At 39.6% G+C, this 141,622-nt stretch overlaps 6 protein-coding genes across 10 annotated transcripts; 5 read left to right on the top strand and 1 right to left on the bottom strand.

Moving 5' to 3' along the window:
* The first annotated feature begins 5,087 nt into the window (after nt 1-5,087).
* On the top strand, nt 5,088-23,228 carry SEC62 (SEC62 preprotein translocation factor). The gene is made up of 8 exons (XM_088523921.1): nt 5,088-5,197; nt 13,285-13,393; nt 13,773-13,878; nt 15,193-15,403; nt 16,630-16,722; nt 19,560-19,620; nt 20,547-20,666; nt 21,679-23,228. Exons 1-8 carry the CDS (start codon nt 5,162-5,164, stop codon nt 22,143-22,145), a joined length of 1,203 nt encoding a protein of 400 aa, XP_088380047.1. The 5' UTR covers nt 5,088-5,161; the 3' UTR covers nt 22,146-23,228.
* An 11,123-nt stretch (nt 23,229-34,351) lies between these two features.
* GPR160 (G protein-coupled receptor 160) lies at nt 34,352-35,564 on the top strand. Its single transcript, XM_010211764.2, has one exon. The coding sequence runs from the start codon at nt 34,403-34,405 to the stop codon at nt 35,417-35,419; it is 1,017 nt and encodes a 338-aa protein (XP_010210066.2). The 5' UTR covers nt 34,352-34,402; the 3' UTR covers nt 35,420-35,564.
* An 8,783-nt stretch (nt 35,565-44,347) lies between these two features.
* PHC3 (polyhomeotic homolog 3) lies at nt 44,348-68,963 on the bottom strand. Of its 5 annotated transcripts, none has more exons than XM_010211759.2 (14): nt 68,817-68,963; nt 67,979-68,137; nt 66,484-66,561; nt 64,807-64,965; nt 62,486-62,581; nt 60,151-60,388; nt 58,206-59,083; nt 56,137-56,287; nt 55,134-55,387; nt 54,139-54,295; nt 50,107-50,221; nt 48,570-48,720; nt 48,247-48,478; nt 44,348-44,756 (listed from the first exon to the last, which is right to left on the bottom strand). In XM_010211759.2, the coding sequence occupies exons 1-14, from the start codon at nt 68,940-68,942 to the stop codon at nt 44,602-44,604; spliced, it is 2,949 nt and encodes a 982-aa protein (XP_010210061.2). In that variant the 5' UTR covers nt 68,943-68,963; the 3' UTR covers nt 44,348-44,601. The 5 variants fall into 5 exon arrangements, with proteins under 5 accessions (XP_010210061.2, XP_010210062.2, XP_088380058.1 ...); XM_010211760.2 differs by having other exon boundaries at nt 64,807-64,932; XM_088523932.1 differs by lacking the exon at nt 62,486-62,581.
* A 6,441-nt stretch (nt 68,964-75,404) lies between these two features.
* On the top strand, nt 75,405-98,922 carry PRKCI (protein kinase C iota). The gene is made up of 18 exons (XM_088523939.1): nt 75,405-75,532; nt 82,804-82,925; nt 83,732-83,821; nt 84,905-84,955; nt 86,130-86,215; nt 87,627-87,767; nt 88,639-88,693; nt 89,346-89,404; nt 89,824-90,000; nt 90,959-91,056; nt 92,181-92,267; nt 92,903-93,038; nt 93,941-94,028; nt 95,013-95,138; nt 95,231-95,310; nt 96,258-96,347; nt 96,620-96,735; nt 97,847-98,922. Exons 1-18 carry the CDS (start codon nt 75,417-75,419, stop codon nt 97,932-97,934), a joined length of 1,806 nt encoding a protein of 601 aa, XP_088380065.1. The 5' UTR covers nt 75,405-75,416; the 3' UTR covers nt 97,935-98,922.
* An 8,215-nt stretch (nt 98,923-107,137) lies between these two features.
* On the top strand, nt 107,138-119,647 carry SKIL (SKI like proto-oncogene). The gene is made up of 6 exons (XM_010224587.2): nt 107,138-108,323; nt 112,527-112,624; nt 113,667-113,902; nt 114,130-114,371; nt 115,463-115,687; nt 118,996-119,647. The coding sequence occupies exons 1-6, from the start codon at nt 107,217-107,219 to the stop codon at nt 119,155-119,157; spliced, it is 2,070 nt and encodes a 689-aa protein (XP_010222889.2). The 5' UTR covers nt 107,138-107,216; the 3' UTR covers nt 119,158-119,647.
* Nucleotides 119,648-126,983: 7,336 nt separating this feature from the next.
* On the top strand, nt 126,984-135,939 carry CLDN11 (claudin 11). Its single transcript, XM_088523940.1, has 3 exons — nt 126,984-127,328; nt 129,593-129,757; nt 135,673-135,939. The coding sequence occupies exons 1-3, from the start codon at nt 127,103-127,105 to the stop codon at nt 135,903-135,905; spliced, it is 624 nt and encodes a 207-aa protein (XP_088380066.1). The 5' UTR covers nt 126,984-127,102; the 3' UTR covers nt 135,906-135,939.
* The last annotated feature ends 5,683 nt before the right edge of the window (nt 135,940-141,622 follow it).

Raw genomic sequence — 141,622 nt, 5'->3', positions numbered from 1 at the left:
TGGTAATGAATGTTTCCTCTTCTACAAGCACTTCAGTAAGAATGAAAAGAAAAAAAAAAAAAAAAAGTAAAAATTTAAAAAGACACAGAATCACTAGACAGAGCCTTTTTTCAGATTCTATATATTTTGGGATTTTTTTTTTTTTTTGTAATTTAACACTTGAATTCTTCCTCATTCCTAGTACAGCATGTTCTTTTTTGACTTTTAATATATATTCCAGGTACAGAGGGCACCGCTAGCAAGTGCAAGTGTATGAGAAAGCTAATATGAGCTGTGCGGTTCCTGTCTGCATTGTAGATGTTACTGCTGACTCCTGCATCAGTGAAGTTTTACAGGAAAGGTCACAGAAGCAGATACCACCATTGTTATGACTGCTCTTAACAGCAATAGCTTCACTGAGCAGGCCTGCAATCACCTTATCCCTACCAGGGAAGTACTGAATCAGGCTTTGCAACACAATCTAAATACACCAGCCAAGTAAGAAGTACTTTTAATTGTCATATATATGCAATGCATTTTACAAGCCAAGTGAATTACATTGCTAGCCTCACACAGCTTTCTATACAGATCAGACAGATGTAGTACAAGACTATCTTGACACCTTGTCGCTGTAATAGGAATGCATAATATTTATGTATGTATGATATGATAAGGGAACAACTGTTCTTTTTTCTCCCCACACTCTTCTCTCTCCCTTTTTTTTTTCTTTCTGCCTTTGCAGTTGCAAAGCCCTTTTCTTTCTTTGGAACAGCTTTGCTCCAATTACCACCTGTATTGGGGTCACACAAATTAATCTGTTGGCTTGGCTTCTAAATAGTCTTCCCATTTGTCCCACAGCCAAGCTTACCTAAGTCTGTATTTTTCCAGGCAGACATTAGTTCTTCTACTATCCATGTATTCATTTTAAAACAATAATTTTCCTGTCAATAGGTATACATTCTTTTACTACTGAAAAGGGGAAGAAACCATGTTATTGTCTGTGTTGCATAGAGAATGACACAGTGTGTTTTCCTACAGCACAGTACAGTGAAGAAATAAACATGTTCTGCTTTTCTACAATTTAAAAGCACATACATGTGACAACTGTGTGTATTACTAAAACAGAAAACAGTCAACCAAAACAGTAAACAGAAAAATTACTGCTAATCAAGGGTTAGAAAACAAACAAACAAACAAAAAAGTCAACCTGGTTTCATTTTTCTTTATTACCTTTCAGCTAGAGGGCTCAAACACTTCTGCTAGAGAGGAGCGTTGTTCAGCCTGGCATCCACAGGCCTTCAGCAGTCTGCATTGAAGATGGTCTTTAAAACAATCACCAGCTTCTGCATATCTGTTAATTTCAAATTGGAGATGTAAAGCAAAGAATCACACTTTATTTGATTTTTACACACACACACAAAAATCCAAACACTTGTAATTACAGAGTTATGCTTTTATAAAATAATGTTGTTACTATCCCTTCCTGTCACAGCCTAAAAAAAGAGAGGAATACAGTAAGCCTTTTTTTCTCCCCAAAACTCGGAGCATTCTAGTTTTTTTTAAAAAAAAAAAAAAGAAAGAAAGAAAGAAAAAGCATTGATATATTTTCCATCTCACGCATTTTTATTTCTAGGTAAATCCCCACTGACTCCAGCACTGACTCCAATCCATTAGATCAACTCAATTAAGCGGGATATTTATAATGAGCTATATGTCACTCTATTACAGTCATATCCTTATTAGTGTTCATCAGTTATTGATAAAAAATGCATCCTTACAATGAACAACATGCGAAACACATGCAATTAATTTATTCAACTCAGATTTTGTGTATGTAAAGTTAAAAGGAACTTTGCAAGAATGAAAGTATACAAAAAGCTTCTTAGTGAAAAGTGTATCTAGAGACTTTTCTAAATAATTTTTGTTGCTGTGCTAAATTATAAACTAAGTGACTAACTAAACATTTATAAGCTCCTGAGATGGAAGTGACTCAGGATATGCACACTGGAGTGTGCTTCAAAGTAATGACTCATGCATTTGTGGGTGGATGTTAGCTAAATCTCCCTTGAAAGTACAAATTGCTGTATGGTACAGAACTGGCATTCCTTGCGTTTTGAACCTGTATCGGTGCTGGAACAAACAGGATAAAGTGGGAGGTCATTCCATAGCCCGCAGCATGCCATCATCTGTAGGTGCTCTAGAAAATGCTTCCTAATGTAGTGTGTGTCTATCCTCCCTGCATAGAGACAGCATCGGCAGTCTGTGGAAGCTTTCTTTTATTCTTTCCCTTTCTAAACCTGCCAACAAATCACTGAGGTACTTTTGATTTGTATTCTCCCTTCTCTTCCCCTAGAGCAAAAGGATTAAACACAGGCCCTGTGGATAAGCTTCTTACAAGTGAGTTGTTTGTTCTACAGAACAGACACTTGCTCTGGTGTCACTTTAATCTCCATATTGCAGAAAGCCCTGCAACTCTGGGCTAATTTGCAACATCCTCAAGAGTAATGCATTTGTCAGTGCACAGAGCTGCAATTCAGCTACATGTCAGCTAGGCCATAGCAGCAAGACCACATCTTCTTGCAGATCCAAGATGACCAGTGCTGAGCACAAAACAACATAACTACCAATAAACTGCCACCCAGGAAGAAGTGAATGTAAGAACCTAAGAAAATACACAGCAGACAAACTAAAACACTGCTCAGCTCAGTGTCCTGTCTCAGAGGTGAAAAGAGGATGCCTACAGCAGAGTGAAAAACAAAGCAAGCATGTAATAATAGCTTCTTAGAATATTCCCTTTATTTCTAGGGATCTGTAACTCAAGTAACCAGAGATGATAGTTTACAGTTCAACAGCTCCTGATGGATGTTTGTTCCATGAATATATCCAGTTGTTTTGTGACCTCTCAAACTTCCAGGATCCATAATGTCACATTTGGTGGGGTAAAGTGAAGAGATGGAGAGAAAAGAGGATAAAAAAACGTTGTGGGTTTAGCTTCAGTTGAAGAAAGGAAGCCACTCTACTAGCATGCAATATCCTTCACAACAACAGTTTAAGTGGTCCTGATTCTGAAACCCTGCTCTGATAAAAGTGGCAGTTGGCACTTAGGTTGTGAATCTACTGCACAACTGTGGATGCTCCTTTTCCAACCTGCTACACTTGACAGAGACATCTTAAAACACAGGCAGCCTAAACCTTCACTTCTACACCACAGCTTCTCTGCCACTTGCCTCTATCCTGTTCCCCCTCTGCACTTGTGACTATAAACATCTCTCACAAGTTAATGTTTCTAAAGCTTCAGATGAATCTAAAGTTCTCTGGAGAAAAGAGGACAGACTAACCAGAAATTCAAGGTGCTTTTCTGGCAGCTAAGAAACTGATGCACTGCAGAAATGAACTGCAAATAATATACCACAGCACATGTGAAATGAAGAGTTAAACACGAAAGATGGGTTTACAAATCAGTAGCAGGCTCCAACATATTGAAGGCATATGGAAAGCAGTGGTTTATAAGAGACAAAAACTAGAATTGTAAGTAATTCTAAGAGTGGCAAGGGATGATTCTCTAGAATGAGTCCAAATCACATGGTGATTGCTCTCCCCACAACGTGGGCAGCTAGCAGACAGAAGCGCACCCCCCAACATCTTCTCTCTAGCAGCTAGGAACAACCTCAACTGGATATTCAGCTTGTGCCTATGTTGGATGAGATACACTACCCTAAAACCCTTCCTGTAGGCACTGCTTTATTAAACTGGGCAGCTGTTTTAATAGCAGAGATTTCCTACGTTGCATTCACAGCAAAAAAGGTGTGGTTTCCTCCACAGGGAGCTGCTTCCCAAGGAATGACATTTAGTGCCCACACTGTAAGTGTACGCTACACCAAAAAATGAAGCTTTCTTACAATAATACTAGAAGCTTCTTGTAGACAATATTTATCATTACAGCAACAGGCTTTTTCCCCCATCATTCTATTTGTCAAATCATGTTTTACATGCCATCCTGATCATAAATACTTGTGTGCTTAGGCTGTTACACCATTCCATCACTTCAGTGCCAATGGAGATTGTGGCTTGCTAAATAATAAGTTATAGACAGCTAAAATCTCTTCTGCAAGAAAGCTTTCAGGTCAGAAATGCTCTGCTGCTGCTGTAACCTAAGCACACGAAATAATTAATAAAATGATTGCCAGCTTAAAAAAAAACATTTTAATAAGTATGTTTTGTCTATTTTCTACAAACACCTTACCTTATTGCAACTATAAAAATTCGACTTTGCTACATTTACAACTTTATCTCCTATAGTTCTTATATTTCACTCTGCATCCAGTCAGCCTGATTTGTAACTTGTATAGAATTTCTGCCTAGCAACATAGCAACGGCAAGATGAAAAAAATAGGAAATAGCACCACAGGAAAAAAAAAAAAAAAAGGCAGAAAAGTTGGCAGAGTAATTCACTGCAAATATGCTCCTAGAAACAATTTCATTTTTTAACTAGCTAGTTTTCATCCTGTCAGCTTCCAAGACCATAGCAAGGGGCAAAGGGCCCAAAAAGACATGGCAGGTGATACAAGGCCACACAGACTTTTCCACCTCAGTGGGCCAGGGCACAGTTTGCAAACAGAGAGCCAGGAAAAACCAACCAGGGCTCTGCTCACCCAAGTGACCTAATAGCAAAAGCATGTGGAAAAACCACTGAGTTAAAAAAAAAAAAAAAAAAAAAGAGAGAGGAAAAAAAGAAAAAAAAAAAGCTATTTTCATTTACACGACTTGCTTTCCAGCACGAACTTCGTGTGTATACAAGGAGAGAGACATGGGCGCAGAGCGCAGAGGCAGTTATTGACTGCACAGACAGTGTGCCTCGAGCATCTCTGAGGCTTCGTCTGCCGTTTGGGAGGCCTCGTGATGGCGGTTTCGCCGCCAGAGGAGGCTGGGCGGCCACCTCTGCAGTCCTCTCAGCACCTACCTGCACCGCGGCCTCACCCGAGGGAGCGCGGGCGACAACGGCCACCTCAGCGGGGGCGACGCCGCCTGGGCGGGAAGCGCCGTGGGCGGGAAGCGGCGGGGCGGGGCCGCCCCCTCGTGGCGGCCGAGGCCCCGCCCCGTCGCGCGGCGCTCCCGCGGCCTCTCGCGAGGCTTCGGCCGCCGCCGCTCGGCCCACGTCACCGGCGGAGCAGACGGGGACAACATGGCGGAGCGGCGGAGGCACAGGAAGCGCATCCAGGTAGCCAGCCCGCCCTCCCCGCCCCACCGCCCTCCTCGCCTGGCGGCAGCTTCGCCCTTCCCGGTCCGTGGCGGCCGTCTGCCTGCTGAGGGTTCCCCCACCGCGCTGACAGCGGCGGTTCGGGGGCCACTCTGGGGGCCGCGGCGCCCGCCTCCCCCTGAGGGGCCTGGGGGGGCGGGGCGGGCCGAGCCTCCTCTCGTCCCTTCTGGGTTCTTTTCCCCTATTTGCGGGAGCATTTCCTCAAAACCAGCCGCTCTGCGAAGGCCCGGAGGAGGCGATGCCTCAGGGCTGCGGCAGGTGCGGGCGGCTGCGCGGTCCCCGCGTCTGAGGGGATGTCCCCGAGCGGGGGAAGTGCGCGTTAAAATCAGCAACGGGGCCTGGAGACGGGGGCTATCCGTCCAGGGAGGGCACTGAGGCGTCCGGGTCGTGTTACCTCGGCGAAAAGCTGAGTTAAGGTTCCCTGTCTGGGTAAGGCTGCGCTCCCCAAAACACAACTTGGACTGTGAGTTTTGCTGCGTTTTTAATGTTTGTTTTGGACCTCGCTGCAGTATCAGTTGCTATGGTGTCTGTTACTGATATGTATCGTTAATCCTAAGACTAAATAATGTTTGTTCAGGTTTTATTGCTCTGTTATAGGTGGAGATAAGACCCGTGAGAGCAATAACAGACTGTAACACGGGCAGGCTTCATCCCTGTGCTTCGCTGCCCTCTTCTCTTTCTGTCTTTGCCTTTCCAGTCCGTTTTCTCATCCCCCTAGAAGACGGAGATTTGCCTGTTTGTAATGGTTCCCATTCCCTTTATTTCAAATTACTGGGAGAGAAAAATAACCAAAGTCATCGAGGAATCATCAGAATCATGTCAAACAAGTCTTAATCTGTTACAGGAATTCAATAAATTGTGGCTAAATATTGCAAATTGATTTATACATATATTTATTTAAAACATTTGTATACTGTCCCTTGCAAAGAGTGATAAAAGCCCAATAAAGCATCCATCAAAAAAAAAAATCTCATGTTTGGTATAATACACAGAGCAAGCACTTGGGTGTATGCAGGGTCTTGCAAAGCACATGAGCACACACTTAACTTCCAGCCTATTAGCAAGTATTTCCAGAGCTAATAATTACCTGAAGCGTAAGTGTTAACATTTCAGGTTTAAGATTGTGGCCTAAATTTGAGGTTATAGTTATGCAGATAAATGTATGTGGCTGCTTAGTTTCCCAATGTGTGTCGACAACAATTGGGAGAGAAGGCGGTGAACAAAGAATGCTCTTTAATGCCCGGAGGGCATTCTTAATTGGTCGAAGTGAATAAAAGGGGGGAAAAAATAGCTTCTCGAGAACTTTCTTGGCATATTTGCAGCATGATTATCATGTTTCAGGACAATGCTGCAAGTTTCTTCCTTTAAAGTGAAATCTGTTATTTTTTTCAATTGCTTTTGAATGCTTTTGAAGTAAGTGCTTCTGGGTGATGTGTACCTGCAAAGACAGAGACTGTTTATAATACTGCATACAAATATAACATTTCAGTATCTTGTAGTTATTAAGTAGATACATATTCCTTGAAAAGTGTGGGATTCTTAGCAGAAGGCAGTGTATTTAGCTGTAGAAGAATGGAATGTGATAGCATTCAAATATAAACTGTGTGTATTAAAACAGAGTTTTGAATCATTCTTACAGGATTTTGTCTGCATCCAAAATCAGAGTTGTGGTAGTCAGCTAGGTTAACATGAGATAAAACACAGAAAAAACTCTCAATAAAATAGTTTAAAATTCTTTAAAACATACTTTATATATCTTCAATAGGAAGTAATTACAGGAAGGATGTATTTCACAGGCTGTATTATCATAAAATTATACATTGCCCAATATATGTTGCATAGCTTGGATGCTTCCTTTGGCAGCAAGGTAAAAACTAGAGAAATCGTGACCCACGGAAGTGTGAGCACGGACATTTTGTAGGTAGAGATTTGAGTAAGCATCCTACAGATGGTAATTTAACTGGAGTAATAAGGAGTAGTGAAAGGAGACAGTTCTGTGGGAAGCAGATTGGTAAAGCAGAGGGGCCTCCACGTGATCAAAATTTTTGAAATCAAGAAAGCTTAGCGTATAGAAGGAACTTATATTAGCCGGTAGACAATGTATTTTTAAATAACATTTTTTTCTTTAGACAAATACGTCTCAAAAGATTGGGAGGGGAGTGTGCACCTTTGCATGTTACTCCAGCAACCTGGTTAAAGATATTTTATCTCTTGGAAAACATACTGTTCCATAAGCTGTCCTGACATAGTCATGTAAACTCAAAATCTTCATAGTTCAGTTAACAAATGTGCAGTTGAACAGTGTGTGGCGTTTTGCTGGCAGATCTGCAATTTGACTATTAAGTAGGCATTAAGTTTTAATTATGTTGGCCAGATTCCATTGTGGACAGTTTTATTCTTCCCATGTGAAATTTTGTTTGTGTTTGCATTTTAATTAATAGCACTCACATAGTGTCTTTCTGCTGTGCCCTCTACTGTAGAAATGTTAATGCATCTAAATACCTCTTTTATAAATAGAAAAAAATGATACTTGGGCACTGATTTGGAAAATGTCTCACTGCAAGTTGATGGCTGTGGAACATGCTTTTCTTGTTGACTTTTTTTTTTTTCCATTTAAATCACTGAATTCAAGCGTTGATGTTCTCCTAATGAAGGACATCTGTTAATATTAGCTGTTCCAGCAGTTCTTTTTAGCCTTGATTTGGGTTCTGTTGGAAAGAAAATTGTGCGAAAGGTGCTTTGCATATTGTTATGCTACACGTGTGTCTCAATGAGTATTGAAAGGATTTCCAGAAGTGCCAATACAACAAGTTTTCAGTAAAACATTTTAATTGAACTTTCCTGTTTGCCTTTCTTTCCTCCCCCCTTAAAATTCTAGAAAAGCTGAATGGGATGATAACAAATAATCTTTGCAAAATGAGTAGTATCAATTGCTATAGGAAGAAGGAACAAAGAATGTAAGAGGGGAGAAAATGAAAAATAGAAAATTAAAGTAACAGCCTCTATTGTCTTTGTTTTACAAAGTAGTAAAAGAATTGCTGTCTCTTGAAAATGTAAGTCAGATTTTTGGAAGGAGGAAGGGAAAAAGTCAAAGAGTCTGGCATAGAGTTAGAACATAATTAAAGCTGGTATGTTTTTTCTTCAAAATACCGTATGTTGCTGCTTTGGCACGCATTTTAGAGCTCTGTGTGCTTCATTGTAAATATGTGAAACTTACAGCTTTTGCTCAGAAAAATTAGGGAAGGCTAAAAAGAGCAAAGAAGAAAACATATTTTTATAGAGTGTATACAGAGCAAAAATATGTGTTTGGGGGGGTTTTTTTGTTTGTTTGTTTTTTTTTCCCTTGTAAAGTTACTATGTTATGGCTAGCACAGCCATAATAATCTAGAAGAACTGGTTTCTCGCTTAGGCTCTGCCACAACTTCTTTTAAGAGTCCTGGGGCAATCCACATACTGGTCATTAGCACAGGAGTTGGGCAATTTTACCTTCATTAGGCACTGAAGAAAAGAAATCCTAACAGCAAGGATCAGAGGCAGCTTGTTGGGTTTTCCATATATCCCCTTTCCCCAGTCAGTCATCTATTAAATTATGTTATTTTGTCTGTTCTTTCCTTGCTCCAGTGCAAAACATTAAGTTTTCAACAGAATGAATGAGGAATATCCCATTGCCTGCCACAGAACATCTTATAAGCCAATGTTTAGGTACAAATGCACTCAAGAAAATATAATTAGTCGCATGTGCTGTGGATGAGGACTGCTAGATAAAACAAACTGCCAATGTCTGGTGTGTAGCCTGATGCATTTAGCATCCTCTCAAATATTAACATAATGGTATCCTTAGTAGGACAGAAGCAGAAGAACTAGTTCCTATTAGCCATAGTCTTAATTAATTACTGGGTTAGAGGGGAGTGATGGCATTCACATCATCTAGTTACAGGTGTTTTTGAGGAAGAACTTCTTACTGTGGTGGTGACAGAGCACTAGAACAGGCTGCCCAGAGAAGCTGTGGAGTCTCCTTCTCTGGAGATCTTCCAAACCCACCTGGATGCCACCCTGTGCCACGTGCTCTAGGTGTCCCTGCTTGAGCAGGGGGTTTGGACTAGATGATCTCCAGGGGTCCCTTCCAACCTCAACCATTTTGTGATTGTGTGTTTTATTTGGGTAGGTGGTGGGTGATCTCCCTACGCTGTGTATCTTTGTGGAAGAAAGTGATGCAGAGGGACCATTTCTTTTTTTATGAGTTGGTTTCGATTCTCAGATATTTGGATGCATAAAGCACTGCGAGTTGTTGAGTAGGGTTTACTTAAAGCACTTAAGCGATAGGGATCTTCATCTACTTTATCTAATGTCTTGCAAGTCATGCATTTAGAAAATCCTGGTAGACACTTGTGTGCAACTTTAAGTGTCAGCTTTTCTTGCATACTCAGGTGCCCATGCTTTTTTGCCTGTATGCGTTTCAGATATGGTAAAGTCACACACTGACCAAATGTAGCTTTCAAAAGCGGTTGGCAGCGATATCTTGAGACTATGTGTGTGTGTTTACCCTCATGGAGCACGCATCACATAACCCTTGTTCCTCTGATTAATTGCTATTAATTACAAATGGTAATAGACCTGATTCCTGGTCTGTTATCTATTCCATTTCTGTCATCCTGGGAGTGGAAAAAGACTTGGGTAGGATGTGGTGGAGGCAGCTTGGAGCTGCTCGCACTCCCCTCTGGAGGCAGCCCTCTTTGGAGAGGACACGGATGGTGTGATACACGCAGGTGAGATGGCCTGGGAGTCGAGAAGGAGGGAAAAGAGAAATCTTTTGGTTCAGCTCAAACTTCAGTGTGCACAGACAGCCTTCAGAGAAGGAAATGTAAATGCAGTTGTAGTGTGCCCATAGCAGGAGGGATTCCTAGCATGAACATGGGTTGACATGGTCTCATCTTGGATTGCTATAGCCTGTCAGCTTGAAAAAGAGGCTGCACACGACTAATATGATTAAATTTCTCTTTTTCCTCATCTGAAAACTATATAAGATTTAAAGTCTTCTGTGAAGGACAGTGTTCCAAAAATCTGAGTTTTCAAAAATAGGAGCAAAAAAAGATAACTAAATATTCATTTCATTGAAATCAAAGAGGACTGTCATTTCTTGTAATGCTTTTGTCTGCATATGAAAAAGCTTGCATTGTTAGTGACAATCATAATTTACACTGCTCTTATATCCAAAAGCCTTGTTTATATTCTGAGAGGAAAATGTCCTATCTTGGGTCATGCAGACTTGCCATGAATATGATGAAAAGGTGGAAAAAAATGAGTGAAATTTTAGGCCAGCAATATTCTCTGGTCTTTTGGCATCCATTTGCTGTTTCCAAGAAAAAGAACAAATAGGCAGTTAGATAGAGATGAAGAGAAGAAAAAATTATAGGTGCACTAATTTTAATAGTTCAGCTCTTTCAGTATTTAATGTAGGTTGGCTGCTTTTTCCTTCAGTCCCATTCAGAGGTTTAATTAAATGAGAACCACCTCTGTGTATTGAAGGAAGGTCGGAATACACTCTGCTATAAGTTGATTTGGTAAAATTTTAAGTCAGTGAAGATTATTAGGATTTTCTGTTCATGTCAGTGAGTGTGAAAGGTCATTGGATTCGAAAATCCTGTGTTTTGTTTTATGGAAAGACAGAAATTTGATAGGAATGCTTGAGAATTATTTAAAAAATCCTAGTATTTCACTGCAGTTACTAGTGAAATAAGCAGGTTAAGCACTTTGTTTTTCTGTCTTCTGTTAAGAGTTCATTTACATGCTAAATAAGAAATCAGGTTTGATTTTTATTTTAATGGCATTCTTACAGATTACAGAAACTACCAAGGATTATAAAATTCTAAATCTTATATGCTCCCTAGTGATAACTTGTGTTATTTTATATGTAAAATTGAAGTAGATGCAAAGATCTCAAAATCTGGGACAGAAGTACTTGAAAGCTTAATACTATCCTATTTTTTTAATTAGTTGAAGATGGCTTAATTGAGCCATTGAGAATTTTAACTGAGTAAATATTTTACAACGTTCCAGAAATACATTTCGAAATGTTTCTCTGAATCTTTCTGTTTTTCCTAGAAAAGTAAACTTTGAATACCAGAAAATATCAATACAACTTTTAAGGCCTTGTCAGCTGTTTTAAAATGTTATAATTTATGTCAGGATACATCTTTGATTCATTTCTATAATCCTTTTCTAACTGTATAATGGGGTTTGAGATGTCTGATGTTCAGCTATTTTTACTGTTGAGCATAAAAAAAAAAGTCAAACTGCATCTTAAAAAAGCATCTTAAAGTGCTGAAAAGATTGTGAAATTGCTGGTGCTTCAGTTGATTTCGGTTAATGATGGAATTTTTTTTTTCCATGAGTCATTTGTTTTAATACTGTGCCAGGAGCCTGGCTATGAAAATAAAGGGATGAATATAAGGTGAAAAATGTGAATAACAGGAAAACTTTCTCAGAAGGAGCTCAGTTAAACTGTGTCTCTTAGAGAAGGTCCCTTCCACGTGGGATATTATGAAGCTATCCCACGGAAAAGGACAAAACAATAGATGATAAGGAGCAATCTGAAAAAACACCTGCTGCTGCCAGCCACTGCCTTTACAGCGTATCGCATGCCTTGCCACGAGCATGAGCACTTAGGGAGGAAAAGAACACCTAAAGATGAAAAACTAGGAGGCAGGTTAAGCGATGTGAATATCTATAGCCTTTCTGACAAGGCTGTTCTATAGTTGCAGAGTAAATCATTGGCTCTGAGTTACTGAACTAAGTAGGATTTGCTAGGAGGAGATATAAAAATATCATAATTATAAAGTGCAACTACTACATGTTGTCATTAGTGTCCATGATAACCTTACTGTGTGTTCCATACAGTAACGATGGTACAGCTGTATTTTTTAATATATTGTAAGTTATTTTGTTGTTATTAAACCAGATCTACTTTGGCATCAAACTTGATAGCGTCATCGGTGATTTACAGTTGTACCGTATTAATAGAACAGCAAGTCACAGCATATAAGTTATGCATGTAAATGTGATGCCATTACACATTTTTTTCAAAATTTGTGAAGAAGAGAAGTATTGGACATGAATAAGCAGTTAGTTTCATGTGTATAAGGAATGTCATGATTATCTGGCTTAATTCAGGCATGTGTTTTTTAAACCTAAGCTGTGAATGTGAGTGTGTACTTCTGGATGTTTTCAAGGAATTCAGCATTTAAAGACATCTCAGTAATATCAGATTTTACAGGCTACAGAGTGCTGGTATTATTTTGGATATCTTCTATCTACAGTTGATTTAAAATTGTCCTCAGAGAGGAATAGCACTAATCTCACCTAGAATGATAATTCATTAACCAGTTTCTTTTGAAAGTTAGCTGTGCAAACTGTTGAAAATTAACAACTGGCTGCCTGAAGCTTTTATGTCCTGTGTATCAACATCTGCTTGACCTTGCATTTCCACTTACTGGTCTTCCTTATCACTATTCCTCATCTTAAGAGTGGTAATGGTGGTATCAGGCCTTTTAACAAAACTGTCAAATCTTTCTGCTTTTTTTTTTTTTTTTAGCACGATTTTCATTCCTTTTTCATATGAAATTCAAGCTGCTTTGTATTCTGCCAGTGTGTCTGCACTGCTGTCTCCTGATACCATTTCTAATTGCTCTCTCCATATCATTTCCTTTATTCTCACCTTCGTAACTATCTTCCTCCAGAATTGTGTGCCTTAAGCAGCTTCCCGTTTGCCAAATGGCCAGTACTTTCCCCTTCCTCAGTTCCTGCCTTAATTTCTGCCCTTTGCAAAGCTGTCAGTTTTTGTTTGTTGTGTACCTTCACATCACCTGATGTTGGAATTTTCTTCTTTATGTAGACCAAAGGCTCTTTGGAAAAATGACCTACTTTCACATTTTCTACACTTTATATTGCCTTAAAATAATGAGGACTTTAGAATATTTGGATTTGAGTTCAAATGAGTATCTTCCCCATGGGTTTAAACTTGAGTTTAATTTTCATTTTTATTATTGTAGGAAGTTGGAGAGCCATTCAAAGAGGAGAAGGCTGTTGCCAAATACTTACGTTTCAACTGTCCAACAAAATCTACCAACATGATGGGACACCGAGTTGACTATTTTATTGGTAAGGTTAAACACAGAATGATATTATCTATTTACTAATATGGGGAAAGAGTGTTTTACTATTACTATTTTATCAAAGAAACAATTATCTTACAGTTTGGTCTTGCAGAGTTATCTAGGCATTAGACAGCCATAAGACTAATCTTATCGGCCTGGAGTAAATGCAATAAATTTTATCCACTTCTCGCATTGTAGTCTATATGGTGTATAGTTGTTATAGAATGATAAATTTAGGAATAATGGCTACTCCTATTTTAAAAATCAAAGACTGTGGAGCCAGAAATGACTGGTTGGTGTGTTTTGAGGAATGTAGGCTAAGTGGTACAAATAAACTACTTGACCATAACTTTTTTTGTGGTGGTTGTTGTTTTTCCCTCTAGCCTCAAAAGCTGTGGATTGCCTCTTGGATTCTAAATGGGCAAAGGCAAAAAAAGGAGAAGAAGCTTTATTTACAACTCGGGAGTCTGTAGTTGATTACTGCAACAGGTTTGGCTTTCTGGTCTCATTCATCAGTTTTAATACTGAGTGCACGTGCCAGTGTCTTATATTACTTAGGAACCGGTTTCACTGCCAAGTCTTTGAAAAAGGGACTTACTGCTTTCCAAAAACACTTGTGTTACGGTGTATATTCCTCCTCCTGGAAAAGCTGTCCTGCAGGCCAGGCTGGTCCTGCAGGCTGCTGCCCCAAGCCACCCCAAATTTGTGACCACCAAGAAAAATCTTTCTTCTGAAGATGTGATTTTGTTGTTATGAGAAGTAGAATTCATGTAAACAATTACCTGAAAGTTTTCTTCTTTCTTTAATATAAAATATATATATACACGCTTGAAAACAACTGTTTCAACAGTTGGCCTGCACATTATTCCGATTAGTAGAAATGCTTTTCTATAGTGAATTTTTCAAATGTAAAAAGCAGTCCAGTATACCAATTGATTTGCAGTAAGAAATGAAAGAACCAAAACAAATTGATGTGACCCTGAGGGCGTTTTTGTGTGTGTGCCCATGGATTTTGTACCCTACTGCTTCCTGTCAGTTTGAAGCGCAGTTTGCTGTAGTCTGTCTGTTCTGAACTGGAATATGATCCTTTCAGGGATGTCGCGCTTTGGTGCCAACTGTAAGGCAACCAGATAGTTCTTCTTATTTCACTTATTTCATTCTGGCTGATTGTTCAAGTCAGCTATAAGCAAACATTTTTTATATATAAAAAATATATACAATATATATAAATGTATATATTACACATATATATTATAAATATATATATATTATACACACAACATACATATATATGTTTGCTTGTAGCTGACATAAATGGTATTGCTTTACCCAGTGTTACTGGGTAATATGGTTGAAACAGGACAATTTCATTCAATCTGCACCTCTGCACAGTTCATTTGTTGTATGTCCATTTTTTAATTTTCCTTTTGCTACAAATACACTGACGTGAGATTTAAAATAAATACTGGATGGAGTTGTATTAATAGAAAAGATAATTAAATGGACCTCATAGTTTCCTAAATTTTATCATTTTTTATATCTATACAAAGATGCTGCCACATAAAGTACAGTTTTTATCCAATTTTGAACAGGTGAACAAGGGAGGAAAGCAAGAGGTGAGACAAAGGCTAATAGATCTAATGTCTTCATTTGAAAATAGAGATGACCTTATGTTATTGACCTTATGACCTTAGAGATGTTATTTTACTAATAATAGTTTCTACTGGTATCTAATAACATAACTGTGTATAAACATCATTATTTCAACACTTAAGTGCATCATTCAACCTTTGTCCTTTTAAGACTCCTGAAAAAACAGTTCTTTCATCGAGCATTAAAAGTGATGAAAATGAAGCCTGATAAGGATACAAAGAAAGAAAAGGAAAAAGGAAAGGCCGAGAGTGGGAAAGAAGAGGAGAAAAAGAGCAAGAGGGAAAGTGGCAAAGATGAAAAAACTAAGAAGGAGAAAGAAAAAGAAAAGAAAAAGGATGGTGAAAAAGAAGAGAGTAAGAAGGTAAATTCAATCTGTAAGAGAAGAAACAAAGCTGTTAGAATAAAGAATTTGGTTACAAATATAAGTAAGATTGCAAAGATTACATGGGCTTCGTGCTTGTAAACAGTTCTGTAGTAGTAGGCGACTTTTGTGTATGCAAGTCTCATTATTAATCTACATAATGTCTGATTTTCCCAAACTTTAATTTACTTTTTTAAAGGGCTGAAACTATTATTACTGCACAAGTTCTTATGTATGTCCTGATATGTTTTATTAGCAAAACCAAATTACTAAATTAATATGAGAAGAATCCACAGGAGAAACACAATGAAGAGATACATTTTTCATTCTCTGTATAGCGATTTGAATCCAGTAAGTTAGTAGTACTCAAGAATTATTCCCATTTTAACACTCTTGAGTAAAATAATGTCCCATTTAGTCAAAGGTATAGTCTGCATGTACAAAGATCTGCATCTCAGGGAAAAAAAAGAGTTACACAGCTAATAAAGGAAATCTTAGCACAACAAGCATTCCTGGCAGTCTAAACGTAGAAGCCGGTGTAATGTCTGGCTCTTGTTTGAAGAGCAAATTTTGAAAGTTGTGAGTTTTGCCAATCTGAAGAGTTATAGAATTACATGTAATGTTAATTTTAAACTAATATCAGTTATTCAACTGCTAATTCAGTGGGTGATATAAGCTAGTGGATAATGACTTGAGCAACGACGTAGGATAAAAATTAGGAAATTGGTTTCAAACAAAGAAATAAGCAAAGAATAAGGAAACAAGAAAGAATAGAGGGAAGTACAAAACCAGAAAGGGATTGAGGAAAGTAGAGGAGAAAAAGGCTGAAAGGGATTCTGAAAAAAATGCCTAAACAGTGCATATGCCACCAAGACACCAAATACCTGTAATGAAAAGTTAGTGATTACAAGTGTTGCGCCCCATCGTACAGAGTTTTTGTTAGTATCAGTGGAGCTTTGCTGTGCATTTGAACCCATGTGTTTGAACCATGAATTTAATACTCTCACTCTATATGATAATCAAAAAGTGAATTTTATATTTCTTCACTATTTTATTTTTCAGATCTCCAATCAGTAATAAATGAGATCAGAAAGAAATAAAGCATTTTTACTTAAGATCACTTTTTTTTTTTTTGTAAGTTTGTAGAAAGTTCTGTCTTGGTGTGTTTGCATACTAGAAATGAGCATCCTTTGACTTATTTCTTTATAATCTGCCTTGGCCCTCAGGATGACACCCCAGGAACACCCAAAAAAAAGGAAACTAAGAGGAAATTTAAACTTGAGCCACATGAAGACCAAGTTTTCTTGGATGGAAATGAGGTGAGAAACATAAATATTTGTAAAGTTAGTGTCAGTATACTGTTGTCAGGTCATAGCTTAAATTACTGGATTTTGCAGACTTTCTTTTTTCCTGTTGAAAGAAAAATGAATGGAAACCTGAGGCTGAATTATCAGATTTGGGGTGTCTGCAAGGACATTAAAGGGAGACGGCTGGATGTAGAACAGTAATATAAGAAATCTAAAAGAAAATCTTATTTCCCAGTAGTTAAAATTTTAGCGGACGTAAGGTGAAATTTTGGTCCTTGTGGTGTAGTTAGGTGCTAAAGTAGTTCCATGCTCATAGGTTTTCAATACTAGACTGGATTAAGCTATGAATAATCTGGGTTATTCATAGGTCTTGCCCTATAATTTACCCTATGCTTGAGAAGTTCCTCAAGCCCCTTCCAACTTGAATTACCCTGTGGTCATAGTCATACTGAAGTATTTCTAAACAAAATTCAAGCCTTTTAGAACATCAAATTCATTCACAACAGCAGAAATCAAAAAGATTTGTCACTCATCCAAAGTGCCTGCCATTGAGAGCCTGAATCTGTGACCTGAGCAGGTAGCTGAGACTTGGGCATTCCGGAATTCTCCTCCCGGCTTTACCACTGAAATAGCGTGTGGTGCTAAATAATCCTCTGTACTTCATTTTTCTGGAAGACACAGAATTGAATTCACTAGTAGTTCATTAACATACTATGTCATATTCTTGCTTGTGAGATTAGGCATAAGTGGGAACTTTTTCACTTCAGCAGAAATATTTGTGTTCCGTGTTTGTGTTGAGTGTCAAGGCATGTCAGTCCCCCTAAATCCTCTTACCCCTTCCATTCTAAAGCTTACGCTGCAGTGAGCTCCAAGTACGCTGCAATTTATGTGGAAAATGCACTTCCTTTATATGTCTTAGTCATTTCTTTTACAATCTGTTTTGTCTCATCTGGTATAAAATCCCATATATCTCTGACCCTCTTTACTGTATTTTACATAGTATAGCCAGAATGGCAGACAGCCTTCAGAATGAAGATGCACTTTTATATTTACTTGACAGTATGGCAAACCAATTCTTTTTCTTAATTTTGTTTACCTTTTTATTAAGGAGCTGACATTTTCAAAGGACTGTGACTCCATGAGCTTTCCTAAGTAGTAGCTAATCTAGAGCCAATCCTTGTATATTTATAGTAAGAGCTATTTTTCTTTCTACTCTGTGCTTGTCAACACTGAATATTACTTACTACCTTATTGCCAGTCACTTGGTCATGCTTTTTAGGTGATTTGGTCATACAGAAGCTCACTGGCATCACAGCCAACTTTTCATACATTGTGAGAAGAGTAAGATATTAAATGCTTCTAATAACAGCACACTGAAAAAATGTATTGCTTCATTATTTAAATGAAGTCCTATAGTCTGCATCAGCTCTTCTGCTATGAAGGTTGCTGCTAGTCAGCTACTACTTTGAATCGTAATTAGTGTTAACATTGAAAAATGGTTTTGTTTAAGAAAAAAAATCCTAACTTTGCTAACTCAGGAAATTCTGCACTTTACCAAGAAACCTGTTCCTATCACTGAACAAGTTCCTAGTTCCGATGGATGCGCAGCTCTTGCCAAAGCGCTCGCTGTTGGGCGTTGCGGCGTTGGGCAGCAGTGTCCCGTGGTGCAGGGGCTGACCTTACATTGATTCAATGCCACCAAGTGAGACCTAACTCGCCAGCCCCAGCTCATTTCAGCTTTGTTCCGAGCCGAGTGTTCCACCATGGTGCTTTGCTCTGTGTGCTTGGCCATGTGCCCCCCCTGCCCCTTCGGGGGATCTCTTCAAAGCTAGAAGCAATTTTTATTTCTACTTCGTGGACCACAAACTTGGTATCACGCTCAACAAAGCTCGAAAACTTGATTCAGTGATAGTTCTATATCTTTCGGTTCTTCATCAGTTTATTATCTGAATGTTTTCTCCAAACATTTACATGACCTGTAGTTCATTCTGGCTAAAACTTCTTTAAGGACATAATTCTTCTAGAAACGCACTCTTCTCCCTTCCACTTTCCTGTCCCCTGCCACCAAATACTGGTTAACCATGTGTGGAAAGCTGGGAGAGACAGCCCTTGGGGACCCCACTTTTCACACATGTAGCCTTTTGTGGATGAATGAATGAAAGATTTTTTTTTTAACGGCTAATTTTGGAAGGGTCAGAGCTGCATGTTTCTTAATCTGAAGGAAATACAAGTGAATGTTCAGGCACGGATCTTCTCTTGAACAGTTGGTTGGACAGCCTGAGAAGCATCTATGAGCAGCAGAAACTGTTCATCTTTAAGAATTAGCAAAACGATTACCCATTTTTTGCCAACCCTCATAAGCAGGAGTTTATGGAAAATTATAGTTCAGTATTAGAGGAAACATAATCAGCATTTATTGCAAATTACCAGAAGGTGAAATGACTTGAGTGCTGCACGAATACGAGCACTGGAGCGCACGAGGGGGTGGATCTTGTAAACCCCAAGCGATGCTTTGCTCGCAGTGGAGGTCTCCTGCCCGACCGCGTGCTGGCCGTGTGGCACGGACACGTCTGGACGTGTCCCACGCCTGCAGCGCCGGCACGGAGGCGCGCGGCCCCGCGGCCCCCCACACTTTGCAGCTGCTGAACTGGCAGAAACATCAGTTCCGAGCGTGAGCTGAGGTCCAGCACTGCCCGGGACGCGCGGCCGAGTGCCCCGCGCTGAGTTGCTGCTGACCAGAGTTGTCCAGACGTGGGGGAGCGTCGCAGTGTGCGTTTGGATGGGAAAATCTCAGGTTCTTTATCAAACAACTTGCTTTGTAAATGTTAACTAGATTATTTCTGTTGTAGGTGTATGTGTGGATCTATGACCCCGTTCACTTTAAAACATTTGCCATGGGACTTGTACTTGGTAAGTAATGAGCGAGCTGTAAGTGTAGGCAGAGCTTCCCAAAGACAGATGTGTCTGTTTGAAAACCTGTCTTTTTCCAGGGCACGTTTTTATTCTTCAATGTTTCAGCATGACTGGTAACAAATCTTGGTCTGCTAATTGGAGGGGGTACACAGGCAAGAAAACTCCCCAGATAATGGCAAGCCTTACCAAATGTCTGAAATTACACAAAGAGGTTGATTGCAGTTGCTTTAAGGGAATAAGTTGCTCAGTCAGCAAAATGGCTACCACCATGAGAAAGATGCTAAAGGAAAATTTTTAAACCATAAATGATACTTTCACAAACTTAGAATTTCTATTTGTGATGACAGGCCCAAACAAATTTATTTTTCTAATCCAAATTATTCTTGATGTTTGCTTGTATCAGTGGGTGAAGAGGACATTGCACTGCTAGTGCAACAGCCCTTAGCTAGACCTTTCACCTTCCCTACATTGAGAAAGCTGTTTTAATAGAGACTCCCTATCAGCCCTGGGGTTCTTATTAATCTCAGACCAATTCTTGTGGCCACCACAAACTCCCCTCAGTTCCTTGTGCCCGGTGTTTCCTGCTGGGCTGTATTTAGGTTGCTCCCTGCTCATTTTTTCTCTCTTCAGAGGCGCTTTACTTGCTTTAGTGACTAGACACAGTGACTCAGACCTCTTGAGTACGGCCCTTGGTGACTGTCTGCCCACTGTGAAAACGGGAGCAGTGGAAGAAAAGGTTTCAGTTAAGGGCTAAGATGCTACCATATAATTGATAGGTATCTTTCTAAGATAATATTGTCAATAGATAGTTTATAGTAAGCGTAAAAGTTTTGTTTTATACACTTACCAGAAAAGGAGGAAAAAAAAAAAACACTACCAGCAAAACATGCTGCTTACACTTTTCTCTTTATTTTCCTTTTTAGTGATTGCTGTTATAGCTGCCACTCTGTTTCCACTCTGGCCAGCAGAAATGCGTGTTGGTGTTTATTACCTCAGTGTAGGTGCAGGCTGTTTTGTAGCCAGTATTCTTCTTCTTGCTGTTGGTAAGTGTCAGTCGTCTTTATTTTATCAGCAAGCAAAGGCTAAAAGGGCAGAAAAATAGACTAACTTTTAAAGTTGTCTGTGAATCTCAGTTCCCTGTGAATATTTTATTACTAACAATAACCAGCCTCGTTACTTTGAGCTGCGCTCATCCATTTCCTTAGTGGCCACGAGATGTCAGACTTGGGCCTTGGAAATATTTACGCTGAAGCCTGTTTCACCTGCGTGTGTTCCCTGGGTAATGAAGATTTACTTACTAGCTCAGTAAATATTGAGTGTGTCTGGCTTCCTTTCGGTATCAGAAATTCCGCTTCTTATAGTAAAAACATCAAGGTAAAGGAGAGCAGACTAAATCAGTGCCATCTTTAAACAGTGCTCAATGAGTACAGGAAGATGTTTGAGAGAGCATGGGGGAAAAGAACGAGCCAAGCTCAGGACAGCCCTTAGTGGCCCCAGGACATTCATATAGCTTCGAAATACATTTGTGGTTTGGGAAATGGCACGTTACTTGGGAATGTTGGCTTATGAACCCTCGTAGGCAGATTGTGAGCTTTAAAGGAAAGGAAAGCTCATTCCTTCGGGTGTATGATGGCTCTTTACAGGAGGCCTGCATTTTGTCGGCCTCCTCTCTTTCCAGGCAGAATTAAGTGTAACGGACTAGAAACAGTATTTTCACCAATCACTAACCCATGCAAAACAAAAACTGGGGGAGAGGGGAACACTGGAAGCGGCTTCTGCAGTGAGAACAGTGTTGCTGAGATTTTAAAGCTGCCCTTGGTTTATATTCATTTAGCAGAGGAATTAAGAACTAAATCATAGGTAAATATGTGGCTAATTGAGGGTGGGCGCAGAGGGAGATATCAAGAACAAACAATTGCAAAATGCTGGTGTAGAAAGAAACTTCTCGAGATCGCTACTATTTCTGGCAATAGCGGATGTTTCGACATCAAAAATATCTGAATATTGTGAATGTTTATACTAAAAACAATTTCCTTTTTGTTTTGTTTTATATAGCCCGCTGCATTCTTTTCCTTATTATTTGGCTGATCACTGGAGGAAGGCATCACTTCTGGTTCTTGCCAAATCTGACAGCAGATGTGGGATTCATTGACTCCTTCAGGCCCCTGTACACACATGAATACAAAGGACCAAAAGCAGACTTAAAGAAAGAGGAAAAATCAGAATCCAAAAAGCAGCCAAAATACGACAGTGAAGAGAAATCAGACAGTGAGAAGAAGGAGGAGGAAGATGGAAAAACAGAAGCAACAAGGAACTCGGGAACAGAAGGCTCAGGAGGAGAGCGACATTCAGACACAGACAGTGACAGGCGTGAAGATGACAGGTCCCAGCACAGTAGTGGAAATGGAAACGACTTTGAAATGATCACAAAAGAGGAACTTGAGCAGCAAACAGATGAAGAAGATTGTGAAGAGGAAGAGGAGGAAGATGCTGAAAGTAGGCCTTCACATGAAAAATCATAACTCACTGTGGTTTTGGGACTAAGTATGTGCAAATGGTTGGATTTTCTTTGTTGGCTGATCACCAAAACATAGACCGTACAGTAGCATCTTTGTTTGCTGAAATATACATGTTACCAAACAGTTTTATATCTAGTTCCTTCAATTTTTTAACCATTAACTTGATTACTTGGTACTATGTTAATCATTAATATACATTTACAGAAGTTTTATCAATCTGACAAGTTTTCTATTGATTGATAGATTGCCCAGATTGTCCTCAAACACACTGAAAACATAGTTTTCTGGTACTTGCATAACGGTTCAATTAGTTTAGCTTCGCAAAATTGCTTTTGTGAAACAGGTAAAAATTGAATGACCAAATTTCAGATTATTCCTAGTTATATTCATTTGATAGCTAGTTAGGTAAAGTACTACTTAGCCCACAGCTTTCTTGATACTTTTCTTGACTTTTGAAAAAATTGTCAAAACTTTCCTAAGAAAACTAATTTTAGCAGAAGTATTTTGCTGAAAATATAAAAGCTGGTAGTGCTGAATTTGGCTGCAGTATTCTCTGTTTCTCCAAATCGTGTGCCAGCAACTTAGGAAATCCAAACTGTTTTTGTACATCTGGTTCAGAGAAAGATGTCATCTCCAGCAGGTAAAGGATACAGCATGGTTTGGAAATTACAGCTGTCTTCTTTCTCCTGCTCCATCATAATACAAAAAAAAAATGTATTCTGTACATAATTTACAAATAAAGCAAACCATTTACTTTAACTGCTACTTTATTATTTAGAAATTTGATCCAGCAATCAGTTTGTATAATTAAAAGCCATTTTGTGGTGTATCTATCAGAGAAATGCAAGTCAAGAGGACCTCACAGAATATTTGTGTATGATTGGTAGCTGTTTCCACAAGAGCTTTAGTTTTGTGCCAACATTCCATGTATTTGAGTATGAGTAAATTGATCCTTATTAAATGAAAGCAAACATCATAGCTGTATGTATGCCTTAATGTTAAAGCTTTCTATATTCTGGAACTGGAATACTTTGAAAAGGCAGGAGAATATTCATCTGTTCAGAAATATAAGTAACATAAAGCTAATATGGAAAGTGTCCATTAATAACTTGTTTATAAACATCTTGAAGTAGTTTTTGTAGCTTCTATTTATGCATCCCTTGTTTGCTGGATGGTTGGAGGATGCATCATGTTTTGGCCAGCTAAGCATTTACAAGTTGAGACCTGGCATCATTCCTGTAGAGCACTTAAACAGTAACTGTAGATTTGACTGTTTCCTGAACCTGGTCAGAGAAAATAAGGGTAAGACTGCATTTTTAATAACTGACTTATGCATCTTTTTTCTTTCCTGAATTACTTCTTACATTCTATAACATCACTAGCATTTTGGATAAGGTTATTAATTTTCCAGTTGCGAATAGGGCTCATTGTAATGGTGCATTGATAAACAATTCACAGGTATGGTTGAATTTGCTTATTAAGTCTCCAAAATCCTTACTACATAAGGAAGAAGATGATAAAATGAATCACTTTTCCATTGGTATAGCAAAAAAATCAAGCCATTATCTAAATAGCTGAAATTCTGGACTCTGATAGTTATTTGAATTACTGATAACATACAAGAGTCCTGATACTGCCACTCAGAACCTTATTTATCCATCACATAAAAACATTCTTTTCAGTCACTTAGGCAGCTCTTTTAATACAGTCTTAACACTTTGTTCATACAGAAGCTTGTTTTTTCTGTGCTTGTATTTCACGTCTTACTTCTAGTGCTGGGAACAGAACTGTGGGAGTGCTCAGCTGTCTGGCTTTGTAATTCTTGTACCTTTTGCTGAAGAGCTCGTACTACAGCTTCCTGGGTAGTTCTTGCTTTTCACCATGCGAGTGCAGAGTTAGAACCTCTTTTCCGTGCTGAGGATGTCCCTGCAGTTTATTAGGGTAGGCTCCCTGATCCCAGTGCGGCCGACCCTTCGCGTAGCGGTCTACTTACAAAAGCTGTTTTCAAATCAGCGCTTACGAGAGGGCTCTTTTACATGCATTGGTGGGTGGCAGCAGCAGCAGAACAGTTGTACTGCTGCCGTTTCTGGAAGAAATTTATGCAGTTGATTTCAAGTCTGAGCCACCCCTCTACAAGTGAAGTAACATCATAAAGCCTTGCTGAGAAAATAAAGTTGAAATGGTCAAATAATAAATAATAAATAGTCCTGTTAGCAATGTTGCTGTCTGCTTAAGTGACCTATATCCTAGGGATAAAGGTCTAGATCTCAAAATTAATAATAAAAAATTTGCACTGTAAAGAGTCCCAAGGTTAGATATGTGTTGAAACTAAACTAGTCTTAAACTCTTTTACCTGATCTGCAATGAAGAACTCTGAATCATCTGGAAAAGGAGATCTTGCCAGAACTGTTCTGTAGTTAAGTAAAAAAGGACTTTGCTACTCGTTACTATAATCTAGCATTTTTCACAAACAATTCAAAATTATTTTAGGATTAGAGAATGAGAGAAGTGATTACACTATGCCAGCAATAAAAAAAAAAATCCGAGTGTATTTAGGATATTCTGACAGATACTTCCAACCCAAAAAGACAGAATACGAAAGGAGAGGAAAGACACAAAGGTACTAACAGTTACTGTATTTCATCAGCCTACTTCTACATCAGGTATTTCAAAGTTTTTTCTTACTCATTTTGATGCTAACTTCCATAGTGTAGGATGATCTTAATGGGAACAAGTATATTTATATTTAGTAAGCAATTACATTATTAAAATGTCCTTATTACAATAAAATTTTATAGTGGTCTTACTGACTTTTCTCCCAGTATTTTATATACCATGCATCATTTTCTGATTATTTTTCTTCACAAGATAACATGATTAGCCCTAACTTCTTTCAGAATGAAATAATTAACTCAAAAGCAGTTTCCTAATAGTAAAGTACCTTTGTAGCAGCTGATCAGAAGAATTTTCATATCCTGTGATTACACAGGTGATTTTGCTATGCTAGTATTGATGTGTTTATATGGGTATAGATTTTACTCATCCTGACCTGTTTAAAATCATATTGGATTAAGTTCATACATCATCAAACAGGAAAATGAAGGACAGATAAAGAAAAATTGAGAATGTCTCAATTCCTTGACCAACTCTTAATTTACATTTTAACCAAGATTTGCCTGCCTTTTAGTAGACAGATCAGGAGAAAGGATGATAGAAGCATCTGCCTTAAGCAAACATTAAGTGTAAAATACATAAACATTGAATGTAAAAATGGCAAAAATAGAGCTGTCCTGCTAAGCCCCTTATTTACCTTTCTGCTAACACCTGCGGGTCTCTCAGCACGCAATGTACAGTGGCACTAAGCAAAACAAGCCCTGTGATCCTTGCACATGTGCTTTCTATCTGCTCTGCAGATGTGCTTGCTTTCTAATACGGTCACAATGAACATGACAAAGCAGTCAAACCTCACAGCTGTCACTGAAAGCACAGGGAACCAGAGAAACAACCTCTTCCAGGTGCATTTGTTCCACAGGCAGGGCCCCTCCTGGCTTTGCTGGCAGACAGTGCAAAGGAGCCCTACCAGCTTGCTGAGGAGGAGGAAAGGAGCCATCACCCTCCATTCAGTTTTGCCCCGCTCTTCTCCCTCATCTAGTTGCTGAGCTGCTCCCCCCTTGCTATGACCACACCACAATTTAGTTAGCTCAGCCACAACCCACGCAATTTAGGAAACAAACCTAAATGCTGCACGGAAAATAAAATAGCACAGTTGAAAAGTCCCCCAACCCCAGCCAGCCTAACTGTCCAAGACATGGGCCAGCTGTTAGCACTGGGCATGCCCTTCCCTTGTCCCCCATGTCTACTGCCATCATTCTCTGCCTATGCAAAATCAGACTTTGACCTAGGTCCCTATGTTGCTGTGCGTTACCTCAGCTTAGTGTAAAATACAGGATTTTTAAATAACTTTTCTTCGGTCTGAGGCCTTCCTTCCCTTGAGCAGACACCCCTGGCATGTGCCCTTTCCTGACCAGCCTTGTGAAGGTGCTCATGGTTTCAGCTAGGAGTAAAGGGAAGTTTTTGTTCCTGGGACCCAGGAAGTCTATAAGCCAGAAAGACACAGAATCCTGGGACACAGATGGGATGGCCACAGCTGATGGCTTGAAACCGTCCCTGCCCCTAAGCACCCCGTGAAAGACAGTCTGGCCTTAACCTTCTTATTGAGGCAGCTGGGTCATTCTAATATCCCAATTTACTCCCATTTCTCCTCCTGGTGTTAGTGACTGAAGAGAGGGAGGGAAGGGTCATCTCCAGCTTGCTGAAAACACCACTAGGATGGGCTCAGAGGAGCTCTGTTTCACAACAGACTGGTTGTGAAACAGAGAGAAGTGGATCTTTGACATCACAAAAACAGAGAAGGAGACAGACTGGTGATATTTCATCTGCCTCTACTTGAAGGGAAGGAAACGCAGTGGTCAGAAAGCATTGCTCCAGCAAATGAGACACGTAAAAACCACATGTTCTGTTCATGGGCTTAACTATTCATTTTTTAATTGTGGGGAGGCAGGGTTTTATCAGCTGCTGCTTGGATGACATTTTACCTAAGCACTTCAGATTCTACAGGTTTCAGGTTTTGTTCAGGTTTGAACAAAACTCCCTATTACACTATTTTTATCAGAACATTTTTATCAACCATTCTCCCACATACTAAGCAGCTATGGTTATGACAAAACTTAATAGTAGATCTTATGCTAAAATTGCTAATAAGCATCATGAATTACTAACATCATGAATTGTTGTTAGGTTTACCTTTTCTTTTAACTGAGGCATTCCATCACTATCAGCTGCAGTTGATTCTGTGTAAGCCTGCTCACCTACCTGCCAGCATGGCTATTTGATGGACAGCTTGCAAACATAGACGAGAGAGGTACCAGGTCTGTTACAAACATTTAGAGCAGGCGGTCATAGCCTGCTATGCCAAAAAAGAATGATTCCTACCTCACTCCAGAGAATTTCTCAAGCAACCTAGACAATTCTCTAATAAGAAGGGTTGGCTGATTTGATTCTTAAATTCTGTTACAATCCCTCTCTCCAAAATCTGAATAATATTGTAGAACTTTACCTGCTATGCCTGTTCTGTAAGGGTATGAGTTGGTGCTAACAAACAACTTCACTACAAGACCTAGCATACTGACTTCTAACAAACATTTAGGAGTTATATGTGAGTAACTATCTTGACTTATTACCTATTCTGATCAAGTAATTCAAACGAAGGAGCGGTATGAAATGGTCCAAGGCTCTGTTGTAAGCTGCACTGTAGCTTGCTCATTTAGAGCAAAAGGAGAAGGACAAAACAGCCCTAGCAGTGTAAACGAACTCAAATAGAGCAGCTGCTGAATGTTTTCAATAGACTTCCTGGTAATGGCTGGTACAATTTCATTAGAGCTTCTTATTTTATTTAATAAAACATTGGATGATTTTATTTGTAATACAGCAACAGGTGCAGGAAAACAAAAGGCACATTTCCTGATTGTGTCCACAAAGAGGCCATTAAGTTGCTGGCTTACACAGTGGGCATTCGTGTTGCCCGAGCATGTGTGTGTGTGTGTGTGTGTGTGTGTGTGTCTGCAATATAATGACCACTCGGGAAAAATAACTGTTTTATCAAAAAAAAAAAAAAAAAGACTTTTGAGAAAGGACTTTAGTGTTAGAATTAGCACTTGCACTCCATGTTGGCTTCAGTTTTAACATTTTTAGTTTCTCATGTCTGTAAGCAAAATGACCCACAAACCATGAATTGGGCTTTATAAGTTACTGGTTTAAGTAACAGTCACCAGAGCCTTGTACTTCATATCTTCCCTCTAAGCCCCTGAAAAATTCTTTGGGCCAAAGGCAAGCAGAAGTTGTCTGCAGTGTCCTCAAACACTGGGAAAGGCCACAACAACATCCTGTATTGTAAAAACATGTTGCAATTACACAATCAAGGAAATGTTACTTCTGAAAAATGCATTAAGGCTGGTAGGAACAATGTAAAAATTACTACGGAAATGTTTGAGGTTTCTTCACAAGAAAAACTTTGCAAGAACAAAGCTGTTGCTTTTAAAACAAGCACCTCAAATGGCTCAAACAAAGATCCAAATGCTGCTACAATTGATTCTCTGTAGAAACTAGATTCACATCTATATTTCGACACAGTTCAGTTACAGCCCATGAATTTAATCTTCAGTAAGATCTGTTACAGCCCAAATCACAACAATGTTATTTGTAGCTAAATTAAAAGCAAAAAAAAAAAAAAAAAAATCAAACAACCTTTCAACCGTACCAGGTACCAGGGAGCCTATGTGGGACAAGATGTTATCTGGCTGAGATGCGAAAGCATCTCACTTTTAAATGCAAGTTTCTCGCTAGAACCTTCTTTGTTCAGCCAACAAATGTGAGGAAGGGAAAGTACAAAGTGGAACATTAACCGTTTCATGTGAAAGAGGAAGAAAAGTCAGGTTTGTAAACCTACCTCTAATTTGTTTGGCCCAATGGTTCATTTTCTTTATTTACCTTTCTTTTTTTTTTTTTTTTTTTTTTTTAATTTCTCCAAACACATAGTAAGACAGGAATATTTTGATTTGTTCACATCAGAAGAAATCTGACTAGAGGCAACCTCTGAGTAACAGTAATGATACAGAAAGTATTGTGCATAGTGACAAAAATCAAGCAAGAAAATTCCATCTCTTTACTTAGAATAGTGAAGCAATTTGTCACTTTAAATCTGCCTTCCACACTGAGTTCTGAGGTACAAAGTTAATAGTGAGACAAGAGGAATATATTCTCTGTGCTTTGACAAGACTCCTGAAGAGTAACAGGTGGCATCACGCAAATGGACAATAGTCCATTTAGTCCAGAAATAGTCAACATTTTCTTCTTAAAAAAAAAAAAAAAAAAACCCTTGACATATATTCCTGCAATATTATATTATAAGTTTCACAAAAACAATACTGGCTTTCTGAAATAGCCTTTCAGGAAGAGAAACTACACAACTGCTGGCTCATCAACTCACTGCAGAATTCAAATTGCTAATCCTGCGCTGACAAGGCATAAAGTCTAATACAGCATTAAGTATTTTCTGCTAGGCAACACCCAGCCCAAGGCATGACCAGGAAAAGAATACAAGAAATACAATGCTTCAAACAGACAGGAGAAGTGAAGATTCAGAGCTAAAGAGTAGAAATCCTACCTCACACCTCTTCATGGTATGAAGTTGTGCTCATCACCATCACCTGCTCCAGGGCAGGAAGGAACCTCCCAGCTCCAAATCAGGCAGTGTTGAGGATGAAATAGAAGGAACATGCAGAGATCTAACTATTCTCCACCAGTTTTTCTAAGTGATTTCAGAAGTTTCAGTGAAGTTGGTAGCTGCACTAGCATATATACCATGTATGGATATTTCTTGCAACTAGCTAAGTAATCAAGAACAACAGGATTTCGTTTGAAAAACACACAGTTTTTGCAAGAAGTTTGCTGTAACATTCTAAGTACCCCTCCTCCTGGCAGAGACAGCTTTACTTGTTTGCACACACAAACACACTTTGCTGCCTATATACATTTCTTCTTTCCAGCTGCACAAAAACATAAGTGCAGGCTCCTTAACCCAGGATAGACTCATTTAGTTGTTCACAGTGAATACTGCATGTGCTAAGTACCTACAAGTTTTGCTGTGAAGTTGCAAACTGAACGGAGGCTAAGGAAGAACATGGTCATATGCAATAGTAAGTGTAATCGGCTACTAAAATCATAGAAGTTGCCAGTACAAAGCAATACACTTGATTTGGAGGGTATCTCACCTTACATTACCCTTTGAAAAAAAAACAGGGAGATGAAATGTTGTATTCAGGAAAAGAATGATCAATTTAGAGTAAGCGTGATGCTATAAGCAAGCTCTCAAAGAAACAACCCAGAGGGCCCTGGGAGAAAGCACAGGAAGCAAAGGAGTAGTCCCAACATTACCTCAAGGATTTGGGCCTTTTGGGCCTCTGTGATAAAAGCTGGTCCCAGAGCGCAGAGAGTGTTTTCCATCTCTTCTTTCTCTGTTCAAAATGATACGAGAGAATCTGAGTGCAAGAGTCTACGTAACCTGGGCAGCCTTGTGCTCCTGCAGGCCACGCGGAGGAGGTTTCTGCAGCAAGTCCTAGTCAGAAACACACAAAATATCAAAAAAACATCATCCAGAACTTTCAGGAGCTAACACCAGGAAAACTAATATGCCTAATATATGCTGGATTACAACTAAAAAGGAGAAAACCAACTACCGGTAAGAGCAGTATCCTTCAGATAACTGCAAATGGGACCACAACGGTGACTGGGTGCTCCAAATGGAAAACACTCAACCTGAGTGTAAACATTTGCTTATTATTTTGCAGTTACTGGAAGTGCCCAATTAAGTCCTATTTAGAGAGCAAATTTTGCCAATGAGTATGCTGCTTGAGAACACTTCAATCTGACCATTTTTTGGGAGAGGTTGTAACATTGATCTTGTTTGACCACAAAGAAATTTCAGATGACCTTTTTCTGAAGACACGTTTCATTCTGAGATAAAAAAAAAAAAAAGAAAGAAAAAAAAAGAGGAAGCTCTAGCTACACCTGAATTTACCTCAAAAGCACTAGCAAGCTGATTTCAGAAAAAAATACTTTTCTACACACAGGTCAAACACCGATTTTCCAGTTACCATGGACAAAAGAGCAAAAAAAAAATTCCTTCCCAAGGGGCACAACACATAATAACAATATGTCTGCCACTTAGATCCACTAAAAGGTTGTGTTAAATTGAGTAATGTACATCAAATGGCTCAGTTTCAGAAATTAAATTTTCTTCTGCCTGAATTTCCCAAGGGGCCCAATCTGCACAAAGCATCTAAGAGATAGCCTTTATTCTTGCCCAGTACCTAAGTTTTGAGAAAGACACGATGCTAGACACAATATTTTCCCAAATCATATCCTGACTTAATCTAGCAACTCCTGCTTATTAAAATAGTTTATCTGTGGCAGCAGAGCAGTGGCAACACCAGCCCCTACAACCCGTCCTGTGGGAAAGGCATGTTCTGCAACAGCTTTCACATACATTTCCAAGCTGCTCATTATATTTTGCCATGAATTCCCCAAAACATAAAGGAAAAAATAAGATACAGCTGTATTACATACGTGTAATGAACAGGAAACCACAGTCAACAGGAAACCACAGGCTATTGACCGGGAACCACAGGCCAGGCCGCTCATCGAGGTGCCCCAGAAGAAGGGCTTATTCCACACATGCTGCTAAAGGCAATTAAAACAACAAGAGGAAAAAAAATGTTAGTGGTTTTATCTAGAAAAGGAGACAAACTCTGCTGTTATTGTGCTTTTCTTTTTAAAATTCTATTAAGCAGATTGATACAGGATGCCCAAGCTAAAAAGCCAAAACATTTAAAAGGCTTCAAATTATACTTGCAGGAATATCTACTTTTAATGTGTTATTTTAAAATGAGTTACATATATTTCCTAAACATTCTCCTACATTCTTCCTAAACATTTTTAAACTGTTAAGGACCCCAAAGGAAGAGAGATCTGATAGCAAGCTTTATTCATATAAAATAAACAAAAAAAAAATGTTATGCCAAGATGTTCACCACAAAACCTTCTCTAGCGTTTACAGTCCAACCCTTTAACTCTGTCATTACCTGCACAGAGTTGCAGGTTAAGTACGAAGCTCCCTTTGGAAGAAAATAAAAGCACAGTATTGCAGGGAGGAGGGAGGCAGGTACGTTGGGTTTTTAAACCAAAGCACCTCATGGTGCAGAAGGTCTCCGAGGGGACAGGTGAGCGGGCGCCTCTCGGTGCACACAGGCTTCCCCTGTGAGGGATTTGGGAGTCGCTTCCACCCGCACGACGCCGGATTTAGGCGGCAACCCCGGTGGGGCTGCGCGGCGCCATGGCCGCGTCACGGAGCGCCCGCCGCCCTCACCTCAGGGCGAGGCCGCTGCGCGCGGCCGTTTAACCGCCGCCGCGCGGCCGTTGCCAGCGTCTCCATTGGAAGCCCCGCTCGGGGGGAGGGGTGCCCGTTAGCCCTAACGCGCGGCAGAGAGGCCGGACCGGTTCCGCGCTGAGGCGAAAGGCGCCGCGCGGCTCGGCTCGACCCGGCTCGGCTCGGCGTCTCACCCGTGCCATGGGGAAGGGAGGAGGTGGCGGGCGGCTGAGGTGGCCGCGCGGGGGACCCGCCGCGCCCTCCCCGCCCCGCGCTCCGCCGCCGGCCGCAGCAGGTGGGCGCGAGCGCGTGCGGGGAGCCGGGGCGCGCAGCGGCGGGGCCGCCCGGGCAGCTCTGAGGGACGCGGAGCCCTTTTGTGCGGAGCCACCGCGCCCGCAGACCGTGCTTGCCGACGGGCTCCCTCTGGCTCTGCTTTTCTTTCCCCACCTTTTTTTTTTTGTTATTTTTTTAACCAGTGGTGCTGAGTACGAGGAGTTTTCTTTAGGAAAAAAAAAAAAGTAGGAAAGCAACGTGTTTTTTTTTTTTTCTTGCTATATGGCCTTCTAAGCTGTGTTTCACTCTGCAGTGAGCTCCTTGGAGACTTGTTGCTGCCTATTTGCCAGCACCATGGCTTGAAAGGAGGGGAACGTGCCCGCGGGTGGAGAAAGCACAGGTAAGAGCGCGTATGGAGCACAAGGAGCGAGCAACGTCCCGCGCCGCTGTCACTAACGCCGCTGCTTTAGCTCAGGCCTCTCCCCAGCACGTGGGAGATCGTACAGGTTGTTCTGCTTTACAGTCATACAAATGGGTTAAAACCGTCGCTGATGCTGTTTTGGCTGCAGGGTTTCTCCGATCTGAAACATGCAAATGCAGCATCCAATGTAGGAAAACTGGGTGCACATGGAAGGCAAAAGATGGCTATTCTAAGTTGTACTGTAAAGCATATTCAGAGCTTTTTGAGGATGAAATGCACACGTCAGGTGACGAGTGAAATTGCAAGGCTCCTAGGGCTTGTTACACTGCGCAGTGGTACCTCATGGGCACATACAAAGTTACAGGAGATTCTGCAAAGTATTCTTGACTGCTCTTTTTATTTCCACTATTCAAAAAATACCTCAAAAACATTTAACAGACAAGCTACTATTAAAATGTTGATGTAAATACAAAGGAGCCATACTTTAATGCTTAACACTAATCCATACCTCTATTTAGAGGCACTACAATATATACTATATAGGCACAATAATGCCATTCCTGTTTCTTTGGGAAAGGGCATGGATATTTTTTTTCTAGCGCATCCTGCTATCATACCTGAAGCTATCCTATCACTTCACTTAGGAGTTAACACATGGAAAAGAGTCCAAAGGGAAGAATAGCTCTTCTAAGCAGTTGTCTTTTGTAATGTTTAAATTACTAAAAAGAGAACAAAAAACTTTCTCAGCTAATGAGGCTTGTTTACTTTGGACCCTGAGTTGCAAGATTTTTAGCAACCAAAAGGGTTGCTTTTCCCAGCCAAGACTATTGCTAGGTAGGACGGCTTCACAAGAAACTTTCATCCGAGTTCCGTGTTGTTATTTACGAAGCCAGATCCTCATCATGTTTAGAAATGAAACATCAGCCTAAAGCTAATGCAGATCCTGGCCCATGCTCTGTCCATCTGCTGCGGTTATTTAATTTACAAACACATGCAATACTTCTACTCCAGTGCTGTATTCACAGTTTTGATATCCTGAAAAGAAGACTCGTGGCATGGTAAATGAGGCAGCTTTTTGCTTTTTCTGCTTTTGGAGTACTTCTAAAATCCCAATTCCATATACATTCTATGACCATAGTAAATTATGAGGCATACATGAACTGCCCTCCATCTTATACAGTTTCTGTCTGCTAGGTAGTTACCCATTTCTTCAAAATACATAGAAACTTCTTTGAAATGCCCAATTCTCTGTCCAACTTGACTGAAAAAATCCCATGCTTTCTAAAAGAAAGGGACACAGCATTTCTTAAACCTTGTTTCCTTAGGAAAGCAGGTAGAATTATTTAAGCATGTGTTGACTTTTATTTTATTTTTAGGAAGTTCTTGTCAACATAGCGGTGTTTTAGTACAGCTTTTCACAGTTAAATGAGGAGCCTGGAAAATCTGGATGTAAAGGTGGTTACTGTGATGGAGAAAAACTTCTTGATAGGAGTTACCCCTGGGATAAATCTCTTAAACTTTCTTTTTCAGAGATGAAGCACCGTGCCCTGTAATATTTATTTTGCTGTTTCTCACCACTGGAGGATGGCTGCCATACTCTGTGAAAATTGTTCTGGTTGGTACCACTATACACAAGTCAACCAACCTGTTGATATCAGCTGCATGTTGTTCCTTATTATGCTCGGAAAAGTGTCCCTCAATCTCTTTATATTGCGAGTTAAACAGAAAAATGTGAAAATTAGTTTTATGGGATACTTCTGTGTTTCACTAGCACTTCTGGATTTTGCACTGCTGATGAATATAGCTTTCATTTTCTATTTTGAGGACTTTGCACTTTGGGGTGTAAGATTTACCAAATACCACATCTGCCTGTTCACGCAGATAATCTCTCTTACCTATGGAATTTTACATTACCCAGTGTATCTTGTGGCTGTTCTGGATTATTACATGTCTATAGCACAAACATCTCAACCTCCTAAAAGAGGTCAAAGGTTATTTTATATAGTTGTTGTGGTTTTTCTGTGGATTTTAGGGTTTTCTTGTATTCTGAAAGTCCCTGCTATTTCTGAAGAACTAGAAATTCAGAAACATTTTTCACTTTATCAGTGTCCTTCCTATGCTAGCATGCAGAGCTACTCTGTGTCATTTGCCATGCTGCTTCTCATGGGCATGGCTCTTCTGGCTTGCTGGAAGGACGTTGTCATGATGCTACTGTCCGTCAGGGTAATTTCCTTTGCCGGCCAGCCTGTTCTGATGTTCCTGTATTCATCTGATGACAACACTTGCTGTAGGCGGCAGCTTCTCCCCAGGCTTCTCATCTGTTTTCTTGGCACGTGGGCACCTTTTGTTCTTCTTCAAATTATCGTTTTGTCTCTTGGTGCTCAGATTCCAGCCTACATGGAGATGAACGTCCCCTGGCTATACTTCATCAACAGCTTTCTTATTGCAGTAGTGTACTGGTGTCGATGTCATGATGTTGAACTGACAGAGGAAACGTGGTCAACAGATCCGTTTGTCAGCTGGAAATTCTGCTTTACACCATTTAACAATGAAAATACAGAGCCAGCTGAAAAGCCAGGCACAGTAATTGTAATCTGTTAATGAGCTGCTGACTGAAAAGACTGCAAATAAGTGCTGTACAACAGAGGTGTTTAGTGCTCTGACATTCCACATCCTTCTGGACAATACAAAGAAACACTCTAGAGCTACAGTCTCTAGCAAGTCTAACACCACTAGCGCAATGAGTATCACACCATAATGCAAGATACTGCACCCTTCCTTGTTAGTTATCAGACTGGCATATGCTTGCTACATGATAAAGAGCCTGGATTTAAGAGAAGACTACTCCAGATTTTCAGTTGAACTTTTCTTACTGAACTCTGTCCGTTTTAAAGAATCTCAGGTTTTATAGTATAAAATGCAATAAAGTTTTGTAAGCTGGAGACCTTACCAGTTATGTTTAAGTGTTACCTACTGTCAAAGCCCCAGACAAGTTCTGTGTCCTTACTTGTTAAAGTGCGACTTTCCTTGGATGTTTTAACGGGGGATGGAGGAGACGTGTTTTAGTTATAGACCTACAACTCCTACAAAAATGCCAGCTTTGTTTACATATTACCAAAAATATTTTAAGATGCATTGGTGTTGCAGCTGAAGAGGGTAATAGGCCTTTGCTACTGCTATTCTATATAATGTATACATGTGTATTAAAGATTAAATACATTACTGTCTGAGAACAGTAAGTTTCAGTTTGGCAGCAGTCAGGCTAACACTAAAGAAAATACAGATGTGCTTTTAATACATGAACAGTTCAAGTGAATTCCCTGTCATAAGCAGATGTGCACTTAGAAAGCTAATGCCAAAGACTAATGAAGGGGTTAAACTTGAATAAAATTTATTTTGGGACCAAATTGAAAAAAATATATTTGTTAGTTTTAATGTTCCTATAGTTTTAATTGTTGTTTTAATTGTTGGAAGACAAACAAATGATACACCACCAAACTAGACAAATGGAAGTTGCATTTATTTCTGAAGCACTGAACTCACAATACTATGTTGTATTGAAATATAAACTATAAGTAAATGATGCTGTAGGTTGGTTAATCATTCACTCAGACCCACAGGAAACAATGGTATCACACAAGAGTACTCCTTAAGAAAAATATGCAGATAACAAAAGGTGCAATTACAAGCAAGTTTAAGCAGCATAATATAAGGTGCATGTTTCAGCATTTGTATAATCAGTTTATCCATTAACAGACAGAGTAAAGAAATCTCACTTCTACAGATCATAACAACTGAGAATCTAAAATTCATTCACATGCTAGTTGGCAATAGGAAAGTGCTTTTTTTAAAAAAAATGATTCACAAAGTGAAGATATTTTATATAGTTCACTATGTGCTCTCTTCAACTGTAAAATTTACATTATTTTGGATTGCCATTTACATTATATATCAATTATAGACAGGCCTCATTGCAGAACTTAATGCTAAGTATGCTAAAATTTCTTATAAAATATTCCAGCATAGCACTTCATGATAAGAATACACAATTACATCTCATATATTAATTCTACATTTCTGCAAAATATCAAATTCCAATTATCACTCTTGATTTATTACTTCACATAGTGCTTCTGTCATCCACAGTGTGTCATAAATTTCTTTGAGGTTTCAGTAACAGTATTTAGGGATGTAACCAAAAGGAGATGAGCATTTTCAAAACAGTAGAAAATGGCTTGGGGAAAACCTACTAAAAAGGCAATCAAAATGTCAGTAAGTTATCAATAACTGATTTTTAAAACTAGTGCAATAAGAGGAGGCAGTATTTAACAACATAATCTGAAATGTTTGGCACCACAAATTTCATCCCTTATGCTGAATAAAGTATTTTGAGAAACAATACTACATCCATGTAAAAAGTAGGAAAGCATGTACAATGTTAACCTTGAAAAACAACCTTAAGCTATCAACTCCTGCTCTCAGTTTCTAACTGCTGCTGTTTAGTGCTTGAGATACTGTAGAATAAACCAAGTCTAACACACTTTTGGGTAGAGCATTTGTTCATGCTTTCTATAAATTGGATACCCACTGAAATTGGGTTGACAAAATATTTACAAAACCTAATTCAATTTAAATACCAGCACATATCTCCAATATATTAATCCACTAGGCATTGGAGAAGATCCTGAATTAAGCCTTAAAGAGACAGAAGAAAGTACCTAATTTCAAATTTAACAGATGAAGGGGTTACAGATGAAATTATTCTCAAAGACATGGATTTCAGATGTTTGTTGCATGTGGTAAGTCTTATCTTTCAGATTCACTAATGCATATGGAATTGTAAGAAGTTGTGTCAGACTGCTGATATATTTACCAATATTCAGATTCTCAAATATAATTAATTTTACACATTCCCATTTTTCCTGAGGTGGCCAAGTTCCTCTAGTTGCTGCAGTCCTTCTAAAGCCATTTTAAATTTTGAGATCGTATTCTTATATGAAACCTACACCATGAAACAAAACAAGTATCAAAATACTTGGTCATGTTACATCACATTCTCCCATACTCTTTGGGAAAAGGTGTCAAAAATACCAGTTCTTCATCTGCCATTACACCCAGCAAGCAGATAATCATGGCACTGCAGGTTTTCATTTAGCATCCAACCCTGGATTCTTAGTCTGGTAGCTATTTTAAAATATATAAATACTAGCTGCCTTTTTAAGACCATTTTTATGCTTGACCTTTTATCTAAGGTACCAGATCCAGTTGTGAAGTCATCTGTATCCTGTTATCCTCCTAGTGGACAAAGTTTTTTGCTCTTTTTGTACTTTATTTTAATCTGGTAATTCTGAGAAGTTGTAACACTGACATCAAATAATATGAGAATTAAAGTATCAGCCCTTAATGATAAACTTCTGTACTCTTCTTATACCATAACACCCTAAAAGGGGGAAAAAGATCAAAATAATTTTTATGAGCTATTCTGTACACATTTAACCCTAAATGAAAATATTTGGCACTCATTAATAAAACTCTTCATTCTCCTCATACCACCCTTCATCTTTCCTGATATGTATCAGTTCACTGAGTCTGTATCACAAAACACACAAAAGGGAAACTGCCTCTATAAATCTTTCCTTATTCCGGCAAAGAACATCAATATCCTTGCTCCTAACGCACCTACCAGGCAGCAGAAATCAACACAAATCTTCTCATGGATTGACCTGATTTCATCCACAAAACAGATACGCCTCACGTGTCAGCTATATTTGTGCTTCTAGCCTAGTTCCATCATCAATAAAGATACCCTGATGTAGTTAGTACCTATTAGGAAGCTATAATCCTTTCAACAACCCTATGTAACAATACCGTGCTTTTTTTTTTCTGCACAGTTGAAACACTCCTTAAACATTATCCATTGCATTTGCATGATATTTATGATCCTTATGATTCTTACTCTATGAATGTACAGTTTTGCTCAAATTACAGTTCTTTGCAGATGGAAAAAAATTCATCATATCATCTTCTAGATCCTTACAAAACAATCAATTTAGCAGAAAGCAAAATATATGCTGGAAGTTTGTTTAGAAATTTTAACTTGAAATTAATTCGTAACACTGATTGCCAGAATTGTGCTTTGGAAAAGCTGGACCAACAGCTCCAACAGTTAGGCTAGAAGTTTGCTACTCACCTTCAATTATAACCGTATTTTATATTCCCCCTTGGAATTTTGTTTCTTCCTTTCACTTAGCCATATGAGATCAGTAAATAATACACGCAACCTCTGAGGGCATGAGGATGTGCGTAAAAGTTACATTGTAGGTTGCACAAATTTACACGCAGCTTAGGATAAGTAAATGTGGAATTTCTAACCACAAGACTCAGAACACAAGTACTACACAAATTGGTCCAGTCAACACAGGTCACATTTGGAGTGCAAAAGCACATTTAGAAATCTATATGGAGAAGAAAATGGCACAACATAGACCTAAATTACCAAGGTCATTAAAAAAAGCCAGCCTGACTTACATGCATCTTCAATGTGCAGTTACCTTATGTAGGTGGCATGTCAATACTTCAACCTGCTTAACCTAGCATGGTTGGAAGTATTCCCACAGCAAAGGATTCCTTTGCTGCATGTGTCCTAACTGCTTTTGTAACCAAGAAATGTCCCAGACTCGTACAGAAGGATTCAGACTGTTCATCCATATGTTAGGGAAAGCTTTCTGTTAAAGAAATGGACATAGTATCTAGACAGCAGGCACTTATTTGTATCGTCGTTTCTTTTCAATATAACTATCTTCATAGCAATCCAATGGATATAGCTATAGAGGACCTTTAGAGTCTAAATTCCTATGAATAAAGCCCAGTTAACTTAAAATGAGCTTAATTTAAGCTCACCTTAAATGATTTTAAGCACAACATGATTCTAAAATTCCTTTGCATACTTTGTCTTCACAATATTTCCTGTCTGATACTATGCTTCATTGTTCAAAGCGACTTAAAAATTAATTCACTATGAGCAATTAATAACACAAATTATGCATTTAAAGCTCCATTTGTTCCATGCATCCCGATTCCCTTCGGCATTCAACAGAAGCAGAATACTTAAAATATGTTAAAGTGTTAGTTTCTTTCCACCTCTAATAGACTAATTTCGGTGTAAAGATAACTACCCTAGCAAGACTGTCATAGTTATCTGCAGCCTAGATCAGTGAGAAAAAGACTGGCTACTGAGTGACAACTGTATTTCTAAATACATACTAACGGGAGATCTGTAAGTAATACTGTAAGCTAAACCTGCAAGCTTTCACATACATGCCTAATTCGAAGTATAAATAGTCCTAGTACAGTAAGGAGAACTACTCATGTTTTAAATTATGTAGGTTTCTAATTATTTTCAAGACTAGGACTCACAGCACAAGCTCTCAGTGAATTCTTTGAATGCCTAGCATTATTCAGTTGGTCAATGTGTAGAAAACTCTTAGGCTACTGAGCTGCAAGTTTCTGTATCAGTATTGTGGTACTAAAGTGACAGCATCTGAAACAGGCAGCAGCTTTAACCAATATGCCAGGCAGTGATTCTCTATAGCTACCAAAGTCTCATTAACTTAAATTCAAACTATAGTTCAGAAAATTTAAAGTTAACATTTTCTTATAGCTAAGATCAAGATGAACAAGAAGCAATTTAATTAAAAACCTGCTCAATTACTTATTTCAATTCTATTTCTTTTCTCTCACTGTCTTATCTGCATTTATGAGGGACTGATTTATTCTACCCAAAAAATAAGACTCCCACTTGTTTGTTAATTTGTTCAAAGAATAGCAATGGAAGAAAATCCCTGCTGTTACTGGAAACAACTGGGGGAATGCGTGCTCGCAGGATACAAGCCTTCGGTTCAAGACAGCTTATTGACACATACAAAAATTTTACTCTCCACTGAGAAATTCAGTTAAAAAAATGGACAAAGACTGGATTTGCAGTGTAGTCTGTTCAAAAGCATTATAATCACTCTGAGGTGATTATTATTTTATTCTATCTATAAGCAGGGGAATATAAAGACCTATGAAAGTGAGGCAATATGGGCTGGCTGGGGGAGGCCAGCAGTTCTTTATCAACACTTGTTTTTGAACAAGGAGCAGTCAGAGCTCCCAGAGAGCTCAAGTCAACAGAGGTGGCCTCATTCCCTCCCAGGACCATTCTGTTTATTCCTTCTCCAAGGCAGGGTTACTGAATGGTTTGAGCCAAATTAAATAGGGGATCTGCAAACACACTTTAAGCATTTAGGAATATTTCTTTAAAACAAACCAGAAAAAAACTTTGATAACTACTATACCTGTTGAGACAAGCATAATAGCTTTAACTACTGGAAAAAAAATGCTGACAGTCACACTCAGCCCAGTACCCTGTGTGAGGGGGCTGCCCTGAGCTAATGCTGAACCTACCTTAGTAAGGAAAGATGGAGATTAGTGAAGGTTAGAGGGATTTTTAAGTGAAAAGGAAAGAAAAAAGCCACTCAAAACATATCCTTTCTGAGCTAAGATCCCATGGTGTCCTCTATTCCTTCCTATAGGAGCTGAAATATTTCTGCAAGATGTGACACAAAGCAGCAGCAGTCTAAAGACACAATAAAAAGCACTGGGAAATACAGATAATGAAAGGGAGTTGTGGCAGACCAATCTAGCGGATATGTTAAAGTAAAATTAAAATCAGCAATACTGCTTCTTTTGGAGAACAATCTAGTTTAATTTGTGGAGAAAGCCATGAAAAATTTCAGTATAAGCCTGGCAAAACCTCTGATTTGAACAGCAACAAGTGACTAATACACAAACGTGTTCTTATGGAATTTTACTCCAAGTATTGTATTGCTTTTTGAGTAAATGCAAAAGCTTCTGAAATAGACCTTTTTTGCACTTGAAAGTTTTCCAGCCTACTTTTTTGTGCAGATGTGGTACTCTTTTTTGATTTTACGTACAGAGTTATACTAGCAGAAACTCTAGTACGTGTGCATTTCTATCAATATAGGTTAGCATAGTTGTGCCTAGGTTCCTACTTAATGCCAAAGTAGTTTAAGAGAAAATTTTCAATGTGTAAGGCCCACATTTTTAGTTGCTGTATTCATGAATATTTAAAGCATAACTCACTATTTGCAGTTCTCCAAAAAACACAGAAAATGTAGTGTAGTGGAAGAACTAGACAAAACATGTGCATTAATCAGGCCTGCTCTGAGCTCCTGGCATCTGTCAGTAATTAGTCTGACACTCATATATAAACATTAGCTGCAGAAGTTCTCCTGAAAGCTGTCTAATATACGAAGATTGAAATGATCTTGAAGTTAACATGCATGTAACACCACCGTGATTAACTGCAGGTCTCAATAACTCACAACGTAAGTCCACATTTTCAGATATACCTTAAGCCATTATCAATCCACATTTAAATATACCTACTTTTTACAATGCCAAAGAACAGTAACATCAGAAAACAGATTAAAAATTACCCAGTGATATTTTTGTATAAAAATAATAAAACTTTAAAGACAAAAGCGAAAGGATAAATATCTAATATCTTTAGTCTTCTATAAGCTCATCAAAACAGAAGGTATCATCTAAAACATATGTTACAGATATGCTACACAGTGTATTTTACAGAAATGCTACAAATGAGAACCTACTCTCTCCATTATTTGAGTATCTTTCAAATGAACACTGCCAGTGAACCTTCAAATAAATTTAACAACACTAACTGAAGATAGGAAAAACAAAAATAGAAAGTGCTCATCAACTTCTCTCCAAAATCAATGCAGATATCAACTAACTGGTGCCATTCAGATTAGTGCCCTCACCATACATTACCAGGTTACAGCAATGGGTAGTCCTAACCTGCAGCTTCAGTGGTTGGTAAAAATATTCATAATACTCCCTATTAATAAGCTCAAGCAGCTGCAATTAAAAGCAGTGATTCTGCTGTTGATCTCTGGAAAATATTGGTAGAAGTTTGTTAATAAAAACAAAGTGATAGTCTATTAAAGGCAAACAAAGCACAGATTCTTCTGCAATCCTAACTTACTCTTCAAGGACATCACTTAAGTAATACACTTATCAATCTACCTGTGACAATCCTTCCTTTCAGCCAGCATATGTGCATTGACTCCTTTTGAACTAAACCAGCAGTTCTCAAACTTTTAGATAAAATTCCTCTTCTTTTCAGGAATAATTTAGAGGTCCCACTGCGTACTTCTCTATAAAAATTGAATCTTATGCACTAATTTGCATAAAACACTTATTTGCAGACTCATGTACACATATTTAATTTAAATATACATAGCAACTCTATCAACACGCATACGCTTCTTGCCCTATACAAGAGCATGGGAGTTCAGGGCTGTACCTACAAAAGGAAAGGAGCAGAAGGCAAAGAATATATCCACACACATCCATACACAGCAGATGGGGAAGCAATGTCTGGAAAAGCTCTGCTGCCTCAGAGCCCAAGCAGCTTCTGAGGGCGTCAGTGTCTCCAAGGACAAGTACCTTTTCTGCACAGTGGGAGAGGGTGAAGGCAGAGAGATAGGGAAGTACCACCTGGGTCCAAAGTGACAGCCTCCTGCCCAAGGCATGGAAGGAAGGTCCCTGAGGAGCTCTCATGGGGCTGCCTGGCTCTGCCACTCTCCCACCCACATAGGCGCCAGGCTCCCTCCACAGCAGCAGCAGTTTCTCTCTGCTGGACTTTCATGGGACCTCACAGCTCCTCATCATGCTCCTCCCTCTCACAACTGCATCCCCAGCTCACAGTAGCCAGTGGGCAAGAGATACACTGCAATGACAGTTTGAAAAAGAAAATGTTACGAAAAAAGGTCTGGAAGAGAAAAAACACTGAGCTGTGATACCATTTCTCTTTGTCTCCAGTTCTCAGAGCTAGTTGGGGTTGCAGTTTTCATCCCCTCATACCCAAGCAATTGGGAACCCGAACCCTGAGTGCTCTCACACCTTCTCAAGATCGATTCTGAACCCTCATTTAAGAACTGCTGATCTAGTTTAATTAGCAGCAAGCAAAACTAACAACTTAATGCCCTCTTAGTGCATAGCAGCATACAAAGAGTGAAGTAACACATGTGCTTCAGTTACCTCCGGCAAGAGTGTCAAGCCATTGTATTTCAATAGCTTGACAGCAAGGATTTCTGAGGCCCCTGAATGGTCTTGTATTCCTAGACTTAAAGTAAATACAGTGGCAGTAATGAGGATAAGCCTACATATGAAAAAAAAGAGACTGTGAACCTATTCCTTCCAAGACTTTGCTCAAGACTAAAAGAAACTCAGAGAGCACAACTAAATGCATAGCATTTTACAGTTATCAGTGCTTCCACAGCATCTGTGGACACTCCTGTTATTTCAGTCCAAGAACTGCTGTATACGTGGAAAAAAAAGTCTTTCAGAATACAGCAACCTAATTTAAATTGTGTTTAGACTGGGGGTGCTAAACTTGTACAGTAAGTACACATTGGGGAATATTTAACTTACCACAGCATGTTTCTGTTCAGATTTTTCCATAAACTCCCACTTTAACTCGAAGTATTACTCAAGCTTTACCATGAACTTATAAATTGTGGGAAACTATGGAGAACTATATGGTACAACCAGAGGAGTATTTTTAAGTTTTTATATGGGGAAAACTCCATATTTTTAAGAAAGCATCCCTGTAATACTCATGCCACGGTGAAGATGTCAGCATATTACTGTTGGTTCTGTCACAGAAAACTGACATTTAAGCCTTCATGTTCCTCCTAGGATTCCTTCAATGAATTGATACGTGCACAGATTTTCAATGCAGGCCCAAGCTTAATATTCATTGCACTCATAAGGTGATCCTCCTTCAGCAAGAGGAGAGCTTGTCCATCAATTTCTTGTGCTCTAAATTCATCTGCAATATCTTGACAACCTGCAAGGGAACACAGAGAAGAATGAGTAGGTTACAAACATGCAGTGTTACACAATTCCCACTGCTTGAACCCTTCGCTTCTGGAAGCTGTAATATAGAGTTCAGTAATGTGATGGCAATATGGTAACTTATGAGATGATCTGAAGATCATCTTTACTACAGCCTCTAATAACACCGAAAATGTAGGAGAATTACTCATTGTAATTCCAAGTCCTTGGGTAAACAATTTCCTTATTTTGTTACGAGGAACTACTGCCATGACCTCAAAATTGGAAGAGACTGGCAAAATACTACATAAACAGCCATCAAAAGCATCATTCACCTGGATTCTTTTCAGCAATAAAATTTGTGCGTATTATGCATATGTGCATTGTTAGGTACAATTTAAAGAGAAACTCACCCACAATTTCAAAAAGCTGTTTGTTCCGCCCATATATTACCAATACTGGTCAGATACACAGAAATTGGGGTTTGGGGTTTAGCAGAATTGTCTCACTAAAGCTGTATTGATTACCTGAGTGAACATGCCACTTGCAGCAATAACTCGCTTGACAAGCACAACTTCAAACTGGCTCCTTTTTTTTTAATGAGAAATTTTACCGAACACTATTATTCTTAGGGAAGAATGGCCTTAGGTCACTTAGAAGGTAAGAAAGGAGAGAACTGGGTCAAACTGTCCCAATTTACTCAAGGCCCTTTTCATTAAAGAACAGTAAGGGAAGCAGAAGACCCTCAAACAACGTTCCATTAACCAGGAACAGTCGGTTATGCCTAGATGTACAGCAGGCCTTTTACATGGACATGTATCTTCTAACATTTCAAGTAACAGCACTTATCAATTGCTTATCTGAATCTTCTTCAGCTTCAGAGCAACGTGTTTCCTGTTTTTACTAAATGTATGTTCTCAGCCTTTTGGTATCTTCTTCTGTCTCAGAGCCTTTCAAGCACATTTTCATTTGTGCTCCACTTTCCATTCCTGCTTGTAATTATTTCTCACTTAGGCTTATTCTCTTGACTTCATATTTTTTCATCTTTTCCCTTTTCTAAAAGTACAGTATTTCAGAACTAATAAAACACTAACTCTTTTTCTACCACCTAGGATGAAATCAACTGCCTAATTCAATGTCCTCTTAAGGTGTCAGATTTAAATTCTATGAACAATAGATACCATCTAATTTCCTGGTAGATTTAGAAATGTGCAAGAGACGAATGAGATTGCCTTTTTATTTATGTCTTCCACAAAATGTGGAGGGAACATTGACATCCAAGTTTTAATTCATTTTGAGTTATTACTCTGTAGCGACAGTAACATTCAAGATTAGAAAAGGCTAGCATTTCACAAGGAATAAATCACAAGTTTTTCTTAATGGCAGACCTGGTGCAACAATTAGATACTCTTTTATTAAGCAGAGGATAAGGCAAGATTAAAAGATAATGGAATAATAATTTAAAGAGAGTTTGTGGAATTCTATGGTATCTCTGGTTTTACACTAAACCTCTGTAGTTTAGGCTATACTCAAAAGCTATACCCCCAAAAGTAAAGTAGTTATTGTGCAGCTGCTGAGCAATTTTTAAATCAGTAAGGACTATTTGGTACAGTTGTATTTAGAACAATACAACTTTAATAGCTGGTAAATGCCCAGTTCTTGGACATTATTTGCTATAACAAGAAATAAGTGGTATCATTTGAAAAATAAAATCCATTTCTCACATACCATATTTATACAGTTACAGAAACATTAAGCTATTTCAGTGCTTGCAAGTACTCTGCAACATCTACTTTTAGTATTTCTGGTACAGTGATGCTTTAGGGTAGCCTAACTACAAGTTACAACACCATAAATATTTGGACGTTCTTCTCATGTAGACTTGGACGTAGCCTTATCACAGAGCACCTGCACTGGTACTGCCAGCTCTGGCTACAAAGGGAAGACACAGCCATCAACAATCATGGGAAAAAAAAAATCTTCCTTATCTGATTCCTTAATACCATCATACCTTAAGATAAAGATAGATAAAAATAAGTCAGTAATAATTCCACGAGGTGGCTTGTGGTTTTTTTGGCGAGGAGTGAGGGGGCTATTAAAACAAGATCAGCTAGATCAAGCATTCTGATGTAACTTTAGCTAATAACAAAAAGTAAAGAAAATCAAAACAAAAACAAATCTTTGATTAATTTTGGAAAAGCTTAGGATGGAATCTGCATGTATTTCAAATTCCTCATCTGAGCACGTTTGGGTATTCTTGAAATGCTTTTCCAATTAGTTGTTGTGCAAGAACTTGACAAAAAAGGGAGGTGTTGAAGAGCATGAATTTTGCAACCAATGAAAGAAAGGAGGAACAGCTTTGTTTTTTCCTGTTCTGCATGGACTGCATCAAACATATATTACAAAATAGCATGACAAAAAATCATCTTGCTTTCTATTTGGATTATTCAACTTCGACAGCATGAGAAAAATATTTTTTCAAAGGTAGCTTGAGAATATACTGATCATAAGACCTAACTATCCTAAAATACGAACATAGGTATGTAATAGGTCTGCTGTAGATACCATTCAAATATAGATTTTTCTTATAATATCTAAGAACTAGGCCCTAAAGAGGAATGGAATGAGTAATTGTAATAAATTTGCACTGAACACAGAAACATACAAGCTTGCTTAAATTCAGAGATTAACTTATTTATGAAATAAATATGAAATATATAACCAGCAGCTGCTAAAATATTCTACAAGGAATACTTCACAAACAGAAGCCACACTTTAAGAATTATATTCTTGTTTTCATACTAGCAAATAAATTGGAAAGAAATATGTTTAATAGGCTTATTTATTCAGGTTTTTATGGTATTTCTGGGACAGAATTCTTTCACAGAATAAAAGATCTGATTTTACAGATCAGGGAGTTACTGAGTTATCTTGAACTTCATCTCTATAAAACTAATAAATCAAAATAGCAGTTATCTAACCATATTTGAGTCATGAAGTAGATTACAGAAAATTGAAAGAGCAGATCTTAAATCTAAGGAGCTTTGCTTAACAGACATCACTGAAAGTTACCAGAACTCAGTAAAGTGGCTTCATTGCAATTTATGAAGCATCATTTTTTTCCATATATATAAAGGGAATTAATTCCGTTCTTGCTTTTCCTACTAAGTAAAAAGCAAGAGAATAAAGGAAAGAGAATAAAAGTGTAAAAGGGAGGAATCGTGTCTGATCTCTCTACTGACCTCTTGAGAGAAGTCAGACTGAAGGGAAGAGCACCTTTAGTCTCCATCAGCTGGGATGCAACAGCAGAAGTGGGACTAGTTCTATCAACATGGGATTTGTTCTGAAGGAACAAGCAAGAGGAGATAAATCATATTCTGGCCTCTGCCACCAACTAATGAGTACACTAGTGCTGCTACCACACCACCTCTTCATCACAGCGATGCTAAAATGCAAGGAGCTCTACTGTGCAAACAGGGAACAAACTATTTTACGTTACATACCAGGCAAAGAATGTATGAAGGCCCAGACTTCATCAACAGTCCACACGGATGGATCATTTTGCACCACTGGCAGCAGGTCAATGCTCTCTGGCATTTTCCTCATTCTTAGTTCCCTAAGTTCACGTTCCCTCTCTCTTTCACTTTGCCTCCGCAGACGGGTGGTCATGGCAGTTGGAACAGTATCTTCATGAGAAGCCATATCTTCTTCTGCAGATGGATAAGTAATTGGAAGCTGGAAAATGTAGTACAAATACACTACAGTATTACACTTTATTTGTAATTCCCTAAAGAGTGCCATAGTTCTAAGCAAATATTGCACAGACCTGTCTGAGAAAGTGATCTCGTGAGGCCCCATCGGGGCCACTCGGTCGCCGCCCGCGCCGCCCAAGACTTTGGCTGTCTGATTTGCGATTCCAGCGACTGCTCTTGTCCGATGCATACAGCCCGTATTTCTTAGTGCAACTAAGACTGTGCCTAAGGAAGCAAGGGATATTCAACAGTGCATCAATACTTTTTTTTTTCCTGGACAAATTCAATCAACTTAGCACTAACATGGCACTTGTTTACACAACTGTTGCCTAATTAAAGACATCACAGGAATACGAGGCCATTTTTTCTAACCCTTTGCCTTGATGTAAGATCAAGAACATCTAGATTAACCCCTGAACATGTTTGTCTATCCTGTCTTAAAAGTGTCCCAGGATTGAAGCACCACTTAATCACATATTCCAGTCCTGTGTCTCTAAAACCTCCTCTAAAAGAATCGAGTCATATTACGTCTTTTGCTTCCATCTTCCTCCACCTGGTTGATACAATCAAAGGAGGATGGAGGCAGAGGAGCCAATTTCCCTCTTAGGACTGTTTCACTAACAGAGTCCCAACAGATAGTAAATAAAACACATACATTCCCACTAGCTAAAAACTGAATGTCTCACACCAGGGACAAAAGAAGAGCAGACATAAGAAAGGCTGTTTCCAGATATACTGATGCAAAGAACTAGACAGTGATTAGAAAGGGGGAAACCATTCCCCATACAAGATCATTTATAAAACAGCTGGGGTTAAATATCAGCTTTCCATAGCAGTTATAATGATGGAAGATCTTACATCTAGATGTTGATTTTGATTTGTTCTTCTTTTAACCAACACAAAATGAAAAGCAAACTAAACTCCAAAAAAGAAACCGGAAACCATTTTCCTCTGTGAATCATACAGGAGCGTATGGCTTCTTTATTTTATTTTATTTTTTCAGGAAAGAAGCAGCTTTAAAAAAAACACTAAATTATGCATGCTTGCAAATATTTCTATTTTACTCCATGCAAATGATTAATTTTTAAACTATGTTACTAAAAACAACTATCGACCTTTTTAGCCAGGCCAAGATAACTCCGTGCTTTTTCCAGCACAGCACAAAACCGTAGGAAAGCCCACCTAGCCTGTGCTTTTTCTCTGACAATGCTTAACATGAGCGGGAAGAGAACATGAATACAACAGATAAAGTGATTTGCGGCCCATGGACACGTGAGCCAAAGATCATTTCCAAACACTGTGCAACTCCTTCGGGATGTCTGTTCTATGATCCCAGCCTCCCCATGACCCAACTGCGTCAACAGCCCCTGAGTGAACAGCACCACAGCTTAGCTGCAATGCATAAGAAGTCAAACAAAAGGAATTAGTCCTTCCTGAAACATATCACGTTCCACGATAGTCCCCTGTACCTACAGATTCAGGGAATTTGGGCAAAGGCGGTTTCATTTTTCACTGTTTACTTATTTTTAAATATCAGATACTATTTGGGCACTATTCCATTAACCAGGCAGTGATAAACAGCAACAGTGAAGCAATAACAAGGCAGAGTACCTTTTGGCACAGGATGTGGAGCAGAATCGTTTTGACCGTAAAAACTTATTAGGATATCCCATTTTTCCACAAAATTCACACTTCAGAAGGTCATTTTCAATTTCGTCCAGACCCTCTAAAGAAAGCAATGAAACAAAGTTAATCACAGCAACAAACAAAATGACATTCAATTCTCATCTCTTAAAGAAGTAGACAGAAGATTTTCAAATAGCAAGCATCTTTAATGAAAAGATGTGAGTAAAGAAAAAATTATGCCAAACCAAGCAACTCATAGATACCATTTTTTACACAAAACAACTGAGCAGATGGAAACTTCAATTACATTATTCAACTGGTTTAGCCAGCTTTTTTGTTAAATTTCCATCCATCCAGAGCACGCATGCCTTCAAACATGGTAAACAGCTTTTTAAATCTGTAATGATGTGATGGAGTAAGCTAGTAAAATGTTTTCTTTGAATAAGTCACAGCTACACCAGTAGGAGGATTTCTGGAAGCAAATAAGACATTGAATCTCATCTATGGGTAAGAGAATCGGAGGCAAACTTTTCAAGTAAATGCTTATTAAACCATATAAATTCTACTCAATGTGGTTCTTTAAAGTATAGGGCTACAGTAAAATTTACTATGCTCATTTTTTTCCTTTTCACATTTATTTGAAGCAGCTGTAAGTTTGGTCTAATCCATTTTTTTGGCTTATTTGATTACCTTTGCACTCTGACAGATGTTTGAAGTAAACAATAAATTCTTGTTTCAAAACACAATTCCTATTATTCTAAAATTCTTGCTGTATACATCCCATCAGCGAAATGGACTGTGCAAACTACCTGTATGTGATTCTAGTCCTAGTTAAAACACTGTCCCTCAGGTTTAAGTCTTTTTCAGTACAACTTTTTAATCAGTCCATGTACCATTTTTCCCAATCTCACACTTGCAAATGCACCGTAATGGTTCTGCATTTGTGCTATCAATCTTTCCCTTCTACCCTTTCTCATTCCTTCTTCTCGTTTCCCACATTTTTCCTTCCCCCTCCCCGTCTTTTTTTTTTTTCCCCTTATAATCACATGCGCCTAGGAAGCTATTAAAGTCCACATCTTGCTGGGATCAAAAAAGGCATGAATTTCTAAGTATTTATCCCAGAAAAGTAATTCCCTCTCCCTTATGAAAAAAAAAAAAAAAAAGCAGATCTGGCTGTGGTACCTTCACCAGCTTCACTTGCAGGAAATATCCTACTCATTCAAAAGAAACAAAATAGTTTGAGTCCATTCTGCATTTCGTTTGCATAGGCACCTTAAATTCAACCAGAAAACTGGAAAAAAAGGATTAAAGTTGTCTTTTAAGAGCCTTTTAAGTGAAAGAGGGTTTAACTCATTACTCCCGCATGCATGCAAGAAAGGATTATAGCATCTGATCAGTTTACAGTCTACTGTTACAGATTGCTTTTACATTTGGGAGATGAGGTGATATTTTTCCTACTCCCTGTGAAGAACTTAACACACCTGCTGACAGAGAAACACCATGAAAGAAAAAGTAGAAAGGTTCAGAATAATGCGCTACAAGGCAACAAGGTAAGCATACATGTCATGTGCTGAATGTCTACACCTTCTTCAAGCATATAATGTAGGCAGTACATGACTTATATGTAGTTGAGAAGAGTATCACCATCTCTGCAAAAGAATTTAACTTTTGGCATGGCAAAAAAAATATATTCCTATGTGCCATCTGCGAAATATATTATCTGGAGTGAAACTAGTACAAACTGACATCACTAAACAGAACTGTGAGCCACATGGCTGCGACCAGGGACAAAATACAGTCATTTAAAAATTCAGAGGAATAAAAAAAACCATTTCTCTATTTTGCCTCTTGCTATTCATCTTCTCTATTCACATTTTTATATCATATAATCAATTGCAAAAATCATAAACTATCCTTTTGTTTTAAACTCCATTAAGCACTAAGTTTATCTAATGCAAATGCAGGTATGAAAGTTTAATTTGAAAGAGTACAACTGTGAAATTGTAAAATGCAGTTTCAGTGATAACGACTCATTAAGCTGTTCACGAACACTAACTCAGTTGCACTGTTAAGATGACAAATAAAAGAGCACTAATGGAGAATTAATAAAGTTGAAAATACAGGGAAGGAAATTGGAATAGCATCTCTAGTGTATCAAGATCCATGAATATAATAAGTAAAGTCAGTAAATCCTCCAACAGTGTCCATGGGGCAAGTCTCCAAGCTTATAATTTGGTTTCACACATGAAATAGAAACTGGGAATGGGAAACATATCACAACTTGTCAAATTTGGAACTGAAGCTAAGCAAATACCAGAGACGCATCCTTCAAAGAAACCTGTGTTCTTATATCAACAAGTACTCATCTGATATTCAAACTAGATTGGGCAACATGGAGAAAAATGGACAACATAAACAGTGAAGTAAAAACTGATGCTAAAGCCTTGTCTTCTGAATGAGGTGTTTCTATCTTGTACATGGAATGTCTATCCCATTGAATGTTAAGAAAAACTGCTTTTTTTTTTTTTTTTTGGACTTCCTTGTAGATGCCTCTCAATGCTGGATGTCTCCTACCTCATCTAATGAGTAGCTGGAAACCATGTATATGAATCAAACACCAGCTGTCAAGAGCAACAGCTACAAACAAAAACATCAATGTTTGAATAATTCTGTAAAACAACAGACAAGCTGTTTGAGATTTACTGAGGAGTGACAGTGCACTATCAATGCTGAAAGGAGCTTAAGGAATGCTATTAAAAAAAAAAAAAGGAACAAGTACATAAACGCCAAAATAAGTATTCCATCAGAGCTGCATATGTTCCAAAGTAGGCACCAGAAGGCAAAAAGAAAAAAAAAAGAGAGAAAAAAATTCTTTTCTAAGAAAAATAAGGTCTGGAAAACGCAAATACATTTATAAAAATTCAGAAAGCTGTGGTGTTCATCAAGAAATCAGGAAGTGTAGTTTACTATGCACAGTCACAAGCTAAGAGATCCACAAATCTTTTAGTTCACATGGGTAGAAAAGTAGTAGAAAGTAGTATAAAAATAGACTTTTTTTTTTTTTTTTACGAAGATGGAAAATAATTTTTAAAAAAATCAAACAAGTAATACAATTTACCATATGGCTGCTCTCTCTCTCTTTTTTTTTTTTTTTTAAATCATTGTGTGGTTATCTTGAAAATCCTCATGGGAAAAGATCAGAAAAGGAATATTATGGACTATTTTAACTAAGTGACAATTCACAATGCTTATAGTAGGAAGACAAACAACATAAATAACAGAAGCCATCGGGCACATAGTGACACCTCTCACTGCTCCGGACACTGTCCAGAATCAGGGCTTTTTTGCAGACACTACCCCAGTGCAGACTTGCAGCCTCATTTTGGGTATGAGGGTCACTGTTACTGCCACTGCTGCTGTGTTAGCATCTTGCTACCCTGCTCATGACAGTTTTTCTGTGAAAGAGGGAAAGCAATAATTGTAAAAGAGATATAAATTTAGAGTAAGAACTTTAAGATAAATGGAAACAGATCAAAAGCAGCTGCTGTGTGACCTCTCAAGTTGTAGAACACAAAAATCTCGAAGTGGCACAAAAATTCTGAATTTTAGAATCTTGACTGAATTAAGGTTGGGCAAAGCCAAGCTTAATTTCCACCCATTTATGAAGGTATCTACATTTGGACTTGAATAATGATAGTGGCCTAACATGTCTGAAATACATGGTTGCTTGGTTCTAACAAATCCATGACTATGACTATGTCAGATATTGCATGAGGAACTGTGAAGATATTTTTAGTTGTGGTAAGAGTGTTTTATTCTGATGAAGACAAGTACAATTTTCTTGATATTTGTGCGCATTTACAGCAATTGCTATTATTAGTGTATTTAGCTACTAATTTCTAATTTCTAATTGAGACAGAGAGCTAGAGATAGATTCCACTAGTACAGAAAGGATGGGATTCTGTAATATATACAGAACTGAAAGGAAGAACAGATATTTAAACAAAAGCTACAAACCTTCTGCAATCATATCCTCTATCTCAGTGTCCGATGAGTTGTCTGCATGTTTTGTATTCTGCATGTCTGATTCAACACACGTAACACTCATGATTTGACCCTCCACTAGCAATCTTTTTTCTGCAGGCTGTTCTACCAGCAAAGATGAACGACTTACCTGTTATAATAAAAGCAAAGCAACAATGATTAACAAAATAATTAATAATGGAAAATAGTACTTACTATTCACCAGCTGTAACTGAGCCAAGCATCGGTTTCCATTCTTTATCAATAAATTATTATTATATAGTGCCAAAGGGTATTTTCTCAAACAAATACAAGGACATGTTCTTACTTTGAAAAGCTTGAAATCAAAATTTAACAAAGGATGAAACCACATTAAAAATAGAGAAATGAAGGAACAGAAAACTGAGAGGTACATTAAATTACTAATCTAATGGTAGCACAGGTTTTCAACGGGCCATTTGCAGATTTTAAGTTTTCAGCAGTGTAATTCTTCCAGAAAAAAATATCAATCACAGCACTCTCAGCAAGGGACTTCCCAGTGCTTTAAGTACAATGTTTTAACATGAAAGCAGTACTAATGACAGAGGTTTAAATTAAGGTATTGCTGAGGTACCTAGGAGACAGACAAACACAACACAATCTCAAATGTTAAACTAAAATCAATTATTTGTAGCTGTCTCTGGATGATCTATGTATTCAACTGCATCTCTGTTTTCATCTAGTACCTTGTCATCTATTGACACCGACAAGCCAAACAGTAGCATGAATTCTAGATAAGAAGTTAATAATCTCAGCAAGTGTATGTACATAAGACAATACAAGAAGACATGGGCATCCCAAAGTGCTTCAAGAAACAACAACCTACCAGCCAGGGAAAAGATTTCAACCACAAGATCTGAAAAATTATTCAAGGTGTAAAGACCTAAATTGCTGGCAGCCATGTCTCAAGAATTACTAGTAAAAACATTTATAACAATTTTTAAACTTACAGGGAACGGCTCCAAGCCCTCCTGAATCACAAAGCCCTCGATAACATGGGTGAGGATCTGTGGTTTAACGATAGCCTGTGGAGGTTTGTTTTCAAGGCTAGGAATGCTGTTGGGCATTGATGTGCTGTTGCTCCTTGTTGTTGCTGCTGGAAGCAAAAGAGGTGGCGGTGGAATTGAGGCATGCGACGGGTCAGAAGGAGATTTAATTACTGAGGCACTGACTGATGATGTCACTGAAGGTAGCCCCGCATGTTCTGAAAGAAATAACAAAATATTTTCTTATCACTTTTTTTCCAACCATTCTTTCAGTATTCTAGAAAGAAGAGTGATAAGCACCTCTAGCTCTGCATCTGTGATTCTCGTAAAGAAGGATTTTCCTCTATTGCTTATAGGCTTTACCTTCGAAACAAGATGATTTTTCTTAGCAGATTATTCTGCAAACAAATAGTTTTCAACTTCACATCACTCCCCTTTACTCAGTACCAAACTGCAACCATTCTTGACCATAACAAATATAAAACCAAGCCAAAACAAAAAACTGAAGCTGAAACTTCTAAAGAGATGTTTTTGGGTTCTTTTCAGGGACACTTTGTGGCCTCAGTAACCTTTATGGTTGCAAACACATAAGTCATCGAGCTACTAAGCACTCAGCTGCCAGCATAGAAGCCTGGTTCAGGAGCCAGGATTTAGAAAAGCTGCTTCTCCAGGTGTTCTGAAAGACAAAGCACTCATTGCAGCAGTGTGTGTGCACGTACGGACTTTTAAAATTCACACACATTATTTTATTTATATATATATAAGGAGAAAGTTTTTTGGGTGTACATACATACCTATATAGAGATATATATTGTATTAATTTCCAATATACTTTATAGCTTTTCTAGTTAAAAATGATTTTACTAAACTATACAAAAGTGTTTTTTTTTTTTTTAACTTTAACATATAAATGGCTACTAGAAGTTTCTAAACAGAAATGCCATCTTAATTTTACATTTGTTCTCACCAGACAAGGGCTCTTCTGAATTTACTGTCTCTCCGTTCCCCAGGGTGATGGCTGGTGGCGACAGAGTCGGGGGTGTAGGTGTTCTAACCATATGGGCACATTCAGAGTCCTCAGGCATCTCTTCTTCACATACATTCTCCACTTGGTAAATCTGCATCCAACAAACTATTGCTTTAGAGAGATTTCCATTCTATCTTAATACCTTGAAAGAGTTGCATAAATATAATTTTTTAACAAATTATCAGTTTAAGTGTTAAAATATACTAAGCTTATAATAAAATACAACATTTACCAAATTGCATACAAATCAATGAGCTCTGAGGAGACCACAAAAATAAAACTATTTTGTTGCAAACAGGAGAATTCTAGAATATAGGCATAACTCTTCTATTGAGCAGTCCAGAGAAATTAATTGACTTTTTCAATTTCTGATCTTTATTTTTATTTGCACACACACACACACACACACACTTACTGTTCTTTAAAGACTTCAGCAAAATGCAAGCTCTATAATAATGACAATTTTGGATTAAACTGACTAAGCATTCCAGCTGAAATTTACCTAAATTCTTTAGTACCATATTATCAGTTCAAAATTCTGCCAGACATTAACCATATAATGTGAAAATTAAAATTAAATACATATCACAAGCTGATACTGTGCTCCCATGCCTTGTTAACAACTATTGCAACAGATCTGGAGAAAAGGCATGGAAGTCATCCTAGTGTAAAAGATACAGTATTTATCTTTTCCATTAAGATCCACGTAAAGCTGACAATTCCACAAATATTGCTTAATACTCATTTGCTAGTCAGTCTGACAAATTCTTGGAAAATTCATCCTGAAGAAAAGTGCAGTTCTATTTTGGAACTGCAGGCCTTATGCAAGATTATGCTGGGGAAAATAGCAGTGCCAGAGAAAGAAAACAAGATAAACTCTCTGCATAGTATATACAGGACTATCCCTCTTGTTGTTCTAGTTTCACAGAAGAAAAAAAAAGGGAAAGAAGGGGGATTCTCTGGATTACAGAAGGATGCTATGAAGGATTTGATATATATGTATTTGTATCAGAATCCAGATTTTTTTTTGAGTTTAGATCTGCATAAGTCTCAGCTAATTAACTTGGTTTGTCCTTAAGGGAAAGCATTTAAAATTAAATATTGAAGAATAAAGTTTCACATGAAGTTTGTGCATCTCCAAATTAATCTCAAAATTGGAAGCAGGAAACAGCTCAGTTTGGAGTCCTAGTATCTCTTAACCACCGATATAGAAGTTTCTGTATTGTTTTTAAACTCAGATAAAAGCCTAATTACAATGGGTATTTTAGGAGAACATGACAAGACTATCAGATATTTGTGAACAGGTTATAAGATATTTTTATCAAGCTACAAAAATAAATCAATGCGATTTACTGACAACCTGTTTAGCAGATTAGGGTGTAAAACATCACCTTGTCAAAAGCACACCTGGCTGCTTCTATTCTTTTGGCTAATTTCTGCATGAAATATCAGGGGGTTGGCATTACCATTACCTCCTAAATACCATCAAAAATAATTAGTACATAACCTTTCTTAATCTGTTTATATCCTGAAAAGTCTAAAAGAACTGTTAATTCTTCAGCTCACATCCATCTCATTAGCCTGATACCAATAAAGTCTGGTAATAACGCTTTATGTGTTTTCATTAACTATGGATCATTTTATTTTACTGTTATTTCACAGAAAATTGTTTTATCTTACAGTGTATGTAAAGCTAATATTTTCCATCAAAAAAATTCTGCAGAACTCCTTGAGACTAATGTGGACTAAATGAAAGGGCAGTGACTGAAAAAACAAAACACCACATAAAACTTCCCCCCAGAAGAGCACCCAAAGCGTGACTTCTACACATCTAACTGCATTCACCTATCCCTGTCACGGTTTAATGGCAGCTTTTGCAACACTGAAGGTTTTAGAGAATGGGCATTTTCATAGTTTTGGTTGACTCTTATCTCTGGCCACAGATGACACCAAAGAGAGGATTCTCATTCTTAATTTAACAGTAAAATCAGAGGTTTCTGAGTACTTACCACTGGAGTTTCAATTGGTACTGATGGCTGCACTTGAAGATTCACCGCAACGGTCTGCGGTGGAGGAAGAGTCTGAAATGGCAGCTGGACCAAAGCTTCTGCAGCAGGAAGTTCTTCCTCAGAAACCAAAGTGTTTTGAACCAAAACTTGGCCCTGGGATAGAATTTCAGGCTGCACTTGTAAAGACTGCACGGACTGCAGTGGCAGTTGTTGCATCTGCGTTGAAGACGTTGACAGCTGCGGAGGGGCAGTCAGGGGGATAGGTGTGGACGGCAGGGCTGAATATGGCTGGTGTGGTGTGGAGGGCACTATCTGCTGGCCTGGGGAAGCTAAGCTGGGTTGCTCCAGTGGTGCTACGTGTACGGCTGGGGAAGGCGGGAGCGGGAGGTGCGACGGAAGGTTGAGCGGCTGTGCGACCGGCCGGACTGGACTCGTAGTACCCTGCTGAGAGGCGGTCTGCTCTGCCTGAAGAGCTGCTGGCACAAGGGAGCTCGCCTGCGACTGAATAAGCGCTTGAGGGTGAATGATTATGGTGGGTGACTGACTCGGGGAATGAGGAGGTGGAGGAGACACCACTACTGACTGCTGAGCTGACTGGGACGGAGTGGGAGAGAGCGGCAGAGGCGGAGGATGGATGTGAACGGGTGAGCAGTGCTGAGGCGGGACACTGCCGGGAGCGGGAGGAAGCCCGTGGCTCGGGACAGGCAGGCAGTGCTGGGACAGAGGGGGCTCCTGACCAGAAGTCTGAAGTGCCATCGGCTGGACTTGCTGCTGCTGCTGCAGTATCAGCTGGTGATGGGAAATCTTTGAAGGTGGCGAATGCAGTGGGATCGGCTGATGTTTTACTAAAGAATGAGGTTGAATTGGAGAATATGAAGCTGTGAGGGAAAAGAAAATCAAAACTGACAGTTAGTATTAGCCTAAGTTCAGGAAACTCTAAAAATATTAAGAAAAATGAAGTTTTAAATCTAGTTAAATAAGTCAGCCCAGAAAACTTTTTCGGCTCTTTGGATGTATGGTGAGAAATATCTACTTTGACAGCATATAGTGCACAAAACCAGTTTATTAAAGCAATACATCAATTTCCAAAGCAAACTTCAACAAATAAGTGAATAAAACTATGCTTTTTACCTATATTTACATACACTTATATAAAAAATTATCCACAATTATCTTTTTTTGTGTTACTTCTAAGATGAATAAACGATAATGCTAAATCAGTAGTTAAGAATTCTATTCAATCTTTGCTTTGAAACAGAGTGGAGTGGAAATAATGACTAAGTTAAAGTTTAGGTAATATGATTCCAAGAGACTCTTAAGAAAAATTCCAGAAGACTTCATTATGAATCCAAACCTCTCCAGGTGTTTGCCTGAACTTGAATATAAACTGAAAGTTATGCACCTAAAAATAGTGCAACTTCCAGAGATATCACATCATCTCCAAGGGAACCACTTAAAAGTAATTCCCCAGGGAGATTTGGGTGCATAAAAACAGACGTGTATTAGCACACACATGTTTTGTTCCACATGTCTTCGCTTGCTTCGCCTTTTCCACTTAAGAAAGCCATTCGTGTCTTTCTACTTATTCTCTTAGGAAAGATTGATGTTTTTCTTTTCAGAAACAGGTACCAACGATGTGAGGGTTCGACAGCTGAAGCTTGTCTGCCTCTCATTCTTACTCCTTTTCTAAAAGCAGCCATTAAGCCAAGCTAGATCCTTGGAATTATCAGATCAATTGCCTAGAAAACACTCTTTGAAAACAAGGAAGCCAAAATGTTACACCAATGCCTATGTAACTCCATGCTTATCTTGATTTACTCAATTTAAAAAGAGTAATGACTCTAGAAAGTCAGGAAACATCTCTTTTTCCAGACCTACACTTGCACCTTTCATAAGAGATAAAACGTTTTAAAGAAACGTTTTAACAGCTTCACTTCCATCCTACCTGGTGTTATTAACTGATGTATGCTTGGTGCCCGTGTGACTGGCGTACTCCGACACTCTGGAGTTGGGCTCTCGCTTTTCCTGTTGCTTTCTGAGGAATCTGGCTGGCTGCCCTTGGTACTGGTTGCAGGTTTAGGAGGGCACAGAGACAATGCCTGAGTTTGACTGCTCTTTGGTGGGCCATTCTGTGAACCTGACAATACACCCAACTTCTGGCTGCGCAGTGTCAAGTTCTGAACCTGGGAAATGAACCAAATATGCAAAAAGTACATACAGATGTCTAAGAAACATCCAGGCTAACACAGCAAATAATCAACATTATATAACGCTTCTCATCCTATGTTATCGAAATAACTGAGAAATTAAACAATCTGCTTATTTTTTACGTTACAGATTTTAGAGAAGAATAATGACCTTAAATCACTTCAGTGATAAAGGAAATATAGCAGTCTGTTCTCAAAAGAAAGAAAATGAAATTGTTCATTACACTAATAGAATTTATATATATATATATATATATATTTTACTATTACTGAGCTTTTATAGTGCATAACAAAGCATCTTGAACAAATACAAATTTATATTTCATACAGTACTGTAGGAGTGCAGTAAACTATGTCTGCTGAGATGATTAACTTAAACCAGAGCCCTGGGTAGTCACTGGGACCAGAATACGCTGTATGTTATCCATATATTACAGATGAGATTCCTTAATCTCTACAGCAGTATTAATTTGCCTCTTGTTATGATACCTCCAGTGTCATATAAAACCAAAAGTAGGCTTCCTGAAAGGTATATCAGTCGGCGATTATTTTTAGTAATGGCCTTTGTACCACAATCAGATTTTGTGGAGAACAGCCCCAACTTTCCAATTCTACATGCTCAGCTAGAATTTCAGTTCAAGGATAAAGACTGCCTTTGCTGCACTAATTTACTTCATACTTCACATGAAAAAGAGGACTAATCATCATCATCTGCTATTTTTCCTACATAGTCCCCACCTCATTCAGCAAACAGTACTCATAATAAACAGGTAAGTGACATTTTATTTTTCACTGTGTTAAACATTCAAATCCTGTTCTAAAAACAACAGTATTTGTTTCCACATTGGCTTACATGCAGCATTTTTTGCAATCCTATCTTTGTGAGCACAAATCAAATCAAACTTCGGCAGACCTTATCAATTAAATAAGTAACGTGAGATTTACAGGACATACAGGAAAAAGACATGAAAAGAAGAAATGTATGAAAACAGAGAGGAGAAAGCAGAAAAGTGTCAGTTCTGGGTGTGGTAGGTGTTCTGTTGAGACACTGCTAATCACTGAAGAACCTGAGTTTCTTTTTGATGTTTTGCCATGGAAAAAATTCCACAAAACCACTATGATTTCACTTTGCAAATATCTGGGCTAAATGTAACATACATACATACATATATATATAATGTGTGTGTGTATATATACACACAAACACACACTAATGCTTTTTTTTTTTTAATCCCTGGAATTGCTTATCCACTCAGATTTGCTTACATGGTCAATAAAGACCCTTCTCTTTCTCCAAGCTCAGACATTTGAAACCACAAGGACATATTTATCACAGGGTGAGAAAAACATAAAACCGACCAAAGTTAACACTTCTCCAGTGCATCACTGACTAGGTGAAACTGGATCTTTGCAGTGTCACTGCTGCTATAGAAACTGCTACACAATCCAGGTTAACAGCATCTGGCAGTAGGACACTACAGAACACCAAGAGAGGGAGCAACACCTTGAGTTGGATAGGGTCACCCCAGCAGCTCAGCTTTCACAAAGCTCTGCAGTCTGGACTAAGGTTGACTATCGCTCTGCAAAAACGTCTCATGAAGTTGACTGGTTGCACAGCTAGAAAAACTTGCACAAACTGAACCTTTACCTATCTTTCTGGTACTTATACTGCCAAAAAGGAAGCAAAAACACAGGTGATATTAAATAAGCCTCAATTCTTCAATTCACATAGAAGTTCTCAGAAAAACTGGAAGACTCCACCAATAAGCACAAGCACCAAGCAAGCCAAAAAGTCAAAGCTCCTGTGGAGCAGTGGACACTTTTTTGTTGTTGTTCTCCTTGCAACAAAGTAATTACCATTGTAAAATGTGCAACTTAACTTTTGTTTTGATCTCACAGAAATCAATTATTTAATGTGTGTGGTGAGAGGTAGCAGAAGATGCTGAGGATGTAAAGAAACAGCACCCATTACTTGTTTCTGTAAGCAGGCTAAACTTACACCTTAAGTATTTCCTTATTTCTGTTTTGGCCCACTGTGCTGGACACATATTTAACAAATTAATACAAGCTCACCTGAGTAGCTGCAGACTGACAGGAAGATGAGGAAGATGAGGCAACAGGAATGTCAGACTGTACAGCAGCCACAGTGGTAGCAGGAGTGAAAATAAGCTGTTAAGAAAATAAGAGAGGTAAAAGACTGAAACTTTGAAATATGCGGAAGAAATACTTTACATTTAAGGAAAGACACAAAAAATACATGTAGTGATGTAAAGCTTCTAATACTTCTTTTTGCTTTTAGATAAACTGCTTTTTGAGTTTATTGCAGTAGTTTAAGTAACGCTAGAAAAATAACTAAGATTTTTGTTCTATGTATACAGAAAAATCTCTCACAGACATATCACCTGTTATACCATTACTGCAAGAAGGGTTTCACTCCCACACTACAAATGGGCAAAAAATAAGGGGAAAAGACATCAGTCCAATACCTACAATATTAAATAAATAAAATCTAGACGATCTCTCAACTCTGTTAAAAAACCATTTAATAAGCAAGGTTGATATAACTTCTTCAGCTGTGCTAAATAATTTTCATTCAAAGAAAAGGTATCATACAATCAACCTCAAGTTAGTAATTTCAAAATACCCTACTGCCATCAATTTCTTTATATGCAGTTTGATTTCTTTATATGCAGTACAACAAAGATAAACTTTATGGAAAGTTTTGAAAAGTGACTACCAGTTCATCTTCTGGATATTTAAAAAGATCTCAACTGCAGAGAAAGCATGCGAGTTATTTATCTGGAAGTAGATCAAGTTGGCAATGAAGGCCAATGTTATGAGCTAACTGGAGATGAGAGTTTGCCTTTTGACAAAAAATGAAAGGCCTTGACAATTAAAAAAAATACATGGCTTTTGTTAGCTAGAAACAGTAGAAGATTGAAAGAGGCCTGGTATGATCAACATAGTGAAATGATCCTGCAGTGCCATTCTACACAGAAACAAGCAGGGGAAGTTCCTCTCAAAGCTGAGGTGGGGGAAGACAGGTATTGAAATACTCAAGGAATTCAACATTGAGAGTCTGGATGAAAATCTAGTGTAAATTAATAGGAAAACTGCATTAAAAATCCATGTTGTTGAGACAGACTGTTACTAAAAAGAAAGCAACCCTGTAGCCATACTGCATCAATTACTAAGTTGCTCACACCTACAAAAGGCAGTGATGCGATGTGAAACAACTTTCTGCTGTTTCATAATACTGGGTGTATTCAGAACCCAGATTTACTTACAAACCAACGACCCAAGAAAACTGTTTCCTGGAACATTGATAAATAGTTGTTTGCAACATAGTGTTTGATAGTATCTGCTATAAATCCTTATCTTGAAGTTATACTGCTTTTTCGGTAAATGTAGGAAACCAAACAAAGAACTTCAGAGCCCAATACCATTACTGCACAAGCCTGGAAAAAGTCTCAGAGAACAAAGGATCACTTTTCCCAACCACAACTTCCTAAGTGCCATTCCTGCTAGAACTCAGGCCTCACTTGGGACGTCTGACTTCAAATCTTAGTGTAGTCTAACAGGGATTTTTCCTTCCCTTTTAACTTTAGAACATGGTCATACACACACACAATCAATACCATCCTTGCCCTCGATTAAGTACTAATCATGACCTGGGTGCTAATGTACAACCTCAGTAATTTCTGTGAAATTTTCTGTGAAACTGCACGTTACGGAAATCCACTTATACAAAGCTCACTGAAAAAAAAAGGCATTTATTTAAACTATGGAAAGTGTTAAAGTTTACAATAAATAAACAAAACCACAACACACTAAACAGATTTTCTAGAACCAGCATATCAGGAAAGAAATGTTTCTTCTAAAAATATAAGTGTCACCCGACAGGAAATTGCAAGAATCTAATGAGTTTCTTATTACTCTAAAGAGAACGAAAGATACAAATCTAACTCAAACCCTAGGGACAATAATTCAACACAGATAATCTTAGCTAAGTATAAGAAAATTTTAATCAAAAGTCTGAATTCCGAATGTTAACAGTGCATTAGAAAAATCTACCTGGAATAAAAACAGACTCCAGTATGTCTTTTTCATAGTCAGGAAGAAAAGACAGATTCTTTCTTAGATTTTTTTCTATGCTTAATCAAATAGCTGCAATATGACCATGCCTTAAAAAACAAGCAAATAAAAAACACTCAAACTTCAGAGAATTAAGTTAGAAGAGTACTTTTACTCTTTTGAGGTCTAAGCTATTCCAGAAGATAAGTACTCACAAATTAGAAATCGTATTATCAATGCTACCTGTAACTAAAGAAGAAATATGTGAATAATTTAGAGAAACAAAAATAAAATATAACACTGTAAAGGTCAAAACTCACCATTTGAGCTCGGAGATACATTTGAGCCTGGCTTGCACTCAGGGTTGGAGAGGTGCTCCCCAGCAACATAGTCTGTTGGGTGATACTGCTGCTGGTGGTGTTGGAGGTCTGTGAACGGCTTATTATCTGTGCAGGTGTAGGAGAGGTGGAGAGGTTAATCTAAGGAAAAAAAATATTATTTCTGTCATGGATATTCATTCATCCTAGGGTCTAAAGCCAGAAAGCCTTTGACAAAATCAGTAGGGGCAGCTGAAACTGATTAACAAAAATATTTTGATCCAATCATCATAAAACTGGATTCTGGCAAGACTGTACACTCCATTCTCAAGCTGCAAGGAACATTTTGCGGTACATAGTAAGCAACTATGAATATCAACAGTGATGTTATGAAATCTGAAAAGCATACTTCATATCAATACAAATGTACAGAATACTCTTCACAAAGTGGTAATATTTTAAGAAAAACACTTGACTTCTAATACTTATGTGTCTTTACACTTCCATGTTATCTGACTGGACTGATAACATCTCCCAAGATGCTCATTATGAAGCTTAACACCTGTCTAGATCAGGACATTTTATTTATGCCTCAATATAGGTTTGGGTTCCTCATTCTATATATGCATATTTAAAAATGACTGGAGACTAAAACTTTTTTTTTTTTTTTTTTTTTAACAATTGCATAGTAAATGCTCCTCAGTGATTTCTCTTTAATCTCTTTTCACACAAAAGCTGGTTTTCTTCTAAGAGGTTTAACAGAGTTAAGTGCCCAGCTCTTTTTCATCACTCTACTCAAAGATTTCCTTGGAAATCCCAACCCAGTTATAGTTTGGGTTGGCTGACAGTTTAACATCAACAACTTTCTCTCCTAAATTTAATGAATGAATAATTTTACTTCTAAGAACTGAAAGCTGAAGCAATGCTCCAAAAGCTTAAAAAAATACAAAGTTATGCACTGAAGTCATGAACAGCTTGAGAGCATGACTGATTAGCAGGATGTCTTTAGGACAAATGATGGCCTACAAGTGGACGGGGGAACTGTGCATGAGCGACTACGCAAATTACATCTATGAAGACAGCATTTAAAGAAAAATAGCATGAGCTGAACAGGCAGAGCTGCTTATAAATGAAACCTGAGTACATTCCTTGAATATGAGTATGTGAACGTGCATAAGAGATCCATGTTATAAGATTATAATCAATAATAGACCGAATGCTATTTATATGATATTAAATGTATACAAGTGAGCGATGATTTGGGTTACCTAGATTCAGTGCTATTTAATCACCTGCACACAGTGTTACTATTTCTAGCTAACAAAGTGCCCTGTACAAAGAAACTAATGTTAAAAAACAGTAAGAAAGCATATTAGAAACTAAAGGTTAGGGAGCAAATGGCCTGGTAAAGTCACTGGTGTCTGCAAGTGGGCATCAGAGCACTAACAGTGCCCTGGGACAGGGGAGTCTTGGACTCCTGCCAGCAACAGTATGGGTTGGCAGCACAGATCAGTTGTGGCAGACACTGGAAGTGCAGCCAGCACATCACACTCCTATTTAGTGTTGCTGAAACAGTAATTTAGATCAAACTTAAATCCCCAAATCCTTTTTGTTTTTTCCAAGTAGGATGTAATAACCAGCAGGGGTGAGAATGGGTGCGGGGCTTGTTCAGTTACGTACCGAGGTCTGCGACATGCTCGACTGCTGAGTGACACTCCCAGTGGGGGAAGTGCATTGCCTCCCACCTGACAGGCTTGCCTAAATAGCAAGAATATGTGTCAAACACTGAAATCAGAAAGTATTGAAGTGATGTTCATATTATTGCATAAACCATCAAAAACCTCTCTCTGCTGGTGCCCTTCATCTGAGTTAAAAGTAAAATACTTTACTTGGCAGAATTAGTTTTCAAAGTGCACTCCACCCTATAGACAGATACCTACAGGGTACTAAATGCCTTCAACTACCACCAACTTTCTGGTATTAAGGCGCTCACAGATTAAGACTGGAACAAAAACTATCAAAAGTGATATTTAGTGAAGGGTTAATGCTGCGGCTCACCAACTAGGGTGCCAGAGAGCTTGTGACATGACATCATTAAAAACGGTCACTATTAAAGAGCACATTAAGTTACTTTTATTGTACTTAGAATTCTCTAAAAATAAAATAATCTTTAAAAATGCTGTAAGGAACACCTTCTTATCATTCTAGAATGACAATTTATGTATGCATATCTAGTATCTGATATGAACTAGTACCTTACTACAGCAATTCTGATTGAGTGACATTAATTTAAATTTTTATATTAATAGACTGCATATCAAGTTTCTCCCCTTTCCACAATCTGTTTTTCTTCACTCCATCTCAGTAACTGCACATATATGCAAACACAAATGCTTCACAAAAAATGATAAATTAATAAATTACCTTGATCTAACAGAAAGCGTACAGAAGTAGAAGCCAGGAGCATACAAGAGTCAATCCTAGTTCTGACAACAAACAGGTGTAGCCCTGAAGTTTTTACACTCTGGTTTAGCATCTCTGCTTGTGAAATTCTAACACCCACCTATCTTTGCAGGACCATATTCCCAAAACAAGGTCAACTGAGATCAAAGGGAGTGTTTTCACTGACTGAGTTTTCACAATGGGTCTGCTCCAGTGCTCATTAACATTAAAAGATTTTCCTCAGAAACAAAATGTCATTTGCACTGCCATTTACTTCCTACGTTTCCATATTTAGAGTTTAAATTGAAGTATGCCATTGTTTAGAATGCAGCCAGTTGTGTGGCAAAGCACACTAAAAATAGTGATCATCTTACTTGATTTCATTGGTGTACATTTCTATTTGTTGCTTTCTTATCAACTTTTAGTAAAAATAATGGGATGAAGATTGAGGTAGTCTATTTTAACATTATTTATTATATTATTTGATGATTTATATGATGCATTATAATGTATGCAATAAAGCATGGAATGGAGGCCTACTGGAACATCTGTAACACTGGTCAAATTCCTCCAAGTAGTTTGGTACAGTTACAAGTTAAAAGAACTAAGTCATTAAAATACAACAGTGAATTATTGTGAGGTATTACGCTCAGGCACTTAAGCTGTTATTATGTTTGGTAATGCTCTAGAATGAAGTAGTAAACCATTATTTTTCAGCAATCTTCACTCTCACCTGTGGTACAGTTGCCAGACTCTGAAATTGGGTACTGCTTAAGTGCTGCTGCTGCAAAGCAGCAGTCTGCAGCATTAGATGCTGCTGTTGGGCTGCATACATCTGCTGAAGGTACTGAGCAGCTGAGCTAGGAGGACGATGCAAGGCCTGCTGAATAACCTGTGATGAATCAGTAGGTAATTACAATTACAAAACACACACCTTGCTGATATGTTACTGAAGTTTACCTTTACAAGGAAATTAAACTAAACAAACCCTCTGCAAACCAATTACATAATACTGAACTTCCTCCATCGCCACTGTTCTCAATAAGGTTACAGAACATACACAACACAAATAAATAATATTTTCAGGCTTACAGGGAAAGCCTGGCAATCCATTACACAGCACGATTCAACAACACTGCATCCAAGACTCTCAGGTTCTTGTTGACAAATCCTAGAAGCTGGCCTGCTTTTTGGAAAGTCAGAATAGCAGTGTGAGAATCAGTTATCAAACCTAACAGAGCGGGCTCTATAAAATCCCAATTCAAAGAATGGCAAGGGGGAATGGATCCAGTGAAGCAAAGAGTTACACAAAATAAAAATACCTCTGGATCCCTCTAACCTATGCCGGTCAACGGAGTAGATTTATCATATATTAATTCATAACTTCTATCTATAGCACTATTTTGAAATGGTCCAATACCCTTGGGTAAACAATATTTTAGGAGAACTGGTAAGTCAGACATTAAGAAACAAAGCAGCATTTAGGAAGAGAAAGTGTAAAGTATCGTGCAATGGCTGTACTGGAGCGTGCTGCAGAGCAGGGTAGGAAGGAACACGTCCTAGCCCAGTACCTGGACAGCATGCCGATCCGAGCCGCTGTACACGGATATCTGCGGGAGCTGCGTCCGGGAGGTGGAGGTGGTGGTGATAGTAGTTGTAGATGCAGAGCACGTCGTCGTGCTTGGTTCATTCTCCATAGTGGTGCAGTACTTGTCCAGCCTGGCAGAATTAAAGACAACTAGTTCACAAACAGAAGAACAGCATGCACTCATTTCAAAGAAAAACAATCTAAGCTTTACTGAAATAATTGATAACATGTATAAATTCATTAAGTTTTTCTATCACCAGAAGAAATGTGGACAGATGCAGTTTTGAGCTTGTTATAACCCTAAAATACATCAAAAGTAGCAACAGGTGGCCAGTTTAGGACCACATGCAAGACTTCAACACCACTGAGGTACCCCAGAGTAACACCACACGCCCCATAGCATAGCACAGATGTTACCTGCTGCCCATTCAATACTTTTGGAAAAATGTTATCTCATTAAAAATGACCAAGGGCTTGCTTTATTCAGAAAAAAAAAATCAAAAGACTGTAGGTAAAAATGCTTTCACTTTTTACAGTGCTGCCTCCCAATACAGCAGCTATCTGTATAAGCATCTCTGATGAATTTCCCCCAACCTAACCAGCCTTGCTTTTTCTATTGCAGAGTACAATCCTGACATGCCTTCTTTAAAACTGACATGAATCTGATACACAGTTTTGAGAGATGACTAGTTCCTTTTTCAGTTTTAGTTTCATAATTAGCCATAAAGGTCATAGTTGCTGTTTATTGCTTTTTAAAGCAGGTTCAAAAGGAGGGGAGGAAAGATGTACTTCCTTCCTGCAAAGAAGGACTCAGAAAATAGCAGCTGCTGCGTACTAAGGCAAAAAACAGGTTGCCAAATTCCTACCAAACATCCACTGTATCCTGCAACAAACATGAAGATAATTAGGGGTTCCAGCTCACTCAGCCGAAGGAAGAATACAGTGCTGCATCCTTCAAAATGTGACGACTACACAATTGGGGAACTTGCGATACCCACTCCCTAGGGAAACTGTCCACACTCACTCGCATCACACACACAGCTCCTGGTGACTTGGAATAGCTACACCTTAATGGATACAAGGACACCTCAGACCTCATATTGTATATCACCTACCATATTGTATATCACATGGGTGCACCACATACTGCTTCATATCCCTCACCATGAAAAGAACTCATGCGAGTAAAATATGCTGAAAAGGCACAAATCCCTACTAATTGAACCAAGGAAAAGTATGTCTTTGCTGTTTAAAAACCAAGGTCCATTGTGTATTATAGATACCATCTATGTATAGCAGAGCAAAAGTCAACATACACAGGTTAAGCACTTCATATCAAGAGCAATAAAAACAGCACTACTTTAGAAACCACTTTACATTAATTTCACATAATGTCAACAAAACAAACCTTGGGAGAAAAAAAGAAAAAGGGAAAAAAAAAAAAAAAAGTAGTTATATCTCTTTGAGAAGGCATTAAGCACACATCATAATATTTAAAGCGAAAACTTGTCTAGCTAGTCGTAGTATTATGCAATCAACTCAATTATACTAATAAAACAACTCTACGTTTGATTTTCATGACTCGTGCACACATAGTAGTAAAACCTACTATTTGTGAGGTGTGCAATGCACCCCATTCTACCAGCTAGCCCACCAAAGCTCAGCATTACCCCACGCTAGCAGACAATCCTTTAGGTTAAGCTGTCTTGTGTTTTCAAAAGCTATTTTATTATTGCTCAAGTTCCTCATGCAATGGCTAGATGAAAATCCAACAGAAGTGAGGCCCTAAACTGCGATTTAGCCCAGCTGGGCACTGAGCTGCAGCTCCAGCCTGCTCCAATACCACGTGTGACCCAGAACCAGGGCTGACACCTGGTCCTCATTTGGCCACCCCGAGGTCCAGCACCCGCACACACAAATACCAGCTCCTCTGGGGGCTGTAGCAACACTTGCTTGAAACCTCTCTTTGCTTTTAGTGGTTTTAGGGACAATAGTTAATAAATAAAGTAGGATTTTTTTTTTTAGAAAATAATAAAAAAAGAATTCAATTAAAAAGTTTACAAATACATCTTTCATGAAAAAGAGTGTTAAAAACAAGAATTAAAGTCAGACTGCTTTTACAGCATGACTTTGATCTACCTTAGTGCTCTGCATATATAGACTCTGCATATACACCACTCCTACACTCTAAAGGAAACAGTTCTTCAGATGCAAACAAGATGCTGAAATTGCTCATGGATGCTACAAAACTAAAGAGGCCAAATTCCTAAAATACAGTAAAATTAAACTTGAAAAATACATGACTGGAATTAAGAGGACATCACCTGCAATGAACTTCCTTTAACTCAAAAAATCCCCTCTAGTGGGAGATCCCCTCAGAAAACGCAGTTATCAACTCTGACTATAGACAACCCCTACATTTATAAAATATCATTAAAATACAAACCACAACAACGACGAAACTCTGAAAAGTAGTATTTATTCAAAAGAGTGACAGCGTGGGACCTGCTATCGTCTCAAATTACAGCATCCGCAAGGAACATTCTCAGAAGTTTCACTCTACTTCTATACTGAGACGCAAAGAACAGCTTTGGGTTAAAACGTATTCAAAGGAAGGTCTGAAAATGTCGGCTAGCCTATGCCATTAACCCTAAGCTGCAACCACGATACATGCTGATGTCATTAGCCATTCTTGTATTTTGTATATACATAATTTTTAAGTAAACGACATAGTAAAGAAGCACACTGTTGCCAATGGGACACGTGAAAGCAGGCTGACGTTTTTAACACACATAGTCACTCCAATTCACTGCCGCTTCTCACAGTTTCAAGATAAATTAAGAGCAGAAGAGAGGGGAGTTTAAAAAAAAAAAAAAAAAAAAAAGACTTTTCTCCCCCAAACGGAGCCGTAGGAGGCTTTTCTGCGTACGAGTGAGAGGCAAATCCCGCCCCTCTCCTCGTCGCTAGCTTCAGGACGCGCCAGTACTGCCCAGGGCTTCTTTTCCCTCATTTCTGGGGTCAAAAAGGGGGTTTCAGGCCGCGCTCGGCGCCAGGCGGCTGCTCGCCCCGGCGATGCCGCTCGCCCCGGCGGGGCCCCCCGGGCGCGGGCGGCTCCGCGGGCGGCCCCGGGAGCGGCTGCCGGGCGCGGACGGGCGGCGCTCGCCGCTACCACAGGCCGGGCCGCCGCTCGGGCGGCGTCTCAACGCCGCCGGGAGGCCCGCACTGCCGCGGGCGGGAGGCGGGCGGCTCCCCCGCGTGGGGCCGGGGCTGGGGCGCGGCAGGGGGGACGCGGGTCCCGCTCCCCGCCTCCGCGCCCCGCCCCGCCGCGGCCCAGCCCGGCCTGGCCCGGCCCGGCCCGGCCGCTTCCCCCTCCTCCGCGCTCCCGCCGGGACACTCGCCTCGCGCGGGCCGCTCACTCCGCTTCCGCCATCTTCTCACCTCCCTCGCGGGGCGGCGCTGCGCAGGCGCGCGGGGCGCCGCCGCCGCCGGGCACGTGACCCTGCGCCGCCATGTTGCGGCTGGAGGCAGCGGTGCGCTCCGTTGTGGCGGCCTCGCGCCGCCCCGGGAGCTGCCGGGCTGCAGCGGGCGGGAGGGAGCAGCACCCCGGCTGGGAGCCGTCTGTTCTCCGGCCTGGCCTCTCCGGGACAGCAAAGACGCCGTTAGTCTCGCTTCCTGGTCCCTCGTGTGAAGTACATCGCAGAGCCCTTCCCACTCTAGGGATGGTGCTTCTCCTCGAGACCATCTCTTACTATAAACTGACCATAACCAGAGCTGAATTACATCCTTAACCCCTGTCTCTTCACCTAGCATAGGTGAGGCGAAGCCCAGCCTCCTTGAGGATGAGAGCAGCCCAGGAAGAAATGCCAATTCCGAATCTTACAGGAGATGCCTTGACACATTCATTGAGCACCTCTCCTCTTCCTAAAGCATCTTGCCATGACAGAGAAACACCCTCCATATCTTTAGAAAGTAGGTAAAGAATATTACATGGAGCCTTTAGATATACCAGTATTTTCAAAATTGCTTTTATTGCCTTTATATTTGCTTAGGTCTTTGTGACAAGACATAGCAGATCGCTTATATAATGAGAAAGTCTTCATGGCGATGTTCTACATGTGTCAAGGCAAACTCTGCCACCTCTTCTATGGTCCTTTTGGGAGAGAAATGAGATTCTGCCAAAATCAGCTCACTGCACTTAGGTTATCAAGGTCAGGTGAGAGGTGGTAAGCAATAACCAGCTACCATTAGGAACACAGACTGTGGCTGGTGGCACAAAGATTCTCTCAAACATTAGTTATGGCAAAAAATTTTATAAATGTCCACCGCATTTTAAAATAGAAATTTTAGCTGTCCAGGTAACAGAGAAAGAGTTCTATGTTACAGAGTTTAGAATTCTATGTTACAGAGTTTCTGTGATTCTGTGAAAATCTCAACGTAGTTACAACCCACTGAATACTGTATAGCAGTATTGGCAGCCCCGGTTAAGGAGCTACTTTGTAATTTTATTTAATCAGCTTACTGCCTTTTTTTTTTCCTTTTTTTGCCCCCCCGGGGGAGTTTCGTATATACTGATCAGTCTTTTCCCATACTGAGTAAATGCAGATATTCTTAGGCTATTTGATGGACTCATTTTGAATATGACAGAACAAAGAAGGCTGTTAGCAGGTGTAGGCACAGCATAAACCTAATCCATATATATCAAAACATGCTAGTAGTAGAAACATCACTGCATGATTAAGCTAAATGCTAAAAACATGCATCTTTAAAAACATCCCTGGTGATAAGTTGCAGCTTAAAATGCTAGCACTGCAAATACACCATAGCTATGTCCCTTTTTACAATGTTGAGGATGCTGACAAATCCTTGAGTGTCATCTGGTGGTAGACTGAAATGTTTCAGTGTCAGAAGCTTCTACAGATAGGAACCTTCTCCCCGGGCTGTCCAGTATCTTTTTTTTTTTTTTTTTTTTTTTTAATAATAATCATAAAACGGTTAGTAGGCTATCCTTTACTCATGAGCCCACCACCTAAAAACATGTTCAGCTACCACCACCTTTACATAGAAGACCATGTCATGGTTCATTCCTGATTATTGGTAATCCTGGCAGGAATTGTTTCATCTTTGGATGCCAAAACAGAACGAAGGGCATCAATGAAAATGAGAGGTGGTTAAAAACTTGATAAATAGCTGAATGAGAATGGGAACAAATAGTTGAATATAGCTCAGCAATATGTCTTTCTACAACTAGATTGCTGTGTCCTCAGATAACTCATTTTTGACTGAGACTTGGACACAAAAGAAAAATGACAGATGTTTAGCTTGTGCCAGCGGGAATAAGTAAGCACTTTGCAAAAAAAAAAAAAAAAAAAAGGGAATCTCAGCAAGCTCCTCACTAAATGCAAATGTCTTCCCAAGCTCCAGCTGTCAGACTGACTACAGGTAACGCTGCCTGTGATGAGTAATGGAAATTCACCTGGTCGCATGAGGAGCTCTGGTTTCCATAGAGACACCACAGGATGATTCAGTAGGAAAAAACAGGAATTGTCACAGGTTGAGAAATAAAGTTGTAGGGAGAATGAAGACTCATGCAGGACTCCACAGATGTAGCAAGAAAGTGACAAAGCACTGGGCACACTGGAAAAGGTGCTCATGACCTCAGATAAAGCAGGTATTTCCTCATGTAAAAAAAAAAAAAAAAAGACCTTAGACTTTGTAGAATTTGTATGGCGATCACCTTTTTATTTACCTATTTTTCCCAAGGGGAAAAAAATGCTATGGGAAAGTCAGCTGTGAAAAAGGATCAGTATTGTGTACCTAAGGGGATAGCAAATACAGAGTCACCTCCAATGTGAGAAAGGGTAACATGGGCTGCTCAGAAAAGTGCTTCTTATGTAGCAAACACACACACATGCACACACACACACACAAAAAAAAAAAAAAAAAAAAAAAAGGAAAATCTCCTGTTGTGTGAAACAACCCCCAGGCAGGACAGAGTGGTGGGAGAAGAAAAAAAAAAAGAGAGAAAGAGACAAAAAACTAAAACAGAATAACACAGATTCGTTCTAGATGAAGGCTAGTATTAAATCCCTGCGTTTTTAGCGGAAAGAGCAGTCCTGTTCGCGAGCAGGGAAAATTACAAGTTTTCTTCGTTCTCCTCCTTTTGCAGGCAGAAGCGTGGTTGCGGTCGAGCTGTGGCAGACGCGGAACAAGCCGCTATGTAAGTTAGAAAAGAAGAAAAGAGAGAGAGGAAGGAGGGAGAGGGAGGCGGCAGCTCGCGGTACCTGAGGGGCCACCGCCCTTAGTGCGCCTGCGCGGCGTCCCGGCAGCCCCCGCGGCGGCGGCGCGCCCAGCGCGGAGCGCCCGCCCCGCCCCGCGCAGCCGGCTGGCCCCCGTCGCCTCCCGTAGCCCGGCGGGCGCCTCCCCGCCCGCTCCGCGCCGCCGCCGCCGCGCGGGCATGAGGGGCGCGGGCAGCGCCCGGCCCTCCCGGCGCGGCCGCTCGGCCTGAGCCGCGGCGCCGCCGCCTTCTCCTCGCCGCCCTCGCCCGGCCTCCGCGCCGCCCGTGAGGCCCGCGCTCGCGGCGGGGATGCCGACGCAGCGGGACGGCAACGGCACCATGTCCCACTCGGGCCCCGCCGGCGGCGGGGGCGGCCTCGGCGGCGACAGCGCCCACCAGGTCCGCGTGAAGGCCTACTACAAGGGGTGAGTGGCGGCTGCCCCCGGGCAGCCTTGCGGGGCGGCGGCGGCGGCTCCGGCCCGGCTGACGGTACCGCGCGGCCCTTTTCCCCCCTCGGCCTGGGGGCGCGGCCCCGCTCGCTGCTGGGCCCGGTGTTTAAAGGAAACCCTTATCTCGGGGCTAAGCAGAGCGATAGCGCTGGTATGCTGGTCCTGGCTGCACGGCAGGGGCTCCTCTGCGCTCCTGGCTGGGGAATACTGCTGCTTTTCTTGGAGTTACTGCAATAAAGCATACGCTGTCTCTTGGAGTGGCTTGCATAGCTTGAGGTTTCTGGCAGTGGTGGTGCTGATAATGTGGTATTTTAATTATCGCGTTCCCAGTGCCTTTACTGGTAATGCTAAAATCTCAGCTCGTGAATGGAGTTCTTGGAGGGGAAAGGGCTTAAAAACGAAACAGGAAAATCTGCTGCTGAACAGCTTTGTTAAAATGGCTTTCAAGTGTTGTTCTGACCCAAGCTGAATCTGATAGGACTCATACTCAGAGGAGACTTTGCTCCAGGTGTTAGATGTGGGTTTACTCCATCACTTCTCCCCACCCTGACAGTCTTATGTGGAAGATACCCATCTTCCTTCAATAAACAGTGAAGTATCCAGAAAGTGTATCCCTCTGCTTCTGCTCACCTTGCCTTCCCACTCATCCCCATTCCACTTTTTTTTTTTTTTTTAAACCCGTTGATAGAAATAGCAGTATATTGCTTGATGACATTTTGCGTTTTTTCTGAGGGTAAAATTAGCAAACTTAAATATGTCCAGGGTCAAGATCAAAGGGAAGAGGCAGAAAACCCAGGTCACTGTTTTTCAGGCTGTGGTTGCAAAGGGCTGAGTGGCAACAGACACATCCGCTGCAGTTGTGTTTCCCCTGTAAGCAGTGGTGGGGTCTGCACAGCACAGGGCTGAACCCTGCATGCCAGAGGACGTACAAACTCATGTTAAACAGCTCACAGGACCTAATTGTAAAAGTTTTTCAACAAGCTTTGACAGTGGTTCTTTAGGCCATGAAGTTTGGTATCAAGTGATAAAAACAAAAAAGCCAGTTTATATTGTTCTTGGTTAAGATTTTGAGACACGTTCACAGATATCTAGAAGGAAGTTGTTGTTTGCAGTAGAAGAAAAAAAATCATTACATCTGTAGTATTTACTGTATAGTAATGCAGATATCTGATGTTCCTTACCTTGTTGTTTTAAGGAGAGATGTAAGAACTATGCCAAGTACGCAGTATTTGCAAATACATTGAGCTCTGGTACTTTCCTGTTCCGGGGCATGTCTTGACATAAGTCTACAAAAGTGCCATAGAGACTACCAAAATCTGTGGCTTGAAAATGTCTGTAAAACATTTCCAGAGTCATAGAAATGGGAAAATCTCAGCTGTTTTACTTTCATTGTAATTCACCATCTTAAAGAATTGATGCTTTCGGCAATAAACTGGCAGAAAGGTTCATTTGGTTTGACAGTGACCTGGACGGAACTGTTCTGAATTAACTCTTTCCTCTGCTGAGTCACTTTTCCTCTTGATAGCTTCCCTGTGCAACCAGGAATATTTGCAGAAGAGCAGGCAGGCTGTGATGCAGGAATAGAGAAAGTTCAGAGTGGTGAAAGTGAGGAATAAAACTACACTGGACATGAGTGCAGGCTTACAACACTAAATATTTGACCATAATTTCACAGATGCTGAAATGTTTCTTTTGAGTCATTTACTGGCTTTTTGTCTACTAACATAATCGTCAACTCACATGTAATAATGAAACTGAGTCACACAGGGAGTTGGTTAACTATTGTTAGTACAAACAAACAAACTGGAATGCCTTAGTCATCGTTCTTGCAAGACCTAAACAAATCAATCAATCCACATTCCTGCAACAGAAGGTCTTACATCCGCTTCTCGGAATGGTGCTATCGAGAAATGGATATTGGAGCAAAACATTTCAGTTCCAATTAGTCGGGGCTGACTTGGGAACAAAGGACGTGAATTCTATCAAAAGCAGCATTTTCACTTTTATCAGTTAAATTGTCTTAAGATTAGAGTTGGATAGAAGATTTTCACAGAAAATTATGTTAGTCAGGAAACACTAGTCTCTCTTTGTTTTAATATAAACATTTACATAGGATGTAAAAAATGCAAAAGGCTCACTATGAAGATATCTTTACCTTCTAGAAGGAATTTCTGGTCAAAGTTTTTTTTTTTTTTTTTTTTTTTTTTTTTTAAATCATCAACTCAGAAGCACAGATGCACTCTTGAATGCACAGTCCATAACCTGGCAGTCCGACTCCTCACGGCTCTTACCAACTCAGACCAAAGGGCTGGCTCTGAATCCTCATAACATGGGTTAGTCTGGCTAAAAGCCTAATTGCTTTTCTCAGCCAAGACAAAAACTTTCATGAAGAACTCTTTGAACGGTCTTTGTTTCCTTCTAGCATTCAGTGGAAATTCTTTATCTTAATTCATGAGCTATGTAAAACCAGGAAGGAAAATTTTCCTAAAATGAAGGAAGATCATGGGAATAAGGGTATGGGAATTCTCAGACTTGGGAATTAGGGCATAAATTGAATTTACCTGATATTTCCTTCTCTCAGGTAAGCTATGCTTACCTTCTGAAAAGAGCTAGTAGTTTAATATGTGGAAAGTAAACTCTTCTAAGGAATTATCATATTTTGTGCAATACAAGTAATAGACATTCCTAAGGGAGTACTTAGGAGTTTGCTGTTACACCAAATGTTTATATATACTTCAGATTTTTGTTGATACAGTAACAAAACTTAGCAATTTCAAATATTGTACTTGAACAGCACCTGTAGTTACAAACATTTTAGCCCTCTAATTTCTGTTCAGAGTTTACTTCTGGCTTGTCTAATTTGTTTATTTGTAGATAATTTTGGTCAGTTGTGTACAAGAAAGGTATTTTATCAATACTGTGTATGAAGAGGAGTGCATTGCAGTGGTTGACAACATCTGGGAGTAGAAGTATACTGCTTGTGCATCCTGTAGAATTAGTGGTGCTAATTACAAATATTGAAGAACTGTCATGGTTAAAACTGCTGAGTTTCCTTCAGTGACTGATACAGGTTTTGAACTGTCTGAGCTATGTAGGCTGTAATTCAGGGTAGACCTTTAATACAGTTAAAGGCATAGGTTGCCCGTGTGTTTCCCCACCTTCAGTTTGTTTTATTTCAAATGAAATACCATTGTGTTAGGAATCTCTGTCAGGGAACATGCGAATTTGGCTTTTTTTTTTTTTTTTTGGTACATTTAGTGAGTGGGGAAAGGTGTGGGGAGAACAGATCAATCATAATTATAAAATAAATAGAAACTCCATAGGTAATTCCATGGAAATAATTTAAGAATATTCAAGTTCTCATATCTTTTTTTCATATCATTTATGCTGAGTCCTCGATATAGTACAGTCTGTAGCAAAAGTAACTCTTCAGCCCAATATCTTTTATTTTCTGTTGAGTATAGCATTGTACAACAGTGCTCTTTTTTTTTAAAAAAAAAAAAAAAAAGGAAAAAAAAAAAGATTTGAGCCCATAAATATATTTTCAGTCTTTTTTTTTTTTTTTTGCATTGGAACTGATTTAATTTTGCTGATGAATATTTTTCTGTGATACAGTTTCAAGATAATCAAATTGTGCAGGAGTAGGTGCAGACCTCCAACATGTGCTGTAGAAAGAGACGCTTCAAACTGTACTGAATGGTGGTGTCTGGGCCTTATGGAAGACATGCATGGTGAAGCAGCAGAATTCCTATATAAGTTTTGTATGGGTTAATTTCAGGGAACTATAATTAGACATCCCCAAAGCCTGAATGACTGACCTGGAAGTGTGAAAAATGTGCTATTAGGTTTTTCTTTTTTCATTTGGTTTTATTTGTTTTGAGGTAGAAAAAATGTAAAGCAATACTTCCTGTTCTTCTGGTGGATTTTCCTCCAACAAAAATTTGAACTTAGAAAGAAAAATTCTGTATGTTTTGAATTGCATTTAACTGTTGGTGTTGTGTTTTGTTTGTTGAATGATATTATGAATATTGGATGTTCTGTAAAAGAAAAGGTGAGAGAAAGAAGCTCTTTGATCTCAGGAAAGGTGGAGAAGAGAGCAGTGAGGTTCATGATTTTCTAAAATTGTTTAGAACCTGTTCTGTAGCCCTCTTGCTTACATTTACTGCTTGCATTTCCTCAGTCTTGCTGTGGCTTATCTTTTACTCATGTTTGCAGTATATTGATTCAGTCAGGCCTTTTATTATTAATGTGGATATAAAGATCCTTTAGTATTTATGGAAGATATAAATGTCAACATTCTATTTGAAAGGAATTCAGGACAAGGAATGTTTCATATTTATGTGCCTGTTTTCTACTTTGTAGGCCGCTTAGTTAAGATGTATTGTAATACTACTAAAAATGAAGCAATGCTTTTATTGTAAGAAACAAGTAACATATCCAGATATGGTAGTGCAAATGGTCTGCTTTAATCAGAAATGATTTCTGATTCCTTCTGTGTGTCATCAGACGACAAGGATATTTTGTTCTAGAATAGCTTTTCAGCAAACTTATGCTTATTAAAAGTAGTATGTCAGCTTGTCTTCATTGGGAAGAAATCCTTACTTTCAAGATTTCCCTCCCCTTCTCATTTTGATGAAATAAAGCTCTTATTTATGCAAAGCAGCAGGACACAGTACATGTTCATTTTACTTTAACTCAACGTATTTTACTCATCGTACTTTAACTCATTATACTACTTTGTTTCTAAAATGCTGAATTTCTTCTCAGTGGAGTTTAACTTTATATCTTGGCTTGAATTAATACAGCTTTTTGCTAATGAAGAAATTATCAATACAGCATAAGGTGGAAGAAGTGTGGAAAATACCATATAATGCAAAGGTGTGATAACAGGACTACTCTAGAAGTGAGATGTATCTCAGTAGAAAATGTCAGTGTCATCGATATAATTAAAATTGCAAAATGAACTTGTAAAAAGTTTCGAATCTTGTAAAAAAAATCTTTCAGTACTTATACTTACATACTTATACACTTTTTTATATTGCTGTTGGCTACAGTTCTGCAAAATGTAGAGAAATGAATATTTGTAATAACACATACTAAGATATTTAAAATGAAAGTCATAGCTGCCTGATACACATCCTAGTGAAAGCATTAGAGCAGTAATTTTGTGACTTGTTTAAATCATAAAATAATTAAACTGCCTTGATGTGAAGGGCAGCTGTTTGTCACACAAAGATAACAAGTTTGTTCACTTCATATCAGCTTTAATTTTGGATAGATAATTGAGAACTCTTTAATTTTGGAGATGTCTTTTCTGATGATTTTCAGATACAAATTTCCGTTTAAAGTGGACATCTAATCAAACATAATAAGCTGTTAAACTTATTTCTTTTCCTGCTTATTTAATCTTCCATTTTTGCTATAGAATCAATGACTAGTGTCTCAGGATTAGGATCTGTTACCCAACTCTTCTTGTATCACAGCAAGAGAGCTTTTTAGTCATAATCACTGCTGCCTTTGACATATTATTTCCCATTATTTACTAGATTAATTGCAAAAATACTTCTGACTGTTGAAATATGTAAATCTTCTGACTGCTCTTCAGAGCTTAACATTAAAAAAAATACTTCAAAGTGAACATATCTCCACTAAAATGTGAATAAATTAAGGGGTGGTAAACTTTAGCACAGAATCTGTAAAGTTGCTAAGCAATACCTTATCTCCTTCTGAAAATATAAGTCCCTGAAAAACAGGAAATACAGGTTAAGACTTTGCTTATGTTTTCTTTGGGTGATGCCTGCATATCTGTAAGGCAGTATTAAATTTGCCTTCAGCAGCATAGACAAATATTGGCTTTGGGTTCACAGTTTATGCATTTTGGGAGAGAATGCAAATAACAACTTCATACTGGAGAGAATGTCATTGTTCTTGTGGGTAGACACAGTAGTGTGGTTCAAATGAAGCCCCCTTTTCCTAGAGGTTTTGCACTGCTGCATTGGGTTGATTGCCCCCGTGGCAGCAGCTTCTCCCTTCTGCAGCCAGCTGGAAATCTTCTGGGCATGCAAGAAGAGAGGGATGAATGAGAGGATCCCTGGGACTTGCTGCTGCAGCCTGCCAAGGCACTTTTTTATTTGTATGAAAGATGAAGGCAGAACACAAACAGCGCCTGCTCTTCGGTTTCTGTTTATACTTCTGCATATTTTTCTTATTTTCTTATTTCTCTTATTTTCCTGACAGCATTCTGAAGCCCCAGATGGTACTTATAAGTAGGAGTTTCTTCTTTCCTTTCTTATTTTGAGGTATTAGGACTTCTACATGCTATTGTTCTAAATGGAAGTGGAACAGAGTTACCTCCTTGCTCTTTCAACTCTCATTCAATCCTGAAGCAAATTCTCTCAGCGGGGAGAGAAGCTTCGTGTTCAGAGTGTCCAAATACCATCTTTAGTGTGGAAGTGATGAGCAGTTCCAAATAATATAACATTTTCTTTAATGCTTTATTCTTACTAGTGAAGAAGTTTGATTTTGGTATCCATTTAGCATTTTTCTTGTAACTAAACCAAAAATTCAGACGCAGCCTCTGAATTATCTTTTTGATAATTCTTTTAGTGTGCTCAAAAATTGCTAGTTTATTTTATTTATGCTGGTGGACTTAAAGGAGCAGAGCCTCTGCAGTGTTCAGGTGAACATGTTTAGACATGATTTTTCTGCCACTCATGGAAGTTGTTCACATTCAGTGACCCCAGTATGTCATGTTAAACCACACAATAATTGGTACAGCTTTGTCCATGTATCAGGCAATTTAAGGACATTTAGCTTCCCGTTCTTCCAAAGTTTTGTGACATTTTCTTTCTTCAGTTTCCACTGGTATAATCTCTCTTTTCTGTGTAGTTCAAATCTGTTGCATCTCACGTCAAGTTTACTTGGGCATTTAAGTTTTTCAAAAGTAGGTAACTGGAAGAACAAACATCAAATAACTGGTTCTAAAAGTCCCTTAGAGCCCTACTTTGTTGTAGAAAGGAACAGTGCAAACTTCTTGAATATCTTTAAAAGCACAGTTTATTTCTCTAGGACTAGTGTGGCAGTCCAAAGATGAAAATGTACAGATGTAGTTTGCATAATCACAGTTTTTAGAGGGCTGTGACAAAAGATTGGTTTTATGTAAATGGTATATGGAAGGCATTAAGAGGTTGGGATCAAGTGCTGTATATTGTGGTAGAGTTTCTCAAATTTATTTTTCTCTTTCTCAGGGACATCATGATAACGTACTTTGAACCTTCCATCTCCTTTGAGGGACTGTGCAGTGAAGTTCGAGACATGTGCTCCTTTGACAACGAACAGCTTTTCACCATGAAGTGGATTGATGAAGAAGGTAAAGGGTTACTCGATGCCTGGCCTTCTGGCAGCCCTTTAAATACATTGCTTAGCTTTCCAGCTCTCTTTTTTCATCGCTTCCTCCCCTCCTCCCTTCACTTACATTAGATAAGCTGCATGTTTTTAATGAATCTGAGTACCAAAACAATGCCCTTGCAAATATATGTTAATAAAAAGATAGTTATTTAAAACCACTTAGCTTTTATTTTGGTTAAAAATACCACACTAAGTGACTACCAGTATTAGGAATTATATTGGAAAGGCTTAGGGAGTGTTCCTTTATGCTGCAGAAGAAATCAGTGATTCACTTGCATTTTGAATATTCTGCACATTCTTGGTCCTCCCATATTTAAAAGAAGACAGTGTACTGTCTTTACTTACTTTTTTTTTTCTTTAACTGCTTTTTTTTAACCTCAGGGTTAAATTCCTGACAATATTGGAGAAGCTATGAAAATAGAATGAACTCGGTTTCAAGCAACATGTTAAGGTTTCCTTTTCTTTGTTTTTTCTCAAAATATCATACATCTCATGTGCCGAAATAATATGTAATTATGCTTGTAGAAAAACAAATCGGTGACACTGATTATGATCTGCTTGCCTCTTGAAAATATCTCATTATTATTTCCATTTGAAAATATTTGATATAACTATTTTCAGATGTAGTCTCTGAAAATATAAATATGGTCAGAGATTAAAATATAGCTTTGTTTTTCTAGAATGTTACACTGAACAACTGTGAGGGAGCAATATTGAATGGCACACCACTTACTAGGCTGAGTTTTGTATTCTCTTTTCTCTCTCCAGGAGATCCATGTACAGTTTCCTCTCAGCTGGAGTTAGAAGAAGCCTTTCGGTTGTATGAACTAAACAAGGATTCGGAGCTTCTAATTCACGGTATAGTGAAATTCAATGTGTTGCTTCTGCTATTTGTACCTACAAAAAGTGAATATTTTAACCCTATGTTATCTATGCCTTTTGCTCTAATTCAGCCTCCTCAGTCAAAGCCTATTTCGGCATCCTGTCAGGAGGATGTTGAAGAACACATACCAAATCTTAGCTGCTAGTACTTAGTCAGTGCTCTTTATGCAATTAAAGGAGGAAAAACTTATTTTTTTGGTTGATTTATATATTAAAAAAAGGATATAAATGAAAGCTTCCGTTTACTGAGTCCTTTCTGGTAGAATATATATTGTACAGTGTCCTAGAACTCTGTGCTTGCTCAGTGCTGTCAGCAGACAGCATCTGTATAAGAAAAAGGAATTGGTGATAAATTTGCAGTTCATTGTCTTTCCTCTTGAAGGAAGAGAACATTTTTCTCCTAATCCGGATGAAATTTAACACTTTTCTTATGTTATTTAGGCTTGAATATCTTATGGTGGTGTAATTACTGCTTTTATTCTTCCTCCCCACTCCCAGTCTTCTAAGAAGTGAAAGAGAATTTCATCCGTTTCAATATATGTTATTTCAATATGCTTTTCAATTGCCCCCTCTCCATTTGTTTGGGTTAATAGGCTTCTGATTAAGCTAATTCTCTCCATAGTCTACAAAAGTGGTTTTACTTCTGAGTGTTGTGAAGGCTGAATAAGCTGAATAAAGGATGAATGTGGACAAGATCCTATCTGCCATTTAGTACAGTGTAATATAATGGATTTACAGCCAAGCTTTCCAAAGACTTGGAACAGTTTTCGACCACATGAGAAACCAGCATCACTTCTGGTTGTTAGTTACCTTCCTTAGGAAATAACTTAGCATACTCTATTCTGTGGTACTATTTTTCATATGATCACTGCCATAAGCAGCACAGGGATTTTGTGGCAGCTTTTTTGTCTCACTCGCTGTTGCACAAAATTTTGTTAAAATGCATTCTGTGTCATCTTCCTAAATGGTTGAATGCCTTTCAGAATCGTTATGTCCCATCCAAACGTTTATTTCCTGTCAGAAATAAAGGTTAATCTGAAGTTGATGTTTTTCTTGCAGTATTTCCTTGTGTACCGGAAAGACCTGGCATGCCTTGTCCTGGAGAAGATAGTAAGTAGACATTTTAGTGGAGAAGTACAGAAAATCAGGAATTCAGATTTCCTATTCTAGAATATTGTGATATTTTATGCTTTTGTTTTTTGTGGTGAATAAGTATGTCTTTATGAAAGGAAGTAATTCAAATGTCTACAATTTAATATTTAAAAAGGAGTAAAAAGTCTTGCTAAACTTAAATGTTGTTTGTCATTCTGAGTCGCTGTTAAAGCATTTCACATTCCTGTTAACTACACATATCTGTCTCTGCCTTCCTTGCTTTTGGCTCTTCTGACAACTTTTTTTAAGTATTATTCATGTTTGTTTATTATTTGCCAGTTTGCTGGATAACTAATGTGAGCGAAGACGTATAACCAATGGTAGTGAAATGTCATATTGGCACTGAGACATCTGCAGTTAACTCCTTTTGAACTGATGTTGAGCTACTATCAGGAGTATTCTCCAAAAACTCCTAAGTCATGTTAGATAAAGTTTTTTTGCTGTTATAATATAGGCTTCTATGCTCTTGATACTCATTTTATAAAAGAGCATGTATATGTGCACATGAATATGTCAGCTTGATATCAAAGTCTCTGACAAATGTAAAATGCATACTTAAAAATTAGCTGCATATTGGCAGCATTGGTGATGCTGATTTTTGGAAGAAAAAAAAGAGCTTGTAAGCTAAATTTGAAATAGATTTGCAATTTAAGGTGTAAGTCTGGGTTCCTGTTATCCTTGTAATGGTAGGAGTAATGGTGGCAGCTGTGAATACTCCAAAACATTGGAGGATTCCTGCAAGCAGACTTAAAAAATCAGGGCATGCTCCTCCAGTTCACCTTCTTTCCTTCCTTCCTTCCTTTTCCTCACGTCTCCTTCCGAGGTTTAGTTACTATAGTTGCACATTTTGCATGCCAGTACTTGTATTGTTTGGACGATTTTCCTTTCCTTGATTCACTGTTTCTTTTAATTTTGGAAAAACTGAATTAACTTACAGTTGATCAGGAAATCATTAAAATTTTGAAGAAAAATTGAAATAGAAAGGTGCTTGGAACCTTACTGTGTGTTTATGTAAGCTTGCAGGAGTGAAAAATTACTCTGCAAATGGCTTCATGTAGAGGTGTTCATGGGAAGAATGCCGTAGTTCTGTATCTCTATTTTTATGGATATAATCATATGTTTTTCCTCTTAGAATCCATTTATCGCCGAGGCGCCCGCCGGTGGCGAAAGCTGTATTGTGCAAATGGTCACACTTTCCAGGCCAAACGATTTAACAGGGTGAGAGTCTTGGGTACTTACAGCAGTGTAACAGAGATGTCTTTCTTGTGTACTTGTAGTGTTACTGCCTTGAAAGATTAGAAGGTAGATTTATTCTCAAGAAACTGGATTTTGCCTGGTGTACTATCAAATAACTACAACTAATCATTTTTTTCATTCAAAAAAGTATTATGAAATCACTGAAGCACTTTGCTTTGGTTATTTGCCTCTAGAAGTTTCTATTCTGTAGCATTGAGACATCTGGAAACCCTGTAGTTGCAGAAAACTTTGTCACTAATAAACTATTAGGCACTTAATAAAAAAGCTTTCAAATTACTTTACCACATACTCTGGAACTATGATACCAACTTTATAAATGCACCTTTGTACCCTGAAAATATTTTTAGAGGGCAAACTTCAATACTGGCGTTAGATTACCATGGGCTTGAAATGCACATGCAATTCTTAAGTTCTGGGAGTGAAAAAGTCTGAAAGGTGCTTAAGACACACGGACTTTTCTTTCAAACAAACTGAGATGTTTCTGTAAACAATCTGCTTACACTGGCATGTAGTCAGTTGAAAATAACAGATCACTTGCAAAGATTTTAAGAAGCAACAATCAAAACTATTTAAATAAGGATTGGGAAGAGCTTCTACTCTATTCAAACAAAACAAAATTTGAATAGCTCAGGTTCCTTCTCAGCTTCTATAGACTCTCATTCTCTCTAAGCTCATTAAATGTATTGTACACTAAATAATGCTGGAGGTGTGTGTACCAGACTTCCTCTTGAGCCTCCTTCATACCTAACTTCTAGTCTTAAACAATGCTCTGTGAAACACTTGTTGACCTCTTTTTGGTCAAAGGCTGTCAAGGCACCATCACTTATTCATTCTCCACTCTTGCTTTGTAGGCAACATGTTTCCATAATTCTTTCAAGTTGTTTTGTGAATGTTATTTATTGAGTGGTGATTTTCCCATTTCCTCTTACCTCAAACCTTTGCTGTCTCGCTTTTCTCCCAACAAATCTAAGGGTTTATCTCTGTGGAGAGCTTCTGAGGCATGTTACAAATTAGCATGGCCATGCAGCAGTCTGCTGATTTGACTGCACTGCTTTTGAATTGGCCAGTGCCTGGCTGGGTCCACGAGCAGCAGAAGCAGCTGGCTGTGCTTGCCTCTGTCCATGTAGCTGTGCCTTTCATGCACAGCAGTTGCTGCTTGTTGTTCAGCTCTAACTTGGGAGCTCTTCTGTGTTGCACCTGCCTTTTCTTAAGTTACAAAGTCTCTGAAGTAGAAACATTTTTAATATAATAGTAAATTATAGGAGTCTTTGTGCTATGCCATGTTGTTCAGTAATGAAAATGTGATTGAAAAATTCTTATTGTTTAGCTTTGATTTTTTTTTTTAATCAATTTTGTTGCTTTGTCATTCTAGCGAGCTCATTGTGCCATCTGCACTGACAGAATTTGGGGTCTGGGTCGCCAGGGATATAAATGCATCAACTGTAAACTCCTTGTTCACAAGAAGTGTCACAAGCTTGTCAATATTGAATGTGGCCGCCATACACTACAACCCGTAAGTAAAATTTATCTGAAAAGTTTTCTTTAAAAAAGCCCATTTTATACTAATGGCTTTCAAACTATCTGCAAGTAATTACTGTACATGAATCTTAAAGGCTTCTCATTTTGAATGGCTACTCTGACACTTTGCAAGAAAGTTTGGGAGTCACTATGCAGAATGATAAATATAGTGGCAAGATGGGAGTGTAATTCTTGCATCTGCTACTTTTTTGGTCAGAAGTAAACATAACTGATATTTCCATCATCCTTCTCTGTTATGTAGTGAATGTCTGCTATTTTACATCATCAAAGTAAAGTACAAATAAAATCTAATAACATGTATTGGCTTATTAGACCATTACCCATCTTACAGAAATGGAAAATGAGGCAAAGAAGTTGAAACTTTCTTCTCCCATGAGATTCAATCATCCTCAGTCCCCAGAAAAAATCAGATGAATGCCACTTCTGAATTAATATTATTGAATATAAGGTGACTGGAAAGCGCTATTTTGTGAATTCATTTGACTGACATATGCACTGCTAAACTATTTAGCAGACATTGATGCCACTTGAATTTTTCTGTGTCTCATTTTTCTGTCTGCTATATTTCCCTCTCTTGTGCTAAGCTGTCATTTCAACAGCTTCTGGAAATTTGTCTAAACTTTGGGAAAAATGATAGAATAAGGACTGTAATTGTTCCTTTTAATGCATATGGATTATAACAGCATCCATATTCATTGACCAACATCAAAATTGATGAAGACTATATTCCTCGGGGATAACTTGTCTCTAACAAATTTTTCTTTCTCACTTGAACAGTCTGTCACAGAAAGATCCAATTATTAACCAATCTGTTTTGTAAAAATCATTGTTGTGCATATTTTCAGGAGCCAATAATGCCTATGGATCCATCATCAGTGCATCAAGATAATGTAGAATCAGGTAAGATCTTTTTTTTCTTTAAGTTATTATAAATAGTTGAAACATGAATTTGGGGATCTAAAATGAAACAGAATAATTTTAAAGCAAATACTTAGAAAATGCTTACTTTTGCTCAGAGAGGATGAAGAAACTCTGCTCCTATATTAAGGGCAGTGTAAGCATAAAAATCTTTCAATTGTCCATAACTTGCAAATCAAGAAACTACACTAAAAATTAGGAATTTTGTTTCCAAGCTGCACTTTTTCTATCAGTTAGCTGTATGTTTTGAATGTCTCAAACACATTGATTTGCTGTGGAAAAAAATAGTGAGATCTCTACTGATCAGTATCCAAGCAATTTAATTCCTGTTGCAATCAGAGTGGTATCCCCGAGATTTGAACTATTTGTAGTAACTCAAGAGGAAGGTCATAAGATACTTTCTGTGTGCAGAATTAAAATGCCTTTGAAAAGATCTCAAGGCGCAGTACTGAGTTTTTCCATGAGCAATAACTGATGGTTTTAAGACAAAAGAGCACCAATTTTTTATTCACAATAGATGCATTTCAATTGCTGCTCTCTTTGATGCAGATCTTGTGTGTGAAAATTTTAGGGCAATGGAAAAATACCCTTATGTCCAGTAAGTCTAATGATTTTTTTTTTCTTGCTCCTCTAGTGATTCCATATAATCCCTCAAGTCATGAGAGTTTGGATCATGTTGGTGAGGAAAAAGAGGTAAAACACCATATAACAAACTAGTCAATATCAAGTCTGTATCTGTCCTAATTTTCAGAATTAAAAAGAAATAAATTGTCAAAAACTGAAAGCTTGTATGTAAAACACATTTAGGTCACTAACTTGGGTATTTGCACATATGGCTTGCAAGCTGTTTTCTTTTGAATCTTAAGCTGAGATATGCTTTTGGTTCAGAACATACTGCAAAATTTTCTCTTCCTCCTCCTTCCTTTCTCCTCATATACCTTTTTGGGACAGTGCAGTTTTAATAAGTAAACAAGTGCTAATTTAATCCCTTGTTTATATTAATTTTGCTGCTGTATTTGAAATGGCAACTTTCCTTAAAAACAAACAAAATCCTGCACAGTTATTAAAATTGGCAAGTCTGCTCACTAATTCAAAATATCTTTTATCAACAGGCAATGAGCATTAGAGAAAGTGGCAAAGCTTCTTCCAGTTTGGGTCTTCAGGATTTCGATTTGCTTCGAGTTATAGGAAGAGGCAGTTATGCTAAAGTGCTGCTTGTTCGATTAAAGAAAACCGAACGCATTTATGCAATGAAAGTGGTGAAAAAAGAACTTGTCAACGATGATGAGGTAGGCAAGGTTTTTATCTACAAATTGGGCAGCTCTTTTTGAAGAGTTTCTGTACATACCACAATTGGATAGCCAGAGGCTTCTGAGTTTGCAACATTAATGGACAGGCATGCATTATACATTCACTTTCATACAAACGCTATGCCCTGAAAGTATCATGGAAAGCCCACAAGGCTCACAGTGAATACCTCAGATTTGGTAGTCTGGTAGCTCAGGAGAGTCCTCCAGTGGTTTCTGTGATGAACCTCATGGCCTCAGCCTCTCCCGTCACTCACCTTTCATTGTCAGCACTATGTGCAGAAGTGCTCATGCAGAATTCAAGTGAGTAAGCCTGGCTTGTCTCGTTATATTGGGGCAGTAGTCCTTTTTCCCCTAGAAAAAATACAGATATGGACCTTCTATCATATGTTGAAGTTTGGCTTTTCGTCACAGAGGAGAACCTTGATGTTATTTTAATTGCTCTTTAAACCGGACCTTCATTTTAACAATTTATTTGTAGCCTATGGAGTGTTAATGTAGTAGTGGAAACTTGTCAGAAATTGCAACATTTGAAAGCTAAATGTAATTTTGCTAAGTTTCTCTTTTGTTTCTTTAGGCCACTCTGAAAGGATTGAATAACTGTGGTTTGTTGTCTTAGAGCTTTCCCCTCCATTCCTAGTTTTACTGTGGATTCTTCTGGCATTTCTTGCTGTTACTTCATATTTATCTGCACCATTTATCACTTGTTATAGATAAAAATGTTAATTCCCAAGAATAGTTATGCAATTAGGCTAAAAGTTCAGGACAGTAGTGTTAGGAAGGGAAAAAAATACTAGATTATTGGTGTTGGAGAACTAATATTGAATTTATTGTAAATAATATGAGAAAGGGAAAATACTTGAAAATATTTCTGCTGTCATTAGTATTTGACCTAAGTACAATATACCTTTTCTGATTATAGCTTTTCTTAAATAAATAGGATATTGATTGGGTTCAGACAGAGAAACACGTCTTCGAACAGGCTTCAAATCATCCTTTTCTTGTTGGACTACACTCTTGCTTCCAGACAGAAAGCAGGTAAAGGTCAGAAGATAATAAGAAAATACTCTTATTCAAAAAATGTTCGATACTACTAGGCACTTCAAAGACCTGTTTAAATGCTTTTAAGTACTGCCTAGGTATTAAAAGTAAATGTGCTATCAATCGCTACCACATTTTGAGCAAAAGACCTTGTTCATCATGTGTTCATCATGTTTCAGATTAGGGAGGTAAAAGACAGTGTGAAGTAGTGGTAGTGGTGAAGAGAAGGATCCTATAAGGAGGGTGAGTTGCAGCTAGCGAAAGAAAAGAGGCTTGAAAGAAATAGAAAACCTAGAATGGAAGAAGACACCATGAGGAAGTGTGGGGGTTTTTTGTTTGTTTGTTTTTTTGTTCATTTAGGGGAAAAAAAAAAAAAGAGGAATCTGATCTGAAAGTTGCATAGATTCTGTGCAGGTGAGGAAGCATCAGAAGCACACAGCAAGCATCAGAAAATGGTGCCTGAATTTTAAAATGAAAAGTGGTATAATAGAGATGAAAGTACTGATTTTTTTGTATGTTTATACAGAGAGAATATTATAGATGAAAAATGTACTATTCTATACAGTGATAGTCCTCAGTATAAACAAAATATATATTTATTATATATATATAAAAATATATCCTATATTTAAATTATTTAAACAATTGTCCTTGCTGTTTAAAAGATGACAAGCTGGTGTTGGGAAGTGAGGGGAGAGGATGTTTGTAAGATATTAACAGTAATAGTCATGAACAAAACAGAGGGGATCACGAAAAAAGGAAAATGGGGGTTATTGTATTTTGATGTATGCATACAAAAATGGTGTGAATGCCTTTGTATATTTACATGAAGTATAATGACAAGCATTAATTATAATGAATTAGAAATGTGGGAAAGATGACTTGCAATTTCTTTTGCAGTAAAGGAATTATCTAGAGAAACTTGGTGCACTTGATTCTTAACTTTGGGTGTTTGTTGAAGGGAAGGGGGAATGGAAAAGCCAGCCTTATTACTGGAGAGATGGGAGGAGTAAGTGTGACATTGTTCCATAGTAGATGGGGAAGGTATTAAACCTCGGGACAATAACAAAGCCTTTCAGCTCTGTATACAGCCATTTGGAACAAGCTTTTGTGTGTTTCAGGCTGTTCTTTGTTATAGAATATGTAAATGGAGGAGATCTAATGTTTCACATGCAGAGACAGAGAAAACTGCCCGAGGAGCATGCCAGGTACGTTTCATTTCAGTTTCTTGCATCAAAACAGTTGTTTTTTTTCTGACACAGTGCAGTAATGCAGAGATTATGGTAAGGAGCTAGCAAATCCTGTCCAGATGTTGCGGATTTAAGAAATGTGAAACTGCATCCTCATTTTGATGATGCAAGCTACAATGCTTTTGTTTTGAGAAAGAATGTTAATAGGACGCACTTCAGAATTGTTTGTATTAGCATTACCCTAGATGACTTCAGCCTGGTGCAGAATATTTTTCTTAGAAAAGTGTTTACGTTGTTAAAAGATACCATTAAACTTGTTTCTTTTGCAACAACCAATACCAGCTGTCTAGACAAATGTTGAGTTCTTGCTGCATATGCTTCATCTCAGATGGTGAGATGAAAGGGGTGATTTCAGTAGGAATTAAGATTAATTTAAAATGTTTTTGAAATGTCTATGGGTAGACACTTCTGCATGATTATGGGCAAATTATCAATTTTCCTGGTGAGAAATAATGATTGAACATGAGGTCCTATTTAGAGAACTATCATACTACCAAGACTTTATTTGGTTTGTTGCTTTTATTGTTTTTTTTTTGTTTTGTTTTCTTGAATGACTGGGGGGTTTGAGTAATTAATATATTTCCCTATTCTAGGTTTTATTCTGCTGAAATCAGTCTAGCATTGAACTATTTACATGAACGAGGGATAATCTACAGAGATTTAAAACTGGATAATGTGCTACTAGATTCTGAAGGACATATTAAACTCACAGATTATGGCATGTGCAAGGTAAGCTGTGGTTCCTTCCCAACCTAAAATCAACAATTAAGAAATTGTCATAAATTATAGCATGCAGAGATTTAAAATGAAATTTCAAGTTGTCTGTTTTTACGTAGTTCAGATAGCTCTACAATGAGTATAGGACTTATGAATGACAGGAAAGGAAGAAAAATGAGAGAGTGACATCAGACTGTTCAAACTGTGTATAAATACTGTTTATGGTTATGCAAAAAATCTGTGTTACCACAACTTGACCAAAAAGGGTAGACTAAAATAATCAAGAAAGAGGTTTGGTTTAAAAATTAGCAAGAGATTGAATTATGTCAGTGACTATGACTGTGACCTACTTCTGTGTAATCTCTGAGAGCAACTTGCATGGCCTAGCCTGGAGTTTGGAATAGTTTTGCTGTGTGGTTGCCCTGGCAGAAAGGGGAGGCAAATGTAGAATATAAAGAGGAGAATGGAGTGTTGGTGTAACTGACTTTTTCCCTCCTTTGGAAAACTGTAATTATGGTTTGTTTTTCATCTAAAGACCACAGCAGATTGCAATAGATTTGTACACAGCTCATTGTATTGAATTGTTTTCCTTGGCTATTTCTTTGAGCTCATTGGGTATTTTTGTTAAAGCGCTTAATAAGAGGTTTTAGTGGTTTAAATTCATTAAGAGATTGAACAAGTTCTCATCTGAAGAGATGCAGGACAAATGTGGACAGGATAATGATGCTCTATGCATGTATTTCTCCTGAAAGCAGTAGTGTTTAATATTCAGTTACAAACAGATTTCTGTATAAATTTACTGAATTAAAAGCAGGACATTTAAATTAATACAAAATGCAGCTCTTAGCAGAGGAGGAGAGCGGAATGTCTTGCTAACTGTAAAGTGTTTATTTTCTCTGTCCTTTTTTTTAAAGGAAGGGTTGAGGCCTGGAGACACAACCAGCACATTCTGTGGGACTCCAAACTATATTGCTCCTGAAATTCTCCGGGGAGAGGATTATGGTAATTAGAATTTCTCAATGCTGCTGTATGACCTCCTGTCTGTCTTGTAAATTCCTACTTCAGTTGCTTAATAGTCGTAGAGGCTATAATTCTCCATTACATAGGTAAACTATGTAGTTCAATGTCCTGTCTCAAAAAGTAAATAAACACTTCAAAGGCAGGGCAGGAAACATCTTGCCAAGCAAATGAGGTAATTGCCTTTCATGTTTTAACTTGCTTTTATCAACTTGCTTTAGTCTTGCAGAAGAGCATGAGTCTTCCAAAATTTGTTATTTATTATATCATCATTATTTTAGATTTTAAGATAGCAAGTATATCATTATGATTGCTTTTGGACTTTAATGTTTGACTGCTCTGATAGGAAAAATAGATATGTTAATAGATAAGAGATATATTATCTATCAATATAAGCATTGCAGAGAAATGAAATAATGGACATTCCTTGTACAAACTTCAGTGTTAAAAGTGTAACTTTCCATGCAGTTTCTAGTTTAAATTGAATGCCTGACTGGCTTAACATCATCTTCCTTCTTTATCACAAACTTCCCAGGCTAAGCACACTGCATCACTAGCTACTGGAATCTTTCTCTTTGATCGTGAATAGTAGAATAGCCAGACAAAGCTGTACAAATGTCTGTCTACTTAATATCGAGAATTACCTTCTTCCCTGTTGTCCTCTGCCCCAGATAATGTAATATTAGGATTGATTTGGCTTAAACACATTATCTAAGCCTCTCTTAAGACTGTAACACCAATCTTTCAACTTTGCATTTCCTTCTTTTGTGCAACATGCAATCCCATCCTGTAGCCAACACAATGAATCAAGTAATACCTATTATAATTGCTACCCTTGCTTTATTCAGTAGTCAGTAGTGAAGCAATTATTCTTGAAACGTGTCTTGCTTTAATCAGCCCTAAGTGTTTTCCTCTGAAAGTGTTTTACCCTAAAATGTTTTCAGCAGTGTTTTGTCTTTTGCTTTCTAGGCTTCAGTGTAGACTGGTGGGCACTGGGTGTACTCATGTTTGAAATGATGGCAGGCAGGTCACCATTTGATATTGTCGGAAGCTCCGATAATCCTGATCAGAACACAGAAGACTATCTTTTTCAAGGTAAGAAGCAGAGAGTGATTACACTGGTTTAGTGCTTTGTTTGATCTAAATTCAGCTGTGCGGAGTCTGACACGAAGCTTGTTTTCTTGCAGTCATCTTAGAAAAACAGATACGAATTCCTCGATCTCTTTCTGTTAAAGCAGCAGGTGTTCTAAAGAGTTTCCTGAATAAGGTAAGGGCTCGTGCAGACTGTTTGAGATCTCAAGATATTTTTAAATCTGTTGTTTAATACTATATACTTTATTTGCTGTCCACAGAAGCTGTAGGAAAGGTGTGAGTCTAAAACAAAATTTTATGGGGAGCAGGAGGAGGGCCTAGTATAGATATCTGTCTTAAAACCTGAAAAAAAAATAGACTTAGTCTGGCGTGAAGTGAAATAAAATGGCTTAGAAATGTTCCCTTGTCCTGAACAGTTTGTCCATTTCCCCAGGTAAAGTTTATCGATCTGAACTACAGACGTCGTAGAGGTACTTAATGTGAAATAAAAATGAAATCATTTTAAACAACAGATTAACTACGTAGTTCTATTTAAAAAAACAAAACACTTTTTTCTGGGATGTTACCATTGTTTATTCTTACTGGTGTGCTGCTTATTTATCATCTTAAAAAACTAAGGAAGCTCTGTTTCACTTGCATGAGGGGCTTGCCATTGTTGCCTTCTTGAAGTTGCTTATTTTCCTTCTTTCTTCTGATACTGATGGCTGTTGTGTTACAGTCTCCTAGGAAAGAAGTCTTGCTTAAAATAATCTTCTCTAAACTGTATGTTCCAGTAGCCTGCAGTTACTATTCTGAGATTGCTGGTATAGTCAGACAGCCTGTTAGGAGGGTAAAGAAAGAGGCAGATCTAAGCAGGATTCCCCTGAAACTCACAGGGTGTTTAAGCAGATCTGAAAAAGAAAATGAGGATGAGATGATTGTTTATCTATAATTCAATTATAGGCTTCTGTATTTTCCTGTCTCTTTCCGAAGACAAATTGGAGCAGTTTCCAAAATAATCATAACTTGCTTACAAGGTGCACTGAAGAATTCTTGTGTTCCATTTCTCATTGGATTTGAAACATTTATGTTTTATTGTTGTGTAGGCCTTGGCACCCATTTAGATATTTTTTCTTTGCACAGGATCCAAAGGAGCGTTTAGGCTGCCACCCTCAGACAGGATTTGCAGATATTCAGGGACATCCATTTTTTCGCAACGTTGATTGGGATTTGGTATGTAAATTCCTACTGGTTTCTTTCATATACCGTGACAGTGTGCCAGTTTGTAAGCTGAGGAATGACAGCAAAAAACCACAAGCCCTCAGCTTCTAAATGCTTTATTACAGTGCTAATGCAGAATATTTTAAGCCTTTTACATAAAGTAAGTAAAATAGGTAAATAGAATGTTTGCAAAAAAGTACACAAAAAATGAACAGTTAATTCCTGCCTTGTTTGAAAATAATTAAGTTGTAACCCAGTCTTGGTGTCACTAAATGTCTTTTTAGATGGAGCAAAAGCAAGTGGTTCCTCCGTTTAAACCAAATATATCTGGAGAATTTGGTCTGGATAACTTTGATTCCCAATTCACCAATGAACCTGTGCAGCTCACTCCAGATGATGAGTAAGTAATGCAGAATTTAAGCAGATAATGTGTTTAATAAGTCAGTGGAGAAGTTGCAAGACATCATTTGAATACATCTGTTTATAGTTCAGAGTTTATGTAAAGAAGTAAATAACATTTTATCATTGTTAGTTTGGAATATTCCATCCTGTGATCTCAAGACAGACTGAGTATAGACTGCTTAAATGTACTGTGGCATGATATAAAAATCAGCTAACAGTGGAGAAGCTGCTATAAAGAATTTGAGTTCAAGGAAGGATGAATAAGTGCTATTTTGCAAGTTTTATTGGTATCATCTGCAAGTAACAGATGTGTGAAAGAAAAGACCTGTTTTGCCATGTGGCTTTCTTCTGCACTACTTTAAATCATGACATTTCTAGAATGTGAAGTTCACATTGAATTTTTCTTGGGTGTTTTGTACAAGAAAGATGCTTTTTGGGGGGTGCGTAGGAGGGGCTTGCCCAGGTATTTTAATTAGTACTAATTAGAGAAAGGTTGTCCTGAAAAAGGTTGATAGGATGCAAGATAATGCATTGTGATTCTGGCAGTGGAGTTGGGGCTGCCCTCGCCATGATTTGGGATGGGAGCGAAACGAACTCTCTAGTTTGACTGAACCCCTCTTGTATATATTTAGGATTTCTTCAAGGTTCTGTATAATGTATGTATAATGCAGAAACAGGAACAGTGAATAGTAAATGTTCATTGTGAGCTTTATTTAGGTCTGAGATCTGGTCCCCTTCATCCCTTTGTAAATGTACAATATTTCAGCAGAAGTTAAAGAAACGCTAATCGAAGAGTAGTATCACATCCTATTTTTTAATCTTTTACAAAAATGAAAAGTTCTACAAACTTTAGGATGCTTTGTGCAGACAACGCAGACATGGGAGTAAGCAAATCATTGCTTGTGAGTGGTTTTGTGTTTTGTTACCTGTATCGAGGCTAGAAAAAAATAGCAGTATTTGAAAGGAAGCAGGAGGACAGATGGGCACAAGAGAAGGGAAATTTCTCAGTTACAATTGACTATAGAGGTCTAAATTTTAAGACAAACTATCAGTTAATATTGCTTCATTTTAATATTGATGAGCTAACTTTTTTTTTTTAATCTTAATAGTGATATTGTGAAGAAGATTGACCAGTCTGAATTTGAAGGCTTTGAATATATAAATCCTCTTTTGATGTCAGCTGAGGAATGTGTCTGAATTATCCATTTCTGGACTGTGCCAATTGCTACCGTTTGTTTCTGCATGGATAAATATCTCTTCATTTGATGCAGTTGCATAAAATGAATAACTAAATATCTTTCTCTTGCCACTTAGTGTGGATTACTCATTATTTTCTTTTGGTATTAATTGTCATCCTGAACAGTTGTTATTTTGAACCTTGGGCTGCCAGAAGGTGAAATCTGCAAATTTCCCAATAGTCTTGCCAAACTTGAATTTTAATATAGAAGTTGATCTGTAGGATTCCTGACTGAACAAGGGGTCTGGCTGTATAATTAGCCAGTGCAGCATTCTGTTAAAGGAAACTCTTCTTACTGCTTTAAGAATACAAATTGCATTAGGGAACATACTAAATATTCCTAAAGGGCTTCTATTTTTTGCAGCAAGACAGATAAGACCTCATGACTTTGGTAGTGCTAAATCTGTCCTATCTGAACATCTGATTTCTGTGTTCTCCTTTGACTCCAGAAGTTACAGGTAAATTATTGCCCTTTAGATTTAAATGATAGTAAGGAGAACTTTTTTTTTTTTTTTTTTAAAAAACTCCATAGGTCAAGAATGACTGTCTTCATAGTGTGTATTGATTCTATCTGAAAAGGAGATGATTAACTCAATGATAGAATGAGTAGGTTTTGCTACTGAATTACACACTATGAATTGTACGTGGCTTTTGACATTTGAACAGCGAGTGCCTTTCTGAGCCTGTCCCTTTCAGCAAGGGTTGTACGTGGTGTAAAGTGTCAGTTTAAATGGAATTCAATTAATACTTTTTAAAATTAAAATCTGTAGAGTGTAAATTAGCAGAAATTGGCAGCTAATTTTGAAGAATGTAGGACCTCATGCTATTATTTATTGCTTTTACATTTTCTGTCTTACTGTATGGGTATGTTACAGCTATGGTCTAGATAAGGGCATTGTTTCCTATTATCTTATTGCCATACTGCTGGCAAGGCATCCCACTTTGCCAGTGGGAAAAGCACATCTGGAAAAAAATAGGTGCTGTCCACAATGACTCCCTTAACTTTTTCCTTTATATATAGTAATTTGTAATCACAGTCAAACCTTAAATATTGGTAGTAAACTCAAAGTTAGTAATAAAGCAGTTGGTTGGAGTAAATAGAACAATTCAAAATAGGAGGTAAGGGTGGAGTGATTCTTACATTTCATATTGGTAAGCAGTGTAATATACAGCACAACTAATTCTTATTTTTAATGTTTGAGGAATACTTTTGAATGTCGTAGACTGGAGAAATGCCAAATGTACCACTTTTCCGCGGGGAGGGGGGGATTTAAAAGACACTAAAGAAAATCTGTATTACATAATGAAAAGTTGTAAGGTAAGATACCTATTAGTGAAAACGAATTTAACTGTATGTAAACACTAGTTAGAAAACTTTAGATAAAGCTTTTAATAAGATTTTTGCTTGGTCAGTGTCTTTCCTTGAAAATACATGGTGAAACTATATTTATAGCACATCTTTTTTTCTTTATTTCTTTTTTTCTTTTGATTTATATACTGGTGATACTTTGCAGTATGATATAAGTAACAAATTCTTCTAAAAGTATTAGGCCAAATTTCAAAACAGGGGAGTGATTGGAGGTGCCTCTATTCTAGGGGAGCTTTGATCCTCCACACTGTTGACAATCAGATTCCCATAGACACTTCAAATTATGAATTTTCAGACATAAAGTAGTGGAGTAAAACCTACATTTAAAGAGCAACTAATGACTAACACTTAGTTCCTGTGAAATGAACTGCATGCAGTTTTTAAACTGTGGTTAACACTGAAGTGCTTAGCCTTTGACTTCCACCCACATGGTTTAGGCTTCAGGATTTCACTGAACTTCGAAGCTACTTAAAAAATCCCTCTCTACAATGGCTTAATTTCATATGGATTATTTAATAAACTGACTTTATAGAGGGAAGTGCATTTCTGCTGTTCATCACAAAAGTATAATACACTGTCTTCTGTGCTTAAAGCAAAAATTATTTTTATAGTGTTTCAAAAAAAAACCTTTATTTATGTTTCTAACCATTAAGAATGTTGCTGAGTTAACAACGATAGGCATGTTAAATGACTTAGCCCATGTAAAAACCCTTTTTTCATTTTCTCCAAAGTGCCATGATGTTAACAGGTATATCTCAGTGTTGAACATAGAGCAGCTGTCAAATACTCAGAAGGGAAACTGGGTGTAAACCGTCAAGTGTGGTAGGTTTTGTCTTTGCAGAAAGTGTCTGCATCAGAAGCCTGATGTGTCTATGTAGAGTAACCTCCTTTTTATGTATGAACTTGGTTCTTATGGGTGCTCTGCTAGTAAATAGTGTTGCTACTATTTTCCCATCTCACGTGGAATGTGGTCTTCAACATTGTGTAATCACTCCTTTTATTTGTGCACACTTTTTACTTTAAATAAAAAATTTATATTAGGCCTCTGTGTATTAACCTCAGGAAAAAAAATGCTGTGAAATGCATGAATTTGCTTGGGGTAACTTGGATGGCCCTTATCTCCAGCTCCCATAGAGTGTTGTTTAATCTTACCAGTGGCTTTCAGGGTGTGATTCTACTTTCCTTTATTTGTTTTGTTTTCCTAGAAGAGACAGTGCTGCTTGTCCCCCACAACCCAAGCAAGGCAGCCTCCAGTCTGGGGTTCCCACACAGGCCTCAGAGTGCAAGTCCCTCTCTAACACACTTGGGCCAGCCCCATTTCATCTTTCTCCACAAAGAGGAATCATCACTGCAGGTTTTCAATTGATTCAGCTTTCCTTCCAACACCAGTGTTGAAACAGAGCCAACTTAGTGAGGCTTTCAGGAGCTGTGTGGATGCAAACAGCTTCAAGCAGAATATGAAATGAAACTCTGGCTTCTTTGTCCAAAGATGTTTTAGGTGGAACTTCCAAGATGTCATCTCACCTGTGAGAGTGGAGCTTGGGAGTTTACAGCCCCATTGCAGCTGCTGTATTTATTTCTGTGTGATTTCCAATTGTTTCTCCAATTCCTCCTCCATATTCTTCCAGATTTATGACACAGAGGGCAAGGGCACTTGCCCAATACCGTTACACATACAGTATTTTAATATCTGTACCTCTGTATTCTAAAAGAGATTTATTTTGAAAGCTGGCTTGTTGCTAGAAGTATGTATCAGCATTCTTAGATAAATGCTACAGATGGTTGCATGTTTTAATTACCTAACTTCTATACACACATTTCTTGTTCTTTGGTTTGGTGGCCAACTGTTCTTTGTTCAGTCTGAACAGTTGTTTATATTACGACTCTTTAATTAAAAAAAAAAAAAACCTCTGTATATATATGGTAACTTAATTACTAATCTTGCATTTTCATTTTATGATGGTCTTCATGATGTCTAGGCAAGACAGATACCTGAAATTACCTACAAATAAATGCTGTTCTCCGGAGAAGAGTGAGTGAAGGATTGGATCCCCTTTCAGTAGAGGGGAATTTCAGCGAATCTTGTATTGTCTTGAAAGGCCTCAAACATTTTTAAGGCTTTTTTTCTCCTGCTTATGTTTTAGAGTAATCCAAACTGCACACTTGAGACATGTGGTCTTGTCAATATGCAGCCACCAAAGATGGGAGACAGAGAAGGCCTCTCTGTGGCTTTTGTGGGAAGGGGGCTTGTTCAGTTGTAAATACAACCAGAAGTCTGAGCATCTATATTTGACTCTTAAGCTTGTCGAAGGGTCTGAGCTTGTATCACTTTTTAAATTGATTTTCCAAACATCTAGCGAAACATGTGAATTCTGACCAAAATTTTAGATGTAAAAACTTAAGTCATATTCTCATTCTTCATTGGATGCAGTGTTTTGTACATAACTATTCCATAATGTGTCTTGTAAGTCTAACTTTTTGTAGCAAGTTCTTTAATAAGGTATCTATAATACATCATATCTACGTTGCTTAGTCTGTCATAGGATGTGTCACAAATATATCAAGACTGATCTTCAATATTGTAACCTAAAATTAATAATTGCTGCAAAAATGGCTTATTTTTGCATAAAATGTGTTATGCTACTGTCTTTCAGGAAGAAAACATTTTTTTTGTCCTTTGGACAGTGTTAAATTGCACTGTATTAATTTTAGGGTGGCATGTATGGAAAGAAACATTAAAACCCTTTTTTCCCCTTTCTACAAAAAAACCCATAAAAGTGTGACAAAATTCTTTACACATTTAGCAGTTTGACAACAAGTTAGTATTTGTGTTAACCGGTTCAACTCAAAGATCATTTTATTTTAAGTTTTAATATGTTATTTGGCACTTCATTTTATATGCAGTAGTTGAAAGGATTTTTTTAATTTGCACTTAGAAATGCAGATTAGTTTGTCTCACTTGCTTTTCTTCCTAGTGTGCGAGTAGAAGAGGTATCACCCCCAGAGACTGTCAAAGGTGGCCTACAAGGAATTCAGGGGGCTTGCATCAGGGAAGAGCAGCACTCTAACACCTTTGCTCTAGGATATTTTGGAGCATGGATTTTCCAGTATGTTCTACTTACTATTATTTTAGAAATATATGAAATTATACATTTCCTGGGGAATCAATTGGTTTCTTATATCTTTTATTATTGCTATATCTTTTTGATTTTCACTGGAAATGAAACTTTTGTGGTCACTTCTTAGTTGTCAAGTTTAAAATAAGATCTTTTTATCTTTTAAAATAATAATCTTCTCTTCCTTGGACCTGGAAGAGTAAAGACAGAAACTCTGTAGGGTTTGCTTTGCTTTTAAAGCTAGGCTGTTTAAATAAAACAGCTAAATGTGAGTTATGCAGTAAGACAACCTTAAATGTTAGTTTAATCAGATTCCAAAAAACTTGAGCGCTTCTTGAAACTCCAGAAAGGTTAGTAATAAAAGTAAAATCCCTCCCAGGCTCTGTTAGTGCAATTTATTAAGTACTAAAAAGATCTGTAGTGAAGGTTTTAGTTTAGTTACATTGTAGCTGAGGTACCAAATGCTTTTCACAGTCAACCTTCAAGGTTTGAGGTAGAGTTTGCATGTGTTTTATCCTCTGCCTACTGTCTTAGGCTGCATGATTGCTGTAACCCTGTATCAGCACCTTTGTTAAACACAGAAGCTACCAAAATATGCATCTTGAAATGAAAAATGAAGATTTCTCCGAAACTCAAATTAAACAAGGACTTCTAATTCCTAAGTTTATGTGCCATGGTTATGTTGAATACCCACTTAGAAATGTTGCCTGACTTGCATTTCAATGGTTGGCTATTTGGGAGGAAATTTTTCATCAAACCCTAAACTGTTACAGGACAGAAAAGAGACAGGAATGTCCAGATTGATTAGATAATAGAATGACTGGCCAATGTTTTTCAAGATAAGTGTCCCAAACTGGTAGATTCAGTAATCTTTTTATTCCACTATAATGCTGTGGCTATTAAGCTCCGAATATATATTTAATAAGCAAGTATAGAGTGTTTTCTGTTCTTCCAGAATAGATGTATATTTCCGTAACATTATTTACTGCCCTGGCTTCAGATATTTTTATTGTAGACAAATAGAGTTAAATATAATTTAAACAAAGGCAACTGAGGTAGACCATAAATGCACTCTAGCACTTCCTACACCACTTTCCCTCAGTCTCAGTCACATCCTTCTTGCCCTGTGTAAAAGGAGTTTGTGTTTTCATGCAAGGCTAGCAACTGTGCTCCTGCACTGTACTGCTTTGCAGCTTGCACTGCTTAACTGTAAATGGAGAAAAACTTCAGCCTCTATAAAATTGTTACAGGAAAAAGTCTCCTCTTTTTTTTTTTTTTTTTTCTTTAAACGGCTGCAGAAACTTGTGTTTGATAGAGCAGCTAAAAGACAAGATGATGCTTGCATAGTTCTATGTAATTCTGTTTTGCTGCAGGCTAGAGAACAGCATTTAAAAATGTATGAGGGTAGTACTGCACATTACTGCACACTGTTAGCATTCACTTAAATCTGGTTATAACACTTGCCTACTATGAAAAGTAAAAAAAAGACCAGATAAAAGCTGCACGTTGAGGTGGCATGACCTGTGTTTGTGAACCACAGGGTGCTGCTAGATCAGATGAACCTCACTCAGATGCGGAGATGAACCAAGGCTTATGGTCCTGCATCCATGGAACTTGGACTTAAAATGCGTAGGTTCTGTTCGGAGTGAATCTCGGGTGCTTGAACAGTATTGAGATATCAATCTTGGTCATTTTTGGCTCATAAAATGCAATGGTGCATAAGCCTCTGATTGTGCTTTTGAAGCTATAGAATTCAGCTGTGCTTCTGCTGCTACTGCTGAGTTGCAGAGGAAGTCTGGCAAAAAGAGCTAAAAATAGTAAGGTAAACATAAGTAAGGAGGAATGTACTCCCCATAATGATGGTAGTTAATATGATAAATGCTCCCTGAAGTGCAGCTGAGTCAATCTCTAGTGGCTTATAATAAAAGTAGAGAAGCAAGAAGAGGGTAGAAGAGGACAAAAAGGGGAGTACAAAAGGGACCAAAAAAAAAGTTTATCCAATACTTGTGTTCTTCTCAAAGGTGAAATTTTGGTTGCGATTTTTGGAAAGCTTTTATCTTTGGCATATGTGGAATGGCAGGAATTTATGCCTTCCTTCTCTTTTTTTCCCTATGAAAAGGCAAGTTGTGTTTTCCTACGTGTGCATTTCACTGTTTCAAGCAACTGAGACAGGAAAAGAGTGCTTTTAATTTCAAGTAATGGGGAGGTCTACATGCTTCAGCCAAAGCGAGCCTTCCTTCGGAACCCCTTTGTTTGCTGGAAAGCCTCCCTTCTGCCCCAAAAACTGCAATATGGCAGCAACCAGACAAGGACTTGGGGGATGACACCTCCTGCTGGATGTAAGAATCGAGGAAGAATCGAACTCTTCCAGATTTATGCTTCTTCCATTTTTACCTGAATTCTTCGATAAGAGAAGGGTCTAGTGCTTTTTCCAGATGTGGGAAAATAAATGCACCCGTTGCTGTCTTTGCGCTCACAGAATTAACACTGAATTACCACGGTTCTCTACGCCCTCCTCCCCCGTTTCGACCGTAGCCCCGTTGTGTTTGTCACTGTGAGGTCTCACGGGTCTTGCAGGGCGCTGCCTCCCCCTGCGGCCGTGACCGCCGAGCAGGGAGGGCAGAGCCCGGCCGTGAAAACGCCTCGGCTCCCGGCGGCGTGGGAGCAGAGCAGTCCCCGCGGTTACCACACGTCCTCGCCGGCAAACGCGCGCCGTTGGGGGGTGTTTTTGGCCACCAGACGCTCTCTGCGCGCTTCCCCCGCCTGTGTAGCCGCTCTCTCACACACAGCCCTCCCCGGCGGCGCCTCGTGAGGCGATGGCGGCGGGGGGTGCCGCGGCTCCCCTCGCGGCCCGCGCCGACATGGCGCCGCCGGGCAGGGCCCCCGCGGCCGAGGCTGCGGCTGCGGCTGCGGCTCGGGGCGCGGCGAGGGCAGCGCGGGCCGCGCCAGGGCTCCCCCGCCGGGGAATGGCGGCCCCTGCGGCCGGGGGAGCCCGCGGGGAGCGGCGGCGGCGGCGGGGGAGGGGCGCCGCTCCCGCCGCGGCCCCAGACGGGGGCGGGGCCCGCGCGCCGCCGCCGCCGGGTTCGTGCCCGCGCGCCGCCGCCGCCGCCGTCTGCGCCTCGGCCGCCGCCGTCTCCGCAGTGAGGTCACGGGTGGGCGGTGCGCGCGCGGCTCCGGTTCCGCTCCCGCCGCGCCGGAGCACCCCCCCACCCCCACCCCGCTCCCACGGAGGCGCCGGGTGAGGAGACGGGGGAGCCGCCGCCGTGCGCGGGGGGGGCGGTCGGGGCGGGGGCGCGCCGTGCCCGGCGGGAGGAGCCGGGCAGGGTCGGCGCGGAGCGGAGCGGCGGGAGCGCCGGTGAGTCACGGAGCGGCGGGCGCGGCGCGGCCCGCGGGCCCTTCCGGGAAGGGTCGGCGCGGGGCAGCGCGGGGGGAAGCGGCCCCGGGCACCGCCGGCGCGGGGGGGCGGCGAGTGGAGCCGCCCGCGCGGGGGAGCCGCGCGCTGGCCGCGCTGCCGCCTCCTCACCGCCTTGCTTTTTTATTATTCTTTTCGTTGTTCTTTTTTTTTTCCCTCCTTTTATTTTGTCTCCTTTTCTTCCTCTTCCCCCCCTTTTTCCCCCCTCCATTTTCCCCATTTTTTCCCTCCATTTTTCCCTTTTTTTTTTTTTTCCCCGTTTTTTTCTCCCCCTTCACTGCCGCACAAGGGAGCCCCTTCCCCACTCGTGCCGTCCTCCCCACTCCGCAGGCTTGGCTGACCTGCCACCTCGTGTCCCCCTGCGCCAGGGCTGGCGCTCGCGGCGCGGAGCCCTCGTGTGCCCTCCTGTCCGTTCATCCCCGAGGGCAGCGCCGCGTCCAGCTCCCTGTCGGGGGGTGAATGGTGACTAACAGCCTCTCTCTGTCCCTCTTTTCCAGGTTATCTGGCGGCCTTGACAGAACCACGTATTTAGCACAAGATGTGCAGTTAGCCTATGGCCTGGATCGTATTTACATTGCTAGAAACACGGGGTGGGGAAAGTGTGGCGCTGGGGACGTCCCTGCTAAAGGTGACTCTCTAGGGACATTCATTTTTTCCCCTAGCAATCTGTATCAGCCTTTAGTTTTGGGGATTTATTGGTGAGCTGCCGTAGTAACTTCCGTGGTGGTGGAAGCGCAAACTTGGCCACGCAAGAAAGAAGCTCTTAAGCCTGTGTTGGAGCCCTTAGGCTAGCTGCAGGAAGGTGGATAAAATTTTCAGACAACTTAAACAACGTTTTGGATCAGTTACATTGGAATCGGCACTCTTTAGACTAAGGCTTGTGGGCATTTTTTTCTTTTTAAATATTTAAACAGAGACTTGTTTGAGAAGCCGGTATGCTTTTTAAAAAAGGGAAAAGAAATGCTCAAGGATGGATGCTCATGTGTCAGTTCATCATTTTTACTGAATGACTATAGAAAACCGCTGTGCAAACTACTGAGTAGGCTGTAAAGAAAATCCTTTTATATGCATATTGCAGTGTGTTTTTTATAAAAGCAAATTGAGCAAATAATTTTAAACCTAGAAGAAAAATTTGTTTAACCTCTCCCTTCTTATTTCTATGGTATTACATGCAAAATGAGTTACAGTTTTTACTTCCTGGAGGCTGAAAGGTTAGTTTCTTACTGAAAAGGCGCCAAACTTGGCGTATGTGAGGCAGTCAGATCAGGTAAAATTGATTTTTGTATTCGCAAGCAGGAAAATGCACACTCAAGATTTGCTTGATTAAAAGCTCTGGTGTTTAGCAATGGAAAGCCCACAAACAAACTTCCATCTAGGTCTAGGCTCAGACCAAAAAAGGACTGGGATCCAAGAGGATGGGAGCCCTCCAATAAAAAAAGTAATGACGGAAATGCATGTAAATAGCAAAGTAAGAGTTGTAATAAATAAATTGCCAACGATAAAGAAGGAAAACTTGGATGAATATGATGGAACTTCTGTGGAGGCTGATGGGGAAATCGCCAAGCCAAATAATACTGCGATATCCGAGCCTTTGAATTTAAATCCAGGTTTGAAGCACACGCTGGCACAGTTCCACTTAAGCAGCCAGAGTTCGCTGGGTGGACCGGCAGCTTTTTCAGCTCGTTATTCCCAGGAAAGTATGTCACCCACTGTCTTCCTGCCTCTCCCATCACCACAAATACTTTCTGGTCCGCTGCTCATTCCCCCTGACAGCTCCACTGAACTCACTCAGACTCTATTGGAGGGGGAATCTATTTCTTGTTTTAAGGTTGGAGGAGAAAAGAGACTCTGCCTGCCTCAAGTTTTGAATTCAGTGCTGCGAGACTTCTCACTGCAGCAGATTAATACCGTGTGTGACGAGCTGTATATTTACTGCTCGAGGTGCACGTCCGACCAGCTTCACATCCTGAAGGTCTTGGGAATCCTTCCGTTCAACGCTCCGTCCTGCGGGCTGATCACGCTGACCGATGCTCAGAGGCTCTGCAACGCCTTGCTGCGTCCACGCACTTTTCCTCCAAACGGCAGCTTTCTGCCCGCTAAGAACACGCTGGCCCAGCTGAAGGAGTCTGGCAGTGCCTTTGAAGTAGAGCACGAGTGTTTGGGCAAGTGCCAGGGGCTGTTTGCACCTCAGTTCTACCTGCAGCCGGATGATCCGTGTATCCAGTGCTTGGAGTGCTACGGCATGTTTTCACCGCAGACGTTCGTGATGCATTCGCATAGATCCCCCGATAAAAGGACCTGCCACTGGGGTTTTGAGTCGGCCAAGTGGCACTGCTACCTTCACATTAACCAGAAATACTTGGGAACGTCGGAGGAGAGGGAGCTGAAGCATCTCTTGGAGGAAATGAAGGAGAAATTTAGTGAGAAAAATCAGAAAAGGACTCGGTCCAAAGTAAGTTCACTTACTCTCATGAAACTCCTGAATCTCTTTCCAATAACAAGTAAATATTTATCTTAGAAGCCTGTTGTTTGTCTTGTGTAAATGTGAATGTTTGTCAAATGAAGTGTAAACTAAATTTATGAGAGTTCTCCACTCAGATTGAGAGCTGCAGTAATTTCTTTCCTCTTGGAGCTTTAAGTAATGTCAGTCTGGTTTGGTCCTGTTGGGTTTTGTTATTTTTTTCCAAAGTATGCAGTCTCTGGAAAAATGTAGAGCTATTGTGGAGTTTTTCTTTCTCCTGTTTGACCTTTGAGTGTGTTGTTTTAAACTGTGTGTTGCAGCAGCTGAGCAAAGCAGAAAGGAGCTTGAAAATCAGGTGTTGTAAATGAATTCTGCATTTGTTATGTTAACTCCAGCGCGTGCATATGTGGTGTGTGGCTACCTGGCTTGCTAACCACCCAGCAACATCTCATGACTTTGCATATAGGTTAATGGCACATTGGTAAGTTGCTATTTAAAAGCCCCAAGTCTGCTTGTTCAGTAATAGGGTAATGTTAAGCAGACTTTATAGAGAAATATGATGAAAGAAAGGGTTTTTAAATCATGTCAAGTAATGGGCTGCAGGACAAATGCCAGGAATGGACATTGTGGGATATTTTTTTTTCCTAAAAATACAGAGCTTATATTTTACCTTAGAGAGCTGCTCATTTAAATAAAAGACATGCACCAGAAAAATATTGAATATTGCTGGGGAAATTGTTGTATTGTGCTCAAGGAAGAAGATTTTAAGGTGAAATGATAAAAGTCTCCAATATGGTATGTTTCCTCATGCCCAACTTGCTGGAGATGCAGAAAAGTTCATAGCAAGGGACCTTCGCCTTCTGATAGACTATCGTGACAGTCTTAATTCTTGCAATGCTAGTACAGCTCATACACAGCATACAGAGTTTGCAGTAGGGAAATATGTATTCTTATGTATTCATTCCCATAGGAGCTTTCATGCTGTAGGCCTTGAAGAGATGTTATCATTTCACCTGTCTTTTGATCTGTGTGCAGGAGGTTCAGAAACAGGGAAGATCTCATGGTCAGGAGTCTATTACCGTGCAGCCAGAAGCAGTATTCTGGGAATGAATATGGAGGATTATTTCCCATGTTGCATCTGCGATATTATTTTTTGTTTGAATAGATTATGTTATAGATCAGGTCCGGAAGAAAGGGAAAAATGGTTTCTGAAGCCTTATGTTAGAGACTCGCGTGATTCTTTCTTTTAGAGCAGCATATGAAATCAGAATGATAGATAAACTCCATGAAAATTGGAAAAAACATAAAATGATGAAATGACTTTTCCATTTTTGGGAGGGAAGGAGGGATGGAGAAGTGTCTCATAGGTATTCACCTGGAAAGTATAGAGTATGAAATAATTTAATAGATCAGAGTTTTGAGCAACACCTCTGACCCCTTGTTCTAGGGAAGGTGTGGTGTTCAGGAGTCTTGTCTTTTCCTGTCTTTTCCTGTGGTATGAGAGGTATTAGAGTGTATAGACGTTACCTTCTCTTATACTCTTAAGCAAATGTCTTTAGAGGATATCCTACTTGCTGGTTTATCGCCTTCTTGCCTTCTTTGTAGAAAAGCAGTAAATACTCTGAAGTTTGAGACACCTTTGAGGTTATCTCGAAGGGTCCAAGAACAGTTGCCCTTGGCCAACTGTCCCTCCCTCTATTTCAGTGATAAAAGTAACAGATGGAAGTAATAGCTTGTATGTAAAATAAGACCTAAAGCAGAAATGAGATACTCCAATGTGATAATAATAATTAATTAATGAAATTGACTTTCTCCTTAGCTCTCAGTTTACTCACCTCACAGTGAGTATACTTTAGCTCTTGGTGTTTTAAGAGTAGACAACCTATGTCCTTGCAGCTACACTTACAAAGTTAGTTCCTTTCTCTCCTTCATGGTAATAAAAAAGCTGTAAGCAGCGTGTTTGGTGGTCATTGAGTTTCTCATCTTCTGTTGACCCCTGGTCCTCCTCATTGAAACAGCTCTCACCAAATCTCTGACATTGTCCGTGGTGAGAGACCCTCATTCTCTTTGACTTTGCAACAGTTCCTGATAATCCCTCTGTGCTACGACTGTCTTGATGCTTCAGCTAGTTCTTTGAGTTGGTCGTTACACTCATGATGTGTAGAGTTAACATCTCTTCTGAATATTTCTATAAATCCCACCCCTGCTTAAAAACTACTGCCTTAAGTGGTTGGACGGAAACTACCGGTCCATTTCTATGGAACTGTCTTTCCACTAAGCTTTTATCAGTTTTTCTTTCCTTCACATGGCAAATCTTGTAAGAAATGTACAGAATAAGCTTTCTGGGAATAGAAAGGGGCTCAGAGTTACTAGTTTGCATAATGGCCAGACCAGAGATTTTCTTTCTAATCCCTGACTGAAGCTTTGAGCATAGTCATAATACAACTGTGTATTATGACTATCTTCTCAGTTTGAGATGGATTTTTTTTTTTAATTAAGTTTCTGGATTGCCTTAAATAATAGCTCATATCACTAGCTTTGGAGGAAAAAGTAAAAAGTAAAACTTTTTTTTCCTGTAGACTTTTCACACAGATTAAGTAGAAGTAATTGTAAATTTACCAGATTGGATATATTGTGATGGTATAATAACTTAAGAACATCTAAACTAAACAGATACTTAGGTAGCAATATATACATGTGCATTTAGAAATAAAAGCTTCCTTATTCTACCAATCTGGATAATGAAGTAAGAATCATATGCTAGAAAAAGACTTCATGTTCGTTTTAGATTAGTTTCAGTTTTCTAAGTAAATTTTTTAGATTTTTTTTTCAAACAGTACACTAACTGAGCAAAGAAATCAATTTCCAATTGAAATAGGTCGTAATGTAAGTATTTTAAACTAATAACTTGAAAATACAGATCATCTGATATATAATTACATATATAAATATAAAAACGTGTTAAAATGTCAGTCCCAAAAGCTGAAAAAGTTGCATTTCAGAAATACTGTGGGTTAAAATTGGGTTTTAATATAGTAGTTGTGTTATAACTTGAATTCATGTGCAATATTTAGATTATTAGAATGACCTGAATAAGCAGAAATGGGTTGAAATGGGTTTCAGACGAGGTCATTTTTCTAGAGATTATTCAGTTTATTTCTATTCTTCATTATTTAAACATTCAATTATGATTTTATTAACTTGGAGCATAGCTTCCTTGTGCCCTCACTCATTTATATTTGTTTGGAACTGACCTGAGGGACAACAGGGGTGGAGTTAAATTTAATTTTCTTTGCTAGGGCTGAATTTCCAGGACAGGAAGATTTCACCATAATGTAGGCTCTGGGATTTGCTCTTTGTTGTGGTCAGTTCTGCAGGGCTTGGTACCGGCTCCATCGTTCTGACTGGGTGTTCACTGAGTGCCAGAGATGAAGCTCATGGTGATTCCTTTCAGGGTGTGAAATAAACTTTTCTGAGTGTATATTATACTCACGAAACTTTTGAAGCTGTTCAGATGGTAGATGAAATTTTTTTAGTCAAGCCACCTGTTTTTTTTTAATAATTATTTAATCAAAAAGAAAAAGAGGAAGAAGAATTCTTATTCACATGTGAAACGCACAGATGACTTAAGGTGTTGTATTCTCATATGTGAGAATGGCAATAGAGTTGTCATGTTAATGCAGCAGCTTTGCCTGTTTCTGTAGTAAAAAATTTTAATTAAGTAATTTCTGTGTTCTGTAACAAGAGTGATTACTTCATTTTATTCATAGATTTTCCTTTGTAATAAAGTATCTGGCAAGTGTAGTTTAGAGGTGGATACTCTATTGCAAAAAGTCAATGCTCACGCAACCTTTTGGAAATCCTAGTTTCTGCTTTGTGTTGCTCCAAACATTCATAGCACGCCCCTGGTAGAGTTTTTATGTGGACTCTAGAGTATTTATATGGGCTTGTAAAGAGTTTTTTCCGTTTTCTTGCATTGCTACTTTACCCATATTTGGAAGTTGGCAAGTGAAGAACCTCCTGTGGTTTGCATCCCCCTGTCCATCTGCCAGGGACTCTTCACTTCCTGGTACCCCGAGGTGTCTGCGCCGCCTGCCTTTGGGCTATTGTATAGCTGTCATTCCACTGAGCAGGATTTATTAAGATGTGAATAAAATGTAGTAGTCTTATTAGTGTTTTGGTTTTGTTCTTTAGCTGGATTCACAACAAAATCTAGAGCTGTCGCAGTGGTATCCGGTAATAAAGCAAGAAGCAGAAACTGCTACTCAACCACCCTCCTTTGTCCATCCCAGGTAACTAAATTCCTGTGTAGAATATTGTGTAAACAAATTAAATACTTCTAAATGTTAAAGGTTATTTTAACTTAAAAATGTACATAAAACCTAGAATTTTAGAAAAACTCTAAGAGATTGCACAAGGACAATCCAATCTTTACTTTTTGTGTACTTTTTTTCTGAATATTAATGAATTGCATATGAGTGATTTTTGGTATTGCACTCAAGGTTTCAGGAGGAAATAAAATGTAATTACAGTTTCCCTTTAAAAGTAGAAATGGCAGAAGCTGATTCTTAATCCTTCCTATTATAACTTGCTGCATGCATGTCAAAAGCTTCCCAGTGCCCAGTTGCCATGAGTGCCAGTTAATTTCATTTCAAAACAAACTGGAAAACTCTGTTAATTTCCTAGTTTTAGAAAGCAAACACATTTCCTTAATGTAATACATACGTTGTCATCTGCATCAGTGAGGCAAGCAGTGTTTCTTGACGCTCCTACTATGCAGTAGTTATGCATTTACTATACCTAGGTGAGCTCAGACTCTGGATCAAAGTGACACGTGTGCATCATACTAATTCCCATGCAAGCCCGTAAGTGATGGAGCTGCAGCGATGGTCCCCCAGTTTGCTGTTTCTGTCAGTAACTTTCCTTCAGAACCAGGAGAAAGGAAAGTACTGAAGACAGTTTGTGCCAATGCTGTCTTGTGATGCTCATCCTTTTTGCAATGACCTTAAGGGATTTGGATTCAGTCACCTTTTAATTTCACTGTTTGGCTTTAAGTGAAGAATTTGATTTTTTCTTTTTTCTTTTAATCAATCATGTTAGAAGAATTCTTATTTGATATCCTCGAAACCACATGTGAATAAACTCTTCAGTAAAGGTTAAGTGGATCATGATGATTTCTTTTGACTAAGGAAAAACTTACTTATGAAAGGAAGTACTTATTTCTCCTTGAAACTTGTACTGTTTGAAATCATGTTAAGTTGGAACTTGCTGTTATCATTCCTCATTTACTATAGCTTAGTTCTCATTTGTAATTTTACTGTTTTACTGTTTCAGTTACTACCTTTATATGTGTGATAAAGTGGTTGCCCCGAATGTGTCTCTTGCATCACAATATAAAGAAGTTGCAAAACCAGCAGTTAGAGCAGAAGTAATTAAATCCTCATCTGGACAGCCTGAGAAACAGCTCAGTAGTGGAAAACACAAAAGAGCTGCTTCCTATCCCGAGCTTTCCCTTGAAGAACAGGAAAAGATTGACTTGAAAACTGGCATGGAGCAGCATAAACGTTTAGGTGAGTGGATGAATTATAATAGAAAACTACATTGACTTTTTTCAGTTTTTATATTACATAATTATTTCTGGAAAGCTTGTTGTCAAATTAGTATTTGGTGATAATTTCTGTGCCACTTCAGTTTTCCAAAAATTCTCTTGGCCTTCGTATAATCTTTAGTTTGCTTTGCATTTTTTCACTGCGAAGGTTTAACTTTCTGTGATCGTTTTGCTGTCTTTTTCCTGTAGATCCACCTATATCCACTAATTCTGCAAGAGAAAGCAAATCCGAACGTATTTCTTCCAAAAGTACTAGGCACTCAAGCCGTGGTGAAGTCCGTAATCGTGTACGAACCTTGTCTCCAACTCTCATGAAGGACATCAGTTGTGAAGATGACAAGGGAAAAATCATGGAAGAAGTAATGAAAACCTACATTAAACAGCAAGAAAAATTAAATACCATTTTGCAGAGGAAACAACAGCTTCAAATGGTACAGTGGCAAACTGAATAAGTTTCATTTTTATTGTCTGAAAACTGATGTGAGCTGGTTATTTCTAGAATCATTATCACAGATTACTGTCATTTTAAAACTGCCAGGTACCTAGATATTTTGTCTCCATCTTGAATCCAGACACTGAATCTGTAATAACCCTTGTGCTGTTTAGATTAGAGCCCACTAATAATTTTGATCTTTTCAGTTTATAACTACTGTATTCAAGTAGCTGCTCTTTTATTTTATCCAAATGAAAACTGCTTCTTTCATGTTTCATATTTCTAAACACTTATATATTTTTGTGAATTTAGTTCGTTAAATCCTCTAAAATTTCCCAATTTTCAAGTTTTTAAAAGTGCTGACATCAGCCTTCTAGGAATGATCTCATCACTGCCCCCTATGAAAAAAGACCACCTTCGTATTCTGTTTCGTCCCTTCTGCTTTTAGAGGGATTTTATTAATCTTTTTAGTCATGGATGGCATTAGAAATTGTTTTTCATTTGTGCTTTTTGTTTCATTTCTGTGTTTAAAACTGGCTAAATATTATCTTAGTTTCTTGAATTCACCGACAGACACTACATATATATATATATTTCATTTGAGCATTTAAAGTGAGAATCAGTGAGCTTTGGTGAATGTCTCTGGACATTATCAACAGCTTTTAAATTGTTCTATTGTTGGAGATAAAGCTTGTAGATAAGTTAATTATTAGATCTTTTTAATTTAAAAAGTTCAAAATGCTGGAGGAAAAAGCAAGTACAGCACAAATGAAGGCTTTTTTTCTCACATTCTGTTTTTTTTCTAAAAAAGTGCTTATTTCATCTTCAAAATCTCTTTTAATGAATCAGTATTGCTGCTTTCTGTGTTTCATTTCTGGAAATTGTGAATCAGTTTCTGGAAATTCTGTGTATTTGAAAGTATGATTTCTTTATATTGAACTGAATGTTTCCAACAGAATTTTAGGCTACTACTGATACACTGCTGAATGTGCTCTTTTCGGTGTCATTTAAATTATAAACTATTTGAATTACGACTTCTTGACTTTTCTAGAATTCGGGAGAATGTGATCATGATCTCTTTCTTGGCAGGAGGTTGAGATGTTAAATAACTCTAGAACGATGAAGGAGCTGACTGAAGAGCAGCAGAATTTACAAAAAGAACTTGAATATTTGCAGACTGAGCATGCTCAAAGAATGGAAGAATTTTATTTTGAGCAGAGAGACCTGGAGAAGAAACTGGACCAAGTGATGAAACAAAAGTGTGCCTGTGATTCCAATTTAGAAAAAGACAAAGAAGCTGAATATGCAGCACAGGTGAGAAGTGAAAGTTTGTTTCAAAGTGAGCTATATTCAATGTATAATCTGACGAGTGAATTTGAGAGTTGCAACAACTGAACTTTTATTGGAGTGTTTCCACCACATTAAAGTTTCATCGTCTCCATGTGTTCTTGTTTGATATCCTATAAAGTAACACCATAGACTGATATCAAAGACTAATATCAAGAGAGGTCACTATCTTGCTAATGGTAGTATATTTATTTCTTTTTCCTGTGATTGAAACTGTTGTAGGGTGCAACTTACAGAAACACTTCACCTGTCAAATGTTACAAAATTCTCTTTTCAGATATCTGAAAGGTCATATCCTCCCCATTTAAAACAAATAATGTGTTTAATAGTCTTGCCCATATTACACATTCTCATTTTTGTTATAAAAAATAGCTTTTTCGGTTAAAAAAAAAAAAACAAACAAACCCTCAAACACTTTTCTGTCAGGTTAGTAGCATACATGGCAGTTCTTTGTAGTACTTAGTGCTAGGATCTGGTATCTGATATCAGTAACATCTGACGAAACCCCTTGAGTTCTTGACCAAATGCTTTGATAGTTCTCTTGGAGAAAAGAAACTCACATATTTTGGTCTCCTATTCTTGCCTCTTGAGCTCACACATCAAAATCTATGAAGATCCTTTTTTCCTTCACTGAGAGTTTTTAACATGTAGCCTTGTTTCTTTGTATTAGTGGTTATTCATGTCACACTAATGAAAAGAATCAAGTTAACACCAAATACGGTCTCGAGATGGCCCATTTTAAAGCCAGTAAAGTTATGATTAAGTGCATATTAAAAGACTTAGTACTGTGCCACAGAGAACGAGTCTTTCTAGTTTTTTAAAAAAACAATCTCAAACTTAATTCAGTAAAGCTTTATAGTCATTTGCTCATGGTTTTATATTTCTTTCCCTCACTGTTTCAGAATAAGAAACAGGCAGTACTTCAGAGACAACTGTTTCTTTCTTTCGTTTTTTCTTTCTTTTTTATTTTTTCTTTTCATTTTCAGGGAGCAGGGCAGAGGCTAGCATCATAAATCCTTCTCATGATTTAATTTCATGACATCCCACTCAATAGATTTCTAGCCTGTGCTGCCAGAAATAATCCTCTCTGACTAAGGTCTGATTTACTAAACATCTGGTGCAAGCCCTATCGCTGCAAGTAACAACATGCTCTAGTTTATGAACATAATTGTGTGCAGCGTGTTTTATATGGCTTGTAGTTTACTTTCTTAGGAGGGTAAGAGCCATAAACTCATCCACAAAGAGGTAGTTTGTTTGTTTAGTTTGTTTTGAAGTTAGACATAGAAACTCTTCCATGAAAGCTTACTCTGTTATTGACTGTGTGGTTCTGCTATTCAGAATATATAATTTGAACTTCTTTTCCCCCCATTTATCAGATCTTACAGTGGATTTTGGATCTTTGGTTCCAAACTGTTTTTGTCAAGTTGTCCAAATTGTCAGAGCCCAGTTAGACAAAAGTCCTGGCAAGAGTAACTTCCCCACGCTATATATACAGAATTTTAAAAAGCCTTATTCTGCAGTCGTCTTGGAGCATTTATGCATTCTTCTTTCCTGAAAGTTGTGTGGTGAGGAGAAAAAAAAAAAAAAAAAAAAAAAAAACCACAACACTTTCTTTGTACCTTAAACACAGTAAAGATAATATGTGATTTGGAGCTTGGTTAAATGTCTATTCTTCCTTATAGACCTGCCAGGAGATGAACTGTGTGTCTTTTCTGCACTTCTTTGTTGAGTCGGCTAGTTTAATTGCTGCTTTTCCCTGACAGTCATAATAGGGCAGCATAACCAGTACTGGAATCTTTCCTAATGGCTAGAAACCAAGGAACAACCAGAGACAGGTTTCTGTAGTACATGTATCATGCCACAACATGTAGGCGTCGAGCGCTATCATATTGCAACAGTTTGCACTGTCAAAGTATTGGAGACAAAATACTCATATTAATAGTCTATTACTGCCTAAGAATGAGTTAAATATTTCTGATTGTAAAAGTGAAGGTGAATTGAAGGGGGTATTTCTCTAAAATCAGCAGAGCGGTTCCTTTGCCCAGTACTCTTCGTAGCAGTGTTCCTGTATGTGGCTGCTTGTTTCATTCTCATGCATTGTTTTCCCCCTTTTCAGTGAAATCTATGCTTTGTGGTTATTAAGGCAAGATAGATATTCATCCTCATAAAGACAAGTGGATTTTTTTAGATTTAGGGGTTGATCTCATGCAAAAATATTTACTTTAGCCTATTTAATTAGTTAAATGTGGAACATGCTCTTTTAAAAGACTCTTTTGAAAAAACAAATTGCATCATTTGTAATGGCAGTTTTCAGAAAGTGAAAAAATGAATGCGTTTTATTAATCTTTTTGACATTAAAATTTTTTTGAGCTGTAATATCACAATTCATATGTCATTGCCATAAAATAGCAAAAAAAAAAAAAATAGAAGGACTTATTATTCAAGGATCAGTAGTTTGAATTTAGTGGGTTGGTTGCATGGCACCTAATGTCTGTGGAGGTAAGGTTTCAATATTCTGCAGTATGCCAATCACAGTAATTGAAAATTACAGCTCAGAGTATTGCTTTTACTTAATCAGTAAGTTATTTGATATTATAACAGTAATATGGTTTACAGTAATATCTGCTGCCCCTCTGCTTTAAAAAACTTGTTACTCAATGAGTTTTACTGTACTCCAAAGAACAAAAAATATTTTATTTCCTGTGTTTAAACAAAACATTTACAAAAAGGCATGAATGGCCTTTAAACGCATATATGAATGTGCAAGGGGTTATATTTAGGATTTTCTGAATCGCCATTCCCTTTGCTAAAAGGTATCTGAAAAAAGATGTTGATGACTTGTTTTGTTCTAGAAATGCGTTAAGGCTTTGGATTGATATTTTGTCAGTCAATTTGGGAAATCGACTTGGGAAGTGAAAAAGTTCTGTTTATTCTGGGATTTGTAAAACATCTGATGCAAACACCACAACCTTTATAATAGGTTATAATAGGTATTACTGATACATTTGAGTGTGCGACAGTTCATATAGCTGGAATTACTATGTCTATAACATTTAGACTTTTCCAGGTTTTATTATGGCTTCATGTTTATGCAACTTTGCATTTTTATGTCATTTAGTAGTGTGGTAGATAGATAACTATTCATCAGACAAGAATGTAATATATCAGAGTTTTGCTCAAGAGTTCTGCAATTATCAATTGCTTCTTGAAAAGAATAGTTTACTTACAAATATGTTTGCTAAAATTAAATCAATCTTTCTGAATTATTTGTGCAGCTAGCAGAATTGAGACAGAGGTTGGATCATGCAGAGGCAGATAGACAAGAGCTTCAAGATGAACTGAGACAAGAACGAGAGGCAAGAGAAAAGCTAGAGATGATGATAAAGGAGTTGAAGCTTCAGATCTTGAAATCTTCAAAAAATGGAAAAGGAAAATAGAAGATGGAAGAGGGAAACGTGACTCTGTCCTTCAAACAGGGTGTTTTGTGTTTTAATGAATTGTGAGCAATTTCTCTTCGTTAAGAAAAAGTGTTCTTTACAGATTTATAGTTCCCAAACGAGTCAAGGGGAAGATATATGTAAGTATAGAGAGATAGAAATGTAGGTATAAAATTTTAGGTTTTCTGAACCAATGAAAACTACATTTTTGTACTGTGTTTTTTTCAAACTATGAAAAATATGGAACTTTTTTGATTTACAGTTACCAGTTTCTGTCTATTTCTAATGTGGTTGGAGGGCTCTGTACCTTTGAAGATCAACATTGTATGTTAAAATATGTGTGGTGATCCTTATTTTGCTATCAATTGCACATCCAGTTATGAAAGTATGTATTTTTTTTTTTAATTCTTCATGATCAAAAATGGTGTGGGCTTCAGTGAGAATTGTATGTTCTCTCTCTGCCAGGAAAGCAAAGACAGCTTTTCATTTGCCAGGGTAATGCTCAAAATTGCCAGGGTGAGGAAAGATGATTGAGCATCAACAATTATTTACTAGCTTGATCTTTTTTTCCCTTAATTTTATTGTGTGAATTGTCAAGCTGATTTCTTTTCACTATTTGCTGTTTAACAACTTAATATCAATCTAAAAAGTTTTAGAACCAGCCTTTGGTTATGTTGCTGGAATGTTTGTTTTTGTGAAGAACAGCAATTAAAATATCATCTTTTAAAATTAAGATTCATATGTTTTCTTTTGTTATCTTCTGTATAGCAGATACAAAAGAAATATTAAAAGCTTAGAGGTAGGGAGTTTCTTTCTGAATGGTAAGGAAGCTTGACCAGCAGTTTATCAGATATTAATGCTCTCAAAAAATAATCCTACAGATTAGTTTCTTTAATATCCCATGCTTCCACAATTCCAGAGTCTTGCCATTGCACAGAGCAAGCCTTAACTGACATTGTGGTAATTATTTAGAAAAATCTGTTTCTGAGAGATGGCACTTTGAAAATCTTTTTGACAGTTTCTGTATTTGAATGGCATGGTAATATCACCATGAATTAGGAAATACAGCATGTTTGTTAAGCTATAACATTTGAAAACGTGTAGTTGTACAAAATTTGTTTTGTGTGTATATATAACGTTTACTTGAGTACTTCAGAAGTCTGGCTCCTGATGGGTTAAACGCATGACTACAAAGCTGGATGAAGAAACACATTTTTGCACTTCTCTCCAAGCGTCTGATATAGCTGGCAGATGTTAGCTGATTATGTCAATGATGATAGATATTTTAATAATCTTAATATTTCACTAAGTAATTTTAATCTGTACTCTAGCTTTGGGTGTTTTTTTAAGGTACTTACTGTTATTATCTTAAAAATTCGGTTCACTTTGGATAAAACCACTAGTAAAAGTGGTTGATTTTTATTCTGAGCTGTTAAAATTGAGGACTTTGCATTCTTTTCCTTCTGTCTTTCAGTAGTAAAATGGAACTATATATAAAAAGAAAGAAAACATTACACAGATCTTGAATGAGAAATAGAATGGTTAATAATGTCATGGAGTCACAGAATGTTTCTTTGATAGCTCTGCATAATTTCGTTTATGGATAATACTATATTTCTTATATCAGGTTAGACAAATATGATTTTTTTTGTTTTAGGTAAATGTTGGGTTTGTTTATTTGTTTTAAAGCAAGCTCGTCTTCACAACATAGTGATGGTTTGCAAGGAAGGGTGCTGAGTATAAATGATTCCTGTTTTGTATTCACCACTTGCTTTAAAAACACAATGAATGTTTTATTAAAATAATAACCAAAAAAAAAAATGGCTCTAGGAATAGTAGGCAGGAGTCTTGGTAAAAGCAGGAATATTAGGCAGTGGAGCTTGAAGTAGTCTGATTTGATTGACAGAACTGAATTTAGGATTAGCTAGATTGGCAAGAAAGAAAAGTGCTCTGGGAGATTGTAAATTATATAGTTTCATGCAGGTATCATCAAAGGATCAAAACATATCATTTCCAGTTACTTCTCAATAACTGTTTTGAACCAAATTTGTTCACTTGTCAGTGTAGATAAAGCCAAACAGCCTCGTTAAATACAGCTGAAGCATCCGATTTACCGCAGTATTTTCTATCTTAGCAGTTGAATGTGTAGAATCCTCATGGGGTTGTTTTGTTGGAGTTCTGTGTATCCCGTTTTCGTTCTGGTCTTCTCCAGGTTATGTGATTTCAGCACAGCGTTTCCCGTTGCGCTGCTGGCTGATCTTCACCAGCGCAGACTGCAGCGGGGTGCTAGTGTAGCCCGGGTTGCGGTGCCTTAGCCTGCACTTTAACCACCCGCCAACCATCTCCACAACCAGCTCATGCAGCAGACCGTTAAAACACTGGTAGCAATAGGATATACTTATATTTTCACTTTTAAAAGGACTCGAGCAGCTATAGCAAGTTTTAGTAATTCCAGCTGCAGATAAGGCCTCCTAATACTTCTAAAGCATTTGGTTGAGAAACCTAATTGAACATTTATTAAAATGGCTTGAAAAGTAGCATTGTAAATATTCCATTTAATTATTCTGAAGTTAGAGTGCATTTTAAATTATTATAATCCTCCTAAAATCTTAAATATTGCTTTGAGGTTCTTAACATAAATAATTTTCATATGTGTAGACTTAATTTTATACCAATTTTAAGTAATAATGTATACATAAATGTGCCATAGATTTTGTGCATCCACAGTCATTGAAAGATAGTTTTTTAGTAAGTTGTAAATAATACTGTATACATTCTAGAACAAGTAGTTATGTTGACCTTTTTTCACTACCTTATACCCGTTCTCTTGTATGGCTTGTTTTACAACCTAATATAGAACCTTGGAATGCACACTTAAAGACCCCCCACTTAAGTGCACAATTAATGAAACTAATTCTGGCAATAGAAACTTGCTTTTAGTCATAGGATGCTCGTTTTGTGTGTTAATATTTGTTTTGCATTTGGTTTTTGCTTGCTGATCTTGTAGACAGGAAGTCTGTTTCACAGATTTTAACATTAATCTTTTAAGAAAAAAAAATCCTAAAATTGTCCACAACTGCAGTAAGTTGCAAAAGCTGCTTCTGAACACTTAGACCAGAAACAAAGTAGCCTAGTGCACTTTTGTGAACAAAGTAATTACGATTCCAGGTGAATATCTAAGTTTGCTCCTATACTTTTTAAAGGAGAACATTCATGTGCTTTGTGCTCATGTGCTTCCTGACCAGCAAGGAAATGTAAGAACTTCAGAGAGGGTAAAATTATTGTTAGATTGGCAGTCTGAAAGCACCCTTGTTCTCGGCGTAATTGTGTGTCCCTGGACGAAAGAGATCTAAATCTCCAAACTTAACTAAATCCTTATTTTAGTTTTTTGTAAAGCATATTGTTTTGCTTGAGCATTTAGGTACATGTAGTTATGTTTTGCATTCTTAAACTAATTTTATTCTATATTTAATATATTAATAGCTTAGATGGAAAATCCTTTGTATATAGTAAAGGCATAATGCAATTAGTGAAGTAGGAAAAGTTGGGAAGGAGCATAAAGCTCCTGGTGGCCTGAAAAAATAGGGCTTGGCCCATATTTTAGATGTCACAACTGTGTATTCATATGCTTTTTATTTGTATTGGGGGAGGGGATCACTATAATGTGTTACGAAATTTTTGGAAAACTTTCCTAGAATTAGTTGTGAAGCTGACCTTGAAATGCTGTCATGGTCAGTTTCCTAAAATGCCCTTGTTTGTAGAATATATATTTTGACTTGTCAGTAAAGACAACAACTTTGTATTTTTTCTGCACTTAATCGTGTAATTAATCCACACAACAAAGTTTTCTGTAATATGGTAAAGTCAACAAAAGACATAATTGCACCTAATGTTCGTCTGTGCTTGCAATACTTCAGCATTTTTATCTAATCCGTCAACACTCAGCAACAGAAAGCTGCAGATTTCAAGATTTATTTTCTTGCTCATTACATTTGTAGCTTGAGACGTAGTCAGCAGAGCTTTTGCTGCAGAAAGCCTGTTGTAGACACTTTATTTGCTGCATATCTCTTTCAAAAAAAATTGATTTTTAGCTTTTGTGAAAGTAAACAGTTACTGCTTACTAATTGCATGATTTCATACTGTCTCCATTATTTAGAATTTTTTTTTTTTGGTGAGAATTTTCATTTTCATTTGGAAAATGCTTGAAAAATGAGTTTGAAGCACTTCATCAAGCACAGCAAACAAATGTTTTAAAAATTAATTTGTTATTTGAAAATTAAGTGTAACAGTATCAATTGATTTTTTTCATCAAATATAGATACCTCACTTAAAGGAAAGCACAGCTATACTGTATTTAAAATAATTCTAGGAAATGCTAAAAAGTGTTGGTCTAAAATATTTCGTTGCAGTTATGTTGCCTTCTGCAATTGACAGAAGCTGTTTTTGTGTTTTTGTAGTCACTCAAAAGTATTTATTGATGTTGATATGCCAGTATAATTAATCTTAAATTACAGAAAATAGCTGCAAACACGAAGAGTCTGTCTTAGCTCAAGGCAACAGGTTGAACAGCTATGCTGAAACCATAGTAAAAGCCTGAGAAAATGATCAGTACATTCAACAATTTTTAATACTTTGCCAATGATGTACAGTTTTATTGCTAGAGTTGCTGTGGTTGCATTACATGACACACAAAACTGTCCTCTACCTCACGTGAGATTTAACAGATATTTTATATGGTTTTAGTAAACAAGATGCATCTATTTGGTCACTTAGTTTACAAATTTTGAATTATATTTATTGAAACATGACATACTGTGCTCTTAGCTTATACCTCAATCGTATTTTGTGCTGTTATCCATTTTCATGCCCTGTAAATACCTTGTATAGATTGTGGATTCAAAAAACAAATAAAGATCTGTAATGTCAAGACATTTGTCGTCTTAATGCTTTTGTACCCTCAATTAGAAACCTGGCATTTTGGAAGGTGTTTAGCAAGGCTGCTTTTCCCAGGAGGACGTGGCCTTTCTGGCTTTGATTACAGTAAATAAAAACCTGATTACACCGAAGGTCGCTAGCAGACCTCCCATTGCCTTAAGCAGGTCCCCAGTTTTGGAAAAGATACGTTTAGCAAAATCTCCAGGAGTGGTAGCTGTCCCTGACAAGAGGTTAATTCTCTAAAGTTCCTATATCTCAGTGAAAATATTATTGACACTAACATTTCTTTGTATTTTGACATAAAATTGATGTATGTATTTACATGTGTAAGTTCTTGTATGTTGGGACTGTGCGCAGGGGAACAGCTTCTGATGTTACATGACTGGCAATTTCCAAGTGTTTGCACCTCTCCATAATAGATTTAGTAATTAATAAGATTAAAAATATATTACCTTATAAAATGCTGAAGTTTATAAAGAATTTAAGATTCAGAAAAATAGAGTTACACTTACTTTGCTGGAGAAAAAAAAATATTTGCTGCCAATTGAAAATTTTCCCTGCAGTGACTCTCACCGGATGACTATCAGCGTTTTCTTCTTCTACCATCTGGAAACTTAAGTAGCAGGAAAATAAGAATGGGAGAGATTGGAAGGTGCCAAGGGGAAAAGGAGGAGCTGTTCATCCTGACCAGGTATGAAGGGCTCTTCTATTAACATCCCCAGCTATAACTGGGCCATGTTGGGTTGGCTATTTAAATAAGTTACAGTGTCTGGTTTAAAAAAAACAAAAACGACACTTTTACAAATAATAATTCATAGGGGATTTTCTAGGTGATTTTATTCCTCCTGGTGTTTTGTGACAGATAAGTGTGTACAGTCGCAGCAGAGCCAGAGCAGAGCGCATTTTGTCCTTGTTTTAAGGAATTACCCTTGTATAAGGGAAATCCTCCTTATGTTTCAGAGTATCACAGACCTTCAGTGCTACTAAGTACAGCTTGCTTGCTTTGGAGATAAAGAGAGCAACGATGCAGTACCAAACAGGATGAAGATTAAATCAGTAAGATTTTGGTGAGCTCAGCTTTTGATGTGGAGAAAAAAAAAAAAAAAAAAAGCAGCTAGCTATCCAAATTGAAGGATTAACCCTTCAGTACACCACGTCTATTTATGCATCTCCTCCTGTATTTTTACTCTACTGTGCTTCCAAGCGAAGGAGAAGCTGTCATACCAAAAGACACATAAAGTTTAGGTGAGTCACTTATATGAAAAGAGCTCGTAGGGTGTTGAGAGCTTCTGTAAGCAGGTATGGCTAATTGCAACTGCTGTCACTTGCCATAGAAAGCACTAAAAGCTGATCAAAGGAAAACACAAACAAGACAAAAAGATTATGGGTTTTAAGCTACTCACACTGTTGCTGCAGTAAGGGCGTGAGTAGCAAATCATCTCGAAAGTCCAGGGAAAACAGCTGGCCGCATGGTTTCACCAAGATGCAGGTTAACTGGGTATAGAGAAAAAAATACAATCAACAATGTAAAATAAAAGTGAAAGTAACTTTCACATTTATGTGTATTATTAAAAACTTCTCTGTGCGTTTGTTACCATTTAAAGATAATTGTCAACCCTGTCATACCTGTCAGTAGTAACTAGTGTTTAGAGGCAGCTCTGGCAAAACAGGATCATGTCCACACGTCCTTGAATTTTGAATCTAAAGAGCATGTGGCAATCGAGGCTTAGCATGGGCTGCTTGTTACTTGTGGTTTATGCATGGTTTGTGTACTAAGGAATGGAAAAAAATGGTTGAAGAGGGTGATATAGTTCATTCATGACATCTTAATATTGGAGTGTAACTTCCAGTATTTCTTTTTCATTAACAGTTGTAGGAGTAAAGTAAATTTATTGCTCTCTAATTTTCTTCCTGTCATTTTTTTTAAAATGATGTAATGATCAAACTATTCCACTAGTGGTCTCTACAGGCATGTTTTATTTGTCTGGCTCCAAACTTTTCCTTTGCAAAACTGCAAGCACTTGTGGATGCACCACTATGTGTTTTATTAGGAATAGGCTGATATTCAATAATATATATGTGTTTGTGGAAATAAAAAGTAACACTGGGAGAATATCCTATTTGCCTAGATATTCCCCTGACTCGGAACAGCATGTGAAGCTTTTCACTTCATGACGTTTTGCCTTGTACTGTTCCTTGCTATATGGAATAGATTTGCAAACTTAACGAGGCTGCGTAAAAAGCCACTCATCCTAGGTTTTAGGATTCAAAAGTGGAATTAAGATGCTGATAAAAAAAATTATTGGGGCCTTCTGAGTGTTACTAGTACTTTTGAAAACTCGGGCACGAGAAGAGTCAGTAGTGATGTCTCTTGTGTTCTTGCAGCTGCTGAAAACACCAGCAAGAGGGAGGAAAGGAGGCTGGTTTTGGCCGCTCGCTGCAGTCAAGCTGTGGGACGGCTCGCACGAGGCGATGGGAGCCCTCTCTGGGGTAACTGTCCGTGCTGCTGCCCTGTGCTTAAGAGGTATCAGTGTGACGGTTCATCCTCCGCTCAGCGAAATCGCTCTGATTTGCAATTCTTCATTCCGAAACTTCAGTATTTGGGCTGTTTGCAGTTAAGCGAAGCAGCCTGTTGTAAGGCACCGATTGGGAGAAACAGAGGACAGTGCCCTGCGTAGAAGGGCAGTGAGCGCCTCGCCAGAGAACGGGGTGCCGTCTGTGGCAGCCCCGTCCCTTTCCCTCCTCCTCGGGGCTGGGGTGACGGGCGCTGTGCTCCTGCGCCGCCTCCTCTCCCCATGGGCCCTGCCCCATGGCGGGGAGCAGCCGGGGCTCCCCGCTCGCTCCTCCCCTGCGCGCGGGGCCGGGGCAGCGCTGACGCCTCCCCGGGACGGAGCTGGGCAGCGGCAGCCCCTGGAGCAGCAGAGCTCGGGCACCTCTCGGGGCCGCGCTCGGGCTCCGCTCACACTCTCTGCGTTCTCTCCTCTGCAGCTCGCCGCGCGGACGGAGCGACATGGTGGCCACCTGCTTGCACCTGGCCGGCTTCGTCTGCAGCTTCATAGGGTGGATCGGGGTGGTCGTCGCAACGGCCACCAACGACTGGGTGGTGACTTGCGGCTACACCATTACCACCTGCAGGAAGATGGACGAGCTGGGCTCCAAGGGGCTCTGGGCGGACTGCGTCATGGCCACGGGGCTCTACCACTGCAAGCCCCTCGTGGACATCCTCATCTTGCCAGGTGTGTTCCCCATCCCCTCTCCTTCCACCCAGGGCACTTCCAGAGCTGGACCGGTGCAATATACCACATAACTTGAATGATGGCTCTCAGCGCAGTTTTCATTAAGTTGGGCCTGTTTTAATTGTAGCTAGGCATGGTATCTTATGCAGTTAGAGCCCATTTAATGCTATCCATCACTGCTCTTACTATGCTCTTGCTATTCCCTTCGCATCGCTCATCTAGACAGTATTGCAAAACAGAATAGTGTATGAAGCTGTAATACAGCATTTTGAAGGATATAGACATCCCATTAAGTTTTGTCTTGACAATATTAAAGATCAATTTCCTAAAATGATTTTGAGACTAATGAATCTTTCAGGATTTATTATTAATGATGCTATGACTTTTAATCTTTTGGAAGATTGTCATTAGTCTTGATGTTCCTGTACCTCTTGTGTTAATGCAAGGTAGAACTTTTGCTTAGCAAAGAGAGAGAGCTAAGTTTGATTTTTCTAGATATTTGCCAATTATGTAGTAATTTTTGTTCAGTTTTACACTAGAGCAAAGATTTAGCAAGGTTTTCCATCTGTATGAATATATCTTTCAAACTAGCTAAGCCTGACAAAGTCCTTGTGTAATCTTGGTTCTGTAATTTAATGATTTTATCTATTTCAGTCACTGCAAGCTTTATAGAATTCTTTTGCCATGCTACTTTTTCAATTGCACCTCATGTAGCATTTCAGAGACTTCCAATCCTGCCTGAGTCAATATACACATTCCTCATAGTTTTCCTTCTATTTTTTTCCTCATTAATTTTTTTACGCTGTTGTGAAAAGAATTTCACCAAGGCCAGAAAGATAACTTCTGAATTTCCCTCTGGTATAACCCCTGGTCTTTGCTAATAATGTTTAACAGTATTGCGCCTGTCAGAATTGCTCCAATTCCCCCTTTTTTCGTATGCTTTTAGTAGATTTACCTTCATTGTTGCTGTTGTTGCAGCAGTAGTGAAGAGAGAGGAAAGACATACCCTGAAGAAACATGGTTTAATGAAGTTTAATAAAGAGGCAATTAATCCTTCAGCAAGAGAAAGCAGTGTTCCTCTTCAGGAGGACATACCACAATACAAGATGTTTCTGCTTTTAACTTCTTGATGTCTATAGCTTCCCCCAATAGAAATGTACCTTAGTGTGTCTGGTAGCCGGAACATCCATCCAATCTGTGATAGATTGAGTCAAGTTCTTAAAACTAGTGGTTTATATACTTGTTTAACTGGGATCAGTTACAGAGATTACTCTGGGCTTTGGCCCTTTGTTACTGTCTCTCTTTTTTTCTGCCCTGGACTCATGAGAGCGCTTGGTTTTTGTTTTGCTCTCTTCAAAAATAGAAGCAGATACTCAGTATATGCAGAGTCTGCATGTCCAAGATGAGTAAAATCCTCATTCATGGTATCCTACCTGTATGTCAGTAGTTCTTGCTCGAGACCCCTCTTTATGAGTGTTCTTTGAGCCCTTGTGAAACACCATGTTTGTGTGTGGCAGTTTTGTTTTGTTAATAGAAAGGGAAGGAGAGCCAGAGGACTTGCTCTACTGAGAGCTGCTGGAGGCTCACCAAGCGCTGGAGCAAATCTTACTAAGAAGTGCAGTCACGTTTCTTCCCTAACTCCATTTCAGCAGCCATGGGACCCTCATCTGAGACCCTGCTCTGACCTGCTGATGGGCGGGATGGGTATGTGACCAGGATTGCTGAGCGTCCCCCTTCCCAGGCCAACAGCCGTCACCTTCACAGTGCCACTGGTGACGGTGTCTTACAGTTACCTGTACCGTTGTGATGGCCTGTTCCAGGAATGGGTCTTGAACGGTCCCACGCTCCTCCGATGGACCTTCTCTGGTCAGAGCAAGCCATTCTTTAACACTTCAAACTCTTGTTGTTTACTTGCAACTGTCTCTGAAAATAATTAGAAAACTTCTTCCCAGATATTTCCCTTTCTGTTATTCCCTCTACTCCCCAGCTCCGTGATTTCCCAGTGTCCTGCTGGAAAGGGCTTGTGTTTTCCAAACAATGCTACTTAGTTTGTGGAAAATGTTCAACTTGCACATCCCGTGTTTTTGCACTCCCCACTGTAATGCAGTCTCTCTGCTGCACAAATGCTTAATTATTTACCCAAAGGATCAAACCCTCTCCCATGTTCCAGGCAAGTGCTGGGAGATGGTCAGACAAAAGTGTTTGTCCGAAGATCTTCTCTTGTGCTGAGTAACCAGAAACTCGTTTCCTTGCCTTGCCAACAGGGTACGTGCAGGCGTGTCGAGCGCTCATGATCGCCGCCTCGGTTCTGGGTCTGCCCGCTATTTTCCTGCTGATAACGGTCTTGCCCTGTATCCGGATGGGCCACGAGCCTGGAGCTGCCAAGTACCGGCGTTCCCAGCTGGGAGGAATCCTCATCATTCTCCTGGGTAAGGTGCCTGCCCAGCCCATGGGCGCACGGAGTGGGAGGCCTCGCTCAACCCCAGCACGGTGCCACGCTCGTCCCTTGTGCACGTTCCACTGAGGGACGTGGCTGTCTGGGCTGGGCCGATGCTGCAGAGCTCGGTCTGCAGGGCCAACGAGAGGCATGAGAAGGAGGACGAGGAGAGGGGGAGGGCCGCGAAGCCCTACTGTGCTTTGTCTTACGGAGTCCCCTGGCACGGAGCCCCGTGCGAGGCCACCGCCTGTGTCAGCGGAGGGCGGTGGCGGCGACACCAGGCAGACGGCTGCCGGGCCTGTGCGCGCCTGCCGTGGACGCGGTGCTGTTTTTGGAAGAGGGTCTCGACTCCCGAGCTGCTTGCAGGGAAGGAGCCGCCTCCCAGCGCTTCCCCCTGCTCTGTACGTGTCCCCAAGGCCAAGCAGCGGGGAGGGAAGCCCATGGCTCCGAGCGTGCTGCCGGTCCCGTGGGAACACCAGGGGACACAGACCTGGGCCGCCCCATCCCACCCCTCTCTGCACCACCAGCCTTGCCCTTGGCCTCCCCGTCCCCTTGGGAATTTCTTCCCGTCCTTGGTGCCTGCAGGGAGGATTGTTTGGAGCAGCTCGGACTGTGGAGCTCATTGTCCCAAGTGCAGCACCTGCATGTTCTTGAGGCCTCGTCATCTCAACCAAGGCTGCGGGGCCTTGTTTTCGCCCGCTTGTTTGGCAGAGGACAAGGGCTGAGGGAAAGTGGCCTCTTTGTGCGGCTCTGCCGGCTGCTGGCAGCCAGCGCTGACATCATGCTCGTCGTCTTCCCTCTTCTTCTCCTTCTTCTTTGCTTTTCTTTTTTCACAAGTGGGTGCTGGATGTAGCTGCTGCAGTGGAGGAAGCCAGGCCCGTGGCTCGGGGAGCCGCTGCCTTCGCGTGCTCGGGCTGAGGAGGGGGCCGAGGTCAGGGCAGCTCAGGGTTTCAAAGAGATGTTGCCACACCAGAAAATCAGAAATCAGCATTTTAGGCTTTCCAGGCCCTTTATAGGGGCTCTTGGGGATGGACAGCTTCCCTGGAAATCCTCATTATGAACATTTGGCTGCTGGCATGTGGGAGTTCGTCCTGTCCCAAAGCCTCGAGCAGCGTATTTGGGCTTGACAAAGCAAGACAAAACATTGCTCTGATTCCTGTGAGTGAAACTGTGGGGTGCAGTGACCGAGGCCCCGATATTGGGGCGCCAGGGTGATCCCAGCAGGGCTACCCTTTGCGGCAGTGAAACGTGAATTCTCCGTTGGAGCCCAAGATGCCCCAGATCAGCCCCGATTTGTGTGGCTGCCTGTAAACCACTGCTCATGGGTCTGGTTTTCCCACATGGCAGTACGAGAGGAGTTGATCCCAGCAGCAGGATCAGCACTTGTGGTGACAATACTGCGTTAACCTGTGATAGGCCAAGCTGAAATCCCGGCCCCTTTTTGGTGCAATACCGGGTGTTTTGGGTTAGTGCGGCACTCTCTTGCTCTGTTCTTGCTGTGATGTGACACCAATGAGGGGAATGGGCATAAGAGGATAAATGAGGAGTTTTAGTGCTCCATGAGCCAGAGGAGAAAAAGAGAATTGCTTTTTTGTCAGATTGCAAATAAACAATATATGTTGATTTTGCTCTGAAGGGCTACATTTTTTTTTTTTTTTTTTAACAAAACCTTGATTTTTTCCAGGCCAGTTATCAAAATAGTCCCTTGGAAGAAGGATAATGTATGGGGCTTGGGACTTTGACACTGTTTAAGCTGATTAATGATCTGCTATTTTAAAAATGAGGTGTTGCCACTCCAGAGCGTTTAATAAGTATGAATCAGACATCAAAAGACATAATGCTGACTTAAAAGTCACAATATTCCAGAAGTAACATGTCCTGGGCTCTTCTTATTTGCCTTCTGGCCATTGAATTCTGATTTATGGTTTTTAGCATTTTCTCCTCAACCATAAGGGCTCCAGCCATATCCTCTAAATGGAGGTTGGCTCTAGAGGTCTGGTTAAGAAAAAACACATACAAACACACACACATAAAGCAAAAGCAAAAACACATACTGACATAACAGATATATTGAAAATGGAGATCTGATCATGGGAGCTGATCCCATGACAAATGATACTTATCCAGGGAAAGGATGGCAGTTTATCACTGAAATTGTTAAAACAAAAAGCGGGAGCTGAAAACACAATGAGAAACCAAATTAAAGAGGGAAAAAAAAAAGCTTCCCAGGAAAACCATGTGTTCAAATATTCCATGGGTTTTACTATGCAGCGATAATAGCAAACTGTAAAGAGCATGACATGTGTGTGCACACCCTGCTATCCTGCCTGCTGATGTATTTATGACTTTGCTTCATCCTATCTGCCCAAACAAATTGATTTATTGCTAAAAACATCTGTCAGCAGCGGTTCCCTCTGAACTAGTATGAAAATATTTCAAATGGTAGTGTTGATGGAAAAAACCCTCGTCCATCCTGTGTTGCTGGTGCTAAATCAGGGGACCCCTTACTGGTTACCAAGAGGCCATTTTCCTACTGGAGGTGAGGGACCTGGGATGCTGAAAAACACAGCTGAAAACTATATCAGATACCAGGAATTACTACTGCAAAACGATTGTGTTAGCTGTATAAAGGTCTGTAAATGGGTCCTTTGGACGCTGCTTTCTATCAGAATAGTCGATTCTTGAGAGCCATGGTTTGAAAGTGGGTGTTTATAAGGGCTGGCTCTTTTGGCTTGGGGAGGCTGATCCTCTGCTAGGTGCAGGAGATGGACGCACCTCTCTAGGCTGCCACGTAGCTCTAAGATGTTTCTGTGCTGTGCAAAAGGCAAAATGACTTTGTGCTTTTGGGGACTGGGCCATGAACTTGGCCATTCCCAGTGGATACAGTGGTGTTCCACGAGATTATTTTGCTTGTATGAGGCTTGCTCATACAGCCATGGATATCAGCAGAGCATGATTGCCTTTAACACGCAGAATCCTCCCCACATCCATGTATCTGTTATTTCTTTATGCAAGAACAAAAGCTTTGAAAGAGAAATCTGCATGACTTGCAGTTGGCTACTCAGAATAACTAAATCTATCTGTGAAAGAAAAGTATACTTTCCTCAGCAGATAATTTCTCTTGACTTACTGCTGAGGAATTTGGCAGGGACTCCCTGTCCCTTGGGTTAGATTAATGCTGCTCCACCTTTCCCACCTCCCCAAGCACCCTCTGTACTTCCCGTTTGCTCATGCTTCCCCCTAGTTAATTTATGCTTGTGAGGTCGAATTTTCAGAGTTTCAGCTCAATGGGCTGAGACACTGTAGGTCCATAATAAAAACAGATAAATAAATAAGGACATGGAAAAGTTGGGAGGCTGGGATGCAGCCCTATGACCTTACAGGGATCTGATGGAGCCAAGGATAATGCACAGTATGTTACTGAAATGAGCCTTGTGGTTAGATGCAGCATCTTTTACTAGACTGCCTACCCTTGCTGCAAAAAGCAGGCAAGCTTTCTAGAATGGATGCACCCCCAAAATATGCCTGTTTTCCCAATAAACCTACTTGGCCTAATAAAAAATATTCCTTCTATTTGCAGACTTCGCCTCACTTGTGCCAGACTGCATTGACTGCAGCAGCTTTACTGGCTGCACTCCCTCTTAATTAGGCAGAGGCAACGAGTCCCTTAGCATTAGCACAAGAGAGAAGTAGTCATGATTTATACATGAACAGCTCTTCCCTGTGCGGAGCCTGTAGTGGAATGTGCTGAAACTTGCCCTAAAATGTCCTTTGCAATCCCACCGCCTTGCTTGGCAAAGCAGCTCTTCGGTTGCAATGTGAGTGCACCTCAGCCTGAAAGAAACACTGCAATTACACACTGTCCTTTTCACATCTTCCTCGGAGGATTTACGGCCAGGTTTAGTCTATGCAAAACCCCGTGCTGTTTCAGGGCATTCCTCTTTCCGAGCTGTGGGGTCACTGTGGTGGCAGCTGGTGGCATCTGAATGTGGAGAGGTCGCACTAACCCATGTGGCTTCTTGTAGCACAGTTCTCAGAAATGGTCAGCGTTCAAATAAGCTGGTTTTGCATGTCGTTCAGCCACACGCACAAGAGCTGCTATTGTATTAGTGCCCTTGAGAGCTCTTCTGTGACCCTGTGTTGTGGAGGAGGGTCTGGAAAGATAAGGCTCTTATAGTCTGTGGACATAAATATATATGTATGTATATGTATCTATTGCTGACAGAAAAAGAAAAGATGATTGTGTCTTTTCGGACAACAAAGAAACTGTTTTTTCTGAAGCATTAGAATGCTTTTCAGATTCCCAACTGATACATTTTTGTTTTAAAGCATTAGAGGCTCACGACTTGTTTGCAAGACTCGAATTCATGTGCAGGATAAACGCTCTTCTCCCCTCCCTGCTTCTCCAAAAAATTCCTTGCAAAGACACGGGGCCTGTGCTTTGAGGAGGCCCAGAATTATTACTGGCTTTATTAGCATCCTTCAAATGTTCTTCTCTTTTCCGTAAGAAAATATTTTCTCTCATAATAGCTGCAGCTATTGGGGATGGGTTTTCTGCTGTACTGGCCAGCAGCTCTAGTTTGTTCTCTCCTTCAACTAAACAGTCTTATTTTTTCTCTCGACCACTTTTTTTTTCCTCTCTTTCAACCTTAACTTTTTGACACCGCCTCAAGATATCTTTTAACGCGGTCGGTGGAAATCTGTCACGCTGCCACAGCCTTGTTATTGTTTTGCTCTGATTCCCTGATAGCCACAAGGATGGAGTCCTGCACAGCTTGTCCCCGGGGGAAGTAAATATTGACAGATTAATTCTCCTCAGATGTACGAGCCATAAAGGAGTATTGTTTTAGGACCTGCTCCGGCGAGGTGATTAACGCCCTCGACTCCTGTTGCCCTGGGTGCACGTGGGGACTGTGCAGTGATTTTTGACTTAGGCCTTAGGTAGAATACTGCTTTCCTTTCGGAAAACTGTTTGGCTCTATCACTTACTGTAGAGAAAATTTTCCATACTGTGGTGGAATTTATTTTCCAGAGTTATGTGACACTTCCTTCTCCATTTTTTTTTAAGCCTGTAGTGCTTGCTCCCTGCTGCTGCTTTTATCCCTGCCCATTTTCCGCTTGCGTTTAGTAGGGCCTGCTCTGTCTTGCTAAGTGATGGGTAACTTCCTAAACGTTGATATGACGGTTCAGCTGGAGTGACCGGAGTGATGTGAATTGATGTGAGCAGAGGACATGATAAGTGGGTTAATGCAGACGTGATTTACACCAGGTGGGTCCGAGACCCAGTTTTAACTGTGTCACCAACGCACACGGTTTTCATGGTTTGCTTCTGATTTAAGTTATTTCTAATTCTGCAGCTCTCCAAAGAATTGATTTCAGGAATGACATTCATTCTCCACCCTTAAAACTACTTTTTTGGAAAAAGAAAATGTTTTCTTTGTAAATGTATCAGGTTGGGTGAAGCAGCAGTTGTTTTTTCTTCTTGTTTGCAAGTATTTGGGAGAGATTGCGGCTCCCCCTCAGTCCTCAGGCCTCCCAAATTTGCGCTTGCTCCCTCCCACACCCCGGCTTGGATCCAGCGCGGGGGCTCCCAGTCCCGCTCCCACCGTGTCCCTGCAAGGGGATGGGGAAGGGCTTCCTCTCCGTCCCGTGGAGGGAAAATAACCCGTGGGAGGCCGCACTGCGTGCGTAGCAGAGCCGAAGTGCGAGTCCCTGCCTCCTGCCTCTCCCCAGCCGGCAAAAGGGACTCGGATGCTTCGGCTCGTGCCCTTCTGCAGCTGCCGGGGGGTTTGGGACGCGGTGTCACCAGAGGTGTGAGGTGGCGGCCGTGAATATCGTGGCGCTGGCTCGGCGAGCGCCGCGGGCCCCGGGCGGCCTCAGCCACCCTTGCTCTCCCTGTCTCCCCAGCCATGTGCGGCGTCGTGGCCACCATCTGGTTCCCCGTGTGCGCCCACCGCGAGACCACCATCATGAGCTTCGGCTACTCGCTCTACACGGGCTGGATCGGCTCTGCCCTCTGCCTCTTCGGCGGCTGCGTCATCGTGTGCTGCTCGGGCGACGCGCAGACCTTCGGCGAGAACCGCTTCTACTACGCCTCGGGCTCCAGCTCGCCCACCCACGCCAAGAGCGCCCACGTGTAGGCGCCCGGCTCACGGGCCTGGCAGCGGCCGGGCGCTTCGGCGCCTGCCCGGCTTCGCGGCGGCGCGCCGGCCCCCAGGGGAGGATTTAGAAAAGCAGCGTGCTCCTCCGCTAGGTTTAAATCAGTAGTGTCCCCATCCGTTGCCCCCTTTTTCTAGCAAGAAACCTCCAGCAAACCCAACGGCTCCGGTGCTTCCCATGTTACCCCGGCTGCCTCTCCTCGCGTCTCATCCGTGGGATGGCCCACGCGGCTGCGGGGCCGGGGGTGTGCGGGGGTTTTGCCTCCCGCCTCACCCGGTGGCAGGTTGAGGGTTTAAAGCCATAAAACAGAAAAGGAGAGAGACTTTCCCAGTGCTAAAAGGGCTCCTCTGACCACGTAACTCTCTGCTTTCCCATGTTCAAGGTCACTGCTCTGGCAAGGTCTGGGCGAGAGGGTAGGGAGGAAGATTGTACTCTCCAACCCCGCAAATGTTTCTCTTCTGGAAGAGTAGATTTGTTCTGCATTTGTTTTCCTTTCTCTGTAAATACTTTTGTATGAGTCTATTCATTTTAGTAACAGTGTATCCCCTACCCTCCAAGTTCATCAGTATGAAGGAAGCAGAACTCAAAGGTCCTAATTAGAAGGTAAATAACAGCACATTTGTACATATTTTAAAATGACTTAGGGGGCTCTAATCCCAGCTCTCTGTTCCTTTTTTAAAGTTTTTTTTCTTTTTTTTGTACAGTTACTAAAAATGTTATTTTTACATTTTTTAAAAACTTTCTTTCCTTTCTTTCCATTAATTTGTGTTCTATCTCGTGTCATTAGAGTAGCACATTTTTAACATGCAGTATAATGTACCTGTTAAAATACAATTCTGGTGAATACTGATGATGTCTTTGTACTGTAAGTGAAATACTGTACAATAAATAACAGAGTATGTGCAAACACTGCCGCCTTCTTGTATTCTTTTAGCGTCCCTGTGTGTTTCCATGTCATGGATTTCCCAGTGATTTTGAAGATTTTTTTTTTCTTTTGCAGCAATTTAGAATGAGCGATTCTGCTCCACGGGGAGTTAAACAGGCCTTGTGTTCCCTGGAGATTTCCAGGGCCTGGGTCACCTCCTGGCACGGTGCCGACTGCTCTGTAGCACATTTGTTATTTTAACTGTCCCCATAGTCATGTGCACCCAGCGCTAATTCATGAATCCACGGGGACATCCCTGCACTAGGGCGGCAGGGCTGGGTTTTGCCCAAGTTTATAAGCCACATTGCTGTAAGTATTTAAAATAAGAGCTGAGCTGAGGCCTGCAAAGAGGTCATCTCTCTCTTTGATTAAAAGCGTGTAAGATCAATCTAACTCTGTCCTTACTAGAGGCCGCAGCAATTTAATTACGTCTGTACAAAACCCCATCTGTCTTCAGAGATGTTAACCCTGTTGGAGCAATTTGTGTAAGCTGGGCTTCAGAAAGAGCAGCGATTCGGGAGCAGAAAGAGGAAGAATCCTGGTGTTCGCCTGTGTGGAAGGCGGGAGGGCTGAGCTGTTCTGGCGGGAGGGACGAGCTCGGAGGCCAGGTTTGCTGGTGGATTGCATTCTTTCTGCCGGCCTCGGTGCCACAGACTGAACCAGCGGGGCCTGGGCCTCCCAGGCCTCCCTCCTGCGTGGAGGTGACAGCCGAGTGTTTGGGGGGGAAGCTGGAGGACCGCAGCCATGACCCCCAAGCACCTTGAACATGGCTCCCTTGGGCGGCGCTCACGTTGCAGAGGGCTCCGAGCCCGGTCGTGCCCGGCGCGGCGGCGGGCCGGCCACGCTGCCCATTACGTCAGGCAGCGGGCACAGGCGGCTGTTGTGTGCACGTGGCTGCACCATCACTGTGGCCTTCCATGCACAGGGGCTGGGGCTGCACCATCACCGCAGCCATCGACGCGCGGGCACCGTGGCTGCCCCATCACCACAGCCATCGACGCGTGGGCACCGCGGCTGCACCATCACCGCAGCCATCGATGCGCTGTCACTATGACCGCACCGTCACCGTGGCCATTGATGTGTGGCCACGCCATCACTGTGACCATCGATGCGCTGGCGCTGTGACCACACTGTCACCGTGGCCATCAATGTGCGGGCGCGCCATCACTGTGACCATCGATGTGCTGGCTCTGTGACCACACTGTCGCTATGGCCATCGATGTGCAGCCGCGCCATCAGCGTGGCCATCGATGCGCTGGTGCTGTGATCACATTGTCACCGTGGCCATCGATGCGCTGGCGCTGTGACCGCGCCATCATCGCAGCCATCGATGTGCGGGCGCCGCAGCGGGTGGGCCCAGCACAGATGTGCGGCCGTGGGCCCTGCTCCGGCCTCGGCCTCGCGCCCGCTGCATCCCGGGCCGCTCCGGGCACCCCGGGGACCACAAACCGTCATAGTCAACCTGCACTCATTTTCTTTCTTTTTTTTTTCTTTATTTTTTTTACTGTGTAAACGGATAACCATTTTTTTTGTTTGTTTTCACAACAGTGCAAGTCAATACCAAAATCAGCCTGTTTAAATGGATCTTCTACAAAGGAAATTTTGAAGCACTTAAGGCAAGGTTTGTTCATCTTTAACTTCAATTTAGCTTTAAAAGAAAATAAACAAATCAGAGCTCAAGGTACTGCTCAGCTTAGCAAAATTGAAATGGGAAGTTCCTTTTTCTTCCTTGCTTTTTTTTTAGTTTAGTATTTCATTTAAAAGATTTACATTACTACAGAAATTGATACTAAGACACATTGTCTCTGGCTTTCTTTAAAAATCCTTTTTTTTTAATGTAAAGGCACACAATAAGCTTTATGCATTTATTAAAATATACACATTTTGGTAAATTTAGATTTTTTTTCTTAGTATCTTGATAATATATATATTATATGCATAATTGTCAACAACACAATCATTTGAAAATAAAAAGCACTCCATAACATATCTGCGTATTTTTTTTTCTTTCTCCATGACACACTACAACATCCCATTGTACAGTGCACCAATGGGGGTTTGGAAACCACAAAAAAAAAAGAAAGAACTTTTTAACAAATACACCAATTTCATACCAGAACTGCAGAGAAATGTTACACCAGAAAATACCATGTCCAAAAAAAATAAAAAAGAAGAAGAAAAAAGCAAGATATACATCAGAAGGAACAAACAAATTGAGAGAAGTAAAGATCATTTACAAGCTGACTTGGTGACAGCCGGTGTCCTCCCTCGGGGCGCGATGTCCCTTCTGCTGGAGGGGCTGGAGTGCTGGGTCTTGCAGCCGGGTGGTGGCAACCAGGTGGAATCAACCTGTGGAGGGACTAAGAGCGGAAGCTGCTCGGAAGGACTTGAGGTATTTTCGCTCCGTCCACGCGGCACACGGGGCCTTTGGAGAGGTGGCTTCGTGGCCAGGCGCTGTTTGGACCGCAGGGTTGTGTGTGTGGTGCCGCTGAGGTTGGGGAGGAATACGTGATACCGTGATACTCGTCTGCCTACGTTTTCTTAGTGTACCACGTGCGTGAACGCTCCTTTTTGGGGCCTCAGGGTGGAGCAATGGGTGTTTGGGTCTCAGCGCTCACACCCACTGCCAGCTTCCCCAGCCCTGTATATCCGAACGGACCCCGGAGATGGAGGGCTCCGGAGGTGGCCAACACTTCGAGAGTTTTGGGCTTTGCTGCTTTCCCCTGAGCCTACCCAGGCTCCAGTTCACTCCAAGGGGAAGTGTAGGATTTCCATAACAGAAGTTGGCCAGATCTATGTTTCATCCTGGCTCTGACCTTCCTCTGGCTGAGGCTGAGATGCTCCTGGCCCAAGTTTGGTGGTGCGGCATCTCTGTATGCTTCCTGGAGGCCACTTTGGGCAGTCCAGTGGAACCCACTGCAGCCTTCTGGCCTGGCTGGAGAGATGGACAGACCATGCGATGCTCCAGGAGAGGGATAGGAACAACCAAAGGACCTTGCTCAAAGCATTGATCCAGTGCAAGGATGCCTGCAGCTGCCAAAGAGCAGGGAAGCCCTCGTCAAGCGAAGCGGTGCAACGAAGCTGACACGACAGCGGGTGCTGGTCACTGCTCTGTAGCAGGAGGTTAAGGCTGCGAAGGGACTAGCAGGCTGTGGTTCAACACGGTGCTTGGGCACACGCTGGCGGGCACGCAGGTGCCTCAATACCTTGCAGAAGCAGGACTAACATGGCCACCTCCAACGTGACATAGAACAACAGCTGGTAGGAAAATAATGTTGATCTGTCTCCCTGAAAGCATAAAGCTGGTCCTGCGAGGTGCCATCACGCCTGGGTATTTCTAAGGCATCTATCATGAGAACAAGTGAGAGGCGACTCTTGCTAGCGGTGCTCAGAGCACGGAAAGGTCTCACAAACAGGTGCACACATGGAAAACATGACTTTTCAGAAGAAGGTGTACATGGTTTCTGCTTGGAGAAGATGGGTGGCTGGTAGGAGTGGACACCAGATTGGAGTGTACAAGGTCCCTTCACAAAGGCAGTGCCCTGGCAGGCCCCATGTGACACTGCACCTGGAGAGCTGGTCTCTGGGCCCAAATCCTACACGGAGCCTGAATGTCTCTTGCCTTGAATGGGATGACTGGATCATGGCCAGCTCCTCATCACCCTGAAGAGAGGGTGGACTGGGAGGGCATCTTCTGCACCCCAGCAGGGCTGCGGAACCCTATCCAACCTCATTGCTTCCCAATGCCTTTGCCTTTGCCTTTGCAGGGTCTAAGCCTTAGCTTGTCCAGAGTACTGGGGTGTCCCCGTCGCTTACACAGGGCACAAATCTTGCTTAAATCGCCATTCAACTACATTGCATGAACAGTCTCCCAGTTAGACAGCCAAGTGGCACAAGGACACACATTGTCTAGCTCTTGTGAAGCCCAGCAATGGGCCTGGGTGACCTTGACCCAAGTCTTGCCTTGATCATGCTGGTGTGAATCCAGCAGAAACCAGTGACACTAGGAAGCGATTCGGGATTTACCCCGATGAGCTCTGTGGGGGGAGTTCTGCCCTGCGCCCTTCAGGAGCCAGGGAGATGCTGGGTGTTGCAGCCTGCTGTGGTGCTTCCTCACTCCAGGTTATTATTTACCCAAAAAGACCTTCCTCTGCAGCGGTATTTTAATCCTACCCCTAACCAGGTCCATGGTGGACTCCAGAAGTAGCCCCACTGCATGCCAGCTGCCAATCCATTACTCAGGGGCAGACGTGGAATGGGAACTGTGGCTGGTGTCTGCTGGGGAGAGACACAGCAAGCTGGTTCTTCCCAGGCACCAGTGTCCCCATGAAGGCTGTCCGCATCCCGAAGCTCAGCAAGGACGTTAGAGCTTTGTGGTGTTGTGACAGGCAGCATCAAGGGCCAACCGATGTCCCAGGTGTCCACTGGCAAAGGCGAACTGCTCGATGCTGATGCTCTGGCTGCTGAGGTGCCATGGGCTGGGCAAACGTCATCCCAGCTGCTCAAGGTGGCTTGGGAAACCTTCCCCTTGGTCTGGGGCCGTGGTGTGGGCATCATTGCTGTGGTGATGTGTTCCAAGGCTCAGTGTTGGTTAGGGGGCACACACTAACGTGATCCAGGGCAGCTGATGGGGCATCTGTAATTCTGAAGTTTGGTGTCCAAGCTGCCAGTTGGAGGAGAGCCACCCAGAACTGGCTTATTGTATCCCCCAGGATACCTGCCAACATTTAGCTGTTACTGGGTCTGTTAAGTGCTGTTACTGGGTCTGAAGTT

Source organism: Tinamus guttatus, unplaced genomic scaffold, assembly GCF_059628265.1.
Source record: "Tinamus guttatus ecotype Peru unplaced genomic scaffold, ASM5962826v1 Tinamus_guttatus_pri_ptg000198l, whole genome shotgun sequence".
NCBI classification, from domain to species: Eukaryota; Metazoa; Chordata; class Aves; order Tinamiformes; family Tinamidae; genus Tinamus; species Tinamus guttatus.
Note: the sequence above shows the minus strand (reverse complement) of the source record. Positions and strands in the feature narration are given on the sequence as shown.

Coding starts and splice junctions, on each gene's coding strand:
- CLDN11 (XM_088523940.1), top strand. CDS start 127,103: ATGGTGGCCACCTGCTTGCACCTGGCCGGCTTCGTCTGCAGCTTCATA. Junction 127,329..129,592: donor GGACATCCTCATCTTGCCAG/GTGTGTTCCCCA, acceptor CCTTGCCAACAG/GGTACGTGCAGGCGTGTCGA. Junction 129,758..135,672: donor AATCCTCATCATTCTCCTGG/GTAAGGTGCCTG, acceptor CTGTCTCCCCAG/CCATGTGCGGCGTCGTGGCC.
- GPR160 (XM_010211764.2), top strand. CDS start 34,403: ATGGCTGCCATACTCTGTGAAAATTGTTCTGGTTGGTACCACTATACA.
- SKIL (XM_010224587.2), top strand. CDS start 107,217: ATGGAAAGCCCACAAACAAACTTCCATCTAGGTCTAGGCTCAGACCAA. Junction 113,903..114,129: donor GGAGCAGCATAAACGTTTAG/GTGAGTGGATGA, acceptor TTTTTCCTGTAG/ATCCACCTATATCCACTAAT. Junction 114,372..115,462: donor GGAAACAACAGCTTCAAATG/GTACAGTGGCAA, acceptor CTTTCTTGGCAG/GAGGTTGAGATGTTAAATAA.
- SEC62 (XM_088523921.1), top strand. CDS start 5,162: ATGGCGGAGCGGCGGAGGCACAGGAAGCGCATCCAG. Junction 13,879..15,192: donor GTAGTTGATTACTGCAACAG/GTTTGGCTTTCT, acceptor TGTCCTTTTAAG/ACTCCTGAAAAAACAGTTCT. Junction 20,667..21,678: donor TATTCTTCTTCTTGCTGTTG/GTAAGTGTCAGT, acceptor TGTTTTATATAG/CCCGCTGCATTCTTTTCCTT.
- PHC3 (XM_010211759.2), bottom strand. CDS start 68,942: ATGGAGAATGAACCAAGCACGACGACGTGCTCTGCATCTACAACTACT. Junction 68,138..68,816: donor CGGATCGGCATGCTGTCCAG/GTACTGGGCTAG, acceptor GATTCATCACAG/GTTATTCAGCAGGCCTTGCA. Junction 50,222..54,138: donor AGAGGATATGATTGCAGAAG/GTTTGTAGCTTT, acceptor TGCTTTCTTTAG/AGGGTCTGGACGAAATTGAA.
- PRKCI (XM_088523939.1), top strand. CDS start 75,417: ATGCCGACGCAGCGGGACGGCAACGGCACCATGTCCCACTCGGGCCCC. Junction 90,001..90,958: donor AACTTGTCAACGATGATGAG/GTAGGCAAGGTT, acceptor TTAAATAAATAG/GATATTGATTGGGTTCAGAC. Junction 95,311..96,257: donor TAAAGAGTTTCCTGAATAAG/GTAAGGGCTCGT, acceptor TTCTTTGCACAG/GATCCAAAGGAGCGTTTAGG.